This window comes from Anser anser, assembly GCF_964211835.1.
Source record: "Anser anser genome assembly, chromosome: 1".
Classification (NCBI taxonomy): Eukaryota; Metazoa; Chordata; class Aves; order Anseriformes; family Anatidae; genus Anser; species Anser anser.
This window is the reverse complement of record NC_139720.1, coordinates 197,492,563-197,611,473: the sequence shown is the minus strand read 5'-3', so window position 1 is coordinate 197,611,473 and position 118,911 is coordinate 197,492,563. Positions and strand designations below refer to the sequence as shown.

Below are 118,911 nucleotides of genomic sequence, written 5' to 3'. Positions count from 1 at the left end.
ATTTGCTTCAAAGCTTGCTACCTCATGACAAAAAGAAATACAGAACATAAAAGGCAAAGCAAGCTATTTTAGTTAACCTAATTTAAAACATTTTTCAAATTATAGTTCTCATGACAATATAAGATTTTGACTTTGACAATGAAACTGTTAAGGGACAACCATTTTTGCATAAAATTGACAGAATGTAGGTAGAAGTTAGCATACTGGGTTATGTGGCAAGGGTTTGGTAGCAGGGGAGCTACAAGGGTGGCTTTTGTGTGCAGAGCCCAGCAGCTGCCCCATGTCAGATCAGAGCCAGCTCCAGACGGCTCCAAAGACACCCGCTGTTGGCCAGATCCGAGCCACAAGTGACACTTGGTGGGCCTCTGGGAGAGCAGATTGAAGGGGAAATCTGCTGTGCTACAGCAGCTGGGAGAGAGGGGTGAGAGCTGAGAGAGAAGCAGCCCTGCAGCCCCCAAGGTGAGTGCAGCAGGAGGGCAGGAGGTGCTCCAGGCACGCAGCACAAGTTCCCCTGCGGCCCGTGGAGAGGCCCCTGGTGGAGCAGGCTGTCCCCCTGCAGCCCACGGGTCCCACACGGAGCAGATCTCCACGCTGCAGCCCGTGGAGGGCACCATGCCACAGCAGGTGGATGTGCCCTGAAGGAAGCTGTCGCATGAGGAGAGGAGACCATGCTGGAGCAGGAAGACTGGCAGGGCCTGTGGCCTGTGGGGAACCCATAATTGGAGCAGTTTGTGAAGAAACGTAGCCCGTGGGAAGGACCCACATGGGAGCAGTTGGTGAAAGACTGTATCCTGTATGGGGCAGGAGAACAGCGTGAGGAGGGAGGAACAGCTAAAAGTGTTATGAACTGATCACATCCCCTTGCACCCGTTGGGTGGGGAGAAGAGGTGGAGGAATCAGGAGTGAAGGAGTTTAGTAGAGCCTGGGTGGGGAGAAGGTGCTTTTAGTGTTGTCTTTGTTTCTCACCTTCCTACTCTATTTTTTATTGGCAATAAATAAAATTAATCTTCCCCAATTTGAGTCTGCGATGGTAGTTGGGAAGTAATCTCCCTGTCTTTATCTTGACCCACAACATTTTTCATCATATTTTCTCCCCTGTCCTGATGATGACCAGGAGTGAGAGACCAGCTGGGCTGGCTTCTGGTAACCAGCTAAGGACAAGGCACCAACTAGAGAGTTTTCAGGCTGAAAGAAGGGGGAATTCCACACCACAATTCAGTCACTACTGAAAGTCTGCCAACACTCTTTCCAGGCACCAAAGTCTATGTCTATATTAAGGAATAAAACAGATGTGGAAGGTGAAATGATGGGTGCTGAGGCTTGGGCACCCATTTGGGAAGGGGCTACTCCAGACCAATTCAGGTTTGGTCCAGTGGACTGAGCATCTGTCAGCAAGGTAGTGCACTTTTGGGCTCAGTACTATCCCAAAGGGACGATGTTTGCTCACATCCATCTGCTCCCAGTGTGGACACGAGTGTAAAGAATGTGCATGGTCAGGGGACTGGTTTCAAAGCACAGGCCTTGTCTGGAGTGAAACACTACCAGGGTGAAGCACACCCATCATTCCTGGCCCTTCAAAATCAAGTTAACGTCACTACATTTTCTCCAGAAACAATTGCAATTGCCAGGAGATTATCACTGGACATAGGTCAGGAACAAAAGGCTGCTGTGTATTTTAATCCTTTATGTTTCTTTACTTTAATGTGTAACAAAGGAAGATTACACATTAAAGGAAGACTCTCCCTAGTCTTGGTTCTGTGTCCCAGAACTTTATTGTAGCCTCATGGTTTGCATTTTTACATAATACAAATTTACATTTTAATGGAAGGCGGAAACTAGCTTAGTTAACCTGACTGGTGAGTAGAAAATAAAGAAGTATTTTGCTACAAATCAACAGCTGCAGTTAGAATTAATTTATCAAAAGCTACAGTTAGAATTCATTTATCAAAAGCTACAGTTAGAATTAATTATCACAGTGAGATGTCTGAACATGACCTGCCCTAGCCTGATGTTACTCTGGCTTGCTCTGGAGGTAGGTGTCATTTACTGCTCTAAAAAGGGCAGAAGGAATATGACTTCACCACACTAACGGATCAGTGACCATACCATGACTAGGAGAACAAAAAACCGGTCCACTATGTTTTATACAATTCCCATACAGATGTTTTTTTCTGTAGTTTGCAATTAGTTTAAATTAATCATAGGTGTACAGTGAAGTCACAGGTGTTGTACCAGGAAGGTGTTCTCTATCAAGCTCACAACAGAAGGATGTTAGCCTGTGTGTGCTGCTATAGATATTATACTGCAAATAGTGATGGCCTCCAAAACTCTGAGAAAAAAAGTACTCACTTCAATGATGTGAATGTTCCTGCTAAGAAAGGACTTCTTTTCCTGTGGTTAATATGGACAATAGTGCCAGATCTTAAATGAGCAGATACATCATGTGCTTACTGACTCCAGTGTTTTTGGAGTTATTAGAGTCTTCATTACACATCACTCATTGCCTTATTATCGCGGTTCCTTGAGAAAAAATGAAACCTTCATATTGTTCAGCTTTCATTCGGATGTGTGACTGTAACCACTGAGGTCACTTGCATCAATTACAAGTGGGTAGTGTTAAATTCTGGCAAACTCTGCCCTTGTTTGCCATACCTGTTCCAAGGTTTCAAAAAAGCCCAGCCTATGTCTGCGAGAATGAAAGCTGCGGCAGATCATAAGACAGCTCTATACTTGCCCACCAAGTCACATTTGTAGGCATTGCTGCATGAAGGCAAAGTTCACATGTTTGTACTGGGGATCTTTAAGATGATAATTTGGATCAATATTTGATCAACTGTATTTATGTTGGTTGACAGTTTTTCTCTATTGGACACAATGTATAGCTGGCCTCTTATGTAGCTTTCAGCAAATTTCTAGGCAGTATCACATGATGATGCTACAGCATATCATCTTTCTGGGGGGAGGAGAGGTTTGCATACTTTATATATAGTAGCCAAAACTACATTGCTGCCGCTACCATCTTTTGAACAATACCAAAGAAAATAAAATTCAGCTTTCATTTTACCATCATTGCTGTGGGATGGGAGAAGTTTCAGGTTAGGGTTAGTAGTTAGATGTCAGATGGATCTCTCCGGCAGCTAAACCTGCTCTTGAATGCATGACCAAGATCAGAAAAAGGTTTTGGATTCATAGAACTGGGATCTGAGAGACCTGCATTCTCAAATCTACATATCTGCTCTAGTTTGACAAGGAGCAAAACTTGTGGTAAGTCAGGACCAAAGCCGATGCCTTTTGCCAGAATTCTGAGTTTTCTTGGAAATATACAACATTCTGAATACTTTGGACAACCTGTTCTCAAATCATGCTTACTTTGCTAACAGAACGTAGCCCATAGCATCATTACTATGCTCTAGAGTGAATGAGAATAGGCAAGCAATGCACGCAGCTCAGCTGGGCTAGATTTGTTAAATCTGCAGACTGTGATGTACTTACAGATTGTGTTGTGAAACTAGAGCTTTAATTAGACTATGCAGCTTCTAGCTTCTTGTCCTTACACATGGATTTCTTTCATGTAACATGAAAGAATAAAAAATTAAGTTATGTTAACTTTTAATGCTTATAGAGTACAACCCTGTAGGACTAAGAAAAGAGAATTCTAAATAATAGATATCTGGTATAAAATCACTATAACAGAAAATGAGACATCTGAAGCAATTACTGTTCTGACAGAAGTGCCATGCAAGAAGTTTATAACAAGTAGACAAGAAAGTGTAGTAGAAAGTAGGAAAGAAAGCAAACGGACTTAGAATACACACGCTTTTTACCCAACCTCTAGCTTTGCCTAAGATACTGTGACATTTTTCCCTTTCCCATGATCCCAGTCCTTTTTCCAAAAAAGAGGCACATTGACTAGTGGCACTTTTCTCAAGCCTTCCTTGAGAAGAATAACCAACACCAAGCAGAGAACCAACCAGACTTCCTTATTACCTGGTACTGCTGCACCACTCTGCCACAACACAGACCAATTAACTCAAGGTTGCATCAGATCTAGACAACACACTAAAATCTGGCTTAGAGCTTCAGCCTTGTGTCCTGGTTTTGGCTGGGATAGAGTTATTTTTCTTCCTAGTAGCTGGTATGGTGCTGTGGTTTGGATTCAGGAATAATGCTGATAACACAGGGATGTTTTAGTTGCTGCAGAGCAGGGCTCACAGAGCCAAGGACTGTTCAGCTCCTGGTGCTGCCCTGCCAGTGAGGTACCTGGGGGTGCACAAGGAGCTGGGAGGGGACACAACCAGAAGCTGACCCAGACTGGCCAAAAGGATGTCCTGTACCACGTGGCATCGTGCTCAGCAACAAAAGCTGGAGGATTTGGCTGGGGGTTTGCCATTGCTCAGGGACTGGCTGGGTGGGTGGTGAGCAATTGCATTGTGCAACATTTGCTTTGTTTATTACTATTATTGTTATTATTATTTTCTGCACCGTACCCCTGTGTCCAGTTCTGGGACCCTGTGTGAAAGAGGAATGTGGACATACTGGAAAGAGTCCAACGAAGGGCCACCGGGCTGATGAAGGGACTGGAGCACCTCTCCTGTGAGGAGAGGCTGAGAGAGCTGGAACTGCTCAGCCTGGAGAAGAGGAGGCTGAGGGGGATCTCCTCAGTGTCTGTAAATACCTGAAGGGAGGGTGGAAAAGAGACAGAGGCAGGGTCCTTACAGTGGTGCCCAGTGCCAGGACAGGAGGCCATGGGCACAGCCGGGCACCCAGGAGGCTCCCTCTGAGCACCAGGCAGCACTTCTGTGCTGGGCGGGTGACGGAGCCCTGGCACAGGCTGCCCAGAGAGGCTGTGGGGTCTCCTCCTTGGAGACCATTAAAAGCCTCCTGGACGTGGGCAAGCTGCTGCCGGTGTCCCTTTTTGAGCAAATGACCTTCAGAGGTCTGTGATTCTGTGACCTAGAGATTAGATCCTGTGATTCCGAGATAGCTAAAGTTGAACAGACTAAGGTGGACTGAATTGTCTTTAAAGGGCAAGCACAGAAAGAGAAGGTATACTGTATATTAATCTAATTCAGTGTTTATGAGGTGCCTGAAATATCAAGCATTATTAAATCCAAAATTATAGCAATAAATTAAGCTGTGACTGCTGTAGAGAGAGGAAAATGACAGACAAACCCTACAGCAAATCTGTCCTTAAAAAGAGTTGCTGGAGTCATGTGAGGTGTGTGTAAGTTTGGTATGGGTGACCGAACCATCTGAACACTGTAGAATGAGGGAAGAGATCACAAAACAACAATATGCATTTTTTTAGATCTCAAGAAATCTAATTTTAGTAAGTTGAGTAACAAAACATGAAATGTGGCAACACGGCTTTGAGACAAAGGTTGTCAAAACATATGATAAAAACTTGCAACATTCACTTCCCTCGTGGGATTACATTGTCCTTTACAAGCTCAGCCCCAGTGCATGCCATGGTTGCTGATCTTCCAGAGCACAGATAGAGTCCCTGGAGAAGTTAGTGTAGTACCAGTCATCCTCTCCCTCAGTGCTTTGGCTTTACTTGGTGTTATGATTTCAACAGCTGCTCTTACCTGATGCTAAAGTCCTGCTGTGAGTTATAGAAAATGCTTTAAATGACAAGGTGTGATTACTATTAGACCTACCCAAGCTACTACATTTTAACAAAGACCTAGCCAAGTTCTGTCTGGTCATGCTACTAAAAATTGGGATGATTTGTACTAGTATCTCATTCAAAGTGCTTAGTTTTATTTTCTTAGAAACACGTGTGAATACTTCTTATTCTTTTACATGGAGCATAAAACAGGGTTTTCATTTCATAATCCTGCACAGAGTAACCCAAGGAAAGCTGAACAACATGGAGGGCAGTGGTTGTTTTTCCGAGGTTTGGTTAATAAATTATTGCTTAACATGTTCCTATTTGGAATAAATACAAGGACGTATCAGTTCTTAGTAGGCTATGTGAATGTTTAATGCTACAAATTAGGATTCACAGACAAAAGAATACATATTTTTAAAAAAAAAGTGTTTTTTAAATAGCGGAGTTAGGAAACAAAATCAGCTATCAATTTTTAACTAAGTATTTAATGTGAAGTACAGGTATTGTGTATAGGAGCAGTGAAGACTTCTGGAATTTTCAGGTGCACATTAAGGCAGACTGAGATACGCATTTAAGTTTGATCTCCAAGACGTGAAAAAAAAAAAGATGCAGTTTATAAAGGAGTTTAAATGCTGTGGCTGTGGTCGAATATTCCACATTACCACGCAGAATGAGGAATTGCTTAATAGTTGATCACAAGCTCAAAAATGTTTTCATCTTTTGAAGAAGACAAACATCATCCAGGAAGTAAAACAAATGAAATCATCATTCTGCTCCATAAGGTTCTGATAAGTCTCTGAGGAAAGTTTCACGTACAGTTTTGTGCACCATGCATCTAGAAAGGCGGAGATCAGCTGAAGAAAGCACAGAGGCGAGCCACAGGAATGTTATTTAAAACATATCCTACATGAGAATGTGTAAGGCAGTGGGATCGCTAAGTCTAGAGGAGAGGGTTGAAGAAAAATGTGACACCACTCCACAGATACATGGGTTGTACTGGCAAAGGGGAAAGAAGGAGGGAAGTTTTCTTGCTCTCTGCTGTGAAAAGATTTAGTTTAGCAGTTAGAATAAGTGCTCTAATGCCAGGGTAGTTGAGTGGTGCAGCAGAGTACCTGGTGAGAAGAACAACAGGTTAAAAAGACAGTAGTCACTTACCTACTACTGTCCTTGGAGTTTTGGAACCAAGTGCACACTGGGTTTTAGGAAGATGGGTTGACAACCAGAATTCTGAGTCTCTGAGCTTTAGATTTGTGGTACAAAATCAAGTGAAACATTTTACAGGTACTAACTCATTTGAACAAATATACATTCCCTGCATCATTTTCTTGCAATGCTGTAGGTGCTAGTATACTGAAATACGAGTATACTTACATGAATACACACGCTCAAAGCTGCATGCATGCAAAGCAGTGCTCAGCACTGACAATGTCCTTTTGATGCCTCTGAACATCAACATTCAAACAGGACTTTTTCCTACTTATAGTCGCTTGCATGTTCTTCAGAGTCAGTAAATGGGTAAATGAAATCTAGGAAGAAAATCTTAATCTAGCTTTACTTGTTTACAGTTCCTATGAATTATGTGTAAAACAATGAACTTTGTTGAGGTTAAGAAAATAATGGGTGTGCTGGACCATGGCCAGTATTGATTTTCTTGACCACAGACCAAAGTGAAGGCAATGTAAAAGGCTGAGGAGCATCTGCTTTTCTCCTCTGTGCTCTGTAGAAATGATTGTAGTATGCCAGTGGTCTCAGCAAGCTCTGCTTGTCATTTTATGACCTTACAACTGCTATAAAAAAACCATGGGAGTAATTTAAAGGTTGTATTGATAGCTACCTGATGGAATCAGTTGGTATATTCAGCAAAGTCAAGAGTACATGTGAAAAAAATACTACATTTAAAACTTTTTTTGTGGCTTAACAAAGGAAAGTTACATTTACCACACATCTCCTGTTTCAAATGCTGCATTTTCAGCAGTTTTAATCCATGGGAAAAGTTCTCGGGTTTTGTTACACTCCAGTACTTTGTGAATTTAATCAAAGAAATAAAAATGTGTATATCTTTTTTTTTTTTTTTTGGTTTTAACAAACTTTATCAGAATCTCATGAAAACAATTGACAGCACGGAGAAGGTATCTACACATGGGTGGGAATAAGTCATCTGGCTTTTGTTCCTATTGGATGCTTATGGTAATGTAAATATCACCAATGTGATAATGTGTGTAAGTGTGAATTTACTCACAGAAATATATATACTTTCTCTATTTTAGTCACCACTGCATTTTTACGCAAAATTATAGTGTTCAACGCAGAAAGACACACAAGAATAGTGATGGATACAGTTTTGCTCTAGACTGAGAATGACCTAGAAACTATGGAGAATTTATTTATTTAGGTCTGCAATTTAGTAACTGGTGAATGAATAAGGTAGCAAAGAACATGCTCTTCAAACATTTAGGTGGCAATCTAAGGCATAGAATATGGTTTCGGATAACTAAGTGTTGCATACTGTGAAAATAAACTTATATGTATCTTGAGAAAAAGATCATTTCCAAAAATAGTCAAATGTTATGAAGTAGCCATGTTTCTCCGTTTTCTTCTCTGGAGGAATTGGAAAATTTTTAAAACAAAGAATTTAAAGTAAAGTATAACCTGCTAGTAAATAAGTGTTTTGTGTTGTTGCTGTTTTTGTTTTGGCTTTTTTTTTTTTTTTTTTTTTTAATTTTTCACCATCAGGGACATAAGTTTTGGGCCTTTTTCTTCATTCTTTTTACCCAGAGACAGATTTTGGAATATATTGTCTCATTTCCAAGGCTGTGTTCTCTAAGGAATACTTACACCTGCAAAGCATATGTAAAAAACAAGGCATGATACTGAATGAATCTATATTTCTAACTTGTGTTAGAGAAAAGCAACACAATTCTTGGACATGCTTTACTCATCATCTAAAGATGATCCAATTTAATTTTAAAATAAAACTCAGGGACCATTAGAATATAAATTGTATATTCAGTCTGCTCTTCTTTTGCTTTAAAGCATCCAACAATGCCTTCAGTGTTTATATACTGAAATAAAATGTTCAAAAGAGACATTCACCAAGCAAATACACAACTATTTGCATCCAGGTTGAGGCAGCCTTGCTTAAAAGCTCATTGTTGTTAATTATGCCATTGCAGGAGCTATAAGGAATACTGAAAAAATGTTAACCCAGTGCTATGGATTACAATCCGCTTTACTCTCTCGCTGGCTGCAAGAATGAATGAAGATCCCTCAAAAACTTCCAGCAGTAGTAGGTCTGCGTGCAGTGTCATTTAATGGACCATCACAGTTCTGGATTTACCAACCTGTGTGACTCAACTACTGGAATGTTAAACCATTCTTGCCTCTCTTGTTCCCGCCATTATTGCCATTGCGAAAAGGACTCTTTCGTGTTTGGTACACACTTTAATGTTATTATTTATTTATTTTTCACTGAAGCCAGATACTTACTTCCAATGAAAAAAGCCCTTACCTACATATTTAGGGAAAATGTGCACATATCTGAAAACACTGCATTGTAGGGCACCTCACTTTCTAAATCCTGAAATGGTACCAAAATGTTTGGATTTGTTCCAGAATACTGCAGAGTGACAAGTAATAAGAGCTGAATAATTTCTATTCTATGAACATGAGAGAGTCTGCATTTCTGGAGTGCCCTTGTCCAAGAGAACTGTCGAATTCATGAGCAGTCACATCCCAATGAACAGATCATGTCCTAACAAAAGAAAAAAGATCCATTAGGCTTAACATCAAATTTGAAAGTATATTTCAGTTTTCATAATAAACTTACAGTTTATTATTTGACAGATGGTTAATTTGAGTCTTCTGTGATGTATTGCAATAAATCAGTCATGTGGACCTTATGATTTTTTGAGCAGAAGGTACAGTTGTGATCAGCTATTTTGAATTTTCTCATAGTGTAAAAAAAAAAAAAGTATTTGCTTATGATTTACAGAGTTAATTACATATGTTTTGTCTATCTGATTTAAACCATCTTATTTATATATATATTTTTTTATTCTGTTTTGAAGTACTCACATTATGGAGAATCTTTGTGCACAACTTTGTGCAAAAGTATGATATCCTACTGGTGGATCATCAACAAAAACAAAACAAAACAAAACAAAACAAAACAAACAAACAGAAAAAAAACCACAACCAACCAACAACCACCATCACCAATCAACCTAAAGGAAAAAATCAGTTTTGAAATAAATATGTCTTTAACTATTGTCATTGAATTCTGTTATGTTTTTTTTCTGTGGTTTCCTAGGGTACCAGTCGTGTAGCTATTTCCTTGGGAAAAGTCAAATTTGGCCTGAAATCAGGAGCACGTCTGCAGAAGGGATTGAGAGGAGTGATATGTTTCAATAGTGAGCACTTCAAAAGAAATGTATATTTTTGGTCAGATGCAGTAGCAGTGTGGATGGGAAGCTGAGGGGGGTAAATGACAGAGAGAATATGTGTGATAACTTTTAACCTCCCAAGTAGATAAATCTGTTCCTGACCAGAGCTAGGAAACAGAAGGAAGCAACAAAAATCCTTCCTAAAATGATTCTTGTAAACTGATTGATCTTCAACCCTTTGGCATATATCAAAGTACAAAACTCTTGGTGAAAAAAAAACTGTAACAATTTTGACTGATGGTTGATGTGAATATTCTTGCTAAATTGCACAGTTGTTAGCTGCTGCATGCAAGAGGTTTTGGATATTCACACTTCCTTGTTTGCCACATCATTGTCCTGGTCAGGATCCAAATCTCATGGAGATCAGCAGAAAGATTTCACCAGTAAGAGGCAGATGATTGAGAAAAGGGACACTTCCCATTGTCCAAAATTCCTCTTCATCTCTGTATCACCTCCTGTTTCTCTTTCACTTCCTTATAAATAACTTAGCTCAACATGAGGCCCATCAAATGGGAAAAATTTCCCATGTTGTAGCAAAATGCACAGTGCACTTTAGATGGCAATTCTTGGAATCAACTCAACCAATAACTACTGTAATTTGAACCCAGAGGATAAAAACTGTTGAATTTTCCTTCTCTGTTAAATTGACTTTCTTTCATATCTATGGTACATGTTAAGTCAGCAGTTCCTGTATTCTCTTCTATGATATGAGCAGCATCAAGAGCTGCAGTGAATTAAAAGAATACAGACTAAATTATTTTTTTCCTCCTAAAAATATGAGTTTCCAGGGGTTAATTTCTAAGGGCACTTATAAATAGATTCTTCTAGGATGTCTATCTCCTATTCAATAGAGCAAGAAATGGATCATGATTTATTCTGCTCCAGCAATTTCCTGCTTTCATTCTCACACACCCCATTATGTCCAATCATACTTGCAAAGGGAATTTTTTTTTCCTTAATGCACATTGTCATTGGCTTGTGCTATTCAAACCAATGTAATTGTTACAAGAGAAGGGAACTTATGGGAAGAGACAGGATAATGTAAGTATTTTGGTCATCAGACTTTCAGGACATCTGAAAATTTTCTTATCTCATTCATCAGGTTCTCTGCTCAGTCAAATATAAAGACACAGTCACTTCCAAGAGGCAGATTGTCCTGTACCACAATGACAGACACATAGGTGGGATGAAGGACCATCTGCATCTTGTTCTCTCTCTGTTGGCCATTGATGAAGTCGAGACTATACACCAAACTTTTACATGCCTCGACCCGAGTGATATGACCGTGACTGACATTCAGTAAGAATTTATCCCATTAAAAGGTTTTCTTTCATATGTATAGCACATATTGCAAGCAGTTTTTGCATGTTCCAAGAATTAGGTAACTAATTTAAATATCTTCCCATTAAACTACCTGGAAGTCTGGGACAAGGAGCAGAAGAACCCCCCACAGTTCAGGTGTAAACAGTTATAGACCTGCTGGTCCACTTGGGCTGTCATAAGTCCATGGGGCCAGATGGCATCCACACGAGGGTGCGGAGAGAGCTGGCAGATGTGATTGCTGGGACGCTTTCCATCATCCATCAGCAGTCTTGGTCATCCAGAAAGGTCCTGGATGACTGGAGACTTGCTAACATGACATCCATCTATAAGAAGGGTCATAAGGAGGACCTGGGGGAATACAGGCCTGTCAGCCTGACCTTGGTGCCAGGAAAGGTAATGGAACAGGTCATCTTGAATGGAATCATTCAATGTATATGGGACCACTGGGGGATCAGGCCCTGTCAGCATGGGTTCATGAAAGGCAAGTCCTGCCTGACCAACCTCATCTCCTTCTATGACTGGGTGACCTGCCTGGTGGATGAGGGAAAGGCTGTTGATGTAGTCTACCTAGACTTCAGCAAGGCCTTTGACACAGCCTTGCACAGTATTATCCTGGAGAAGCTGGGAGCCCATGGCTTACACAGGTACACGCGCTGCTGGGTTAAAAACCGGCTGGATGGCCGTATCCAGAGAGTGGTGGTGAATGGAGTGAAATCCAGCTGGTGACCAGTCACCAGTGATGTTCCCCAGGGTTGGTGTTGGGGAACATCCTCTTCAATATCTTTATTGATTATTTGGATGAGGGAATTGAGTGTACCCTCAGTAAGTTTGCAGACAACACCAAGTTGGGGGGGAAGTGTCGATCTGCTGGAGGGTAGAAGGCCCTGCAGAGGGTCCTGGACAGGATGGGTCAATGGGCAGAGGCAGAAAAGGATCTGGGGATGCTGATTGATGCTTGCCTGAACATAGGTTGGTAGTGTGCCCAGGTGGCTAAGAAGGCCAACAGCATCCTGGCTTGTATAAGAAACAGCATGGCCAGCAGGACTAGGGAAGTGATTGTCTCCCTGTACTCAGCTCTGGTGAGGCTGCACCTCGAGTACTGTGTTCAGCTTTGGGCCCCTCAGTACAAAAAGGACATTGACGTGCTCAAGCTTGTCCAGAGAAGGGCTGCAAAGCTGGTGAATGGCCTGGAGCACAAGTCCTGTGAGGAGTGGCTGAGGGAACTGGGGTTGTTTAGTCTGGAGAGGAGGAGGCTCAGGAGAGACCTTATTGCTCTCTGCAACTGCCTGGAAGGAAGGTGTGGGGAGCTGAGTGTTGGCCTCTTCTCACATGTAACCAGTGATAGGACTAGAGGGAATGGCCTCAAGTTGCGCCAGGGGAGGTTTAGGTTGGAAATTAGGAAACATTTCTTCTCAGAAAGAGTAGTCAGGCATTGGAATGGGTTGCCTAGAGAAGTGAAGTGGTGGTGCCACCATCCCTGAGGGTGTTTAAGGAGAGGTTGGATGTGACACCTAGGGACATGGTTTAGTGGGTGACATTGGTAGTAGGGTGATGGTTGGACCAGATGATCTTTAAGGTCTCTTCCAACCGTTATGGTTCTGTGATTCTGTGATACTCCTTTGTATGAGGGTTCCTTTCTATCACGGTAGAATTGCACTTTTGAAGTTGTAATACTGTATAAAGACCAAACCATTCTCTCCCCTCTGTTGTGGGTGAAAGCTGAACTGTGTATCTGAAGGACCTGAGGGCAGAGCATCCGCTGGCTGTTTTGCAGACCTTTCTGCTCTGCAGGACACAGCAGGAAAGATGGCAGCAGCCAGAGGGAGAAGAGAGCCAAGATTTGGGTTTTCACACTGGAGACACTTTCAGGAGTGGGAACTGCTTGACTCAAAGGCATGCTTATTTACTGTGCATCAGACTCTCAACACAAAATTCACATGGAATGCTAGGCACATTTGGGTACCTGAGGAAACTGTAACATACAACTAAACACATTTGCACAGAGTTTTTTCTTAGATTACTTTGGTTTAGGCTTTGGTATTTTGCCATAGGCAGCACTTGAAGTTCATTTAGGGCTTACACCCTACGTGACTGAAACAAGATTTCCTTATTCATCAGCATTTGCATTAGAACGTGACATAGCATGAAAATTCTCGTTGCTCTTCTTAGGAGGAAACGTCTCCCTTCAAAATGCCTTTTGGCCAGAGGATTTACAAGAACACATAGGAAAAGCAAACACCCTCAGAAGCAGTGGTTATCCTGATACCAGTGTCTCCATTCTGCAGCTGCACAAAGTTCAGAGTGTGACATCACCTGAGTTTCTTAGAGATGTTTTGACTATTTGAGTCACCTCTTCCTTGTGCAGTTCTGTATCATTGCACATGAGGAAAGTTCCAAAAATATCTGCATTGATATACAAATGTTTTATTTGAGAGACTGACTCTGGAAATTCCCTTTTTGTGTGGAGAATTGCCTGCAGACATAAGGAAGCCGCAAGTATTTTCTCCTTCAGCAGATCCTGAAGAGTTACTGTAATCTGCTTTTAAGTATTGTTTAAACAAAATGACATGTTTTCTCTAATTTTCCCTCTAATATGAATTCATTGTCTGAAGGTACTGGTGCATTTCAACCTAAAATCAAGGAGACAAAGATATTGACTACTGCTCAAAGTCTATCCACATCAGAGAGAAAAGGTTGCACTCTGATTAATATGAGGAAAAAAAAAAAAGGCTTCTGGCTACATTTTTAAATCCTACTCCTGTTCTGGAGAGACCATGAACCTAAATATTTTAAAATAACAATTCTTAGTGGTCTAATTACTCCAATCAACTGAAGTTGACCAAAGAAGGATTTTGACTGACTACATGGCTTCAGGAAAGTTTTTAAGATGGCATTGTTAGAATTTATTTTTTTCTAAAAATGCTCACCATCCATATCTGTCATTATTCTATATCTAGAAGCAAAATAATCAAATTTATTTCATATACTTAGTTTGAATGAGAATAATAACAATGTTCTAACTTTATAATAACATATTATAACAGTAATAACAAAGTTCTAACTAATCAGAGCAAAATGGTTCTTGCTTTTGGATTACCTTCAGTGTAATTTTATTGTTCAGCCCATTCTGTAAAATAGTCTAGCTGTGACTTCTGTCACTTTGTGAATGTTTTGAATGGTGTCACCACATTATGTCTTCATAATGACGATGTGAATATAGACATCATTAGAATTTCACCTCTCCTCTGCCAAGCACTTCTGAAAGTAAAAAAGATATATTTCAATTATCATGTGTTAAAGGGAATGTGTGCCTTCACAGTGCAGGAAGTGTTGCTCAGGCTGATTCCTGATACATTGAATATATCTATTTGCTCTCCCTGAAGAGCTGCAGTTCATGTTATAAAACTGTTGCAGATACTTCTATATGAAAGTGACAGGATCAGAAGCTGTTCAAGTCAGGAATATGACAGTAGAAACAAGAGGTAATATATCTAACATCTAAAAGAAAACCTAAGAATATCGACATTTTAGGCAAAAAAAAAAATAAAAGCTTCAGAATAACATGCTTTGTCATTTCTACTTTGCATTGGCACTGAATGAGGAAAGATGAGTAAGGAATGTGGCATGCAGGAAATCACCAATAACAGAAGTTGGAGAACAGAGGAAACCTCGCACTCAGACAGAAGTGAGGGCATTACTAACATCTAAATGGTGTTGGTAAGGCCCAGTCTCTTATATGCTACTGTAATATTGAACATTAATCCTGGAAACAAGGAAGCAAACAAAAAAACATGTTTATCAAAGGCTAATTCAACATCAAACCATGACATTTCAAAGGATGACAAGAAGTATTCACCTTACTGTTGTGGTTGTTCAGTCTGAGCTGACATGTTATCAAAGGTTATTCCAAAGTCAAACCATGACATTTAAAAGGATGTCAGAAGTACTTGTCTTACTGTTGTGGTGGTTCAGTCTGAAGCTGACACACATGTTATTTGTTCTGCTTTTTCATTTCAGCATCCCAGTCAGGTACTTCATCTTATATGGACTTCAACTACTTTTTTTAGTTAACCGAAATAACCCACTGGAGTTAGGTTAATTCCTGAGAGCTCATGTAGGCCCCTCCAACAGACAACTTCTTTCAATCTGATTTGTCTCAGCAAGGACTACAGCCATTGTTTCATGAGAGGCAACAACTCTTACTGACAATACTTACTCTACCCTTTCCCACCAGCTTGACTAGGTCTATCTGTAGAGTCCTGCAGCTTTGTCAGGGGAATGAGAGCCAAATCTGGACCAGAAAGTCTGCAGCAGTCCTCAGAGCTGACATCTCACATGTGTGACCCAGAGATCTTTCCTTCTTCACTTCAGTGTTTCTCAGTCTGTGAAGTGGTTTGCACCTACCTCGGCTGAGGGAAAATCATGATGAGTTATTCCTTCGGGTTTGTTTTGCAGTTAAGCAAAAATACAGCTCTAGGTTAAATAAATAAATAAAAAAAGATGGCTTACTAAGTTTCATATCTTCTAATTGAACTTCTCACAACTGGTTTCCTCCGCTGCTTTTCTCTGGCTCTGTGGATGTAATTCAAATTTGTGAGTGATTCATAACGACTTATATTTTACAGAACTTAAAATCTATTCCTGAGCCCAAGATTATTATGGAGATGACAACAAGGTAACAGACGGATCACATACTTTTGGAAGACCATTGTGAATATTCTTTAAGGTTAATGAACAAAGCACTTGCACATTACAGGTGATGACTAACTCCAAACCATGATTCTATCCAATCAAATTTCCCCCTTTTGTAATCTTACCATTAAAACCTGCTAATGTGTGGATACATCTTCTGCAAATGCAAGTATAATGCATAAACACAGAGAGGTGCATTTTGCTAATACATTTCAAACACTCACAGAAATAGAGTTGAGGGAACTTTTCCAGGGCAGTAATTTATCTGCTAAAATAATTCAGTTTCATGTTGAATAGAACAATTTGTGAGTTCAGCCTGAATTCATTAAATAATTTCACCCCTCCCCAAATGTTTTTTTCTTTTTGGACAACTTTTAGATAAAAAAGTTACATAAAAAATTATATAAAACTTTTACATACATAAAAAGTTTTATGCTTGTTACAAAATGATGCTTCAAAGCTACATTTACCTGAACTTATTTTTAAAAATTAGAAACACAAATGAAGCACTTCAAGTCAAGAAAAATATTTTGTTTGACTAAAACAACAAGGCATTATAAAATAGTTTGTGCAATTTGAGCATTGAAGCAAATCAATTTATTCATTATCCAATGTCCAAAAATACACTTCTACTCGTAAGAGATTTCAATTGAAGTATACTGCTCCAAAAAACTGGTGCTTATCACCGTATGTAGCAACTCCCTTGATAATAAGTATTTGTAGGACTTAATTCTTGGGTATTTGAGCATTTTCCTTCAAACAAAGCTGTACCTTCAAATATGTTCTTTATGCTTTGAGAAAGGGAGGTACTTCATTTTTTCTGAAGGGATCTGACTGGGAAAATGGGCCTTCAGATATTCTGACTGGTAAACCTTGGGTTTGTATAACCAGTTCCTTGTATTTGAAAATAGATAACATGAATGTCAAAACTTTGAGAGGCTATGTCAACACATGGGCTGAATGCTTAACTTCTTTTGGTCTTACAGGCTCATACCTGTGAGTTAACATGATTGTACATCCAGCATTGACTTAAAGCAGGAAGAACTAACACCACAAAAAGGAACAACTTTGAGTTTTGTCTGGACAGTATGCCCTAAGCTGTAGTCTCTGCAGTTCAACATATCAGATGTACTGACCCACTTTTTCTTATGTAGCAATTTCTGTTAAAATATTTGCATTTATCAGTTGAACACTTTTCATGGCAAACAAAGTGTTTTTGCTTGACTGCCCTCCTTTCAGTACAACCAGAACAATCATGTTCCCTAGCTTCTGGATTTTCTCCGGAACTATGCAACCTAAAGAAACTAGGACACATCAGTTTAGCATTACTAATTGAAATTTAGTGGCAGAAAAAAAATAACGACCTTTTCTTCTACCCTCCCTAACCAGTCAACAAGGAGAAAACAAAAAAGAAATGCTATGCAAATGAACTGTTCATTAAAATCCAGTCCAAAAAATTAAATGGAGGTGCAGCTGTGTTATATGAAACAGTGAAAGAATCACTTCCTCCAATTAGAACTTAATCATGCAAAAACCCAATTCCTTCCTGAGAACACCCAGGACTTCTTAAGTTAACCATCATTTAGTGAGGATGCCAGCCCTCTGTGGTTGAAAGAAAAGATTTCTGAATTTCCCACTGTGAATCTTACTCATGTCCTCCAATCAAATTTTCCAGCCCAGTTCCTCAGCTCTAGATTTGACAAGAGTTACACAAATACACCCAGACTAGAGATTTCAAAATGATCTTGTTATGGAAATGATCAGTGTACAGATCTGCAGTGTACGTAGATTTGGCCATTAGATTGCTAATGAATGTGTTCATTCTTCACAGACTTATAGAAGACACGGTGGCTTTTTCTGAACTGTTCATTTTGACAAACTCAGTTTGGCAAGTGCGATTTGTATGATTTGCAACATTGCTCATAGTACACAAGTTGTGATTCAGGATTTGGCAGTGGAAATTTGAATGATAAAACAATCAAATTATGTTGAGTTTTGTGTTAAAAGATGCACAAACATAATTATGTGCAGTGTCGGATAAGAATATTGCTGAAGTAAATCCTTAAAGATAAACAAGAGATACAGTTTTGGGTTCTCTCCTTCACTGACTATTTCATAATATATCACATTTGATTAGGTTTATTCTTCAGATGTGCATGCTTCACGTTATGCACAATGAACATCAATCAAATAGTCATTGGGTACGGACTCTTTTGCATTAAGCAAAAGGAAGAATCAAGCAGCTATTTAGGAATACGAATAATGGTTAAAACCTATACCTTCTGCCAATTTTCTAATAATGAACTGGAAATTATCATTTCAACACTAAATATGTAGTTGCTCACTTATAACATACTAGGATGGCAGCAGATCTGATCTGCAGGGTTAGTAACCTTCAAATTCTCTTTTTGTTGTTGAGCCTACTGACAAATCAGTGCAGAAGTTTCTTTCTTCCCACCCTTTCATGGCATTCAGCAACTGAGAGTAATCCCTTGATCTTTTGTTGTTTGATGTTGTTTGATGTTGTTTGATGATATGAACGCCTCTGGTCTTAGCAGTCTGTCTTCACTCTCTTCTGATAGAATCTTATTTCAGTCATTCATGAACAGAGTCTGAGACATTTACAAGATGCGAAGTCAGGTAGCGCTAGGATGTTTACATTTTCCAAATGGCCCAGTACTTCTATTGGCTATTGTAGTATTTCTTCATATTTATTCTTCAAAATACATGTTTATTTTTTGTTGGTGTTGGTGGTTTTTTCTCTCTTTTTTTTTTTTTTCTTCCTGTTCTATGACTTTAGTCCAGCCATTTAATATTATGCCAGTTAAATTTATGTCTTCATGGTTTGAATTCTTTTTGGTTTGAACTTCATCCTTTGTGGATACACCAGAGAAGGAGTGGGCAAATGAGCTCAAACCAGTTAAATGGAAAAATTCCCCACTGCCTTATTGTCTACAAAGTTTATGAGTAAGGGACTTCTCTAATATTAGCTGCTCATGTGTACTTTTTCTGTTAGCAAGAATGAAAAACAGCACTAAGAAATGATTTATCCCATCCTAATATAGGCAGTAATAAATGTTTCAATCTCCTGAAACAAACAGTAAAAAATATTAAGTCATGGGTCTTGTCTTTCTCGCAAGTGGGGATTATCTCATCCGTTTCTGATCCTTATCTCAAAACTTCTTCCATCCAAACTTCCATCCAAAACTTCTTCCAGACACTACTCAGCTGCTACTACTAAGGTTACACTGAGAGAGGAAGGATAATAAGCTGGGCAAAAGTTTGTAGTCTAGATATTACTTCACATGCTGGGTGGGAGGAGACCTAGATGAGCTAGACAGAGAAATGCTTAACTTTGGAGCTAGAACATGGAAGAGGCACCTAGCTGCTGGACACAGTGACCACCGAGATGCTTATGGACATATTTAGAAGCCAAACTCTAGTTGGGATATGAGTTTCACTTAGCTTTAGATATCTACGCTTAAGGTTTACAATTTAAAACAACTCTTGAGACCTCTTTTGTAATTGGTGGGAAGAGAGAGACACTCCCTATCTGCTTGCCCATCTCACAGCAAGGCAGTCTGTCTGCTTTCATTCCCATGGAAACAGTGGCTTTTTTTTTTTTTTCATATAGTCTTTCTGCTCCTCCAGAAACCATTAGTAAAATGCTAGAATGAAGGACAGGGAGAAGTTGTCAAAATATTATTTGCAAACAGAATCAGTACCTGTCCCCCAAAACTTTGGGGAAAATATCACATCTGGCCTAACAAAGGACATAAAAGGCCCACATTCTTACTGCTGAGCAGGTCCTGGTCCTGTTCTTCATTCATGTGATGATGAGAGGCAGAGCTTTTCTCTGCTTTGCTTCAAAAGGCCTCACTTGACCTTCAAAAAATTGCAAATATTGCTAAGTTGTCTTTCATAGAATCATAGATTCATAGAATGGTTTGGGTTGGAAGGATCCTTAAAGATCATCTAATTCCAACCCCTCTGCCGTGGGCCGAGACACCTCCCACCAGACCAGGTTGCTCAAAGCCCCATCCAGCCTGGCCTTAAACACTTCCAGGGATGGGGCACCCACAAATTCTCTGGGCAACCTGTTCCAGTGCCTCACCACCTCATAGAAAAGAATGTCTTCCTTATATCTAATCTAAACCTACCCTCTTTTAGTTTAAAGCCATTCCCCCTTCTCCAATCACTATAATTTCTGGCAAAGTCTCCCCAGCTTTTCTGTAGGCCCCCGTTAGGCACTGGCAGGCCACTGTAAGGTCTCCCTAGAGTCCCTAGAGCCTTCTCTTCTCCAGGCTGAGCAACCCCAACTCCCTCAGCCTGTCTTTGTAGAAAAGGTTCTCCAGCCTTAATCATCTTCATGAACCTCTTCTGGACTTGTTTTAATACTTCTGTGTCCTTCTTGTGCTGGAGGCCCCAGAGCTGAATGCAGGGCTCCAGGTGGGGTCTCATGAGAGCAGAAAAGAGGGGGAGAATCTCCTCCGTCACCCTGCTGGCCATGCTTCTTTTGATGCAGCCCAGGATACAGCTGGCTTTCTGGGCTGCAAGTGCGCATTGCTGGATCACATTGAGCTTCTTGTCAACCAACACCTCCAGGTCCTTCTCCTCAGGACTGCTCTCAATCCATTCTCTACCCAGGCTGTATTTGTGCTTGGGATTGCCATGACCTAGGTGCAAGGACCTTATACTTGGCATTTTTCTCCATCCTGTCCAGGTCCCTCTGGATGACATCTCTTCCCTCCACTGTGTCAACTGCACCACACAGCTTGGTGTCATCAGGAAACCTGTTGAAGGTGCACCCGACCACACTGTCCATGTTGCCAACAAAGATTTTAAACAGTGCCGGTCCCAATACTGACCCTTGTGGAACACCGCTCATTACTGATCTTCACCTGGATATACAACTGTTGACCACAATTCTTTTAATGTGACCATCCAGCCAATTCCTTACCCACTGAGTGACCCATCCATCAAAACCATGTCTGTCCAATTTAGAAACAAGGATATCATGAGGGACACTGTCCAATGCTTTGCACAAGTCCAGGTAGATGATGTCTGTTGCTTTTCCCCTATCCACCAATGCTGTAACCTCATTGTAGAAGGCCACCAGATTTGTCTGTCATGATCTGCTCTTAGTGAAGCCATGTTGGCACTCACCAGTCACCTCCTTATTTTCTGTGTGCCTTAGCAGAGTTTCTAGGAGGATCTGCTCCATGATCTTGTCAGGCACAGAGGTGAGACTGACTGGCCTGTAGTTCCCTGTGTCTTCCTTTCTTCCTTTTTTAAAAGTGGGGGTATGTTTCCCCTCTTACAGACAGTGGGAACTTCTCTAGACTACAACAACTTCTCAAATGTGATGGGTAGTGGCTTAGTAACTACACCCACCAGTTCCCTCAGGACCCATAGATGCATCTCATCAGGTCTCATGGACTTGAACACCTTCATGTTACTTAGATGGTCTAGAACCCAATCTTCTCCTATGCTGGGTAGTACTTCATTCTCCCAGTCCCTGTCTTTGTCTTCTGGGGCCTGAACCATGTGGCTAGAGCTTTTGCCAGTGAAGATTGGGACAAAATAGTCATTAAGTACCTCTGCCTTCTCCATATCTCAGGTGACCAGGTCTCCCATTTCTTTCTGGAGAGGTCCCACATTTTCCCTCATCATCATTTTACCACTGATGTACCTATAGAACCCTTTCTTGTTGCCCTTGATGTCCCTGGTCAAATTTAACTCTAAAAGGGCTTTGGCTTTACTAACCTGATCCCTGGCTGCTCAGACAATGTCTCTGTATCCCTCCCAGGCTATCTGTCTGCTTCAACTCTCCGTAGACCTTCTTTTTCTGTTTGAGTTTGGTCAGGAGCTCCTCGTTCATCCATGCAGGCCTCCTGGCATTTTTACCTGACTTCTTTGTTCAGATGCGTCGCTCCTGAGCTTGGAGGAGGTGATCCTTGAATATTAACCAGCTTTCTGGGGCTCCTCTTCCCTCCAGGGCTTTGTCCTATGTTACTCTACCAGTCAGATCCCTGAAGAGGGCAAAGTCTGCTCTCCCAAAGTTCAGGGTAGTGAGCTTGCCGTGCTCCTTCCTTGCTACCATCTGAATCCCAAACTGCACCATTTCATGGGCACTGAAGCCAAGGCTGCCCTTGAGTTTCACCTTTCCCACCAGCCCCTCCTTGTTGGTGAGAATGAGATCTGGCATAGCACATTTCCTCATTGTCTTCTCTGCCACTTGGAGAAGGAAGTTATCATCAATGCATTCCAGGAACCCCCTGGATTGTCTATGCTCTGCTGTGCTGTCCCTCCAAAAGATGGTTGAAGTCCCCCATGAGAACCAGGGCTTTAAAACGTGAGTCTGTTTCTATCTGTCTGTAGAGGGCCTCATCTGCTTGGTCTTCCTGATCAGGTGGCCTGTAGCAGACCCCCACTATAACACCACCTATTCCTGCCCTCCCTGTAATCCTAACCCATAAGCTCTCTGTCAGCTCCTCATCCATCCCCAGGCAGAGCTCCAAGCACTTCAGCTGCTCGTTGACCTCATTGTCAATGCCCTCTCCTCGCCTCTCCCTGTCCTTCTTAAAGTCCTTCCTTTGATTCAGTCCTTTTTCTTTTAGGAAATCCCTTTCATCTTGGCAATGGCATCTTGAACGTTTGAAGCTTGTGCCTTACTTATCTGACATTTTTGATCTCATGCCCCTTCACTAGAAGATACTGCCAGATGTCTCTATCAACCTTCTTCCATTTCACATTAATCTCTTCCTTTTTTGACCTCACCATACATCCTTTGTCCCTCTCTCCTTCTATGAGTTCTTTAGCAATTGTCACATTAGACAGAGGCTCCTCAAACAAACATACATTCTCTTTGTTTACTGTTTTCTTTATCCTGCCTATTCTGATGACATAAATATTATTAACATTGGCAAATTCTAATGGGCAATGGAGTAAATGAGAATGTAGAAGGCATGGTTACTTGGTGTGTCTTCAAGTGCCATGCTCTGCTGAGGTCAGAACATCTCTCTGTGGAAATGAAAAAGGAACCATATAGTCACACTATAAAATTAACATAACACTTAAATTTTTACTACTGTGGTATTATTATCATTATTATTATTATTATCCCTCATAACAGAAGAAAACACACACAAAATCTATAAAAGATGCATTTTATTTCAACCTTTTTTTCCCTCTAACATTGAATTTTGAAAAATTTTCCCTTTTCTTGGTAGTTTTGTATGCTACAGAGATCATAAAACGTGTCAAAATCCTTGTATTAAGAAAAAATACCTTGACATGTTGTGTGCAGTTAAAGTTTCTCAGTACAACAACGTGAAAATCACTCTTCACAGGTAGTTAATTGTTTAGGATTCAAACAAAAGACAGATTGTATCTATTTATTTTAAGTCTTAGTTAAGAAGAAAAAACAACCACACATCCCTTTTCTTTTGTCTGTTTTCAGAACACATTAATTTGAAAACCTTCAGTGGCTGATGAAAGCTGGAGCAAATTATATAAAGATCAGAAAGCCAATAGGATACAAAGAAGACTAAAAATGTGCAAAATACAAGTTTCAGATGCCTCCCAAAGAGGGAGCTTTTTAGTTGCTGCTAGCATCCTACCAACAATCTACATCCAGATGTCCACAACAGCATCAGATCTGTGGTCACATGTATAAGATTTAAAACCAGTAATGAAGTGCAGAAAATCTGTTTTGGTAAAGAAGACAGCTTACATTTTGCAGAAACCTACTGAAACTTGGTTTTTCTTTTCTGGTTTGCTCGTTTGAAAGTTAGGTCTTTTTAAAAACTTTTTATCTTCTTTGTTTTTGCAGTGTGTCAACGACCTGCTGTGCTGGTATTAGTTAAACACACTGGGCACTTGGCACTGAAGAGGCTTCCTGTAGCCTTCTCCTGGCTGTAGCATTCTGTGTCCAGGGGAAAGTTGAAGACAGGAGAAGGAAATCACTTCATCCATAAAGCAAGCTCATGCAGAAACAACTTTTGGAGAACTGGCAGAGAGTGAGAGGGATAAAAAGAAGTCTGAAAGAGGCAGAGCCAAAGAGATTACAATGATCTAGCAAGACCAAGAGGATGAAACATTTCCTAGAAGACTACAGCAACCTCTGAAGTTTGTCATTCTCAAGAGAAAGTTGTTGGACAAAGAGGAAAGGACTTGTCCTAGTAGAATACAGTGAATTGGGGAATATTTCGTTTCAAACCCCGTTTATTTTGAATTTCTCTTTTGCAAAATTTTGCATTATAATCTTACATGGCATTCAAAATGGAAACCCTTTGGGGTTTTGTTTTTGAATTTAAAGAAAAAAAAGTAGAAATAGTTAGCTACCCCAGCTTATCCAGATAGCTCCTAATAGGACAGCTAGTCTCTCTCTCTTTCTGTCTATTTTAATGTTTCTGTGCCTTGCTGAGGAAGACATGGAATAAAGTAAGTAAGAGGCTTTTGACCAGAATGTTTATCACATCTGTCACTTGTTGTTTGCTGCATATAGCTATCTTATCTAATATACGTCTGTACAATTCAATAGATTTTTCAGCTTAATTACAATTTTTGTAGCCGAAACACAGAAAAATGATGTACAATATTTAATAGTGAATGTAACTGGCAGTTGCCAAAATTGTGTCTATTTTTGAAATGACAGTAGCCACAGGGTGGGAAGATCTTGCAGTCCCAATGAAAGGTGCATGCGTAGAAATATCCTAGGACTATATCAGGGCTGGAGCACTCTTGCACTATGAATTTTTCAACAAGACTTGAGCTTATCTCAGCCGTATATTGACAATTAAATACACTGCAGAGTTTAAGTTTTTTGGACTCTTTACTTTTCAAATAGATTTCAGACAGAAAAAAATCATCAAGTAATATTGTTTTGGGCATTGCAATAATGTCTATGGTTACCAAATGATTAAATGTATTTTATGTATGTATATTTTATGTATACACACTTTTCGAATGCTAAAGGATTTTATATAAATAAGGAATAAGTTTATCTTGGAAAATATATAATGTTTTATTGAGAAGACTTCATAAGCAGTAATGTTTAAGTCTGTAGTAAGTTGATTCTGATAAAACTGTCTTTAACTTGTGAAAGCAATATATGCATCATGCTGACATTTCTTGAGAGATGAAAAGATTTTTTTAAAGTTTGAGTATTGTCAATATTAAATGCTCTGAGTGTTTTCATAAGAACAGGAATCATACTTTCTCCCAAGAGAAATGTGAACTATGTCTGCTTTTGTATTTTCCATTCTTCTGCTTCTGTTTTGGTCACAGTCTGTTTTTGTTACTCTGACTACAGCATTCAGGGATAAGAATTTGGTCTGGAAGAAAAATATTTCCTAGACACAAGTGACACTTCTTCACTGCTTATAAGACTGATCATAAAAACCTGTTTCTGCAGGAATTACTAAATTTAAACTTCTTTCTGTTTCCCAGAATTAGTATGGTACAATATTTACTATACCCATTTCTGAAGAATACAAGAGTTTTCTCTCAAATTACTAATAAGATCAAATGTTAAGTTAGTTTCACCTGAGGATTTGGCTTGATCATTCCCAGGAAATATAAAATGAATGAAATCATGAACACAATTTACCAAACACTAAGGGTATTTGCCACAGCAAAGACTACTGTTTATATGTTTTGCCTTGTGCTTTTTATTCCAAGCAACTGCCAGATGCTGTTGTGGACAGGATTATGGAATCTTGTCCAGTAAGGCAATTACCATGCTTTTCTTAAAGTCAGTGGGAGCTTTGCCGGTGATTTTCAATGGGGCCAAGATTTCAGCCCAAGATGGTTTTGATTCTTACGAAATCTTTGAAGTAAGGAGGAAAAGATTTTATTAATAAACATTTCCTGTTGACTTTTCACAGCATTCTGTAAGGGTGGAGAATATCTCTCATGTCAATGTCAAACAAGGTGTGTTATGTTTGCAGCCTGAGATGCAGTGCAGATGATCTATAATGGTGAGGGCCTTGAGAAGCAACCACACCTGTTGAATTCAATGCTTGTGTCCATTGAAGGTTATTATCTTTTCTGTGGTGGGTTTTATTCTCCTGGTCACTTCTAGCTGTTTTATTTCATTTTCAGTGGCACTGCATGAGATTTACAGCACCATAAGCAAAGGAAGGATCAAGACAGCTTTTTAAAAGATCCATGTTCTTCACAGTCCTTTATGTGTACTTGACTTCAAGCATGTATGTATTTTCAGGGAAATCAACAAGACTGCTCTGAGGAAACTCTTTTCCATGTGCATAAGTGTTTCCAGAACCAGGGTCTGAGAAAGTACACTCATTTACTTGCGAATAAAGGTATAAAGAGGTGTTTATCAGGAGGGATTTGCTGAGTTTGGCACCCTTTATGGTTTCCTCAAACTTCACATAATGTTTGCTTTCAGAATGAAATCCTAGGGTTCACAAACATTAGCTTTGTATTAGTGTTCCCTCCACCACATAGCTAATCTTTGTGTTTTGGTATTAAACCAGATGACGCTGTTGGCAGTAAGCCCTGTTGGGTAACATAAAACGTACTTTGATGTACTGAGTACAGAGCTGTAAAACATAGCTCGTGTCAATCAGTGTTTGCAATATATGCACGTCCTCATAAAAAAGTCGTAGCCTAAGTATGCTGTATTTTCAGTATGTGGGTGCTTCAGAGAGGCTTGGATTTTTTTTTGAATGAGGAAGTCAGACTGTATGGTCAGACTCATAAGCAGTAAATAAATTGCAAGATAACACCTGGGAAAGAAAATGCAGTTAAGGTAGAGGAGAAGTAGCAGTTCCCCAAAGCTGAATAGTATGTCACAGGGAAGTAGGATATAGTTACAGTCAGGAAGAAATATGAAGCAATGGCTTGGGAATTTTTGTTTTAATACAGGATGCTTCTGAAAATATGTGGTCATGGCCTGTTCTAACCATGCTCAAGCACCAAAGATGAGTTCTTCCCCCTGTTTTTCTTTTCTTTTCTTTTTTTTTTCTTTTTCTTTTCTTTTTCTTTTTCTTTTTCTTTTTCTTTTTCTTTTTTCTTTTTCTTTTCTTTTCCTTTTTCTTTTTCTTTTTCTTTTTCTTTTTCTTTTCTTTTTCTTTTTCTTTTTCTTTTTCTTTTTCTTTTTCTTTTTCTTTTTCTTTTTCTTTTCTTTCCTTTTCCTTTTCCTTTTCCTTTTCCTTTTTCCTTTTCCTTTTCCTTTTTCCTTTTCCTTTTCCTTTTCCTTTTCCTTTTCCTTTTCCTTTTCCTTTTCCTTTTCCTTTTTCCTTTTCCTTTTCCTTTTCCTTTTCCTTTTTCCTTTTCCTTTTTCTTTTCTTTTTCTTTTTCTTTTCTTTTTCTTTTTCTTTTTCTTTTTCTTTTTCTTTTTCTTTTTCTTTTTCTTTTTCTTTTCTTTTTCTTTTTCTTTTTCTTTTTCTTTTTCTTTTTCTTTTCTTTTTCTTCTTTTTCTTTTTCTTTTTTCTTTTTCTTTTTCTTTTTCTTTTTCTTTTTCTTTTTCTTTTTCTTTTTCTTTTTCTTTTTCTTTTTCTTTTTCTTTTTCTTTTTCTTTTTCTTTTTCTTTCTTTTTCTTTTTCTTTTTTCTTTTTTCCTTTCCTTTCCTTTCCTTTCCTTTCCTTTCCTTTCCTTTCCTTTCCTTTCCTTTCCTTTCCTTTCCTTTCCTTTCCTTTCCTTTCCTTTCCTTTCCTTTCCTTTCCTTTCCTTTCCTTTCCTTTCCTTTCCTTTCCTTTCCTTTCCTTTCCTTTCCTTTCCTTTCCTTTCCTTTCCTTTCCTTTCCTTTCCTTTCCTTTCCTTTCCTTTCCTTTCCTTTCCTTTCCTTTCCTTTCCTTTCCTTTCCTTTCCTTTCCTTTCCTTTCTTTTTTTTTTTTCTTCTTCTTCTTTTTTCCCACACTACGCAACAGAAGACTTCATTTTTCATTCTCATAGTAATATGTATCTACTTTAGGTCCGGGTTGAACCACATGAGCCAACTGCTTCCTTGATAGTCCAAAGGGTAGGAGTTTCCATGAACTACAAAGGTATTTATAAAAACATACTTTCTCTCTGCTGTGCATTAACTATTCTGTTGAACCAGCAAAGTAATCCACCACTGAAGTATCCATAGTAAAATTCAATAAGTTCGCAGAGCAAAGACAAAAGTATGACTTCCTCTTAAATACCTTTGAATGACCTTTCTTTCCAAGACACCACTGTAGCAGCTTTTCTTGCACTGTGTGCAAGAAATATCTGTGGGGTAACAGAATAAAATAGCCCAGTTGTAATGGACCTTCAACCCAAACTAGTCCAACTGCCTGACAACTTCAGGGCTAACAATATTACTCAAGACTTTCAAAGCTGAAGAAATGAAGTACTATGTAGTATACAGGCTCTTTGCTTTCTGCTCTGGAGCATTTCTGTTCATCTGTGTAAGGGAATAAAACCATGCTGGAGGGCAGCTGCTAATCTCAGCAAAATCCAACCACCTCTAGTTGTCATCAATGATTTTAATTGTTACAATGAAGATGAGACACAATTACTCTCTTCAAGTACATCCCAGAGATTAAACTAAGACAACTGTATTTAAAGGATATGGAAACCGAGATGGAGAAAATAGAAGAGAAATAACAAATAGATTCCAAATTATCAGATGAATGAAGCTCTGTAAACTCTCTAATAAGAACAATAATTAAGAACAACACAAATATTTTTTTTCAATATTTGTTTTAAAAAACAACAATCTCTTCTCTGCACATTGTTGCCAAAAAACAAAAACAAACCCCCCTCAACAAGCAAGCAAACAAACAAACCAAAACAACAAAAAATTAGGATGCACTCCCATTGGTACTTTCCCATTGAAAGTCTCAGTCTGCCCCGTTTTCCTTACATAAGGAAAGGTAAAGGTTTCCCTATATAAGAAAAGTCTGTTGCAATGGAGAGTTGGTGGTACAGCTTCATACATCTAGGAAGTGTATTACTGAAAAATACCAGACTCATTGTAAGATTTCGATGATGTAGAGAATTAATCTGTTAAAACAGCACCTGTTTTTCTTATCTTAGGAAAATTGTTTTCCTTTATCATAGAATCATAGAATCATCCCCCTACCACCAATATCACCCACCAAACCATGTCCCTAAGTACCCCATCCAACCTTTCACTTAACATCCCCAGGGACAGTGATGCCACCGCCTCCCTGGGCAACACATCCCAAAGCCCGACTGCTCTTTCTGGGAAGAAATTTCAATACTTAAAAGGCTCCTATAAAAAAGATAGAAAAGGACTCTTTACTCAGGTAGATAATGATAGGACCGGGGGAATAGTCTTAAACAAAAGAAGATAGATTTAGAATGGACATTGGGAGGAAATTCTTCTCTATAAGGGTGGTGAGACTGGAGTGGATTGCCGAGAGAGGTTGTGGATGCCCCATCCCTGGAGGAGTTCAAGGCCAGGCTGGATGGGGCTTTGGGCAACCTGGTGTGGTGGGAGATGTCCCTGCCCATGGCAGGGGGGTTGGAACTGGGTGATCGTTACAGTCTCTTACAACCCAAACCATTCTATGACTCTATGACAACAGAATGACAACAGAAAACACCAGACATTGTGAGTATCCATACTTTACCCTATGATTCCCCTGTGTTTAACAGTGATATGCAAATCCTCTACCATTGTTTTCAACTAAATAATTGAGTAACCACTATGTCAAGCCTCTTTCATGAGATTACGCAGTAAATCCTTTCAAACTAAAGTGGAGAAGTGGAGATTATCTTCTGCTCTGTAATCCCCTTTTCCCTTGATGAAAACAGATTGTGCTGACGAAATGTCAGACTGAAGAAGCAGTGTAATGAACTCAAATGATCAGACACTGGATGGGTGTGAATATTTGCCTCTCTGTTCATTAATCTTGCATAGGACCGCTTAAACCACAAGAGTGTTTCTTCCTTCTTAGCTGCTCTTTCTGAAATATTTGGCAGGTTCCATGGTGAAAGTGTCTGATTAATCAGCTTCTGCAATGGTTTCCTATTGTGTCATCCTGTTCCCTGGAAATGCAGGTTTTTAGGAAGTGGTCAGAAAAGACTCATTGAATTTCATTACAATCAATTCTAGTTAGGAGAAAAGTATTTAAATTCTGGGCCCAGGAATTTTTAAGGTGAGACTGAAGTTCTTTGAAATGCCAACACATGCATTTCTTGGAATAGTCTTAAATGGGCTGAGTAGTAGCATTCCTCCTGCTCTGTGTCTATGTAAAAAGAAAAGTTAGGAAATGGAGTAACCTTGTTTATGGTCCTCATAGTCCAATTTTCATTTTTTTTTTCTGTTTCCATCTGATGATCTACTATTGCAACCAAACTAGGAATTGCCTTTCACAACATTAATCACATTTTCCTTCTCTCTGTTGTATGCATAGGCTTTTAGGCAAGGGGAAGAAAGGAAAAAAAAAAAAAAAGAAAAAAAAGTGTTCTTCAGAACTAACTCATTCTAAGGGCTCTGCTGCAATAGTTTGTAGCTAGATATACATGTTACATAGTGGCCATAATTTACGTTATAGTGGTATTTACATTATGGAGCTGTGAGAGGCCTCCTGGAATTTTTAAAAATACAGAAGTAGCATATAATGGTAAATGAGTAGTGATATTTTTTGAGGTCTGTGGATGCTAAGATTGGGAAGTCAAGTTCAAGCAGAAGTTCATAACCATGCATTTGTAGTTCAAAGACAGATGAGTCAACTTTAAACTGAATTGCCTGGGTACCATTAAAAGTATAAACAGCTTGAAGCTTTCTGGAGCTGAGGATTTACCCTATTCCTCTGGCATGGCTTGAAGGCTGTGCTGAGCCTGGTGCTGCTGCAAATCTAGGCTGTTTCCAGTGTGCTTCATCTAAACTTAGCCTAAATGTCAATATGTTTCAGACAGAACAGATATATTCATTCTCATGCATTTTTAACTTCCTGTCATGAAGAAGAATCTTGGTGAAGAATTTCTGGATTTGATCCTCATGAATGTCACCTGGCAGCACTCATGAAACGCCCCTACAGCTATTAGCAGGCTAAAGCGTCTGTTGGCAAACCTACACACATGTATTGTTGCATCACTGAGAAGGGTGACACAACCAACTCTAGACTGAGCTCCCAGGAGCAGTTTTGCTGTTGGAGGGTACGAGGTGTGAGCCCCAGTGAGCACTGTTTGGTGCTTACTGACACATCTGAACATTGAAGAACATTTTATGTAATGTCAGTAGTGATTGCTATGTGCCACAGGAAAAACTACATTTTGCTGGCTGCTATCAATCCTTACAGTGTTCTTATGTTCTTGGTGAGTATTTATAATTTGAAAAAGAAAATCTTTCCCCTCTTAACAGTTTAATAACTAAATTAATTTTTCTGACAAGGGGTTGTTTATTTTTATAGTCAGTTTGGGACGTCTTTATCTATTCCTTCATTGCAGTGGCTATCACCCCACTAGCTTGCCTTATACCATTAACTAACTTATACCATTAGCCAACATTCAAATCTGTGTTACCCCAACTCTGCTTTTAGCAGTACCTGGGCTGTTCACATGTAGTGTACGCAGGCAGCACAAGCTCGGCTAACCTAACTGCACTGACTGTAGAATATTGATGTATTCATCGTCAATCAACTCAAATTCATTGTCAAATTAATTCTAAACGTATGTTAATGTTATAAGCATTTATGGCTAAATGTGGACCAGTCACTTCTTCACTTGTTATACTAAGTCTTTATGCCAAAATAAACAAAATTTGGATTCAAAGCTTGCCTGTTGGAGCAATGCATATGAGATTTCCAAGTCATTTTTAAAGAGGTAATACTTCCACCATGCAATAAAAATATATACAGCTTTTTCCTAATTGGAACCTCATCATTTTTGTGTGTTGTGGCCTTTAACACTGAAGAGAATAAATATTAAAAATTTCTTAGTTTAAAACTAAGATGGAGAAAAATGTTAAACTAAATGCAAATTATATCTTGGGTTTTGAAATCATCTGACGACTAAATAGTTCAGATCTGGATCTGATACCTTTCAGAGTCTTTGTTAAAACAGATGTACAGGAAGTCTTGTTCAGTGTCATCATAGAAATCAAACAATAAAGAAGCAGACATTGTGCTTATATTGACTCCCTTATTTCCACAGAGGACAGACTGACAGGATCAGGCCTGTTTGTTGTGTAGTTAAATACTCACCATTCCCTTCCAGTGATGCAGCTGTTTTGACATCTGATTTCTATGAACTCCTTATCAATGCCCTTTGGATAGTCCTTTACCATATTTCTTTGCCTTTCATCATATGTTTGGAAGAATTATGTTATGAATGCTATAAATAGACCAGTGTTAACACTATTTTCTCATATATTCAAAGATATATTTGGGATGGCAAGACTCCTTCCCTGCAATCGATAATTAAGATCTAAACCATGCTTCTGATACAGAAATGTGAATATGGGATATCAGAAAGCAGACAGAGACAACTCTTTTCAGTCTATTGCTGGTGTATGAGGAGCACTAAGACAATAAAGCTACCTACTCCATCCCCTTTCTGCTGCCTCTCCCTCAGAGTAGCAAGCAAACCTTAATGCTTGGTCATTCCCAGTAGCCCTTTACTGCTCACCTCTTCAACTGGTTTAAGTGGATTCAAGTTGTATTGAAACACAAACACTTGGATTGTGCAATTTCCTTAGTATAGTCTGTATGGCTACAGCAATGCATTCTGATACCTTAAAAAATGGACAACATTGGCCAGAAAAAAAAGTTTGAAGAATTTGGTTAAAGGAGAAAATCTGTAGAGACCAATAGGAAACTGATCGATCCTAAAAAATCTATAGAAACTGCAAGTATGAAACATAATTAGATTTGGGATAATGGAAGTTTTCTAGGACTAGCAGAAAAAAATCATCAAGATCAAATCAGTGTCTCTTCCTCTAAAGTCAGTTTTCCACTGTGAAATCAATAAAATGGAAAATCAGATTAAAATCTTAAATGCTACTTTTAGTGTTAGTCTTCAGGGAAACTCAGGTGCACTCCATAGGCTGATAACTTTACTAAATAATAACTACAGTAGCACAGACATCTGGTTTAGTTTCATCCTTATTTATTTTATTATTCGTGCCCGTGCCAGAATATACACATGCTCTGTGTTCACCAAGTCAAATTAATTTCATACCTCCTACAAAGATTTTACAGCTTTTCCATATGTGGTTTCTTTAGAATGAATCAATGTGTTTGCTCAGTGGTTTGCTCAGAACAGCTGTAATAATATTGCGTTCACTCTGCATCCTTATTTCATATGCTTAGTAAGTGTGAATTGATTTTAAGATAGGTGGGTCAGAATTTTCCAGATAACTCTTCTTGGAAAAGTTTTAGCTATTTTCCCCCTAACTTCAACCTCCCATCCTTTTTTTTTCCTTTTTTTTTTTTTTTTTTTTTGAGTAACTGCATTTTTTTGTTCCCATTTCATTTGCAAAAGCAAAGAAGATTACAAATTAGTTAGACAGGTCAGAAAAAATGCAATACATTAGATAGGACAGAGAAATAATCAAAATTTTTTAGATATGAAAATATATGAAATGATTGTTTTGTTGTTGTTGTTGTTGTTTTTTATTCCACTGAGATTCTCTTTCATACTGACAATTTTAAGATATTTTTATTCTTTATTTTCTTAACTACTTTAAGTATTTTGAATTGCATTTCTACTCCAAAAGTGTCAAAAAAATTTAAAGACGATTAATTCTAATTTAAACGCAAGCTTGATAGGACTGTCTTCTGGACTCTGCATATTTTTTCAGCGTATCTTCCCAGAGAGAGAATGAGCAGCAATGAGGGCAGAAGAGGTATGTGTGGTAAGAAGGGATCTACTACATGTAGCTAACATATTAACAAACTATCTGCTGCATTAAGGCCTAGCACTTAGGATACCTGTGAAGTCTCTCTTTTGGTGGTTTGGTGTTTACAGAAGATCTTTAGATGAATAGTTTCCAGATCTCAGGACTACTTTGAGCTATTGTTTGGAATAGTATGAGATAAGGATTTTATGGGTCTTTCTCAACATTGGTTTCTTATTTGCCTGAAACTGGAGGAGCCATGATTTTACGAACCATGTTTGTGCTTTCTGTTTAGCCAGGACGTGAGAATGTATCTCAGTGTGCTTATGAAAATGGCAGCCCTGGGGAGGGTGAAGAGATGGCAGAGCAATCTCTGCTTGCCTTTAGCTGTGCTCAATGGAGGGAGCCTCCACATTATTATTCAGAGACGCTCTAATACATCCATGTCCTTTTTCTGCTGGGGGCCCAGAGCTGAACGCAGGGCTCCAGGTGGGGTCTCAGGAGGGCAGAGCAGAGGGGGAGAATCCCCTCCCCCACCCTGCTGGCCACACTGCTTTTGATACCACCCAGGATACGGTTGGCTTTCTGGGCTGCAAGCACACATTGATGGATCTTGTTGAGCTTCTCATCAACCAACACCTCCATGCCCTTCTCCTCAGGGCTGCTCTCAATCCATTCTCCACCCAGCCTGTGTTTGTGCTTGGGATTGCTGCAACTCAGGTGCAGGACCTTGCACTTAGCCTTGCTGGGGCCACCTTCACGGGCCCACCGCTCCATCCTGTCTAGGTCCCTCTGGATGGCATTCCTTCCCTCTAGCATGTTCACCACACCACATAGCTTGATGTCATCAGCAAACTTGCTGAGGGTGCACTTGATCCCACTGCCCATGTTGCCAACAAAGATGTTAAACAGCACTGTTGGCAGTGCTGACACCCGAGGAACACCACTTGTCACTGGTCTCCACCTGGATATTGAAACATTGACTGCAACTCTTTGAGTGTGACCATCCAGCCAATTCCTTACCCACTGAGTGAGCCATCCAACAAATCCATGTCTGTCTAATTTAGAGATAAGGATATCATGGGAGACAGTGCCAAATGTCCAGCAAGCGCAAGTCCAGGTAGATGATGTCTGTTGCTCCTCCCCATCCACCAATGCTGTAACCTCATTGTAGAAGGCCACCAGATTTGTCTGTCATGATCTGCTCTTAGTGAAGCCATGTTGGCACTCACCAGTCACCTCCTTATTTTCCACGTGCCCTAGCAGAGTTTCTAGGAGGATCTGTTCCATGATATTGCTGGGCACAGAGGTGAGACTGACTGGCCTGTAGTTCCCTGTGTCTTCCTTTCTTCCTTTTTTAAGAATTGGGGTTATGTTTCCCCTCTTACAGACAGTGGGAACTTCACCAGACTACCACAACTTCTCAAATTAGGTAGTGGCTTAGTAACTACACCCACCAGTTCCCTCAGGACCCATGAATGCATCTCATCAGGTCCCATGGTTTTGTGTATCTTCAGGTTCCTTAGGTGGTCTCAAACATGATTTTCTCCTACAGCGGGTGGTTCTGCATTTGCCTGGTCCCTGAAACACAGTCCAAAAGGGTCAGACTGTCAAGTCATACCCCCGTAATATTTGTCTCCCACAACAAAAAGCATCTGCTTTTCATCCTTTAGGTAGACTGGTGAGAGGGGGACCCTGCATTTGAAATCCTTAAGTTACCCAGTAATGATGGCCTGAAAAAAAGAAAGATGTCATAAAAAAAATGTTGGCTTTTCAGTGTTGCAGTAGCAGATATGGACCTTGAATATGAATTTGAAGGAAAAAGATGCCAATGCTATGATTCAGCACAAGTGAGAAAACAAAAGCAAAAAAAAACAACAACAAAAACTGCTACATGGTGCAACTGGTAATGTATTTCTTTGGGATCTTTTGCCACCAGTGCAGGGTGTGCTCTGGTCTTCCTGCATAGCTTTAGGATCTGACTGATGACACTAAAGCCCTAAGGGGTGTTAGATCTGATTGAAAATGTTTTATTTTTTCCATTTAAGCTAAGAGAAAATAGTTCAAATCCTAAAACACCTCATTTAATGTTTGGAAATTCTTCATCACTTCATGTCTTTAGGTAAAGTTTGGACTGATTTCTTAAAAACAAACAAACAAACAAAAAACCTCAACTGTAAGGCCTCTTGTATGGAAGATAACTGCTAGAGAAGTTCATAGTCTCTATATTGCAAGATCACACAATCACAGAATGGCTTGAGTTGGAAGGGACCTTAAATATCACCTAGTTCCAACCCCCCTGCCATGGGAAGGGATGCTGCCAACTAGACCAGGTTGCCCAAAGCCCCATCCAACCTGGTCTTGAACACTTCCAGGGATGGGGCATCCACAGCTTCTCTGGGCAACCTGTGCCAGTGTCTCATCACCCTTACAGTAAAGAATTTCCACCTAACATCTAATCTAAATCTCCATTCAATGAGGTTTCATTCATTTCTCTATCAGTATCTGCCCATGTAAAAAGTTGCTCTCCATCTTTTTTTGTAAGCCCACTTTAGGTACTGAAAGGCTGCAATGACATCTCCCCAGAGCCTTCTCTTCTCCAGGCTGAACATCTCCAGCTCTCTCAGCCTTTCTTTTTTCAAGAATGAAATGGTGAATAGCCCCTTCTGGATGGAAATATGATCGTAAATGGCTCCTTCCGTATTTAAACTTTTGGTATACTTACTTTCACTTAGTGTTCAGCAGTATTAACTTGCCTTCATAACTTTTCTGTACAGTGCTAGAACTTCTGTACAAGACATGAAGTCCTAGCTCACATATAATTATTCTAGTAACTCTTTAGGAAACTAGGACATTGCTATAAATGAGCAAACTGCAGACAATGTGACTAAAAGGTAGCTTAGGAATAGGCTGAATTTACTTTAATTTCCTGTTTTGGCTGCTAAAGATAACCTTAACTCTCAGATCTTTCTCCATCTCCAGGTAATTGATCCACAAATTGACAGCTAGCGTTAGAGATTCCCAGTGTCAATGATGGCTTTGTACTCCAGTGACCCAAAGTAATGATCTAAGTTACAGACAGCTGTGGTTGTCTTTCAAGAGGCTAGTAGGACTGAGAGTTTTTCTTTCCTTAACAATTTTTTTTTTTTCCCCTGAAATAACTGGCCTTTGAAAAAATAAGACAAACCCCTCTCAGAACCTTCATAAAAAGCATCAACATATGATGCGAGTTGAGGAAAGGAACTCCTGGTGGCCTTTGGCTGTACCTTTGTGGTCATCTGAGCCTGCCTCCTCCAAAGGAAGCCTTTTGGGAAACAGCAACTGAGAAGGATGGTCAGTGCTCCTCAGTGTTTTAGGGGGCTCTGCTTTGATCAATTGGCAGTGACTCTCTTGCCAGCTGCAACCTTGTGTTACCTTCAGATGAAGAGATTCAAGAAACCTGTCAGAGTTGTGCCACTGGACTAGCGAAAAGGAAGATAATAAAGTAGATCATGCATAAGTATTTGTCCTACTGTCAGAAGCAGTTTTGGATGTCAAGCATGGATTCATCTCTCCTGACTTCGAATGAAAGATCTCATTCCCCCAAAGTGTTTCTCCTCGCTGACACTAACATGCAGAAGATTAACTTTTATGTAATCACCTGTATAATAGTTTCACCAAGCCTGAATAAAGGTTAGGTGAAACAGATGTCACCCTCAGACTTTCTAAAATTAAACACCCTGCCTATGTTTTACCACCTGCTACTAGAATGGTCTAGCCCAAGATACTTCATGACAGATAGCCTGGGATGGCACAGATTTCTGGTTGAGAATGCCTCCTCCTTCATGTTTGAATCCAAACATATGATACAAGTAGAACAACCTAAGAGACTGATTTTGCAGGGCTTCCACCTAGCAGGCAGAAAGCCAGGTTTACCTTGTAGAGAACCCATTGAGAGGAGTCCATAGGAAATCTGCACTCTGGTTGCTGCAGCCGTGACTGTTTCCTTGGTCATAGTGAGCCAATAGCTACCAAGATGAATGCTATGTGGACTGGGAGTGGGAAGAGTAGCAGAAGACAGTTGAAGGACTACAGACAGGACTACAGCACCTCTGCAGTATGTTGGCTGAGTTCTCCTCAAATGTACTGCTGCATCTTTAGCAACGTGGTGACCAACACTTGTTGCCCACATATATAGAATCATAGAATCATAGAATATCCTGAGTTGGAAGGGACCCATAAGGATCATCAAGTCCAACTCCTGGCACCGCACAGGTCTACCCAAAATTTTAGACCATGTGACTAAGTGCACAGTCCAATCGCTTCTTAAATTCAGACAGGCTTGGTGCAGTGACTACTTCACTGGGGAGCCTGTTCCAGTGTGCGACCACCCTCTCAGTGAAGAACCTCTTCCTGACGTCCAGCATAAACTTCCCCTGCCTCAGCTTAACACTGTTCCCACGTGTCCTATCACTGGTGTTTATGGAGAGTAGGTCCCCAGCCCCTCCACTCCCCCTCGCAAGGAAGTTGTAGACTGCGATGAGGTCTCCCCTCAGACTCCTCTTCTCCAGGCTGAACAGGCCCAGTAACCTCAGCCGCTCCTCATACGTCTTCCCCTCTAGGCCCTTCACCATCTTTTGTCGCCCTCCTCTGGACACTCTCCAACAGTTTAATGTCCTTTTTTTACTGTGGTGCCCAGAACTGCACACAGTACTCGAGGTGAGGCCGCACCAGCGCAGAGTAGAGCGGGACAATCACTTCCCTCAACCGACTAGCGATGCCGTGCTTGATGCATTCCAGGATACGGTTGGCCCTCCTGGCTGCCAGAGTGCACTGCTGGCTCATATTCAACTTGCTGTCAACCACAACCCCTCGATCCCTCTCTGTGGGGCTGCTCTCCAGCGTCTCGTCGCCCAGTCTGTACGGATAGCCAGGGTTGCCCCATCCCAGGTGCAGGACCCGGCACTTACTTTTATTAAACTTCATGTGGTTGGTGATTGCCCAGCTCTCCAATCTGTCCAGATCTCTCTGCAAGGTCTTTCCACCCTCATCCAAGTCCACAACTCCTCCAAGTTTGGTGTCGTCGGCAAATTTGCTCAAAACACCTTCTAGTCCTACATCCAAATCATTTATAAAAACATTGAGGAGAACTGGCCCTACAATGGAGCCTTGAGGGACCCCACTAGTGACATCCGCCAGCCAGATGTGGCCCCATTTACCACAACCCTTTGAGCCCTGCCCGTCAGCCAATTGCTCACCCGTTGTATGATGTTTTTTTTAAGTTGTATGCTGTGTCAAAAGCTTTGCTGAAATCCAAAAAGATCACATCAGCTGGTTTCCCTTGATCAGCTAGATGGGTGATCTTATCATAAAAGGAAATCAAATTTGTCAGGCAGGACCTACCCCTCACCAACCCATGTTGGCTGGGACCAATGACTGCATTGTCCCCCGGGTGCGCTTCAATAACTTCAACGATCATCCTCTCCATAATTTTACCAGGCACTGGCGTGAGACAGACAGGCCCTTCTTGAAAATTGGCACAACATTTGCCAGCTTCCAGTCTACTGGGACCTCTCCAGATTCCCAAGATTGTTGAAAAATAATTGAGAGAGGTCCCGCGATGACGTCAGCCAGCTCTTTAAGCACCCTGGGATGAATCCCATCCGGACCCATGGACTAGTATGGATCCAGGTGGAACAGCAAATCCCACACATATATGCCTACACACCTACATATACATACATAAATAGGCCTATGCAATTAAATGTATGCATACATATATATATATGCATATATTCATCTGTGTGTGAAAGTATGCATGTCGAAAAAGATTCTGTTTACTCTGCCAGCTCTCCAAGGTAATCTTGTGTCTGTTTATCCTTCCACTAGACCAATGTGTTTCACATTTGTTTGAATGAACAGTAACAGTCTCCAAAGCATATCCTGCTTTATAACTTCTTTCCTTTTTATTGCGGTCTTGTGGCTTCCTATGAGCCACATGTTATGTTGTCTCTTGTGAAATGGTTGCAGCAGCTGCCACTCTGATTGAAATTCTTGTCAGAGTCATCTAATTTCTCTTCTCACACTGCCAAGAATAAAAATAAATGGAAACTAATTAAATGGGCATAAAATTAAAAGGAAAGAGATAAGGCAAGAAGAACAGAGAGAATTTTGTATTTGGCCTCACTGGAAGCCACTACACCGGCATCTGTGAGCCTGGTGTTAGAGGAAGTTTGAGAGAGATGGGTGGATGCTCAGGCTATGGATGGTAAATTTTGTGGTACTGAAAAGCATTTCCAGGACAAAAGATCTCAATCCAATGTACTGCTATATTTCTGGAGTGGCTCCTGGGTGGTTTCATAGAATCATTGAGGTTGGAAAAGACCAGCCATCCCCCTACCACCAATATCACCCACAAAACCATATCCCTAAGTATCACATCCAACCTCTCCTTAAACATTCCCAGAGACAGTGGCACCACCACTTTCCTGGGCAACCCATCCCAATGCCTGACTAGTCTTTCTGAGAAGAAATGTTTCCTAATTTCCAACCTAAACCTCCCCTGGCGCAACTTGAGGCCATTCCCTCTAGTCCTATCACCAGTTATCTGCAAGAAGAGGCCAACCTCCAGCTCCCCACCACTTCTTTTCAGGTAGTTGTAGAGAGCAATAAGGTCTCCCCTGAGCCTCTTCTCCAGACTAAACAACCCCAGTTCCCTCAGCTGCTCCTCACAGGACTTGTGTTCCAGGCCCTTCACCAGCTTCATAGCCCTTCTCTGGACACACTCCAGGGCCTCGATGTCCTTCTTGTAGCGAGGGGCTCAAAGCTGAACACAGTACTCGAGGTGCAACCTCACCAGAGATGAGTACAGGAGGAGACTAAGTTGTAGGTTGCCTGCCACACAATGGCTTCCAGCTCCTCCTGTTTGTTACCTATGCTGTGTGTATTGGTGTAGATGAACTTCCATTGCACCATTGACCTCCCCCAACCCTGGCATTGCTCCCCCAGGCTCATCTCTATCGAGCCTCATTTCATTCCTGTCCCCCTTTGTATCTAGTTTAAAGCCCTCCCGACAAGCCCTGCCTGCTCCTGGGCTAGGATTCGTTTCCCTCTTTGAGACAGGTAGGCTCCATCTGCAGCCATCAGGCCAGGTGCTGAGTAAACTGTCCCACGGTCCAAAAAAACCCAACAAAATTCCTGCTCTGGCATCAACCTCTCAGCCATACAGCCTCTCTCTCAGCCATTTCATCCCAATCCTCTGAATAATTCTCAGGAACTACTCGGTATATGTCATGCATCAGGGACCATTCCCAATAACTGGTTTGGATGTATCCAACCTATTTCAGAGAGTGAGCGAGTTAAATGGTGGGCATGAGCAATTTCATGTCCGTTGGCCCCCATGTCAGAGAATGCTCCCAAGTGTATTTGACTTCCTGCTATAGATGTAGCCTTAGCTTGTAGGCTCCTTTTGAAATGCTGTCTTACATGCTTCAATTTAGTACCTCACCATATCAGTCCTATGATTTCTCTTTTATCTGGTAATATTGGTTTTATCTGTAACTGGAAATCTCTCCCCAGCACTGATTAATGCATTAGTCATATAGCTTCTTGTCTGTCAGGTGTTTTCACAGGCGGTATCTCCTTCATGAACCTCAGAATGAGAGACTGAATGGTAGTAAAAGCCGTGTTTTTTTTGAATTTCTTCCTTCTACAGATCTAGGCAATGACTCACAGGCCACAAAGGATATGGCAACCAATTTATGAAATCTGGGGCATTTTTCAGTTTCCTGAAGAAAAGATGAAATAAAAAGTAATACTAAATTACTTTTTATTACTTTTTATTTTTTTTTAATATTAAATTACTTTTTATTTTAGGAAGTTTTCTTTATTTTCTGAAACTGTTTTTCATGGCACCATTACATGTTCTCAAAAAAGAGTATTTTGCTGACAATCTTTATTTATAGCAAGCTGCTATTAAGGCACAAGTCCAATGAAATCCTGCCTGACTCCCTGCCAGCTCATGGTAGGCTGTGGTGAATTTTGGCTGTAGTATATAGTATTCCAGTGAGCTGTCATTCCAAAATAGTAGTAGACTGCTGATTAATCGTTATCTGAAAGAACTTCACTTTTTTTTTTGTAGAAGATGTTCTTGGTCCCCTTGATCCCTGGCTTTGCACCAGCACACCAGCTGAAGTGGCAGGCCAGCAAAGGAGAAGTTGTCCCAGCTCAGCTGATGAATCAGAGTTTGTCATTTCTGTTGTAAACTTGGGGCTGGAATGGATCCAAGCAACCATTTTCAGCCCTTTTCAAAGTGATAATTTGATTAAAGCCCTTGCAGAAAGGGCATGCATCTGCCTTCACCCTCTGCAGCCTCTGTAGTGTCTGCTCTGGAGCTAACAATTCCAGGTCGAACTGTGTGCTTCCACACATCTTATAATCAAGAAGGTTCACTTGTCCCATAGCTCAGATCCCATTATCTCTCAGAATGTTTTTATAGAGAAGATATTGGAATCCTTAGAAGGCAGTGTCCCATCCCATCCCATCCCGTTGTCCGTCCCCCTCCCCCCTGGAAAGCATACATTTTTCTTGTCTTTCAGAAGCTTATTGCCAACAAAGAAACTCAGGTTTCAGCTATTCAAAAATGAAACTAAAAAAGACATTGAAAAACTGTGAAAAAACAAACAAAGCTGTACCGACTATCTAGAAACATTTCTTGAGTCAGAAATAACACACTGGATGACAAAGAGCGTGTAAACCTTTCCCATCTCTGAGGAAGAGAATTTCTTTTCCCAGGAATGCAACAATATTCCTAGAAATTCAGAGGAGATACTTGAAATCTGTGCAAGTGGTGATGTTTTTGCCTTTGCAAATGCTTTCACTTGGGTCAGTGATCTATGACTGGAGTCAGGTCTGTCTGGTAAACTGAAGGACACAAGGAAGGAAACGAGGTAGGATTAGGCTCCTAATTCCTTCAGATGAGACAATTTATATGGATGCTGGAATCAGACAGATGAAAGCTGCCCAATCTGCCTCTGGGGCAGACTGGGAAAAAGATAGTCCAGACCTTTGAGGAGCCTGAGGCTTGGCAGAGAGTTCTGCAGACAGAGTCTTGTCAGATGTTTTGGATATATTTAATGTTGGTTGTTTTGACTAGCACCCAAGTGACACCGAAACAGAAGACATCAGTGTCGGGTCTGACTTATAGGGAAGGGGTTTATTGAGCATGGTTGGACAAAAAGTTATCAGAAATTGAACAGAACATCCCATAGTAGTAGATTTCAGGTGTACAATTGAGCTAACTCATCCAAACGGGACTAAGATGAACGACAGGCTGTGCTATCAAAACATCAGGTACGAAGCAATGGAATATCCAGAAAAACAAACATCTTTTACAGTTTTGTATAAGGTTTTAAGGTTGGACCTCTGACTTTTGAGAGTCTGGTTTTTCTTTTCCAACTCCCCAAAATAGGTTATTAAAACCTGGGCCTTCAGAGAAGGGAAAAGTACCAGGTAAGTCCCAGGTGAATGACAGACTACTTACAGGATGGGAACAAAACCTGATGGTATAAACACGAAAGAAGGGTCGGATACATCATGCTAATATCCACATGAGTGTGGCAAGCTATCAATGTGCAAAAAGCAATCACAGACTACTGCTATACTAATCAAAGTAACAGGCCTGGAACCACCGTCCACTTATCTAAAATTATCTTTCAGAACAGCAGATTACTTCCTGAGGAGTTTCCCTGAACTATACTGACTCCTGAATCATGCCCAAATGTTAGGTTGTTCAGGGCAAAGCTGTGCCAGGGACCAAGTTAATAAATTAAAAGTATAGATTATCACTTCTCTGGCACTACTTAATTTACTTTAATTTGGATAAAAATCTAGTATGTCCCACAGACATTTCTGGACATTTCTGTTTCTCCTCAACTCTATAAGCTGATAAATGTTTTAGCACTGATCTATGTGGTGTTTTCACACTGATGGGCAGCTGTGCTCTGCCATGCCACACTCTCACTCCCCCTCCTCAAAAGAGGGGGATAAACTACCATGAAAAAATGTTCACAGGTTGAGACAAGGACAGGGAGAGCACTAACCAGCTACTGTCACAGGCAAAACAGATGCAAAATTGGGAGATAAATCTAATTTATTAATTGTTAGCAGACTAGTGAGAACTAAAAGCAAACTAAAAAAACTTTCCACTCATCCACCCTCTTCTACCTCCTCCCCCTGTGTGGCACAGGGGAGTGGGGAATGGGGGCTGCGGTCAGTCCCTGACGCTTCGTCTCCGCCGCTCCCTCACGGTCCCTCTCTGCCCCTGCTCCCCGTGGGGTCCCTCCCACGGGATGCCGTCCTTCCCGAACTGAGCCTGGGGGGCTGCCCACAGGCTGCAGCTCTTCAAGAATTTAGTGGGTTTACGTGGCAAGGTTTTGGTACCTGGGGGCTGTAGGTGTGGCTTCTGTGAGAAGGATCTAGAAGCTGCCCCATGTTTGTTAAGGGCCCCACTGCTGACCAGAGCCAAGCCAATAAGCGATGTTGTTTTGCACCTCTGCAAGAGCATATTTAAGACAGGGAAAAAAAAAATCAGTGCCACACAGCAGCTGGGAGAGTGAGAGGAGTGAGGAACAGCCTTGCAGGCGCCAAGGTCAGTTAAGAAGGAGGAGGAGAGGTGCTCCAGGTGCCGGAGCAGTAGTCCCCTGGAGCCTGTGGTGAGGACCATGGTGAAGCAGGCTGTCCCCCTGCAGCCCATGGAGTACCACGGTGGAGCAGGGTTCCACGCTGCAGCCTGTGGAGGAGACCACAGTGGAGCAGGTGGACCTGCACCGACAGAGGCTGCGGCATGTGGAAGACCCCTGCCGGAGCAGATTCCGGGCCAGACCTGTAGCCCGTGGAGAAGAGACCACGCAGGAGCAGGTAACCTGGAAGGAGCTGCTGCCCATGGGGGACCCAGGTTGGAGCAGTTCGCTCCTGAGGGATGGACCCCGTGGTACGGACCCATATCTGGAGCAGTTCTTGAAGAGCTGCTGCCTGTGGGCAGCCCACGCCGGATCAGTTCAGCAAGGACTGCATCCCATGGGAGAGACCCCACAGCACAGGGGACGAGAGTGATCGAGAAGGAGCAGTGGCAAAGAAGCGCTATAGACTGACCATAACCCCTATTCCCCCATTCCCCTGCGCCGCTCGGGGGGAGGAGGTGGAAGATGGTGGATGGGGGGGAAGGTGCTTTTGGTTTCTGTCCTTTGTTTCTCATTTCTCTAGCTTTTTAGTAATAGGTAAAAAATCTTACTATCTCCCTATGCTGAGTCTGTTTTGCCCGTCACTATAATTACTGTGCTATCTCTTCGTCCTTATCTCAACCCTTGAGCCCTTTTCATCGTATTTTCTCCCTGTTCCTCTTTGAGGAGGGGGAGTGAGAGAGTGGTTGTGGTGGAGCTCGGCCGCCCACCCAAGTAAAACCACCATGGCTCCGTACCACGGGGTCCATCCCCCAGGAGCAAACTGCTCCAGCACGGGTCCCCCACGGGCGGCAGCTCCCCCCAGACCCCCTGCTCCTGCGTGGGCTCCTCTCCACGGGCTGCAGCTCCGGCCCGGGGCCTGCTCCTGCGGGGGCTCTCCATGGGCCGCAGCCTCCTCCAGGCCACATCCACCTGCTCCACCGGGGGCTCCTCCACGGGCTGCAGCGTGGAGATCTGCTCCGTGTGGGACCCGTGGGCCGCAGGGGGACTTCTGCTCTCTGCCTGATTTTTATTTTATAATACTCGTTTCAGTGAGTTTGCTTGGGATTAAGGTTTATCAGTCTGTTCACATTGTATTCACTTTCCATACTGATCTCAAATATATCTCCTAATGCTGGATTTCATGTTTCACAGTTCCACATTTTTAAACTGCTCTGACATCCCTCATAGTTACACTTTCTTTTTCCCCAGCTACCTCAGGAACAGACTGATTTCTGGATGCTAATTTCAAGGATTGGTTCATAGGTAGTCCTTAAATCTGCAAAATTATAAGCTATTTCCATGTACCATTTGTTCCAGTGGTCCACTTCTCTGCTTTATCAATATGAGTGCCCCCTCCCAGTCCTTCAGCTGGGGCAAAAGCATGCAACCAGGGCCCATGTGGGCCATCAGAGGGACAGGACTCTTGATTATCTAGCAAATTATAATAGAAGAAAGAGAAAAACACGCCACACAGGTTCAGAATCTATATCCTTAATGAGTACTGATGTGCATTTTTCTGGGGAGGAAAGCACATGTAACGGCAACCTAGGAAGCACAGAGTGAGAGAAAGTGCCTTTTCAGAGCTGTGATCATGAACAAAGACTGAAAATGTCTGGTGAAAAGGATTTATTTAGACACTCAAGAGAAGGGGAATGAGATTTAGAAAAGAGGTCATCCATACCCCTAGTAGTACAGACAATGATTCATGTCCACTTAGAGCATTCATCTGAAGGGATAGGACTGAGCAATGTCATGAAGTAGAATCACAGTGTGGTTCTGAGGCAATGTAAAATCTTTTTCTCATTCCAAGTAATTAACTCATGATTTTAATGTTATATGCATTCTGCTCCATGGATCTCCCTCTCTAGCTAGGAAGGGATAAACTGATATCAGCTGTGGTCTTCTACTATCAAAAGATATCATAATAACTGCTTCATAACTTCACACTTGTGACACCATCTCCATGGCCTTACCCACCTCTGCATGATAGTCTGGGAATATATTTCATTACCCTATGATGACAAAGATATATTAGCGTGGCTTCCATTCTTCTGTATAGTTCCTCAAAGATAAGCATTCAGAAACTAGAATAGAAGGGTTTTTTTTTTCTTTTTTTTTTTTTTCCTGATAGTGGGAACATTTTCCTATTTTTCTTTAGTATAAGGTTGTGTAATCAATTTGTTTTGTAAAAATAACAGGAGTTTAATGGTGTTTCTCAGTGATTCCAATTACTACCCCCCCCCCCAGGAATTGGCACTTTCTACTAATTTTTAGAAGTTAAGTGGGAATGTCAGATGTTGCCATGAAATTTGGATAGTCCTCTTTGATTCATTTCAGTCTATTGATTCAATATCGAAAGTCCTGGGGTTTAGCAAAGATCACCTGGGAACTTCCAGTGTGGTCCAGACTGCCTGTAACAGCCTGGGCCATTGTGAGACATTCAGGGTAACTCGAGCCATCACTAGGTAGAATTCTAGCTTAGAAAGGACTGCTTTTAGGCTCTTTACTGTGTAGTAGTACCCCAAAAGACAGGATTTTGTGTGGCTTCTCAGTTCACTATGTATGTTAATGAGAGGCGACTAGAGTTATTATTAATATTATTATTTTTTGTATGTGTGTATGCTGCCTGGCAACTCGAGATGTAGGACAGGAAAGAGAATTATTTTTTCCCAATTGTTAAAGAAAATAGAGCCTTAGATTTTGGACCACAGTGAAACAAAACTGTCCCAGTGTTTATGCAGAACATGCATTGTGGACAAGGATACAAATTTAAGGGAAGGGAAGCCGGTCTGACTACGTCCATTTGTAGCCAAAAGGGGAAGGAATTTATTATATTGTGGTAAATTCTCAGTGAATATCACATGAGTGTTTCCATGCCTAGGCTTCCAGTTGTGTTGAAATGCTGTTGGGAAAGTTTGCAAGAATATTAATTTTTGTACATGCTGCTCAGACCTTCCTGAACTGTAGTAGAAAAATCCATGTGAAAAATGACAAAAAAAAGTTGAAAACCTGCATTCTTCAGATTGAAAGACTTTACAGTGATTTAGTATCATTCAGTGTGATCTAAATTCATTTACATAATTCCAGTTTACACGAGATACTCATAAATGATGTTCTAAGAAGCACATTTTTTGTAAATGTAAAAATGGATAGAACAACCAGATTAGGCTGACATAATCACAGAATACAGAGATTTTTCTCTCTGGTGAAAGTGGGAAGATTTTTGGCTTGTATTTTTATGTAGAACGTTGCCTTTTTCCTGTCCCACCCATCTCTAGCTCTCGTCCTGGGAAGCTGTGACCATGATGACAGTGAAGCAGGATTCAAAACCCAAGGCTGGTCCTTCTGTTAGGTAGCAGGATGTGATCCAGGGCTGTCTCCATAGCTCTGATTTTTTTGTCAGGTTCCTTAACCTATTCTGGAGAGTATTCATTAACTCGCATGTTATGGCACAGAAGTTGTACCAAATCTTTTCTTTATTGTGTCCAGTTTGCCAACCTGCTTTTATGTACACATAGAACAATATTTCATCACTGTAACCTAGTTGTGAACATGCATGGGGCTGAAAAGCAAGGGCATTGAGCCAGCTGAGTTTTAAATATAGGCAAGTCTATGATGACTGAAGGATCTAGACTTATTTTTTTTCTTTTATATGATTTTAATTTGCATTGGGTAAGTTATGTGTCTCTTTTTTTCTATCATTATTTAGTGTTAGTATTGTGGTAAGGCCTAAGAGTTCCAGTAAAGAATCAGGATCCATTTTGAAAGATTCTTTAAAAGCATTGTAATAACCCATGAAAAAGGTGACTTCATCATGAGCTTTCCTGTATCGTTGTGTTGCAACTGTGGAGTCTTCCTAGAAGACCAATAATTTCCTACTGCCAAAAGCTAAAGATCAACAGTTACTTTTTTCTTTTTCTTTCTTTCTTTTTCTTTTTCTTTCTTTCTTTCTTTCTTTCTTTCTTTCTTTCTTTCTTTCTTTCTTTCTTTCTTTCTTTCTTTCTTTCTTTCTTTCTTTCTCTTTCTTTCTTTCTTTCTTTCTTTCTTTCTTTCTTTCTTTCTTTCTTTTTTTCTTTCTTTCTTTCTTTCTTTCTTTTTCTTTCTTTCTTTCTTTTTCTTTCTTTCTTTCTTTCTTCTTTTTCTTTCTTTCTTTCTTTCTTTCTTTCTTTCTTTCTTTCTTTCTTTCTTTCTTTCTTTCTTTCTTTCTTTCTTTCTTTCTTTCTTTCTTTCTTTCTTTCTTTCTTTCTTTCTTTCTTTCTTTCTTTCCCAGCCATTCCCCTTATATGTTTACGTGCAATACTTTCCTTCAATTAATCTATTAACGAGATTCACACGTTTGTGGAGACTAGGTGTCCATTTTGTAATGTGACATCTAGTGGCAGTGATGTGTAATAGTAATGAGATAAAATATAAAGCAAGAGAAGTTTAGAAATGTCATACCAGGGAAAATTTTAGTGATTAGCATATCACAAGATCATTTTATTTAGTGATATCCAATCTGTGTTTTAAAATGTGCAGTCTTCTTAATGTAATGTACTTACTGGTATAGTAGCAATTCTGTATTTCTCACTAAAACAAAGAATCTTGAGTCTGAATTTGTGCTCTGCCTTTTTATAATACAGTCCTTCTGTAATTCCAAGTACATTATGGTGAACTCATAGACACTCACTATGAAGTTGTTGTGCTGAATTAATAATGAAGATAAGAGATATGATTAATAAACAGATAATATTGATAAAAATTAAAAAATGTAACTGTCCATTTAAATCATCCAAGCAATGGCATACATGTCTCTAGGCTTCCTTGTCAAGGGCATGTCAGCTGCTGTCATCTCCCCTGCCTGATGCCTTCCCTTTTTTTTGTTTAATACTTGTCAAGATAGTCCTAAAATCCAAGAAAATAATAATAATAAAAAATTGCTCATTGACATATAAACATATTCACAGAAATAAATAGAATGATTTTCACATTTCACTGTATGAAATGCTGATTTAAAAATACGTTGGGTGAACATAGCATTAAAAGCAAAGAAAATGGAGCAGTTACCAGCACATAGAGAGTACAGGTTATTTTTGCAGGAATTAGATCTTTTATTATAAGCATTGGTACTGTCTTTATAAGATCCCTATCACAGACCAAAGACCAAAATGTGTTTATTTCTAATTCTGGTATGAACAAAATCTTATTGAAAAGGAACAAGACTCTCTGAACTCTCATAACAGTATATTCCATGCAGGTCACTGTGGGATTCATCTGATGAAATGTAGATATCTAAAGAGAATGCTTTTACATCTGAGCTAAAGAAATAAGCACTCACAGGATGCAATCTATCTCATCCTGAAGTTCCTAAAAATGGTTATTTATCTTTATTGGTAATGCAGGAAATCAAGGATAGCTTGTTGAGATGTAGTCATGTGCATGGGCAATATCTAAGAGTAGTGACATGAATCCCATCTAGTCTGAGGCCTAGATAAACAAAGAGGCCACTCTATGACCCAAGGATGTATAGAAGAAATGCAGAAAAAGAGCTCAGTCTCTGTGCTTTCCATATTTCTAGAAGAACATGTTGGCAGTTGTTATTTTGGCCAAATGATAGACCTCCAATATTGTTTTAACTTAACAGTTTAATAATTAGAGGGCAAGCTAAGCAAAGATCTCAGCACTTCCTAGGAATCAAAATGGGACTTCTCTACTGTATCATTAGTCTTCTTCTTTAAAGTTTGAAAACAAGAAATTTGTTAATGCCCCAGTTAAGTACCATGATACTCAATAGCATCAATAGATAGTTCTCAGTGTTTATGGCAGTTAAACTTGCTTCTGGAGTAGCAGCTCTCTAAGCAGGACTGAAATGGAAGTGGTCTAAAATTTGAGCACCATGTCTCCACCTCCACATGACTGTGTGATGGCTTGCATAGTTCATGAGCCCTTTATTGGCCATTTGTATACAGCTTACTTTATCCTTTTTCTGCTAATTAATAAAAAAGAGAAATGAAAATTAATGTACCCATATTTAGTAATGATAATCTATATGTTATCAAGTTACTATTCCATGTGATAGTTCAGTATGCTTTATTCTCTTAAGTACTTCTTGTATTTCTAATAATAAATCTTTATTACACTGAAATTGAGATGGGTCTCCCCTTCTATAAATGCCTCTGTTTAGTTTCCCATGTCTTTTCTCTGCCACAGACCTTCAGGTCCTCATCTGCAGTAGTCCTCAGTGCCCTCCTTTGTCATGTTCCTGCTTTCCCAGTAACGTGGGTTTGGTTTGCAAAGGAAAACAGAAAATGGATCTAAACCACTTGGGAAGGAAATAGTAATAAGTGACACACAAATCTTGAGAAAGAGAAGGGATTGGTAATGAATTAGGCAGGGTATGAACTCTGTGAACTGCTAAAGGCCAAGGGTGTCAGCCATCCACCAACTATAACAAATGTTTAAGTAAAAGCACTGTGAGGAGTAGGGTTGTAAGGCTGTAGAGCAAAGTAGACTGGATGTGACTCTCAAAAGAAGTAGGTGACATCTTGGACCCAGTAATAACTTCTAAAGAAATGTCTGATAATCTGGGATCGGGGGATGGCCAGCAGAACATGGAAGGAACACATGGATGCCCAGTCACGTTTCTTACAGAGATTTTGGCTGCTCACTTCTCTTTTCTACAGCACCATTGCCTTTTGTGTAAGAGATCAATCCTTTGATTTTCCAGCAGAGCTGTTGGATTCAGCTTGCACTGCCACACTTGGATAATGACACAGAGTTCAGTATTGTTCCTAGGACTTTTGGATAGAGAATAACCTTTCAAAGCACGGCCCTGAAATGAAGCTTTGGGATTCCAGATAGCTGCAGGCTACCTGTGTGGGGTAGCTACACCCCCTAATTAGGCACACAGACTTTGGTTCTCTTTATTTCTCCTCCCTGCACAATTTGTTTTTTTTTTTTTTAAACTTCTTAGCACCTGTGTGTTACACTAGATGTTTACTCCTGTCAGAGACTTCACAGTTGAGTTGCTGAAAAACTGAATGATTTTGCAATTTCTAAGCAAATAAAATTGAATGAAGGCTTATGTATGATATTGATTTAGACGATTGTGGTTACCGCCAGCAAACATAAACACACACTTTTGTCAGGAAGAGCTGCCCAGACTGTGTACTCATCTGTTTGCCTTGAACACCACAAAAATATTTCAGCACAATTCCAGTCATGCACAATTACACTTATATAACTGCTGCTGATAGAAACATTACTAGAGGGCTAAATCCATCTGTTTTATAACTCCCACTGTTAGCTACACACAGACAAAGCATTCATAGGAGACTTGGGACTGCCTTCTGGTGCTAAAGATCTTTCCTGTGACCATATTTTTGGAAAGTGCCCAAAGGACCATTCTTTGGTTCAAACCCTGATATCTCTGTCAATGCACGGGCAGCTGTGGCAGAGCATCCTCCACCAGGAATCTGATTTCTGTGGCCCCAAACTGCTCTGCAAGCTGAAACCATGCATGGCAAGTGAGGATGTTAAGGAGGTTGGCTTCAAAACCACACTGCTTCTCTGAACCAAAATGCTAATGTAGATTCAGCCTTTCTAGGCATATTCATCCCAGTTTATTAAAATCTATAGTTCCCTTGTGCCCCATCCCAAGCAGATGCTGTAAGAGATACCATCCTTATTCTTGTCCATTGCCACTATGTTCTCAGTCAAAGTTCAGTATCCTTTCTTATGGATATCCTTATCTTCCTTCCACACTTATTTTAAAGCTTTAAGGTTGATGTCATGGTGGTCAAACTCACCCCAAAGTGCAGAAACTAACATTTGCCTTATGACTAGGCATCTTTGAAGTCTCAGAACCAGCCAGTAGGACACTCAGACATAAGAATATTGGTGGAAATTAATTATCAGAACTTAGTCTTCACAATCTAAACAAGTTCTTACAGAAATATGTGTATGCAAAAATATCACAGACTCACAGAATGGCTGAGGCTTGGAAGAGACCTGTGGAGGTCATCTGGTCCAACTCCCTGGTCAAGCAGGGACACCTAGGGCAGTTCACCCAGCACCATCGCCAGAGGACTTTTCAACGTCTACAAGGAGGGAGACTTCACAGCCTCTCTGGGCAACCTGTGCCAGTGCTCAGTTACCTTCACAATAAATGTTTCCTGATGTTCAGAAATACCCCACAACATAATCAAAAATAGGGAAAATAGTGACCTCTGTATTTTCCTTTGTGCAATTAGCAGTTTATTTAGCCATCTTCCTTTTATTGGTTCTCAAAATTATGACCTCCAATAATCTGCACCTGCGAATAACCTGTTCAAAATCAGAGACTTTTTTTATCCCTTAAAAAAGGGTTAGTGCATTGAGAGCATAAGCTATGTGGATGAGACTTGAGGGGACCACTCAGGGAAGAAGGATGGTGGGGTCCAGGCTTGTTTCATGCACTGCTAAATAGTCCACACTACTGACGTATAGGATTTGATGTATTTTCCCACATATTCCCACAAGTTAATTCAGTCCTGTGAGTCCACTAGGTACTTACTGTCCAGCTGCTACCATCCTCCTAGACTTTCTTATAGAAACTTAGCACTGCAATTTACCTCTTTTTATCTATATGGAGAATTCTGCACAGGGCACCAGAAATTGGTAACTTAATTCTGAATATAACATATAACATATTTTGATGCTTGTCTAAGCTGATAAATAATTAAATAAACAAACAAACCTGTTTAGTTGTAACAGTTCGTGAACTTTGGTTTGAAGGCACATTTGTTCAGCCAACTGCTTGAGGAATAGACGCACTTTGTGTGAGCTTTGTTATGGCAGTACATCTCTATGGTCATAAGGAACACAGATGTTGCCACTAGGACTCTGACAAAGCAAAAGATATCAGAAGTAGTGTTACTTAAATATGTGTTTGAATTTTGGCATGCCCTTTTCTCTAATTAAAGCCTGTCCTCTTGTAATGCTTTACACAGGCTGCATTGTGATCCTGGAAAAGAAGAGAGTTTATCACTATTGGAAATGAAAGACTTCTTTTATTGTAATCATTCTCTTTCCACATTCTATGCTAGTTAAAATACACATCTGTGTGACCTTTCTGTACGTCTGTACACAAACTCTGTACACAAACACTTTATATTTGTTAACTCACAGCATTTTGCTCCAGAACATGCCTGTAGCAGTTTGATCTTTTTCTAAGATCAGTGTAAACTTTCCTTGCTTCTTTGAACAAAGTGTCTTTCGTTTGTACTAAGGGCTTGGTTTGTTCACAGTAATTCAGTTTGCAGTAGTATGAAGTATTAAATACTCTGTGCTTGAAAAAATACAATAACCTAAGCTATAATGCCCTAAATAACCTATTCATTTTATAAATCACTTCCTCTGTACTTTTGAGAGAAAATCAAAAGCAGTACTTATAAAATTAATGAAGATAGTTTGAAACATAGCTAGAAATAAAGTGCATATGTATTTGTACTACCTATACATGCATAGTTTGAAAAATATTCTCCGGTGCTGTTTGTAAACTATGTATTTTTCACCTTTATTACCAAGCTCTGTTTAATAATGGCATTTAACATGTCTGTTTTTTTTTTTTTTTTTCCCCACACAAAATACCTTCACTTTCAAATATTGATTTTTCAACTTAATCAGTGTTACTTTCTAAATCTAAAGTAAAACATTTTTTACCAGTTCCCGTAGTACCTGATGACAATTTAGGGTACTCAGTCCTTCAGGGCATAGTTTCTAGTACTCTATTATTTTATACACGTTTTTGAATCACCAGAAATTTGGTAAACACACCGTTCAGTTTACTTGATTTGAAGTTATGGTACTAATTAGATTTAACAAAGCATTTTCGTTATCAAATCTGTCATTCTCCTTGCAGAGTTTTCTTGCTTTACATGAAATATTACTTAGTACTATTACAAGTAACGTCAGCCCCTGAGGAGCTGCGCTGACTGGATCAAACGCCGGGCAACCACAGCGGGGCCTGCAGTGGGCAGGCGGTGGGGCTGGAGGACATCCCCACGGCCTCTCGCGTTTCTCTGCCCCTGGCCCTGGCCCTGAATCCACCCCAGGGACCTGCTGCTAACCCTCAGGAGATGCCGAAGCAGCAGTGGCCACTGGATGGCAGCCGTGCACCTCCTGGCCCAGCCCTGAGCGGCCTGGGCGCTGGTGGCGGTCAGTGCCCACAGCTCCCTGAGGGCTTCTGCCGTGGGACGCCTGCCTTGCCCTGCGCTGTGAGCTTCTTAGCGCCAGCGTATTGCAACAATCAGCATTTTCTCTGTCAGCCTGTGATAACTTTTCATCTGATGGTTTTAAAGCTTCTATTGGTCAGTTGTGAGGAAGGTGTATTGCCCACAGTCCTACCAGCAGCATATTTTGCAAAATACTCAAAAGGTGTTCCCATGTAGCTGGTGAGATGCCCTCCTCCTTTAGTCCCATTTGGGCCTGTGGAGCCCCACAGAGGCTGCCCAGACCCACACAGCCCTGTGGGCTGGGAGCTTTTGTGGGACACACACACACACACACACATACACTCGTCCACTCCAATGTCTAGTCACACACAGAAAGGTAGCAGGGCACAAAAACACACGAAGCACATGAAGCATGAGGAGAAACCCCCACAGCCACTTCCTGCTCCCCTACCCCCCCATCAACTGCTTTAATTAAAGAATGCAGGCAGACCATGAAAAACTCTTTCTCACAGCCAGAACCACAGAATTCACATCTCAAACCTTCAGGTCCTGTCTGCCGGTGTAGTGGACAGGCTTGGCGGTGTCCCTGAGATGTGTGTCATTAAGAGTGGTCATTCTGCAAGGGTCTTTGCCTCTGTTTGTAGCCCCCAGAGACCTGTAGCACCAGGCACATCCTGCAGCTCATCTGCCTTTCTTGCTGGCATCCTCCCTTGGTACCTGCAAGGGCAGTACTGAGTGTCAGTGCCCTGCTTTGGGTATGGGTCTGGCATGCTGAAGTGTCAGAGTTCAAAAAGGTTAATTTCATTAAGCTCTTCAAAAAGTGTGTTGGTTCTCAATGCTTAAATACTGTCCCTGCAGCTTCCTCTTCTGTTATCAGAATTTGAGCAATTAACAGCAAAAGGCATGAAATTACCACTGAGTGCAAGGAAGACCTATGCACATACAGGTAATGACAAGTTCTTTCTTCACAGACAAGCTCTGATTCATATCTTTTCTCTGCTTTTAAGGCACCAGATCCTTACATCCCATAGGATGAGTTTTCCTGAGGCTTTTGGAAGACAGAGGTATCTGCCTGTCACCCAAAAGCACAGCGGATAGGCTGCTCATCTGAAAGGGAAGAGGAAGAAATGGTTTTAAGCCCTATTGGTAGCTAAAGCACTTCCATAGACATTCTGGGAATCCAGGTTCTTGCAAGCAGAGAAACGAGCAGGGACTTTTCAGGATAACCCACCACAGACACTTTGTGTGTCTCAGCAACACATTGCATTAGGATGCATAATTTGCTCATTTCCTAATCCAGTCTCATCATCACCATCTTATAATCTTTTTAAAATACAGCTGTTAAAAAAGCATTAAATATAAATTGGACAAGAAACTATCTATCATGGTTTCTTTGTGATACAAAGCAACTGGAAAGACAAGTGTGGGTTAGCTTTCTCCTTGGTTTCATGTGTCTTTTTTGCCTTGCCTTGTCTACCCTTCCAAACTCCTCTGGTCAACGGCAGGGGGAATATAGCATTACAAAACCAAATAGAAATGTGCAGTGGAAAGCAAGAAGGATGTTCAGTGAAAACACTAAGAAAATTATTTCAGGCTGACCAAGTGGGATCCTGTTTTCTGTTTGTGTGTCCCTCTGCTCCCACAGTAACAGCTGAATGTACCGGCCAACTTCAGCCAAGCTGAACCAAGACACTGAAGTTCCTAGGGGTTTTGTGGAAAATAGCAGCTGGCTAGAGGAGAAAACCCCTGTTACTGGAGTTGGGAAGGAAGATAATTGATTCCTTGCCTGGGCTGTGGGGCCAGCTGTCTGGTCAGCCCATGACCGCACAGCATTACCCAGCTGGTAACTTAAACGCAGTATGGGAAAGTGGTAAGAAATTTACATGCATTATGAGGAGTTATAGATGGTGTAAGAGAGTGCTGGGGAGGTGCTGTTTGAAGCTCTCAAGGGCTGTGGGAGGGTGGGAGGCTGCAATGAGGTACAAGACATAATCCCACATTAAATCCCACATTAGCTAGGCTCCTGGCAGAGACTGAGGGGAAAGGATGACCAGTGAGCACTCATCACTTACTGGATTTCTGCTGTGATGATCCTATTCCAATTGGTTTTTCACCGAAGAAACAATGCATGAAGAGGGAAAACAGTGTGGCCATGCTGTTATCACTAAGCAAAAGTCAAGCCCTTTTGTGTTGGGTGTGACTTTTCAGACCTTCTTTGCAAATACAGGAAAAACAATACTCATTGTTTTATTTATTTTTGCAGGTGACCTATGAACATGCACCCTGTGTTGGTTTAACATAATGCCAAAGCTGCCAGTCAGAAAGCATTAAGAGCATTTTTCTGTTAAAAATTAACTTTTCTCGAGACAAGTTATTCAAGTTGCGAAACAATGAAACACCTGAGAAAAGAAGGGAGTACAGATACTCATGTTTGTTTATGTATGTGAAGTAGAGGAACTTGCCCAAGTACTGTAAAGCACTGAGTAACCTCCTTGATGACTCAATGATTAAACGTTCCTTGCAGTTTAGATTACGATTGTGTTACACACCAAGCAGAGAGTGTATGAAAGAATAAACTTGCCTCTGAGTAAAAACATTTAGGTGTAACTGGCTTGGCAGCTTCTGTGAACATGATGTTCAGCTGTGCTTTCTAGACAGTTGTCATCTGTATTATGTGGAGAAGAGTTTAAGCAGACTAGGACAGAGGAACAGGCAGGGAACCATCTCCATCCTGCCTGCTTCCAGTGTGTTCTGCTCCTGTCTATTGTGGCCACTCCACAGGTAGTGGTGGTCCAAGCAGGTGCCTTCAACTTTAACATTGGTTTGTGGTCATATTAAAAGCTGATGATTTATCTCACCAGAAAGTGAACATCAGAGAGGATAAAAATAGCATGTCCTTCTGTTTTGGATCCCATAAAAACTAAAATATACCAGCAAAGACACTAGTCTTTTCAACACACTTAATAAACGTTGGCTGTCTGAAAACTTAGCTACTCTAATTGAGTAGACTGGCTTGCCTCTGCAAAGAGACGCTTTCTCCAGGGGGTGGAGGTACTGATTTGCCCTTGGACAGTCTTTGAATGAGATGAGTAACATTGTGGAGAACTTCCCTCTTCTTTCTGTACAGGGATCTTCCCTAATTCATGTAGAGTAAGTATACAGAGAGATAGAAAGCTAAAGTTGTGAGATGAATCTCACTCAAGCATCTACCATTTTACTCCACTTTATGTTTAAATTTTGTTAGGGTTATAGAGTATGCTGCTGTTCACCTTAACTACCTTTGTAGATCAGTAAGACAGCATATCTGAGCCTCTCTTTTGATTTCCTGGTGGAAAACAAGCCAGAGGGGCTCTCATAATAATAGCAGCAACATAATGACAGCACCCTTTACACCAAATTGAGTAGGTAAGGTTCAGGTTGCAATCATTGCATTGTTGCACCTGGCACTGTAAAAACACATAGCAAAAAGAAACTTTTTACTTGAACACAGAATAGGTGTGTAAAACAGTCAGACATATGAGAACTAGGGAGCAGGAGGACAAGCCAATACTAATGAGACCATATTCTCAGATATATCCAGCTGTGCACATGATATAGCCAAGCATTTGGCAATTTGTTCTGGGCCTCTTTCCAAAATTAAATGTAAAGGAAATACTTGAAGAGGATATGACTGTGAGTTTATAGTTTTGGTTTGGTTTTGTGGGGAGTCTGCCCTGTGTACAGTGACAGCATGTAATAATGCATTTTGTACTTGGAGCACATGTACTGTACTAGCAGAGCAAAGGTTGAGCACTATGACATGGTAAATGAGTATATTTCTTGATTAGGACAGGTCTGATTTGTGAAGGATGTCATTAGTAGATCCACAAAGATTTGTGAATTGGTCCCAAACAGCCGCTGATGAAATGGTAATTGATATGCTGGGAAAACATATCAGGGTGAGTAAATATATTTGGACACCGGGACAGGGAGGTCATTTTTGTGGCACAATATTGATTTGATGGGAAAGGAACAAGGTTTCAATAGCCAAAGAACAGGACAAGAGAAGACAGGAGATGAGACAGAAGAATAAACAAGTAATAAAAAGCCTGGTTCTTGAAGATGTTTGGGGACAAAAGGAAAATATAAATATCCTAAGTTGGAAGAATATCTGAAAACTAGAGCTGGCACATTAATATGTAGTCTTTCACACCGTCTTAGAAATATAAAATGGCTTCAAGAGATGAATAAGAGAATATTTGACTTCAAACTTAGAACTATTTATTTCCACATGATTTGTCCCCCCTCCTCCCCAAGTATAAAACAATAAATTATGTTGTACATTTTGCACTTAATGAGGGGAACAGTAAGAGCTTACATACCAGTTTATTAAAATAGTAAACATATATGAAAAGTAGTCCCATTGCTTCTGCCATATAGCAGTGTATACATGAACAGCCTTTGAGAAATCTAGAATGACTTTATTCTCATTTGTTATGTATAAGAAAGTTTAATGATATTAACAGTTAAACCAGCTGTTACTCTTCATTTCACGGATAACTTTTTTAGCAGTAGGGTCAAACTCCCACTGCCTTGATCCATGGAAGAAGTAGAAGAATCCTAGAAACAAAAAAGTAAGACATTAAATTATGCGAACAAGAAGTAGCTTCATTCTAACATAGTGTCATACATGTCCAACATAACACCATCTTTGTGCACACAGAAGAGCATCTGTTCAGTTCTATCTTTTGCAGAATACACCAATAACGACATCAATAATAACTCCAGAATGTGTGCTCTTTAAAAGTAAACTGATTTTACTTAAAAGCCCAAGCTCGTTTCATTTACCTTTATGTTGGAAAACAGCATCAACCTTCTGGCTAATTCCTGGAAAGTCATTGACTGTCCGTCTAGGATAACCCTTCTCCATGGACTGGCTGTGTTCATCATACCTAAATCATATAAAAGGAGACGTAGCTTTACAGAATTTAGACACCAGTTCTGCAAAGAATGAAGCAGTTGCTGAATGGTATTCACCATCTCTATAGTGACTGCACAATTTTTTTACATGAATTTTATACTCCTCTTAGACTCTGATATAATGTTGTACATAGAAGGGAGGAAACTGACTTCAGGTCAAATCAAGTTGGGACAATTTTTATAAGATGGGACTGAATTTGAGGGATGAAAGGAGGAACTAAGGTTCTTGAAGATCTGAGGAAACAAATTTTTGAAGAATTTGAGGAAAAAAACAAGTAAACAAGCAAACCTTTGTTTTACTTCTTGTTGGATACAAGAAATACCTTTCACAAGGATTTGAGACTAAGAGAATGGGTGTTACTAGGTAAGAAATCCATGCTGTGGTTTTCTTACATGCCTTTGTCTTGTGACCAAGGCAGTAAAATAGCAGTGCAAGATATTGTGAACATTCTTTACAAAACTATAAAAAACAAAGGGCAGGAAACCACATGCGGCCAAAAATCCAGCTGACACTGCATGTCTCACTAGTAGCCCCACAAATAGTCATAACAAAGTGTATTTGACCCATACATGCTCCTGGTTGCCTGCAGAAGCCTTTGCATCAGTTACCCTTGCACACAGGAGGACTCGATCAGCTTCTCAAAGCTGACTTTTTAGTTCTGTTTGCCTAGTGTTCAAGAATAGGGAATCATTCGTACAGATAGTGAATAGGATTTAAAAGAAGCACATTGTAAATCTAATGTTAATCAGCCAAAGGAAGGGAAATGAACTGTGATTGGTACCTTTCTGAAAGAGGTAAAATAATCTAGGACTTTTCAGAAATCACAGAAATCTTGTACAAGCTGTCCCAGCCAGCCTTCTGCTGAAATAGGCTCTCTCTCATTTCTTTATTTTCTAGAGATAATTGTTTGTTTGTTTGTAAAAATAGTCTACATGCAGGAACTTTTTCAGCTTCTGGGTATAATGCATCAAAATGAGTTCTTATCTTAAATGGCTGTTTTAGCACACCATTAAACTCTCAAAAGTCAAAGCTATATTATTCTCTCTGCAAGAGTCAAAAAGACATTTCTATGTGTTACCTAATGTTCTATAAATGTCTAATGTGCAATTTTAATTGCATACAGATTATATTGGAGTCAATCATAACAAAATATTTGTCTCTTTTTCATACCTCCAGTACTTGTCGCCTATGAAAAAGTCTGTCTTCCCTGTATTTTTATTACAAACAGCTGCATCAATTTTCTTAACACCTTTAGGAAAGCCCAGTGTGTTGATGTTCTTTGGATAACCAAGCAACACCTGATATCCGCTGATAACCCAGAACTTATTGCCTATGAAAAAAAAAAAAAAAAAGGTAAAGTTTTACCATTGATTTTGGGAAACTAAATGAAAGAAAAACATACTTTCTCAGTGTAGGTTGTAGGAAAACTAGATGAAAGACCCTTAGTGTTATTTATTTATTTATCTATTTATTTATTTTAATTTGAAAAGTGAATTTCATGCACATATAGCTACCCTTCTTCCCTCATTTTCCTTCAAAACTAAAGGTAAGAAAAATTTAAAGAAAATCTCATACTTCACCTTTGAAAAATAGGATCTGATCTTTCATGTTCTCATATGCTGCTTGAATACCAGATGGCAGAGTTGGCCAGAAGGCAGAAATTAATTCAAGTTCAACTTCTGAGTTATCAGGATAGACTCGCCACAAGTGTCTGATTAAAATATGAAACAATTTTTGTAGTAAATAATAAACCACAGACGTTTCTATATATGCACAAGAATGTGAACAGCATCGTGACTTACAAGTTCTTTCTTGTCAGTGGAACTACCTGGGTTGATGTGTCAGAAAGGAAAACTCCCCTCTGTGGGAAATAGGGCTTTTTTTTTTTTTTTTTCCTGACTTCTTTGTGGAATTACCCTCATTGGTAATTATCATGGTATTGATTGATTAATAATATCACCTACAAGCAAGTACCGAATTCAGATTGCTGTTGTACTGTGTAATATGAGAGGTATAGGGTCCCAGGGGAGCCTGACTGGCTATTCTTTGTATACCCAAATACAAGACTTAGGGCTTGCATAGGTAACTGGAAGAGATAATGGTTCAACTGTATTGTAGAGCATACTAATTTATTTGGAATTGGTTGCAGCAATTATTCATTTCACTGCTTGTTGTAACCATCTATACTTTTGGGAATAAAACTTTACTGGGGCCAAGTTTTTTTCTGAAAATAAGAATCAGCCTATTTTGTCAGGGGATCCTGTAAAAATATTAATATAACTCCTATCTGCTGACAGTTTTGTTTCTGTGAACAATTGATTCTGAAATCTATCCATCTGTCTCATTATAAATCCCATAATCATGGTCATGCTAACCACCAGAGTATTCAGTCTAAAACACAAACTTCACAGAGTCAATCGTCATATCAATATTTACCTGCCCTTTAGAAACATGATTTCTCGTCGGAGTGTAGTTATAGCATCAAAAGATATCTGGGAGCCACAGGTTTTAGGTGATGTAGGAATGGGTGGGCTTTTATCTGGGATTTTTGTTGGAGAACCTAAGGGAGACATTTTAGAATCCACCACATTTGTAGAAACATTAAGTTTTTCATGTATGAATGGATTTTTTTTATTTTATTTATTTTTATTATTTTTTAAGCAGTAGATTTTACTCACCGTAAATGGACTGAATGCCACTTATGTCATCTGGAGAGAGAGGAAATTCGCTGGGGCTGACGTAGGCGTAATTGGGGAACATCAAGGCTCTCTGGTCGTTAGAATGAGAGAGACCCAGTGCGTGGCCAAACTCATGAGCAGCAACAAGGAACAAATTGAATCCTTAGGAAATGGATATAGAGATCAGTCTACTTTTGGTCTGCAAATGGGTAATACATTCTGAGCACACCAGGGCTAATGCTGTGATGGTTTCCATACAATATACCGTAATTCACTAGGGTATGCATATACATGTACCTACATTTTATATAGGTAGGTTGTGTTCTTCCACCATTAGAAGGACGTGACTCTTGGCCCTCTTTCCTGCTGTTCTTTTTGTTACCTACTGAAAGTACATGTGTGGCATGAGTAGCTGTCTGGGGGTGAGTGTGGGTGCAGCCCTGAGGAATGTCCTGACAGGGTTTCCCAGCTGAACTAGAGCCGATTAGATAGTGAGTCATGTCAAACTAACAGCTCTCCAGGGAAAGGAGAAGAGGGTACACTCTGTGCACAGTTGAGGTACCAAGTTGTCATTGTTTGTCAGCTCCCCACACCTCCCACAAACCTGGGTAAGAAAGGTGAGGTCATGAATAGGTAAAGAAAAATATAATTTTACCTGGATGGTTTACCTTTTTATCAATAAAAATTTTAAGCATATGGCTTTTCTATAGCCTTGTCAAATAAAAAATCTTTAAAAAATATTATGCTTATGCATGCTTATTTCCAGTGAAATGTTAACACAGTAAACAGATAAAAAATAGGATTTCTTTCAAAGTGCAGTTAATTACGTGCATCCCTCCAAGTAAAATGCCTTTCTGAATTAGGAAAGAACAATCATCTGCTCTGCTGTCCGTGAGCCAGCAATATCAACAGTGAAGATCACAAGCCTGTGGCAGAGCAGAGAACTTGTCATCAGTTGCCCAACACAGGCTGACTGAAGACAACATTTCCATTTCTCAAAAAAACAAACAAAGCCTGAAGTTTCCACACACGTTTCCTGTCCTCCCTTCTCACGAGCCTCCCAAGCTCTCCAACAAGTTCTGCAATATATCACTGCTGGAGCCACGCTGTTGAGGAACAACAGCAAAGCTGGGGCTGACCCATTCATTCCCAGTGTGGGGAGAAGCATTACATTTTTTCAACATGGGAGTACAGCCATCAACCCTCTTTTTTTTTTTTTTCCCACAGTAAGCCCACATCTCTCCTCCTTGTGCAGTCCTTTTACAACACCTTCCTGTTTGTCAGCTCCTTGTTTTTCCTGCAGTCCAGTTCGCCTCTGCTGTTTTCCATCCCCAAAAGTGGATGAGAAAAGGCATACAGTGGATACAACAGGGTAATATGCCCATGGAGTGATAGATCTGTCAGAGGCAGTACATGCTGTATTGACAGCCAGGGGGCTGAGGGGAGCAGGCGGGTCCCAGGTGGATGGCTGAACACTCGGTGTCCCTCTGTTTACTGGGCTGGTGGCACACATTTTTAGTCACCTCTCCACCCTGCATCTCAGCCTGTGGGCAGCCAAAATGGCATGTTCAAACTCCCAGCTGCTGGCAGGCAACTGAAATTACTTGCAAAACGCTTCCTCACATTGGCTCATTCTATCTTGAATGCAAAGTAAAGCTATAGTGGGACCTATCTGGTATTATCGGTGAGGACTCTTTATTATCACTGGTGGCTCAAATGAGTTTCAGATGGAGGGAACCTCCTCCAAGGGCTGCTGCAAGGCACGATGTGCTGCCTCTGCAGGGTGTGCTAGTGCAGGCTTGGTGCCAGCATGTGCACCAGGAGGGGAAAAAGAGCCAGCTTTTATCACGGGTTGTGGAGCTTTGGTGGGGATGGGCCCCACTGACCCCCAGGTAAGAGCAGCACGTCTGTAGCACTCATATCTGAAAAGGGTTGTCCCTGTTGGTACGTTTGTTTTTGGTAAATATGGTCTAGAGTAGATCAGGCTGGTTTTCACATCACATTTTAAGTATTCCTGTTTGAGGATGGTCTGCAATATCTTTGAACTGTTAGTGCTATGCTTTGTCTCAGTGTATCCTTCAGCTAAATAAAATCAGAAAAGAATTTCCTATTGGCATAACACTTCAGAAACCTTTTATTACATACCATCTGAGCCTGTGGTCCAATCTTCATCCTCATCGAAGTGTGCATCACCACCAAAACCATCGCCAGGTGGAAAGGCATGAGCGAGGACACCAAGGGGGCCATCAAAATAACGAGGGCAATGTCCATGAGCTAAATAATATGATGTTGAAATAACATTGAGTTTATGTCATGACAACTGGAAAAATCTTTAAATTAGTCTTACCACTGATTTGCAGTCAGTCCATTACCTTTGGTCCCAAAAGCAATCATTATATCTGCTATTCCCTCATGAATGCGAGTGAAAATCAGCGGGGTGACAGTGCTCCACACTTTAAATGCCTTCTGGATTGCTTTATCCACATCGTCTTTGCTCATATCTGGTGTATAGTTCACGATTCTACGGTTACAAAAGAATTTCTCTAATATTGTTAAGATGATGAACAGAGATGTATAAGAAGCAATTTACCCTGTAATCCAATAGCTCCCCAAACTCATCTTGGACTGAGTAAGTTTAAGGAACATAATAACTGCCTGACATGTCTTTTGCATAAAAATAATTGTTTACACAGTATCAGTTTTTCTCCAAGTGGCCTTTATCCAGGGGGTGGTCTCTTGGGCATGAGGAAAATTGTCTCCTCGTGATTCCGTGACTAAGCTGTTGGTCTTAGCAAATTTTGAAGATAGGAGGGTTTGCACAGGGTGCAACTGATATTTCTGTTTGGCTCACAGAATATTAGTTAGGAGTGATACAAGACAGGCAAAATACTATAGTTGACTCATAAAATGTAAAACACCCAGCTTGAATCTCAGAGATTCCTCTCAGGAATATACTTAGCTAACAGCTGGAGAAACAAAAGCATTTTTGTGTTCCCAGATGGAAACAGTTGCTATAGAAGTTACATTTAAATATAACAAACGTGGATATCCACAAAACCACAATATAAGCACAGAAACACAATTATGGAAATACTACCTGTAAGTCAGCTTGTTTTTTTTCCACCCAGGCAGAGTGACACCATAAAGACCCACATCAGGAACTCCACACCTGGGTTTTTTCATCATTTCTAATGTCTCAGTGTCTGGTTTTCCAGTCACTTTCAAACCAAAAAATCGTTGCATTTTCTGGAGTTTTTCAGCTGTCGATTCAGCATTTGTTTTCCATCCAAGCTGATTTGGATCTGGTTCAACAGTATAGAATTTATTTAAATAGTCCTAATGAAAAAGAAAAAATAAAGCAAACACATTTCACATTTTGGTCTGTCTCTGAAATACATAACTTAGGACTGATATTGTTTGTGTATTGTGCTAGTAGAATCATCTGCCTGTGATTTCAGAGCACAAGAGTTGTTTTCCTGAGGATCACAGCTAAACAGAAACAGGCACATTTTTCTCTGATTCTTATTTACTTGACATTTCCAGTTTTTACCGATTATCCTACTTTAATAAAGTTTGGGCAACAGAATTCTGTGAAATAGCATTGCCTCAGAAAGACAGCAAACTGCTGCATAGCTAGAACATGCAGATTACATCTAAAAGGAAAGGGCTGTAGATCTCAGATATGGACAATAGAGTTACCTCTACAAGCTTTGCATCTTCTCCTTTGTTGTCTTTCTCTGGGTGGATGGGAAGAGCGTTAGAAACAGCAGCACACATTAAAAGAAGAAGCAAAATTGTCTTCATTCTTACACTCCTTTCCATCCTTGTACGAGAGCAGTCTGCTTTCTGCTCTGTGTGCATCGCCTCTCACATTCCAGTTAGTATGGTTATAGAGTGCTTTGTAGAGCCAGCTGTAGACTGACTCAGAGTCTACCGTGCTCTGATTACCTCCAGACATCCTATAACACTGTGCTGGCTGACACAATAACACTTAATTAAACCCATCCGATTTCACAGCCATCTGAAATCAGTTAGTATTTGAATACTCCTGAGCTGCTTGGCTACCATTTCAAACCTGGCACTCCATTTTAGATATTTTAGACTGAATTTTAGAGAATCTGAGCAATTTCATGTCAGATGCAATGGAGCACAGTGGATGTCCCAGTCCACCTGTGTGAAATGGGACCTCCAAATGTAGAGGGAGTCTTATCCACTCTCGGTCTGAGAATGGGGGTCATGCACCAGATAGGCATCCCATCCAAGGAACTAAAACTTTGGGACAAATTACTGCCATTTCTAGGCAAAAATAAATAAATAAATAAATAAATAAATATTTTAATTCATCCATTAAGTGAGAATGTTTGTTTTAGAAAATGGAAGAAAGGCTCAATTCACTCACCTTCTCTTCCCTGAAACTCTTTGGAAAGGCTGTGTGTTTTCTTTAAATTATAGTGGTAAAATCCAGGATATCCATAAGCGAAAAAGACTTTACCCTATAAGACAGCCTAAAGGATGTGAATAATCTTACATCTTTCTTTCTTTCTTTCTTTCTTTCTTTCTTTCTTTCTTTCTTTCTTTCTTTCTTTCTTTCTTTCTCTCTTTCTCTCTTTCTCTCTTTCTCTCTTTCTCTCTTTCTCTCTTTCTCTCTTTCTCTTTCTCTCTTTCTCTTTCTCTCTTTCTCTCTTTCTCTCTTTCTCTCTCTCTCTCTTTCTCTCTCTCTCTCTTTCTCTCTTTCTCTTCCTTCCTTCCTTCCTTCCTTTCTTTCTTTCTTTCTTTCTTTCTTTCTTTCTTTCTTTCTTTCTTTCTTTCTTTCTTTCTTTCTTTCTTTCTTTCTTTTTCTTTCTTTCTTTCTTTCTCTTTCTTTTTCTTTTTCTTTCTTTCTTTCTTTCTTTCTTTCTTTCTTTCTTTCTTTCTTTCTCTTTCTTTCTTTCTTTCTTTCTTTCTTTCTTATCAATTATCTATTATTTTTTCTTTCTATCTATCAATTATCTATCTATCTATCTATCTATCTATCTATCTGCCTTTTCATCAAGAAAGGCTTCTTCAGTTTAACCACAATAACCACAGGGGATATGATTATTTCCTGTCTTAAGTAATTCAGAATAAAGGAAATTTAAAGTCACACAAACTGTGACAAATTATAGGGTTTCATCCTGTGCTGGCCAAGCACCTTCCTCTTTCACTGTTAGGAATGGGAGCTGAAGGTATTTGGGACCTCCAAGGAGATCTGACAGTGTGTGCTCAACATTTATGAAAGAGTTGTAGGAAATATCCTTGTGTTGGACTGCGGCTTTTTTCTCGGGAAATCCTTGTTTTCATATTGCTGGCTTTTTGCTGTCACTTGCAGCCAACTTTTCTCCAGCTGGAGACATTAATGACGAATTTTCTAGCCCAAATTTCACAATCTACCCTTGTTTGTTAAACTTTCTTGTTAATAGTATTTCTCAGCTACAATAACAAAAAACCCCACCTCCCTTAATTTGTCATTATTATCATTTTATTGTGATAAGGTAAGAGACCCAAGACACGTGGATCCCTTTTAATTCTTTTACTGAGGTACAAACTGTGACAACAAATTTTCTGACATGGGGAGTGTCACAGAACTGAAACTAGAAATTCCTTGTGCACTTGTCCAGAAATACAGTGGGTTTTTGTTTTGTTTTATTTTGTTTTTTTTTGAGCTCTGCTTTCCATTTTAAAACTGAAATATTTAGTTGCCTCAATGGTTTTAAAGCTAGAAGGCATTACCATCCGACTGTATATATGGCACAGATCTCAAAACAAAAAAAACAAACTGTTCAGTAGCTTTTGCACGAAGCATAATTACCAATGGCATTAGAGTATCCTTTTGGAAAAGGTGTTTTGGCTGTTTTCAATTTAATTTTGTAAAAAATCAAGGCAGTATTGTAAGGAAATTTGATATGAACTGGGAGAATTTATTATCTTTTTTCCTGCTGTGGTTGGCTATCAGTTCCCACAGCTACCTGCTGTACAGCAGTGGAAGGATAGAGGGAGTGAAAACAGCTAGGATAAGATTCGTTGCACCTAGCTTTATACATTTATTAGTTAAGTATCTGTCTATAGAAAATGGAGAAATATGTCTCTCTAGAGAGTGACTGAGTCAGCTGTGTTAGGATAGGATGACCTGCCCTTTTCAGGTACTCTTTTGCCATCTTTACTGAATGTAGAACAGCTTAAACAACTAATTTAAACTATGCTTCTAGCTTCAGCTAATAGCTCAAGCTACATTAGTATTTGCTCAGAAGAGACCTATGTGCCAGGTGATGGAGTCCTACATTACTCAAAGGCTGTGTAAGGTTTTTGCTACTTGACCACCTGCACAACACAGCAGCCAGTTCCCACTACTCATGGGAGAGAAGTCTAAATGCAGTTTCTCACAAAAGATGTTACACAATTATGTCTATAGCATGCCTTGAGGTCTGAGAGAAGAAGTAGCTGTGAAACAGCTGTTGGTTATGGTTTCCTTCTTCTTATCTTTAGCTTTGGTTAGAGTTAGAGGATGTTATGCCTTGTGACTTCCTTTGTTTTCCTAGAATAGGTTTCATCCAGACTGCAGCTATGTAACCCAAGTTTTAACTTAGAAAGGTCACTGGCTGTCCTCACCACATCACTAGCACCAAGTGACACTACACAAAGAGCTATAGCAATCCTCAATGCCACTGCATCATGGTCATCTTAATATGATACAATCAGGGATTTAGATCTCTTAAGAGTTCACACTGTGGGTGTCTATATGTGAGTTAACTGTCTAGGCTTGCATGATATCAACAGAAATCTAATAAATATGGTCAGATGATATCTACAGAGCATTTCTTCTGACCACATGTAAGATGTAAACAGAGGATGATACAGCTTTCAGGAGCTCACCAAATGTCTTGACCAACACCATTGACCATCATGGGAGCCTAAGCCTGAGATCATATGAAAACATTTAGTTTTCAATTTAGTTGCCTAAACAGTGGTGTGTTGTTCTCTTGAGACAGTCTAGTGAACCTGAGACATAGACACAGGCCTGGTGGCTGTGACCCAGGACCTAGAGGGGACACATGGCTCCTAGACTGGCATTGAGAGGCCAGGTGGAAACATTCAGACACCTTATTGGCACTAGATACCTGTTCAGGTAGCTGAGATGAGCCACTACTTTGCAGGCTCAATTAGTAACATCATAGAATGGTTTGGGTTGGAAGGGACCATAATGATCATATAATTCCAACCCCCCCTGCCATGGGCAGGGATCCCACCCAGTACACCAGGTTGCCCAAAGCCCCATCCAACCTGGCCTTGAACACTTCCAAGAGTGAGGTATCCACAACTTCTCTCGGCAACTCATTCCAGTGTCTCACCACACCCATTGTGAAGCATTTCTTCCTTATATTAACATACCTTCGTTTAGTTTAAAGTCATTACCCCTTGTCCTATCAGTCTGACCATGGATTCAACAAAGTTGACTCTACTCAGCTTGACAGAAAAACATGGGACAATGTCAAATGTTTTAAATAATTTATTTGATCTGTAACAAACCCTTGACAAAGACTGCACTCTGTGAGGGCAGGATTCATCCATCCAAATGTTGGTGTCGAGAGACAGCATAGGCTCTGTGGGGCTTTAGGGAGTGCTGATCTTCCAGAAGTCCTATTTCATACCTGCATGGTCATCTTGGATACCAATGCATTGAACACATGTTTAGGCAATTTAATGCCTCCCTGGGTGAATCTGCCTCAATTAATAGCAATGGGGTCTACACACAAAAACCATAACAAACACTAGGGAGTGTTGCAGCACTCTACCTTAGTAAAGTTCTTAGCAAATAGGACCATGAACTTATCAAAAGGGCAGGTGATTGCATGGACTTACCAGGTAATGACAACCAGAGTCAGACTTACTGGAAGTGGTGCTTGTGCAGGGAGCTGGCACCAGCTGTCCTTTGTGGCTGAAATGGAGCAATTGTTACACTCATGCAAGAAAAGAAAAAATGCACTCATGCAAGCTTGAGGGAAATTTTCTCTCAGAAAAATCACTTCATTTTGAGCTCTTGGTCTTCCTGCTCAAAGAAAATTTACAAAACAAGTTCCCGAAAATGTGCCCGGGAACTGAAAAATCAGAACTTTACAGGATGCCAAAAGGCGTGGACTAAAAATATGTTGTTATAACTTTCTCCTCTCTTTAAACTCTCCATCTTTATGGGCTGTGAATTATCCTTTCTCTGTCTTTCTCTCTTTCCTTTGAAACATAACCACCTCCTTACCCCATTTAACATTTTTTCTGCTCCAATGAGTACCCCCAGTTTTTAGTTCTAGAGAGGAATTAGTGGTCCTGCTCTAACTCTGAGGAGCTATTCTGGAATTACTTCACAACCTTCACATTTGAAGGAAATATATGCCCCAAATTTTTATTTTTTAATTTAGACCTTGTCCAGAAAGAAGTATTATCTTTCCCTCTAAATCTTCTGTTGCTAGGTCTGTAGGTGATCTCTATTAAAACAAAACAAAACAAACCCAAAAAACCATAATCAGTTTAGACATAAACATTTAAAACAGCTTTTAGATGGATTGTCCAGGCTTGCACAAGAAAAATGTAAAATAGCATTGTTACTGAAGTTTCGAATTAAAGAATTTTGTGAGAACAAGGTTCACATAAATTAACTTATTAATTTAAGTCTTTGATTTACTGAAATTTATTTATTTATTTATTTGTTAGGTTTTATAAGGAATATAATATATATTCACCTCCATTTTCAATTATAATTTCTTATCTTTGAATTTAGATCAATTTTTACTCTTGAATTTGATGAAGGTAAAAATTATCATCTGTTATTTATTTACAAAGGATGCAATTTAATAGGCTTCCAATACAGACAACCAATGAAAAAAAGTTATAAGGTTATATGTTCTTTTCTCAAAATCCTGTGAATTCTATTACATTAACCTGAAACCTTCCTCTGAAGTATGTATGTTGCATAATGCAGATGAAGAATGAGACAATACATCTTGTTACGGGACATATGGCTTCTAATGGTAGCTGAGCTACAAAAAAAAAAAAAAAAAAAAAGGTGGGGGGGGAGGAAGAGAGAGAAAGTGGATAACCCTTCAGAAACCATTCTAACTGAAGACATTTGAAAATAAAAACTGTGGATATAAAGCTGTCTTTTTCATGAACTTCTTGTATCAGAAATATTTTTGGCTAAGAATTCTCATTTTTAACGCAATCTTCTTTATCCTTTATTCCACTGAAACCAGGAGGGATTTACTAACTACTGGAGTATTAAGTATTTAACAGAGCCTCCCTGAATGAGGAGGTTTATCCACCCCTTACATAATGTGGCTACCTGTGATAGCAGGGCAAAGGTTTCAGCAACCTTCTTTATAATACATTTTTCCAGTCTTAAATTCAGTTCTTAAATACAAATATGGAAGTGGCATTTGTGGACTGGCACTAATGATTTTGTAGACTGACACTAGATAATGATGACTGACACTAGATAATGACTGATAATTTCATGGATTGACACTAGACCAACAGTCCTAATTACCCATAGGATTTTTGCCAGAACTTGTGTGGGGTTATAAGTCTCAGAGCCAGCTGGCTGATCCTTTCTTTAGCTAGGGATAAAAATCCAAGATTTCATGCCAAAACACATTTTTTAGTATTTGGAAGCTAGACTTCACTCTTGAGTATTAACACAAATAAAAAAGCAAGGACACGATGATATGACAAATATAATTTATTAGGAATATTAATATAGCGGGTGAAAGTGTAATAAGTTATATAAATGCATTTGCATTACAATTAATAATTATTAAAACTGTACTCTTACAAAATCTGGGCAGAAAATCATTCTGACCTGATAGTCATAAAATGCTGAAAAAATCAGCACATAAAAATATACAGTGTGCATATGGAAAATCATTGCAATTAGCAATTAAACCAGCTGATGCTCTTCCTTTGACTGACAATCCGTTTGGACCGAGGATCAAACTGGAACTGAGTTGTTCCATGGAAGAAGTAGACATAGCCTAAAAGCAAAATTAAATCCAGTTATATTTAATAGGTGATTTTTTGGTATTATGGGAGAAACAACAAAAAAAAACACATTCATATATACTTTCTATTTTTCACTTTCATTTCTATTTTCATTTCTATTGCTTTGCTTCAGGGCTAATAACAGGTTTTTGAAAATAAATGCTTCTATCTAAAGAAGGTCAAATATTCAAGTAAACCCAGTTTAAACATATGTTTTACTTACCATCAGTCTGGAAAGCAGCATCAACTCTGCCTATTTTTCCAAAGTCATGGACTATTTTCCTGGGATAACCTTGATCCATGGATTTTTTGTTTTCATCATATCTTAAAACAAGAAACATCATTACAATTTGTAGTGAAGCAGATAATATTTTTGAAAGTTCAAAGCAAATTCACACACCTATGCAACTCTACTCTTAGTGTTAAGTCTTATAAGGATAAGCTAAAGTAGATTTTTAATTCTTATTATATATTAAAGTTCTGATGAATGTCTTGAAATTTAAAAAACCTGCCTTCAGACAAGTTTGTAACAAAGCTCTCATGGATCCTGAGAATGAAGCCCACGGATATATTAATGAATTCCTGGACGATCTAGAGCCTTGGCCATCACTTGCATCTAAAATGTGTTTCTATTTCTAGCTACTGGATATCCAGTTCAATCTAAAAGCGTAGCAAAAAGTGTGGGAATAAAAAAACTTGTAGCACAGTCCTGAAGCATACTTATATTACTGTCAGCCAGGTACTTTCAGAAATATATCATGAGCTACATTTAAATTACAAATAATACCAACTGTACAATAGGAGATTATGTACAGTTTGACTGTTCAAAGGGAAATTCAATTACAATACTTTTTATTAGTAGTTCATTTTGTTTGAAATGTGAGTGAAAAGTGTACTGTATCATAACATTACACAGAAAAGCATCAGTGTTGTGGAGAAAAAGTGAATAATTTACTAAAAAATAGCTGCTTTAGTAAACAGATGTTTCATCCAGTAGCAAGTAAATACATTGCCACTACAGCAATCTAATGAATGGCAAAAAATCCAATAGAAATCTTGGCATTTCATAGTAACTTCTTTAAATGTTTAAACTCCCAGAGAAACCTGTTTAAATTTCTGGAGCATACCTGATTTACATCATTACATTTTAATTTTATAGTAATATATCTATCCTCAGGGACAAATGAAAAGACACTTTCTGGTAGATGAATATTACACCTTACCTCCAGTATCTGTCAGCGACAAAGAAATATGTTTTTCCTGTGGTCTCGTCACTGTAAGCTGCATTAACTCTTTTAACAGTCTTCGGGAACCCCAAGCGATAGATTGGTTTAGGATAACCATGTGGAATGTCATATCCTCTGATAACCCAATATTTGTCCTCTGAAAAATATAAATATGTTTCATTTGGTTTTGCCATTTCAGTTTATTGTTTTAGAAAATGGTTTTAATCTTTACATTGGAACTACATTATGAAGAGAGTGGAAATGTCCTTTGTTTTTATGAGTAAAAACCACTAGAATGACAAGGTGTATGGTTAGTACTTTCCCCAGATCTAGGTCAAATGAACATAATATATTTGTCTAGTTAACAACCTGTGGAGGGCTGAAGGCTGATGACTTAATCCACTGACATTGAGTGGAATGCTGGAAGTTCATTACATTTTTATAACATATTATTTGAATATAGATCCACGTAATATTTGAATGCTAGATCATGTGCATCAAACTATTAAGAAATGCATATGTCTAATCAAAATGGTTTGGTAATTTTAGGTGCAATGAACATCTTCATATATGGTAATATATACTTTAATTTGGTACATTATGAAGTTAATAATAATGAAGTTATTTGAGATATTTAAAATGTATTTGAGAACTTTAAAGAAAAGGATTTTTTTTTTCTCAGTGAACACACATTTTTCCTCTCACAGCGTAATTTTTCACCAACACTTGTTTTTTTCAAAAATATGACAAAACACTAATAAGCGTGTCAGTTTTCCAAAGATTGCCCAAAGTCTTTTTTTTTTTTTTCCCTTTAGCTTTCGAAATACAATTTCAAAAATATTTTTTGAAATATCTTTCCAGAGGAAAAAAAAAAAAAAAAGTCTAGTAACTAACTCTCTTACTCCCTTTTTAAACTAGACTTCAAATCTTTTTGGTGAAAATCATACTAAACAATCTTGTAACAGTATACTCCATGCTAATAGTGAGAACAGTAACATTAATGTACAAATTCCTGTATTTGCCAGTTGAATGATGTGTTAAGACAGCAAAAATCCTTCTGCATAAATTAAATGTTGTTACCTGAAGAAAACTAGATTTGAAGCAGGGAAATAATTTTTATGTCTTGTTTTTTAGCACATTAACTAAAAGAGAGCTGGAAGATTTTTTAGGACTATGACTTCTGGAGAGCTCTTCTAACATTATAGCTCTATCATGTTCCGGTTTAATTATTTGCAGCTTTATAAGAGACTCTTTCACCGGCCTTCCTTAAAGAATCACTATGACTTTTATAATTGCATAATTTGTAAAGGTCAAGGGACGATATGGTCAGAAAAAGTAAAGAAGTTCAGATTCCATTACCTTTAAAAAGTAAAACTTCATCCTTTTCAATATTCTCATAGGCAGCTTGAATTCCTGATGGCAATTTTGGCCAGAACAGTGAGATAAAATTGAGCTCTGTCTCTGCCCTCTCAGGATGTTTGCGCAGCATATATCTGGTTAAAACAAAATTTACATATTAGAACAGTTCCACTCATCATAAATGTAAAACAATGATCATTACTCCCAGACTATAACAGGAGGGAGATGAGTACCTCCACTTAGTGATGTATTCTGTCTAATGTCTGAATTACTCATTAGGGCATGAGTATCCCTCTTCACTGAATGTAAAGGAAGTCTAGTGTGACTGCACCCTTAAGTTTAGCACCTTGTTTAGTACCAAAAATCAGGCAAGATAAATATAAGCTCTCCTATTTCTCTGTAGGATAGGAAGGTTGAGTTGGTTTCAGTAACCACCTAATATGTCTTCCTAAATACTGGTACTTTCAGTCCTGCCTCTGCTTTTGTAGCAAAAAGATTGTAGCATGGGACATATGAATACATTGCCATATCTAGTCTAGAGACATATCTGTCACAGCAATGGCCATAACAGCAAAACAGTTGGGAAACAACCTGGAAGTCCTGACCTCCTTCACAGCTCTTGTCAATTAAGGCTTTTGAGATTAATGAATTGAGAACCCTTTCTTGGGTACCATGGTGGTTTTCTAGTGTTTCTCTTTGTACTAAATTTAAAATGATAGTTTTCCCTCATGGACTACATTTTTCTTTTCTTTTAAACTATTGAATATATATAAGATATAATATATGTGCTTATTGGTATTACCTGCCCTTGAAGAACATTAATTCTCCACGCAAGGTAGTAATAGCATCAAATGTCAAATTGGGGTCACAGGCTTGTGGAGTTTTGGGCCCTGTAGGCTGCACTGCAGCATTAATCTGTCCTATAGGAAGATAAATGAAGAAAAATTTATCTTTTAATATGGAAAGATATAAAGACAGTGTTCAGAAGGTGTCCAAGGATGTCAAGAACATTCTTTAAAGAGAATGAGAGGGCATATGGATATAAACTAAATGTCTATCATTAAAAGCAGAATTTTGACATTGCTAAAAACAGTTGTGTTCATCTTTTCCAAAATGTTTGTTTTGCAGAAAGGGACTTCAGCTGAAGATAGCCTCCAGAAATTTTCCTTCTTTTGTTATCCATTGTTTAAAACAGTTAGATTTCTCATTTTAGTGGAATAAATATATTTTAAATATATTCTTATCTCTATTAATCTGCCTCCAAGTAGAAATACTAAAAAAAATAGTTTTTCTTACCATATATAGCTTGAATGCCATCAATGTCATCCTGAGGAAGAATGAATTCATTGGGGTCCGTGTAGGCATAAGTTGGATACATCAGTGCTCCAGGATCATTTGAATGGGACAGACCCAGTGAATGGCCAAGCTCATGGGCAACAACAATGAACAAGTTGTATCCTGTGGGATAAGAATCATATGAAAAATGTAACATCTGTTTCAGTATTCAACATAGTTGACTAAATGGGAAAAAGTTTTATGCATCTTCCCAAAATATGCTACAGGTACAAGACAGGCTGTAAGTAATACTACCAACATTACAACTCATAAATTTTGTAACTGAAGGTCTATATGAGTACTTGAAGAATGCTGGGCATTGATTATGGTCTCCTTGTCTTAAACAAAAATCCTGTTTCTCCTATTATTGCGTAAACCACTCAGGATCAAGGATTATTCCAATGATGTTGGATATTCTGTGATCCAACAGAACAATCCTTCATAACAAACACAGGGATGAAAATTTTGAAGATGTTTGAATACTCTAGATAGTATGAAACTTTGAAGTGTGGAGTAAAGCAATTTAAAAGGACAAGCTCTGACCCTCCTACTCACATTTTATCTGCAATCAGGCTTAGGAGCTAAGTATCATGAAAATATTTTACAAGGTAAAACTAGATAAATGGATCCAGTTACAGAGTCCTTACCTCTTGCATCTTTTGACCAGGCTTCCTCCTCATCAAGATGCACATCTCCACCAATACCTTCACCTGGTTGAAAAGCATGAGCCAGCTGCCCATTGGGGCCATCAAAAGGAGAGTTGTCCTGGTGATCTAAAATGAAGAAGAAAAAATCATTTAGAATCAAATTATTTCTATATTTTCAGGTGGCTATTTACTATGTAAAGGTATCAGTTTTACCTCTATAAGCGAAAGAGATCACTATATCTGCATCTTTGTCCTCAGTCTTTTGGAATGTCAATGGTGTCACGCTGCTCCAGACATTCAGAGCTTTTTCGATTGCTTCATCTACATCGGTTTGTCTCATCTTTCTGGTGTAATTCACAATCCTTCAAAGCAAAACCAACACATTATATAATGTTAAGAATACAGAGTTTTAGTTGAAAAATAATAATTAGTACAAAAGTAAGAAATCTTAGGTATTTCTTTCATGAATAAAAATCAATAATGTCTTCACTTTAGATACTGCCTTTTAGAGTAGAGTGCCTGTTTCTTTCAAGAAGTCAGTTAATCAATGCAGATATATTTATGCCATAATATATTTTACTTCAGGCTTCCAAAGTTGAGATGCGAGATTTATATCTTTTTGAACCAGATTAGGAAGTTACCTGTATGTCAGATTATTTCTCTTCCATTTTGGATTCCCTGGTGTGAACATATATTGCTGAACATCAGGAACACCACATCTGGGTTTATTCATCATCTCCAAAGTTTCAAGATCAGGTTTTCCAGTCACCTGTAGTCCAAAGAATTCTTGCATTTCCTTGAGCTTTTCAACAAGGTGATTTTTACTCCTCTGTCTTACATGAGGATGGTGATCTATTTGAAGATTGTAGAAATTCTGTAGATACGTCTGAACCAGAATACAAAAAAGAAGTGGCATTATATTGTGGCATATCAGTATTCTGTTGAGTCACACTTAAATTTTCTAAGTCTTTTTAAATGATTTTATCAACAAGCTCTGTATTTACCGAAAGCTAGAACAGATTATTTTCTTCAGGAATCAGTATGAAAAGATAGGTATGATTTACACTTTTCATACTTATCTAAATGTCTTGTTTTATGGATGGAATATATGGAGAAAATGTCTTTAAAATCTAATATTTGCTATTAATAATTAATTCCACATTTATTTATTATAACCCATTACTTTAGTAGCAAAACTTATGAGGAAATTTATAACTTCATTTGTCCCATTCAAGGAAATAGAGATTGGCAATGAAACCCCAGACAGCTAGGACTCCTGACAAAGCTGGTGAATACAGCTGGAGAGTCAGGACTTGCCAAGTCATACCGTTTATTTTAAGCAGTGTAATATGATTTTAGAAAACCAGATATTCATACTAAATTTCAATACTGTCGTCTCCAATAAATAGAGACATATATATTACGTAGAGACATATAGTGTATACATGTTATGTCTATACAAATGTTTCGTTTCTCATAGATTTCATTCTTTAAAAAAATATTCCAAAAAGATCCATTCAACAAAATATTGAAATCCGACTCTGATTCAAGTGAGTTTCCTCCCTTGTGTTACTGAGACCAGTCATGTCACAAGTTTCAAAGCACACTCTGAAATGTAAACTGTTGCCAATTTTGACTATTTCTGCACAACCTTGGAGCCTTGTGGCTAGAACTCATGCTTCTCTATTAATGCTATTACCTTAGTAAAAACATCAAAAGAGAAGTTATGCAATTTTTAGATGAATTTTATGTAAGTAATTTCCACAAAATTTTCATAGATTTTCCAGATTAGTAGGAAAAGCTTTCTATTGAAACCCCTGCAAAATGATACATCTTTAATTTCAAGTCATATTCTATGAAAAGAATTGCAGTTATAGTAGTCTCTCAGACTACTTTCTGTTTCATTTAGAAATGCACCAGACAATATTTACCTCCACAAGATTTAAGGTTTGTCCTTCATCTTCTGCTTCTGGACCCACAGGGAAAGCAGAGGAGACAGCCACAGACAGCAACAGGAGAAGCGAAAGGAACTTCATTCTTGTCAAATGCTCTCTGGCTCAGCTACTCTTTGAAGTCTTGAGCTATTGAGCATGCTTTTCAGCTCTGTTTATATAGCTAAATTGTAAATCAGTGACAGTCTGACTCATGCTGCATAATATCCTCTGATTAGTAAAAATGATGAATAACCGTTTCATCATCAGGGAGTGATGAAATGTGTTTAACTAATGTTACTGTCTTTATTTTGCCTTAGCCTTCTGTTTTGGGCAATTTCATAGTCTATTTAGTAAATAAGGAAGTACTCTTCAGATAAAAGGTGAAAATTACATTTCATTTCCAAATTATATTACATTACATAACTTTTTTTTTTTTTTTAAATCATACCTTTAGAGTGTTTATGGCACAAGGTCTTGACAAACTGGAGAAAAAATCAGAAGATATAACAGTAACATAATATAATATATTGCATTATAATCAATAACAATACATATGTTCTGATATAATAAATAATAAAATGTAAAACCTTGCCAAATATGTAGCAATAACATATAAAAGTGCAACAAACTGATCTTATTTAGGAATAATTAGTATCATAAGTCCATGAGGGCTGCCATCAGCTAATTAGCAGTTCTGTCTAAAACAATCTTGTGCTGTTAGCAAATTTGAGAACTAAAATGTTTCAAAAATTTTCAACTGATATTTAAAAATTCAGTCAGGTTACTGGAACATATAAGCTGGGATTATATATATATATATGATTAATAAAATAATGCTTATACTCTTGCCAGAAGACATGCAATAGGGTGTTTAGATCCAGGCACAGTAATGTACTCTGATCAGAAAGACTCTGTGAAACCCAACAGGAACGTATGTGTATCTGGAAAATAAAGATTGAAAACCATTCTGTGACTTTGTGTTCCCTGTCTCATCAAGAGGAGGTATGTATGATAAATATTGTTAAATATATGGAGTTGTTCCCAAAAAACAAGCTGTGAATGTTCTCCAAGACTCTACCGTGGTCTTAAACGAGAGTGCTTAAACAAGAGGTTTGTCATGAGCATCTGTACAATTTGAGATGTTCTAGGGAATCCCACCTGACCTCTACAAGGATGTAAGTCTCCATTCTCCCCCCTACAAGGATGTAGATTTCCATACCTCCTGTGTCATGTCAGTCAGCCCCAAATAGGTGTCTATTTTGAAATTGAATTTTTGAAATTGAATTTTTTTTTTGTCTTCCCGAAGAACTCCTTAGCTCCTTAGATATTTATCTATCCTTTCTTTTTTCTTTTATTCTTTTTTTTTTCCCCTTTTATTTTCTTAAGACATATGATGTTTAAACACGTACAGGCAAAGAAGAGGTGCAGGTTAATCAGAAGGGTCCAGCATCTGAGATGGGAACGTTAGGAAATCACAAGCTACGGATTGTACAGGAAGTTTATACTGCTATGCACACTTCTGGAAAAGGTCTTTTGCCAAATTGTAATGGGACCAGGAGGATACTGAGTCAGGCAGAGGGTAGGAGGGGACATTTGGTTGTTTTCCTGGAAACTACAAATAAATTAATTTTTAGGACAGCCAATGGCAGAATTAGGGAGTCCTGGATTCCAGCACTAGCTGTGGGAGCTGCTTATGTGCTTATAGTCATTGAATGAAAATCTTAAACAGCATCAGGAAGAGAAAGCAGAAGCAGTGGCTTCACTCTGCCTTGGGAATTTCCATCGTGTTGGGCTACAAAGTCATGTCCCGTTTCACCATCTGCATTGGCTTCCCACTGCGTGTCCTTCAGCACATCTCCCTTGAATGATGGAAAGAGAGGTTTCAGTCATCTTCTGTTCTCATCACACAGCAGTTCTCTCATTGTCACCCTCTCCTTTCCAAGTCTGCAGAAAAAAACACCCTCAAAAGCCAGCAAAAGGAAACTCGAATGTGCCAAAATTAATTTACTGAGTGCTGACCTGTGCCAACACAGTCCCTCACTTTTCTTGTGGGACTGTTGTGTTATATTGAGTGACTAGAGGCTCACCTTCACACACAAAGGAGCAGAGGGGTACCCTGGCCAGCTGGGAAGCCCCAGCCACCTCTTCGGGCCACCAGAGCCCTCGTCACATGGTGGTAGGTTACTTCCTAAAGGGCATGGGACACATGATGGGGTGCAGGGGAAGAGCATTTTGAGATTGTGCAAGACTTATTATGGGATATTTAATGCAGGAGGATTAACGGTGATTTGGAGAGGAACAAGTGGGAAAACAGCAGGATAAGGGAATAAAGGGCTGGCTGTGTGCAAGCAGGTTTCTGGTTGCCTGACCATGCCCCCCCCATGTGACCAGCACAGTCCTGGCTTCTCACTAAACACCACTTTTAGCAATTTTCCTGGTTAAGGGGCTCTTTCTCATGTGCACAGGTATGTGGGGTCTCAGTGACAGCCCCTGTGGTGGGACCAGGGGCTGCACACCCATGTGTCTGTGATGCCAGCAACTGGAAAGACTGGGATGTGTGTGTCACATGAGTACCTACTACATCTGTGTACGAGCACTGGTGAAGACACAGCTGATGAGTCAGTGAGTAGGATAAGAGGTTGGGAGCTGACTTTCAAAGTGGACATAAGCCTGGGCTGGATACTGGAGAGACATGGGTGTTTGTGGGTTGGCTACTGGAGAGAGTGGGAGCCCAAGCCAGTGACTAGGAGGGAGACTGTGGGATGTGGGGTCAGCAGAGAGACCTGTTTGTGTGAGTGTGCATGAGGCAATGGGGGAAAATAGGGCATCCCAGGGCAGCTGCAGGATGGCTGGGGAGTCTAAGCCCAGCTGCTGGGACATCCACGGTGTGGCGTGTGTGTGTAGGTGTGCCTGGACCTACTGGGAACACATGCTCAGCATCTCTACCGCCTGGACCCATGGCACTGCATCAGCCTCACCTCTGTCAGGGTACTGGATGTGGCATCTCCTAACACATTGGCTCTGCCTGAAGTGCGCCTAACATCTCTATATAACCTTTGGAGAGAGGTAAGCCTTACCTACCTCCAACTGTTGTTTAGAGACAGCTCTTGCCTGGAGAGTGAGCATCCATACATCACCCAGATTGCCTCAAATCACCCTGCCAGGTCCAGGACCCATCTGCTCAGCATTGCCAAACTGGATGCCTAAGGAAGAGGGGGTTGATGCCTTTGTGAATAAATGACTTTTTTTTTTTTTTTTCTTTCAGAGGGGTTTCCTTTCTTCCCACACACAGTACAGGCTTCTGACTCTCTGTATTAGCAACAACCTTACTTTATTTGCACACTTCTTCCTCAGAAAAGCTGCACCTTTTTTGCTCATGCTGAGGCAAGAGACCTCCAAGTATCCTTTTCTAGGTACTCAACTCATCATTCCTTGTTCAAGTCTGCATAAGAGCGCAAGCATTGCAGAGGTTTATCCAGCACATCTATCCTCTACGTCTATCCTCTTTTCAGCACAGACTGAAGAAAACCTTTAGGCAGACGTCTTAGAAGAGAAGTATTTCCCCAGAAGAGTTTTACAGCTTCCAACAATTTTCTGTCTCAGTGATTTCCATTTACTTTATACATCACTTATCGAGGGCTTGTATGCGACTCTTCAGGCTAGTTCTCTTTTGCCACAATTATATCTGATCAATTTTTTAAATCTTCTAATAGCTTTCATTCTTCTCTTCCTAAGGAGAAACTTCCACCCACACCCCTGACTAAATAACAAAAAAATAAACCCACAGTGTGAATCATGCGTGGGTTTTCCCTAAATCAAAGTCTCTCACTACAGAACTACTGCTGAAAGGGGAACTTTGATTGGTAGCTCCATATTTCTAATATTACAAAAATGAAAATTGGTAATTCATAGTTCTAAGAATTGTTTGTTAACTTATAATTTGTCACACTGATGTTTGCAATTTCTTTCTCATTCTCAGGCAGCACTAGCAAGTATAGTCGTCATTCTTCGAGGAAGTACTTTTATGTCCATTCTGTACTGCTACGCATATCCTAATCTCTCCATATGTTTACGATACATTTTGAAGCAGCAAAATCAAAATCTTTCCACAAAACCAGAATGTTATCCTGAAACAATCTTTTTTCCTTGAAGGATGTCCCTTTTTCTGGGAATACCGAAGTGTCAGGGATATAAGTCACGTCACTGTGTAACAGTACACAGCTGGTTGCCAGATATCCTAGTAAAGTTAGAAGATTCATTAAGAGTTTTCTTTTAGTGAGCAAGGTACATTTTAATACTGAGATGAAAAAGCTGAATGCAATCCTCCGAGTCAGATGTTTTAAAGTTTGCACAAGCTTGTGGCTTACTATCAGCCAATATTATACATTTCCTTTAAAAAATGCTGTTGACTCCACTCCAAGAGTACGATCAGTCATGCTGTTTATGAACCAGGATACTGTGCTGGGCAGTGACAGGAGCGTAATAGCATAGTTCAAACCACACACAAGTCCAAAGGCCACTGAGATAGGGCTGAGGACGTTAGGTGCTGAATCAGCCCTAATTATTCTATTGTAGAGGAGCAATGCGATGTGACAGGTCACAGACCGGGGTAGTGCCTGAGTTACACCTCAGTGACTTGCACAAGTCTCAGACATGGCATCATCACTGAAATAAGTAGCGCTTCAAGAAGGGAAGGAGTGCCGCTTTCTGTGCCAAGTACCTGTTTCCTGAACACACAGAAAAATCAAATCAGATACTTCATCCCCACAAGAGCTGCTACCTGGGCTTGGAAACTGCTCTGCTGTGTCCCAGGCAGGATTTCCCTGATGGCAGGCAGGCCCTGGGGTACCTTGTAGAGCTGATCTCACCAGCTTGAAGTCCTTCACCCCTAAACCTGGCAATTGTCACAAAAGGTGTGTAGTTGTAAAACTTGGGCTGAAAGAGGCACCATGAAGAGATAAATATCCCTGCATTAATCTGCAAAATACATCTGTGTATGCCCAGGGACTCTGGCCCATTTGGGACATCTTGGAATTGCTATAGCCTTGCAGACTCCTAGCTGGAAGCATGGCACTAATGCTGAAACAACCCATTGAGAGCTACTAATTGTGAACCTTCAAGGCCAGTTGTCTAGCTGTTAGGGAGCAAACACAGATGGGCCGGTTGGAGTCCAGAGGCTGCCAGGAAATCATCTAGGAACAAAAGCTACACTTAAGCATTAAAAAAAAATCTCTAGAAAACTAGCAGCATCTGAGAGAGGTGTATCTGCAGTTCTGAGTTGTCTTCAGTGGTTCTGAATGCCCAGATATGCCTCTTCTGCCAATGGGAGAGAGCTTTTTTGTTCTCTTTCATTAAACCAAAGCCAAGTTTTTGCTAGGAACCATTTCCTAAATCCCTGTTAAATGTAACCATTTTATTTTTGTTCTTTTTGGCGAGCGCATTTTCTCTTATCTTTGTCTGTTTTATTTAGGTGATACTCTGTGGTATTTTAGTTCTGGGTGTCCAAATCATTACACAGTGTGTTTTCAGTTCATTACCACAGCCCTAGTTATAGTGATGATGCATATGTAATCATACCAAGAACAATGCCAAAGGAGATTTTTCCCTACCAGTGAGGGTGACTGTGTGAAACCAAGAAAACCAATAAGAGATAAGAAAAACAGCATCGAAGCCAAACTGCTTTTCCTAGGGTAGATATCGTTGGACCTTCCATGTTGGACATCCTGGCTTGTGTCTGATTGACACACTGTGGAGTCCTTGGTGAACAGAAAACAGATAGATACATTCAAATGTAGACCAAACACCCTCCAAAACAAGAGGTGAAAACCACAGCAAATTAGACCATTATATATACACTACTAAAGAAAACAGTATTTTTTGTGCTCTGAATTCTCCAGGAGAAAGAATCACATGAAAATATTCCTTGTGAAGAGACTTTTATCTTCACTTAATTTTGATGCAAACAGGCTAGAAATTTGCTATAACATGGAAAAATCTGCTATATTTAGAAGACTGAGAGACTGTAACTGAAACACTTCGACTGAGTGCATTGCAGACAATGACTATATCAGCTAAGACTCCTGATTTCAAAGTTTATCTCAGAAGAGCACATGAAACATAGGTCAATAACCTTCAGTTAAAAAAACTACTCTCACACAAATGATGAGGCTGACTTGCCAGTAGTACAGGACATTTTGAAAATAAGAATTGGGAAGAAAAATAAGACACCAACATACAACAGGAAAACAAAATTTTACATTATTTTAGAACAGATTTTACTACAGACGGTTAAGCTCTACTTCTGATACATATCCAAGACTTCATATTCAACAATTAGCATGGTCATCTGTGCATGTAATTAGTGAAATAAGGAAGTAGAATCCCAACTCATCAGAAATAATAAAAAAATGAAGAAATAAAGAAGTATTTGGGAGCCACAACAATCATAAAGGATCTAGGACAAGTATGCATTGCTCGGAGAACTATAATCCCATCTGAAAGAGAGTATTTCAGAAAATGTCAGGAACATTAGAGACAGAAGAAATTGTCACATTTAAATAAAACATGGTCTAATGCAGTCAGATAAAATGGCAGTGCTGTGGAGGGCAAAGATACTGTAGAGGATGATCAGCAGGAGGAAGAACTGAAGAAAACCACCCAAGCTGAGAGGCAGTTAGAGAATTCCTTGAGGAAATAAAACCTATAAAGTGTGAGCCAAACCACTCATGCATCTTTTTTGGCTTTTACTATTGTAGCTGAGACCGTGGACTGATTAAGACATTAAAATATCTTGCGGTTATGAGACCACTCAGAAAGCCATGCCAGAAATGTGAAGGAATAACAGAACTATGAAACAAGAACAGCATGAGGCAAATAATAAGGAACAAATTAACATAATTGAAATATTTCCTACTTTATTCAATACAAACATTCAAATTAGAAGATTTGAACCTGCTTCCCTGGCCTTGGACAACAATCAGATCTACTAATTTCTTTTTCTGGGCATGGTGTAGCTCAATATAATCATTTTGTCTCCAGTGTTGCCAGGGCAGCAAAGCCCTATTTGTCAGCTCTACAGCAGAGTATAGCAGCAGTATTTGCACTGTTTTCTGCAGGACCAAACAAATGGCAATGGCTGTGTCTTGCAAGACTGAGTGTGCCATACTATGTTTTGGAACTCAGTGAAGTTCAGATTAGATTTCCTTATGGTCTAAATAAATATTGGAGTGTCCCATTGGAGCATTGGAGTAGCCCTGCTACTATGGTGGTTAAAAATATGTCAGAAAAATGTTCCAGAATGTATGTTGAAATACTGCAATCATTCAATACAATTGTATATATAAATACAATACTTTTTATCCTGATGGGATAATAGACAATGTGTACAATCTGAAACAAAGGTATTTCAGTGACCACAAGGGTGATGGAGCCCTGGCACAGGTTGCTCAGGGAGGCTGTGGGGTCTCCTCCTTGGAGATCTCCAAAGGTCACTTGGACGTGGTCCTGGGCACCCTGCTCTGGGTGTCCCTGCTTGAGCAGGGCTTGGACCAGATGGACCCAGAGGTCCCTTCCCACCTTAACCATTCTGTGATTCTGTGAGGAATCAAATAGAAAAACTTTTTCTTTTTTTTCTTTTTTTTTTTTTTCTTTTTTCCTTTAGGTAATCTGTCTGACAAGGGAGACAGTGGATTGGATACTGGGTCGATATTTATTTATTTATTTATTTATTTATTTATTTATTTATTGCATGCATAAAGTTAAAGTTACATTCTCTAAGACCTTAGGTCTTGCTAGCTGTCCATCTGCATACTTAACTGCTTGAATGACTCTTTTAATCCCACCTGTGGAGTGTTGCCAGTGATGCCTAACTCCAGTGCCTGGGAGACTATTGTCAACAGTGCTGAACAGTGGCATTGACCCTTCAGTCTGTGAGGTGATGGGGATTGACGTACAGTGACAGGTATCCTCCTGGCCCAAAGTCTGAGGTTCCTCTGGAAAAACTGGAGGAGCATGGGACATGTCGGGGTGACTGGGTGTCTCCCATATGCCAGCATGCCCCTAATCTCCTGTGTTTGTGGACATGAACCTTTAATCACATAAATATCAATAAATATCTTAGGGTAAGATTCATCAAATCATTTTAGCCACCTATAGTCAGGCATATAACATAAGCTGCTCAAACAAGCTGGAGCTGCTGCCAATACTAAGGAAGAAGCACTTCTGTCCCTATGCACCCATCTTAGGTTGGTTTCTGAATTGGTTTCTGGAGCTCCTATCTGTCTCTCCGTAACTACGAGAGGTAGCTCTGATTAGCCTGTTTGCTTAATTTATATATAAAACTTATTGAAAGCAATGCTGTTCCTCAGCTCTGCTGTAGGGCTCTTTGTAGGGTGATTTACAGCATGAAGACTGAAAAGAAGACTATGGAAAAAGTGTATTGACACAGTTTTCTATCAAATGTAAAAGCTGTGTTATTCTTTGGTAAGTCAACAATCCTGATGTTAATTTTGTATATATATATATGCACACACATATATATATATACACCATAGTATTGTAAATACTGTTCTTTTGTTAATTACAGAAGCACACAATGAAAATGCAGGGGCTGAGGTGTGATGACTGACTCTGAAGCACCTATATGTTCCATATAACTGTAAAAGAAAAAGTGTTTCCTGTGCAATAAGACTGCATTATCTCCTACGCCATTGTAGATTCTGTTTTCCTAACATGGAAACCAGAAGTTTGTCTTTAGGAGGCGTGTAACTCTCTTCTTATCAAAGTCAAACTCGAATTGCTTTCTTCTATGAAAGAAATAAAGGAAGTCTAGAGAGAGAAAAAAAAAAGCCAGTTTAATTATGATATTGCAGGTGTAAAGATTAGTATGCTTTAACAAAAGCTGGAGAGAGTTCAAAAAACTTTGTATACACACACACTGTCAACACTATCTGCTCTCAGGGGTAACCTTTGCAAAATGGTGCAGCGTGGCACAGGGTCACCCTGCTCAGGGCTAGCACCTTCCACAGCAAACCAGCCATACAGACTGCACGATTTACTTAATGAAGCCCATGATGTGACCCTACAACAAATTCATCTTGGGTGTGTTTCTGCAGTTTAAAATGTTTACTATCATGCCAAGGCTTTGTTGAAAGCCTCCAGAAGCATTTCTTCTTTTATTGTGGATCTGGGAGTGGGTATTGCACAGCCTGGGTCATGGCACAGAGCACAGCGGGGTGCAAGAGGATGTAAGAATGCTGGGGTGCTGGATATTGTGGGGGTAGGGATAGATCCAGCCTCACGGCAGTCTCCAAGAGTGAAGACTGCAGATAAAGGTTCCCATCATCATGTATAGGATTTGTTCTGGAGGAAGCTGTAGATTTCCAATTAACATTCTAGGGTTTTGATGGTAGGTGGATGAAGAGCTAGGAGAGAACTGGGTAGCTGCACCATCTGGCAGTGCAGACGTACTCTTAAGTCTGTCCCAGCAAACATCTTCTGCTGTGCAGGAGAAGATAGTGGCAATTATTATTCTCAAAGCAGTGACATTTTATGTCACAGGATCAAGTTATGATAGCCTGGCTCACAGCAGATCTTACATTGTTGAGACCTCAGCATCTTGAGTGGTGCTCTTCTGTCATCAAAAGCATATATCATGATTTTTCAAGGAGGTAAAGTGAAGCATGGCTGTCTTACATGACTGTTTCTGGGTCTCAGGGGTCAGCCTCAGGGCTACGAGGAGCCTGCAGAAGAGCCTCTTTCTGTCCAAGCACTCTCAACCCCATGACCCCAAGACCCCCTGGGTCATGTAGTTCAAGTTTATTTAAGAAAAATGACTCACTTTCGTGTTGAAAAACAGCATCGACTTTCCCATTAATTCCTGGAAATGCATCTTTTATCAGTCTGGGCTTCCTTCCCATGGACTCATTTCTTTGATTATAACTGAGAAAAAAAAAGAAAAACCTGGTGCCAATTAAAAGTGCAAACGACTTATGATTAATCCAGCCCACCCCAATACCTTCACCCCAGGGATCCAAGTTCAATGAAGACTATCAGTAGCATTTAGACAGCCTTGAGACATGTCCAAGATTTCATAAACAATTATTACTCTATGAGCTGCATTGGAAGAATTACTTCCGTTTACGTGACCTCATCTAAGATACATCTAAGAATACTTAGTATGTAAGCCATTATCACAAAACTGCCCTATTTCTATTGTTTTGTTTTTAAGAGACTGTACGTAAAGAAGAGGTGGATAATCTTATCTCAAGCATAAGTTAGATCTGTAAGTTTATAAAGAGATTGCTTTATTGATCCCTCTTTGCAAGAAATGTTTATCAGGAAAAATCTTTTTTTTTTTTTTTCTCTCTCTTTTTTTTTTCTTACGTTATAGTTTAACTTATTTTACTCAGTTTACTTATAACAGGCTGTTAAATTTTGAGTGAAGTACAGTTTATCAGTACTGGAATTCTGCAACATACAACAAGGCTGAAAGCATTTTGCTTTGCTCAGCAAGAGCTTTAATTATCAGAAAAATTACTCAGATTAAGCCCTCTGGACTACAAAATTTTGAATGAAAATGTAGAATTGTAGTCTTCTGCTCAAACTGTAAGTTTATAGCTGACTAGCTACTCCAGGATGATCTCCATATGTATGACATACATGTGTATGAAAGACAGAAGTTGTGTCATTCACCTACAAAAGCTGAAGTTACCTACTGCTTCTGTTATAGGAGCACCTCCTTCAGATAGAAATATATGGTCTGCAACACAGACTGAATGAAGAAAGAAAATCATATCCAGGCACAGCAGAGAGTTCTTTGCTGTGCAAGACATTTGTCTGAAACTTCATGGAATGGTCTGTTTGTAACTGGAAAGAGAGAGGGATATATAACCCACAGAACTGGCTTTGATATAAATCATGTGTTATTATGGTTCTAACTGATTTCACGAGCTGATTTGTGGAACTGCAAGATAGCTTTTTATTTATTTATTTATTTTTGTCCCCAAAGTAAATAAATTTAAATAAATAAATAAATGCTACATAACTAAAACATTTACAAGGAGATCTAAGAACATTGTTTCAATTCCCTTTCAAATGTTTTTCCACAGAAAGTTGTGACAGTGAAGCAGATTATCAAAACAGTGTGACTTATGCATCTTAAGTCATGACAGGATATTGATAATATTTGGTCCTTTTTTGGAAAGTAACACAGGCAATTTTACCTCCAAAATCTGTCCCCTATGAAGTAATATGTTTTCCCCTTTTTTCTATTGTAAAAAGCAGCATCAATTTTGGCAACATCCTTTGAAAATCCCAGGATGTAGAGTTTTTTGGGGTATCCAGGTAATATGGTATCTCCTCTCACAACCCAGAATTCATTTCCTATCAAGAAAAATTGTTGAAAACATTATCAGAATCTTCCAGGAATGATGCAGTCCTTTTTTTTTGTGAAAACTAATCTTTAAATGAAAAAATACAGAGAGAAACTATTGATTACTTGATAACATTGTACAGTCTAGTTCTGCAGTCCAAAAACATGCAAGAATAGTAGAGTGCACCACATTTTACAGAAACTAAAACTCCACTTTTCCCTCCTACTTATGTTAGTTTTCCTCAAACTAGAAACAAACATGTTATCATTTTCAAATTCAATAGATAACTCTCCAGAAAACAAAACAAAACACAAAAATAATGACATTTATTTTGGCAGGGAAACTTTTCTCTATTGATATTAAAAAAAAATTAGACACATACCTTATCTTGGATAATATGTTTGTTATCTCTGTGATTGAAATATCCCAATTTATTGGACTAAATTAAAGTTCATGGAATCCCACAGAAAGACCTTAAAGTGTTTTTCAAGCCAGACACAATCTCTCTAAGCTACTAGGAAAGTTGGCATTAAAATATAAATATATACATATACATATATATATATATATATATGTAAATCTTACCTTTAAAAAGGTTTCATCTTTTTCAGGGATTTCATATGCAGCATCAACACCAGAGGGCAGCCATGGCCAGAACGAAGATACTAAATGAAAATCAACTTCTCTTACTGCAGGCTTTTGTGCCAAAAATGCCTGATGTAAATATAGTACAGGCTTTGAATAAAATCAGATGTTTACACACACTAATGCATGAAACCATGCCATGGCAACAGGGACAGGATTTATCTGACTAAACCCAGCCATGTACCCTGTGTTAGTCACCCTAATCTCCTTGTAATATTGATGGAAAGAATGTCATTTCCATGGCGAGGATTCCTCTCATCTTGGTGCAGACGTCTAAGATAGGTCAGATGAACTGTTGTATCTAACCAGCTATTATTTTCCCTTTGTGCAGAAGATAAGCTAGAGACCTGGTTCATGTATAGAAACTGGTTTGGGGTATGATTTGGCGAATGAATCCCCACCCCAGGGTTACCTCCAACAGCTTAGAGAAACGGTTGGCATACATAAGTATCTTCTGCAAAATAACACCTGTCCAGCTTTGTGGACTCAACTCCCTGAAGTTAAAGCTGCCTTTAATGCTGATTTTGGGGAGGGTCTGAAGCAGGGGAAGCACAGCACTACCTCCTGAAAAGGAAGGGAATCAGTTCTTATAACCCTTCTCCCAAGTCTTTGGGCTGTCATGCCTTCGGAGACGGGCAGTTTATCTGAGCTTAGCACTGAATCAACTACCCTCACCTTTTATTATTGTACTAAATCACTGCAGGGGCTTTTCAAACAGGTATTGCCTCAGGACAGGTACACCCTCAGCTCAAAGCAAGGACAGAATGAACGTGCTGAGTGTCCCAATGCTGGTGGTGTCTTTTTCTGATGCTGAACTCTCCTGGGTGTCAAATACCAGGGCTTGCTTACAGCCTAAAATTAAAACTGCCCATATTTTCAGATGAAGCACCTTAGCCCATCCTATTCATCCTGTTTCAGATATGATCTTCCTCCTTACTCTTACCTCTTACCTCTCACCACTTCTCCACCACCCTCTTCTTACTGCCACTAATCTCTCTCTCTCTCTTTTTTTTTTTTTTTTTTTAAGGTGGGAGAGGTTTCTAATTCTTAGATGCAGTTTTTCTGAGTGTCTGTTTTAATCAATGAGCGCTCTGGAGACATTGTACAACCCAAAAAAGAATCACCAATTTTAGCACTTCATTATAGATTTCACTACTAGAGATTATTGCAGTGAGAGAATCAGAATTACCAGCAGATGATAAGACATAAAGTTAACAGAACTTTCTCTAATAAATCAGAGTACAGTGCTTGTTTCAACTCCAACAGCCAGACTGCTGTTACAATGCTTTGCACTATTTATGCTATAGCTTGAAGCTTGCAACCACTCAGGTGAATTTTTCTACAAATAATAAGTGATCCTAAAGCGATAAATATCCTCTGTGAGACTTAGGCACTTCCCTTCCACTGAAAGTAGAGAGAATAGCTTTCAGTGACATAGCAGAGCAGCAGCCAGCACTGGGGAGAGATACAAGATATGACTTATCACTACAGCACAAAGCCTGTGCTTGGGTGTGAACTTCCCGATTACCCTGATTGTTTACATACACACTCATACATGCCCTGGTTCAGGTAACAGCAAAGGAAGAGAGCTTGAACACCTTGGTACAGCCCAGGGCCTCTGTTCAGACTTCTGATTGTGCATAGTGAGAGACAACGTGACCACAGGCACCTCAAACAGCCAATGCTTGAGCTCAGCTCCTCTGGTGGCCAGCTGAGGTTAGCCTCCCCTGGAGGGTCATTCGCAGTGCTGAAGGAAAGTCCCTGAAGTTGGATGGTATCACCCAGATGTCTAGAGGGGTAACACCTGTGCAGGCCGGAGCTCATAAGCCAGTTCTCAAATTAGCCATTTACCTCAGAGTGTAGATCTCTCTCTCATCTGAACGCCTTTGAGACCACTGTGAGGAAAACCAGCCATAAAATATTCTGGATAAAGTTCTTTTTCTATGCTGTAATACATAATTTATAAATGATACATGGGTATTATGCTTTCAGAAAGCTGACTTGCTTGTCTTTAAAGAACATTATTTCCCCACGGAAAGTGGTGACAGCATCAAAAGTTAAATCAGGGCTACAGGTGTTTGGCAATGCAGGCTCTTTTGACTCAGTTGGGTCCTTTATCTCAGCAGACTCACTTTGGTCATTGTAGGTGGTAGAAGGTCCTAAAGGAAGCAGTTTATGGAAGAAATTCAAATGCTGAGTCATTCACATATATCCGGTATATATATATATCCATATATCCAAAGTTATTGACAGGTATTCCAAAGGGTTTGAAATGATAAGCATTCTAAGATTAATAACTGTGAATTACCATGGAGGTACTGAATGCCCTTAATATCATCCTGATGAAGAGGGAATACTGAAGGGTCAAATTTCCTATAAACTGGGTACATCAGAGCATTGGGGTCTTTGGAATGGAAAAGTCCAAGTGAATGTCCAAACTCATGGGCAGCCATATAAAACAGGTTCGTACCTGAAAACAACAAACAAAAGACATGAAAGGAGATCTGTGTCTTTTCACTTGTCCTCAAAACATGCAGGCCATAAGAGGTTATCAGAACTGCTTGCCTGACAAAGTGAAGCTATTTGTGGAAAATTCAGCTGGAGACAAAATTCTGGTCAGAAAGAAGCATAATGAAATCATTAAACATTTCAGTGTAGGAGAAGGACCCTGGATTAGTGCAGGTGATATAACTGTAGGGGAGAGACAAAGAGGGTGCAGGGGTGGGGAGAAGGGGTCTGCCCATTCCCTCAGCTTCCTCCCAAGTAAATCTCCACTCAGTCCAGGGCAAAAGTTTGGCTGAAGCCATAACTTTTAAAATCAGAGAGCTCAGGGACTTTTTATAACTACAGAAGCCAGAGCTGCCCAATGCTCCTTCAAATCAGCCCCATTTTAAAGCACTTCTTAAGGGAGAGAGGAGACAGACTTTGCATTCTTGATTCCATGTACATCCTGCTTCAGGTAGGGCTTGGAGAACTGAATTTCCTACCCTCTGTGCTTTTGGTCCAGGTTTCATCCTCGTCAAAGTGTGCATCTCCACCAAGGTCCTTTCCGGGTGCATAGGCATGAGCAACAGACCCTCCTGGGCCATCAAAGGGGAGGAAATCACTGTGACCTGAGGAGCAAATCCCACAAAGAGGTGACTGGAGGCTACAGGGAGGGAGCAGTGTGGGTGGGTGACAGACCTCAGTCATGCACAGAGCTTTCTATTCTGCTGATTGTAAACTTTCAAGGTCCCTTTCCACACAGATTTGCCAAAAGGTCTATTTTTCACCGGGAAAACTGATGCATTGGGAGGGAAAACTTGGCTTCCTCGAGACATGGGTGGACATTTACCTATTTCTTCCATGAGGGAGGAGGAGGAGGACAACAGAGATTTTCTTGAAATCTATTCTATTTTTTTTTTTTTTCCTGCATGCTCTGTGTCAGCAGCCCTCAGCAGGTTACTACTTGAACCTGACCTGACTGGTAACTTCAGTGCTGGTGGCAGAAGCAAGGTCCTGAGAACAATGTGAGCCCTTCACTGGTGAGCCCTTGAATGGAAACTCCAGAAAAGGATTTAAGAACATATGTTTAAGGGTTACGTGCAGTGCTTGCACGCTCTACAGAACCCAAATGAGTGGATATATTTATTTGGGTGGGAAGAGAGGAGCTGGCTCAGAGAGTGCATGCATGCATGACTGTTAATGAAAGAGGGAAGGCTGCTGGTAAATCTACCCTGAGGGCAATGCCAAAAATGTAAGTCTTGAGTATGTCTAGAACTTTTTTAGCTCACGTAGAGTGTATGAGTAATCCCAGGAGTGTAACTAGCGCTACCCACTCAGTTGTGCTCTGAACCTGTATATATTCCACAAGCCCCTTGTGGTTTGTGCATACATTGTACATCATATGTTAGGTACAGTTTCAGAGAACTACAGGCAGCTCATTACATTTATTTTCTCCCTCCTCTCCTCATCTCCCTCTACATCCTCCCTCAAACATCTTCAAGAATCATAGCCATAACATCCTGAGCAGGAATTGTGTTTTTCTGTGCACTACATGAAAATGAATCATGACCTTTTCAGGTCAATGGCTTCATACTGGCAGTATTTGGCAATAACTCACTATGGTTATGTAGGCTGTTACCTCCAGCTGCAAAGGAGATCATTATGTCTGCATCACCTCTGTCCTTCGTGATGAATTTCAGTGGGGTCACACTGCTCCAAACGCTGAATGCTTTCTTGATTGCTACATTGACATCTGCTGGGTGAAGGTCTGGTGTAGAGTTTAGTAACCTTTACAATATAATATAGAGAAACAATTGTGTCCTTACAACTTAGCTACATAAGACACTGTCTTTACATTAAGGATTGCATTATGTTTACCTGTATGTCACAACTTGTTTTGCTCATTTTGGCTCTCCTGCAAAGGTGGAGAATCCAGCTACATCAGGGAATCCACAGCGACGTTTCTGTACTAGGTCCAAAGTGCCAGAATCTGGTTTCCCTGTCACTTCCAGCCCAAGGAATTCCTGCATTTCTTTTATTTTTTTGGTCATTGGACTATTACTTTTCCAGATGAAAGACTCCTCATCTTTCTTAAAGCCGTAGTAATTTTCCAGGTGCTTCTAATGAAAACAAAGCATTTTAGGACAGTTAAATGTGTTCACTTTTGAAGCTCTTAAAAATTATACTAATACCACTTCAGACCCATATCTTTGCTACTTTTCTTTGTTCCTTGAGACCATGCATAATAGAGTTTGCTAAAGCCTGTATGAATATTTTTCTCTTAATTACAGTTACTTTGTATTATATTATCACTACAAAAGCTTTGTGTTTTACTCAGAATACATTCAGATTTAGCAGTTGTCTAATAAACTGATTATTTTATGGTAATGTGTCCTCCACTAACCTTGTGCTCCAGGGTTACCCAGAGTCATTTAGAGCAGGCAGTGAAAAAACTCGTTGAAATATATGACTCAATGCAAAATTTCAGTAGCGGTATTCCATCTACCCACATTTTTAGAGTAATAATTTGGAAAAAAATAATATCCTTTTCTTATGAAGAGCTACATCTCATAATACCAGAAGTCACATAAATAACCACATTTCCACCTGACTACAAATCAAACATATGCTGACTCAGATGTTTAATTATTTGTATAATCAACTCAACACTGATGCAGTGAATGCATCAGCAGTTTTAGTTGTTCTCTACAAAAAATAAAACAGGAATGAGTCAAGGTTAAAGAAGGCTTTGACGTCACAGTACAGAGTAGAAGTCCCCCTACTTGGAGAAATAATCATATTATTCACTCTAATGGAATTTGCAGTACATGCTGGAATACACAGTAGCTCCCAAGCTATTACATACTAGCATTATTTCAGAGACCACAATGGATGTTTAATTGTTGATAGAGATCTCAGCTCTATCTACCCAGGTCTACCCTCCTTACCTGAATCAGCTGCATGCCACCTTCTTTCTCCTGCCTTGAATATGCAGGAAAAGCATGAGAAAGTGCTGCACACAATAGCAGGAGAAATGAGAGGTTCTCCATTCTCTTTTTCACTTGCCTTTAGAAAAGTCTTCTTTGTAGTATGCCACTCACCTGTTTCACCTTTATATAGTACTCATTTGCTTTATAACGCTCTGCAGTCCCTGACTCACTGCTTCTCACAACTTTTAGTTAGCAACAGAATATATGCCAAACAACAGTTTTAACATAAAAAGATCGATTGCTGTCTTTCATCCGGTTCCACCCTTCTGGAGGTTTTGCAACATGGAAGTATGATTAATGAGGAGATAACAGACCTGTATTTCTTTTTAATAAGATCATTAACCTTTTAAGTATTAAAATGCAGTTTTACTTTCCAAAAACTTAAGGCATATCTCTATAACATTTTCCATCCAAAGTTCCTATTGATTTCAAATGGGTGGTTAAAGGGAAAAAACAAAACAAAACAAAACAAACAAACAAAAATTCACAGAAAGTTGTAGAACTTTAAACTGCAAATAGATTATTTATTTATTTATTTGTTTGTTTGTTTGTTTGTTGTTGTCCATACAGGAGTATGCACTTTCATACTTTTGGAGGTTATAATAGTGCCATCATCTCTCCCTTCAGCAGAGTCCTTCAAAATTAGCAGGTCAATGCTGTAACTCATGGTTTGCTGAAGTAGTGCTTTGTGCAGATTTTCTTTGACACAGTTCTCACCTGTGTTGACCTTTCTTTTGTCTTCAGGAAAATGTGGAAGAACTGAAATGAAAGAACTTTGCTCAGCATAATCAAGTTAAGCTCATAATAGAAATTGGGCTGAGGAATTTGTACGTCACTTTTCTGCAGGAGTTCCCAACATTCTTGGAAAATTGCCTGATGACTTCATATTTCGTAGTCTCTTTCTTATATACTGATTTTAAGGTTTAAAGAAGCACTCAGATTTTCTGACCTGAATTCTCTGGTGGTTTTCTCTTTCAAAGAAGGGGGTTCTCTGTTCTCTGTGCCTGCTGTTGGTGGTAAGAACTGCTGAGATTCAACATCAGGTCTATCCCAACATAGGTCCTCCTTAGGAGCTACATGCCTCATCACACTTTCTATGCACTACCACAAATGAGGACAAAGTAGAGGTGAGTTGGTAAAGATCATATGAGTCTTGAAGAGTGCTATCTACTATCACTGGAGGCAGCCTACTCTATCTGAGGCTTCTTTGTGGGGCTGACACAAGATTTAGGTGACAGCTGCCACACTGAAGGGCAGGTGGGATGTTGCATGTGCAGAGAAATAACCTTCCCTTCCACAGAGCTGGTAGCAGAATAGAGTTATGGAAAGAGAGGTTATAAATAAATAGTGTGCTTGGGATATTTGCTGAAATTGTTGCCCGCTGAAGAGCATTGTGGAGAGCATTGTGGAGAGCAGACTGGAAGATCTAAGCAGATGGAGTGGGGCCAGACCCCAGGAAAGCAGAAGGAAGAGGGCAGCTGGCAGGGCTCTGCAGGGGAAGCCTGGTCACTGAGGGCTGAATTCCTACCTTGCGAGAAGACATCTAACTGAGGAATTTACATTAGGGGCAAAGACCCCCTCCCTGTCCCAGGAAGGACTTCGACATGCTCAGACAACAACTCAGAACTGGGATGGCTGAGCTGCTTTGAGAAGAGAACCACTTAAGGAGCTCATACAAGGAGCTTTTAATAATGATTGTGCTTATATAGTTGTTAGGTGTCTCACATTGAGTGGGTGAGATGAATCTGTAACTTCTGTGCAGTGTTCTCCTATGCAGTTAACATATCCACAATATCACTTGTAGAAATAGCTTCTAGCTATTTCACTATAGCTTTCCAACGTTTTTCTTTTCCCATACAAAATGCAATTTTTATCCAAGTGTTGAATGTGTCTATGTGTGTACAGTGTCTCCATGGGTCTAGAAGAAAGAAGTAACTTTCCAACCTGTAGGATTTGGTAGATTTTCCTCACTCATCTTTCTTTCTAATAGAAGGGCCATTAGAGAAGACAGAAACAATCAAGCAGGGTATTGATGAAATTTATACATTTTTCTCATTAGCAGCTTTCTCAAATACTCACTATTCTTACTGTTCACCATTGCCCTCAAGAGATCAATCACCTCCTCAGGCATCTTGCAACCACCTAGAATATGTTTTATGAACAACATTCCTCAGCAATCTCCTCTGAAGCTGTCTTTTGACAAGACTTCATCCAGAAGTAGTACAAGATATAATAACAATCTTGTGTTCTGGCTTAAAGAAGTGAGTGTGAAAATTGTTATGTTCTCTTCCTTTTGACCCTTAAAAGAGCCTGGATAATCTCTTAAGATTGTCCTTATCTTTCCGTCTTCCAGAGTCAGTCTTCTGCCTTGGATGGTTCTGAGCAGCCTCAGCCTGTGCTACTGCTGAGCAGTGCTTAACTCAGTGTCTTCAGCCTGGCTGTGCCTCAAACACTGTGCAGCCCCCAAAATATCATATAGCCGATGAAGATGAGTGTGGGACCAACTTCTGTTTTTTATTTTACAGTCATCTGTCTCCATCACAGTAATGCTGATTCACCAGAAGGGCTCCTCTTGTGCTGGTCAGCTTGCACACAGGCTACCCTGCCTCTCCAGTGCTGAGTATCCAGCGCCTCCTTGCAGCTTAATACATCTTCATTTTCTCCATGCTTGTAGCAGTGCTGTCTGTCTCTGTGAGTGGAGACTTGCTCTGTACAGAAAACCTGACAGGGAAGATCTTAAATCTCAGACACAGAGAACAGCATTAGACTTATATTTAGACATATATTAGACATCTCCTCCACAACTACAACAACAGTCTTGAAAATCTGGCCAGGAAGAGGAAATGCAGTTCTGCCATGGGAAGATCCTTCTCATAACATCTCCAAAGATTTCTGTGTGACACAATTTTTTCCCTTCCCCAAAAGCAACATATGACACTACACCTAGTGGGATTAAACCAGTTTTCCAACCATAGACTGAGTGCTTGTGAATGAATGGCTTTACATTTTGTATGGAGTCCACAGCTTTGCTGTAGCATTTACAAGTGTCTGGTATATGCAGCTGAAGTGCCAGGAGAGCAGGCGCTCCCTAGATTTTTTTTGCCACCTGTTGTGATATTTTTGTGTCAGCACACACTGTTACAAGCTCACACAGCTAATATTCTGTAAAGACCCTATAAAGCTGTCGATTAAGCCATTAAGAAGTTTTTGAATGTGTTTTGAAGTGCAAGAGAGTAGAGTGTGTCTGGAACAACAGCTGTACAGTGAAGAATTTGAGAAGTGGTGTTTTTGTGTATCTGTTTTTGCAGACCCGGTCTCAGACTCCAGGGGAAGTCCATATTCTTAGAGAATGAGTTCTTGAAATTATGTCTATGGGCAAATTTCACCCACTGGTATCCAAGAGACCTTTAATTCCAGCAACCATTTATGAGTTATAATGAAATCATAGCAACAAGAAATTTTCACTTGCTCACCAAGTGTAGATAGGCAGCTCCAGAACTCCTGTTTCTAAAACAATCTGAATTACTTATTATTATATCATTTGCCAGGAATTTCCTTGCTTTTCCCAAACCAAAATAAGATTCTTTATTTGCCAAAATTTAAGACTTTAACAAAATGGAAATACAGATGGAAAATCTACGGTTAATAATACTCAGCAGTCCCTCTGTCAGGGTAAAAATCATGACGTTGTCTTGCATTTATAGTCCAGATCAGACCAAAACACAGTAAACTTTCTGGATTACCCTTCACAGCCAAGTAAATAACATTCTTTTTTTTCTGATACTAGCAGTTTAAGCTAATTAACACCTGGAAGTGGGAGACAGTATTTTAATTTCAGGTAGCTGTCTTATTGAGGTGATAACTAAGAAAAAGTACCAGTCTTGTGTTAAAGAAATAAGTTTTTAACATTATATTATATTATATTAATTATATTATATTATATTTATTATATATTTATTTTAATGCAATGGTGAGTCATCATTAACATCATCAATGTTCTGCCTCTCTATTGCTTAAATGTTCTTTTTGATTTCTCTTGCAACACTTCCACCACTCAACAAACAAACAGGGCCTAAAGGCCTGATTTCCGCAGGTAGCCTTGATGTAGAAGCAGGTATCTAGTTAGGATACAAAAGTGTGTAGGCACTTTTAAAATCAAAGGGATTTAACTCCACTCTTAATGTATAAGGAGCATTCCCAAGTTCCCTGCCTCACCCTGGAGGCATCTTTTGTCCTTGGACTGAGTTTCTTCGGTATAGGCTGTGTACACAGCACAAACTGTTGAGAAAGATATCGGGAGATGTTGAGGCAACACCAGCTTTACCATGTTTCTGCCCTGCCTGGATTTCTGCCAGGTGAGCTCACCCACTTGTCAGCCCATGACTTCAGCCTGGTACACCACAGCCTTTGTGGTAATGCTGAGCTGCTCAGTCCCTATAGGACTTCTAAACCAGCCTGAGATTCACAGCTTAGTTTCTCTCTTGCCTTAGGTTTGCCTCTCTTGGTTTAGGGCACGGTCCCATTTTAGCAAAGCTCAGCTAGCAACCCACAAAGCTTACACAATGAACAGACCATGTCAGACAAGAGGTTTTGAACAGTGGGAACTGGAAGACTGTCTTCATCAGTCATTCCCATCTATTCTCACTGCCTTTTCTGGTTCTACTAGAGAACGAGGAACAGTTAAGAGGAGTCGGCTTCCTCATAAAATCACATCATCAGAGCAGTGTTATAGGAGATGGGATCAAATCCTTTCAAGGAGCAGATGGACATCAGCCAAGCTTTCTTACAGCCCAAGGGGTATATTAGTCATTGAGATATTTCTCTGCAGCAACATGTCTGCTTTGAAAAAGCAGAGCTTAGAGCTATATTTAACCAAAGCACCTATCATGGCTGCCCCTCAGCTACTGTGCTGGTGCCCTAAGTGTTGTCCTTAAGACTCTAGATCCTCTCAAATCTCCTGGCCAGGCTGGCGCCCCACGAGTGAGCCTGGTGCCCAACCACGTGTATGCCTGCAGAGCAAGTGCAGTTGGGTCACATCACTGCGGCCTACACTCCAGGCTGACTCGTGGGGTGCCAGCCCAGCCCAGGAGCTGTGGGGATGGGTTAATGCAGCCATTTCCCCAGCTTCACCACCTCAAGTCCAGCCAGCTCTGAGTCAGGCTGTGCACTTGGCGCCAGCGAGGCCTTGAACAGTGAGGATGAGCCTTAGGCGTGGTGATCTCAGGAGCAGGGGAATCCCTCACACAAAGGCAGTGCTGAGCATCTTGCTGCAGTTCAAGATATTTTCAGAAACCTAGCCCTGAATTTCAGGTGATATTGGTCTGCCCCAAGTTTTCAGATCCTCAACAACGGTAAATTGAGAGAGCTCAATGCTTCACCAAGCTGGTCTCTGAATAGCACTTTTATTGATGCCTTTCCTCAGCAAGCTGGATTTTCACAACCCTCAGCTACTGGTGCAGAGAAATCAGGTTGATCTGAAGGCTCTTTACACCATGTAGCCTTGGGACAAGAAGGGACAATGTCATAGCTCTGTGCTGGCTTCTGGCTGGAGGACTGAACAGCCCAGCACCTCTCTAGTTTGGACTAGCAGAGGGAGGGTTATGAGTCTTTCTTCTGACTGAGGAAAAGTGAGTAAAGCTACAGTCTGGCTTTTCACTGCTTTGCATGTACACACACTGCAAAGGGATCACAGTACGTGTTCATGTGGGTTAGTGGCATGGCTTTGCCAGGGGAGCACATGTCATGACACGGGCCAGGTAGTGGGGCAGATTATGAGGAGGTTCACACTGCAACCCAAACAAGATGGACAGAGGAAGTGTGTGTGCTTTTGTTTGCGTCTTGCCACTCTTCCTCTAGAGGAGTCATCTCCAGTGGTTACATGAAAATCCTGTTTTTTTCTTATCACTTTGACTTGTTTGCTGTGGGACTTGTCAGTGGTTCCTGTCCAGCATTGTGAGCTGGACAGTCAGCCCTGATGTCATTCCCACGACACATGTTCACAATTCAGTGTGGGTGATCTCCTGACTCCCTGGTGATTACCCTGTGACTGTACTTCCATTGCATCACATTTTGCCTGCATGCTGTGTCTATCCCCAAACCAACTCTTCTCTCCAGTTGCTCTTGTCCTGCCGTACAAATCTCCTAACTTTGCCCACCAAAACCACCTCACAGAGGCACCAAAACGTGTCCTCTCAGGACATTGCCATGTTCCCCTTTTACCAACAGGGATACATCCTCTTTCCCAATGCCATGGGGTCAAGGCAGGTGAGGACACAGCTACCATAAACCTTCCCAATGCTACCATATGGGATCTCCTTCTGTAGGATCTGTTTCTGCTTTTTCCCGCGACTTCCCTTAGTGTCTTTCTTTCTGCCTCTGTTTCTCAGGTCTTTTCTCATTGCCACTCTAGACTGCTCAACTGCCTCTGATTCTCTTTAACTTCCCTGCACAGCACTGCTAAAAGCATTGCAGGGGTCCTGGCATTACTGAGGCTTGCGTGCAGTTCTACCTTGTACCTTGACACCACAGGACTAAAACAAAATACACAAATGCCACTATTCTCCAGCAAAATACTTTTATTACTCAAAAACAATTTGACTAATAAATAGTTGGAAAAAATAAATTAAAACTGTACATTAAGTTTTACATTATTAAGATTTTAAATTAGGTATTTCAAAGGCCGTCATTTCAGAATCAGATGCATAGTAACAGCTGAATGATGTTGTCTATAGTCAAGGAACATGAAAAAACATTTCTGGTGCAAATGCAGCCCTGCACCATCATTTAATACTTCTCGCAATCAAACCAGCTGTTGCTCTTCATTACACGGACAAGTTTCTTGGTCTTGATGTCAAGCTCATACTGGTTTGATCCATGGAAAAAGTAGAAATGTCCTAGAATTAAATGGACACAACAATGGCAAATTAATATTTAAGTTCAGCATACATATTGACATATACTTGGTATTTTCTTTGGTGATTAAAAAAATCATTTCAACACATATATTTGAAACATATACTTTTTGTTTGTATTAGCTGGTGGTCTTCTAGTTTGTTCTTAATTACATTTAAATGTATTTACCATTTTTCTGAAGGGCAGCATCAACAGTGTGGCCAATTCCTTGGAAGTCAGCTGCTATTTTTCTTGGATATCCCTTTTCCATTGACTGGGTATTTTCATCAAAACTGAATAAAGAAATTAATGAAAACAAGAAACAAGCATGTGATGTCAATGTTGAAACCAGGTGGAAATTTTACTAAATAAGCCTACTGAAAACCCAGTAACTATGAGCTGTATAGAGAACTCAGTGAACTCTATAAATCCTGCCTGTGTGAATATTCACATCTTTACTGGCCTATGCAAGGCTGTTTTCAGAACATTAGACTAAATAGTTCAACTCTGTTCCCTGAGATTGATAATAGGTCTGGGAAGGGTTCTTACTCAGTAATAAACTTAAGCATAGAGTAAATAGTTCTTCAAACTGATTATTTCAATTTGACAGTATTCAACCTAAAAAGTGACTCCATGAGTGGAATGTAAAGTTCTGGTGTATTAACACTGTTACAAGATAATATTATTACAATTCAATTATTAGGGTTAACAATACTGTTTAGCAGAACTGTTTCTTTAAGAAATCAATATTTTGATCTCTTTCCATAGCTTTCTTAATAGCTTCTTCACTTAAAAATTTCAGAGCGCTGCCCCTTAACAGCTACAGAATTGGTGCATGATACGATGACAAAGTCTACTTACATTGTTTTTTTGTACTATTTCTTGTACTACTTTCATGTAATACTGCTTTATGACAACTACACAAAGCTCATTTGCTTGTGTCTCTTAATCACAAACTGGTAATAGCAAATGGATGTCTATCTTTTTCTTTACAAACTTTTTTGCTACAAAAGAGTTGAGTAATTGCCTCTGAGTTTCAGATTTGTATTGGCTAGGAAGGCTGACAAGAGGCCACAAATTTGCTGTATAAATTCCAATATAACTTCACTTTTTAAAAACTATTTTGATTCTTTGCTACACAAGAGAGAAATTGGCCTTACCTCCAGTACTTGTTGCCTACAAAGAAGTAGGTCTTCTTGGTATTTTGGTCATGAACAGCTGCATCTATTTTCCTGACACTTCTGGGAAAACCTAGGTTCTGAATAGGCTTGGGGAATCCTGCCTCTATATTGTAGCCACTGACAGCCCAGTACTGGTTGTCTGTTGAGAAACACAGAAAATATTAGTAGGAATTCCCAAAGAAGCTGAACTCCTTTTTATCAAAGTCCCAGAGTTTTCTGTGTAATAAATGCATTCAAGTAGCACAGAAGTCCATCTGCGAACATGTCTTTTTAGGACACACACAATTTTGAATATTTCAGAGACTGGATATCGGATTTTCCATTTTTAATGCTCAGTATGGTATTATAAAATGCAGTAGCTAAAACTCAGCATGTTTTTTAGGTGTGCTTGGCATCTTTTAAAATGTATCTGAATAGCAATGCAACCAATGAATTTTGTCACAGCTTTGGTCTCTCTCACTAACAAGAGTAACATCATATTGTGCAGGACTGCCATGAAGCAACATTAACTAATGGCATTAAGAGCATTTTGAAAGTGAAAATGGGTTTAAATATTAAGAATATATGTTGTTGTTGTTATATCAATTCCATTATGATTACATCACATACACAAGTATAGGCAAGCTAGCAGTACTACCATTGCTTCACTTATTCATGAAAAGGACTGATGGAAATATAAGAGAAATACCTTTAAAAAAAGTCACTCGATCCTTCTTGTCAATCTCATAAGCAGCATCAAAGCCAGCTGCCAGTGATGGCCAGAATGTGGAGATGGTGTCGTGCTCTATCTCTGAGAAGTAGGGACTTTTACGCCAGACATAGCTGATAGAAATGAAAACAGCAATGTTTCATTGTTCCGATTTCACCAGGAGATCAGTGGCACAGAAATGTACTTAAAAATCCCATGTCTGGTGCTGAAGACAGTCCTCCCTATAGGGCAAAGCCATCACCCCTTTTGGGACGCAGTGCTATACTTTGCCCTGCTCTCACATAGATATTTGTCCCTTACTTCTGCTTGCACTGATGTCACAGAATGGTTGAGGTTGGAAGAGACCTCTGGAGGTCACATTGTCCAATACCCCATGCGCCAGCAGGACCACCTAGAGCCTCTTGCCCTGTGGACTGCTCCACTGACACCTTGATGGCTTGCCCATCAAAGTGTGATGCCTGTGGTAGTGCTGACCATTGGAGCTTTGTCTTCACCATGTCCCATATGGGCCGGCACACCTTAGTTCTTAACTTCAATTTGCTTACAAATACTCACTAGACATTCCTGAAGAATAAGTCAAAACCCAAAAAAAGGAGGAATTGCTTCTTGTTCCCCTTCCCTAAAAAGTTTTTAAGCTACAATACTTCATTACATGCTTTAGGAGGGGAATCAGACCCACTTCATCAAAAGGAGTTCGTTCAATCAAAACACAATTGCCCACCCAAGAAGTGGGTGAAATGCTGGGCCTGACATGCTGTCCTCTTTCTCCAGGGTGGGAGTGTACCACCTTGTTACAGCACTCATTGTCAGAACATACCCAAAAACACCTCTAATGGCAGGGCTTATCTACAGGCACTACTAGGCACTGGCTCAGTGTGGGCCCCTAGGTCAGAAAATCACTAAAGTCATCAGCAGCACTTTCCACAGCTCCATGACCCAGATGTGGGTTGGTGTGATAAAGCTGTGGCTGCATATGAAGCAGCTGCAGGCTGAGGAGTGATGCTGGGATTATTCAGTCTTGCGCAATTGTAACAGACTTGGGTGATGATGGATGATGGCTTAAAACATTTTACTCACCTGTCAGTAAACCATGTTACTCAGCTCTTGCTGGGCTAGTACAAATTTGCAAAGTTGCCTTAGTACTTTCAGAAAGAAATATCTTCCTTTGTAACCAAGGGAAGATAAATTCCTTGAACTGAACTTTATGTTTTGCCTTTGTGAGTCTCAGAAGAAGGTATTGCTAGAAAAGAAATCACTTACCTGTCTTTGAAGAACAGTATTTCCCCACGAAGAGTAGTGATAGCATCAAAAGTTAAATGAGGGTCACAGTCCGCTGGTCTTTTTGAGGGTGTCATTTCTGTTGGTTCTTTCCGGGGTGACATTTCTGTTGGTACTTCTGTAGGTGTCATTTCAGTTGGTTCTTGTGGGGGAAGCACTTCTGTTGGAATTGCAGGAGACTCCCTGGGGGGTCCTTTGGGAAATAGATAAATGTGGAATTAGAAGGTGAATTAAGGTTTCATGTTGCAGAGCTTCAGGATGTATCCTACCGACACAAATGTTCAGGTTCTTTAAGGTTAAAGATATTAGCCTTAAAAATATTAACCTCTTAAAATATTTTCGTATGGTTTTACCTTGACAAGCTGTTGCTCTCTCAAAATGTATGTGCTCAGGAGTTAATGTAGAGCAAACACAATTTCCTAACGGCAGTTGTGCACGTTTGCCCTTTTGTGGAAGGTAAGATAGTTTAATACTACAGTTACATGCTGTTCCTCCAGTAGCGTTAGAGAAAAGCTCTTGGACTTTCTGATTTAGTAGCACGGACACAGCCCACAGATTCCATTTTGCAGCTGTTGACTTTTAGCCACAAAGAAACTGAGCGATTTACCCAAAATAATATCAAGAAATTAAATCTCAGCATCCTTCCTATAGTACTAAGATTAGTACTTTTTAGCTGTTGAATAAAATTTGTTATAAATGGCTATCTATTGTCCAATAAAAATGATACTTTTTGCTTACCATAGAGGGCCTGAATGCCATCAATATCATCCTGAGGAAGTCTGAAGTTTCTTGTATCCTTGGCCATATATATAGGATACATCAAGGCACCGAAGACATTGGAATGGCCAAGACCCAGTGAGTGGCCCAATTCGTGAGCAGCAACAAGAAATAAGTTGTATCCTAAAACAAAATTCCAGCACAGAGAACAAGCACTAAACAAGTATTCTTGCATGGCAGTGAGATACAGTTTTCATCTTCTCATTCATGACATATCATTCACAGTGTTAACAACACAGCAAAATGTAACTATGTCTGGGGTAAGAGGTTCTCTGGCATCCTAGAAAAGAAATGAGTTTCCAGGGGAACCAATCTGGGAACACTGCTCATGCTGCAGAAATTTTCCTGCCAACAAAGAATCAAAAATTCTTTAATGTTAATATAGACTGAAAATTGGATGAGGACATTTTAATCATCTGGTCACATTTCAAATATCATAAATGACATGGAACTCACCTGATAACTACTTCAGAAAGACCGTTATCATGTAAGCTCTGATATCATCCCCAGACATTGCTGGACACCAGAAAACCTCACTATTTTCAACAAATCCAAGACCTTTTTGCTTTTCTTTTTTCTTTTCCTTTCCAGAATTTTAAGATTTCCATCATTTTAAATAATTTTATTAAAAAAAAAAAGAAGGGGTGGGGGGGGCAAGAGCTCACTATTACAACTTTTGGGTCATTACCTGATGGCCCAAATTCCCTGCCTTACAATGTCATGATTACCCAATTGCTGGTTCATGCTAAACTCATTTGCTTCATTAAAGCTGCAATTGCAGTCTGTGGCTTATCTTCAGGGGATTATCATGACTGCAGCCCAGATCAGAATATGCAGAATCATTGTACTAAATTATGCTGACACTTTACACCTCAGCAAATACTGGAATTACTGACATAGTGTCTGTGATTTCACTGTGTCTTCAAGACAAATACTGTCTAATAAAAAAAAAAAAGACAAAATTTTTAAGGTTACTTGCCATTATAGGTGGTAAATTTGGTCCAGTTTTCATCTTCATCAAAATGAGCATCTCCTCCTATCCCATTGCTGGGGGGGTAGGCATGAGCCAGAGTTCCTCCTGGACCATCAAAGGAATAGAAGTCACCATGATCTAAAAAAAAAAAGAAAAAAAGAAAAAAAACAAGAGACACTTTTCATCAGCTCTGTAGGAAAAAGTGACAAATACTTATTCCTAGGACAGGAGGTCCCCTTACATCCAGCAGCAAAGGAGATCATTATATCTGCATCACCACTGTAGATCCTGGTGAATCTCAAAGGGGTGACACTGCTCCAGAGATCGAAGGCTTTTGCAATTGCTTCGTCCACATCAGCTTGCAGCATGTCTGGAGTGTAGTTCAAAATCCTGTAAAACAAGACAAAAGGAACTAAAAACAAGCAGATCACAAGTGGCTAGGGCACAGAGTATGGAGGTCAAATGTTTTAATCGCTGGTTGTTATTATTTATAGGTCTGGTTGCTTATTTTCTAGTTATCTGCTTACATAATAGAGGAAGTTTTTGAAGGTATCATCTTTTTCAGAAATCCTACCATAGATATTCTCAGTTGTAACCCTTCTATCCACTGGTTATGTTATTTAGTATGCTTTTAACAAGCTGATGTAGACTGCTGTTCTGGTCTCTTTTATCACTGTTCAGAAACCTAAAGCAAAAGATCTGGATGCTCACCACATGCTTGGCCCTGTCATCCTGAATGGGGTTTTTGTGAGGATACATACAGGAGCAAATAGTAAAGAACCTGCTGGCATCAATTCTGCCTGGCAGCCACAAAGCTTCCCAGTGGTGTACAGAGAAACATACTTTAACATGCATTACCGATATGTTATATGTTCTTTCTTCCACCTAGGGTTCCGTGGGAAGGTGCTGTATGATTGGACGTCTGGTATCCCACATCTGGGCTGCTTCATCATGTCCAGTGTCTTACGATTCAGTTCGCCTGTCACTTCCAGCCCAAAGAATGACTGCATTTCTCGGATTTTGTCACCCATGTGATCGAGGTTCTTTGATTTAAAGAGAGAGTGTTTCTCTTCTTTAAAATCATAAAAGTTTTCCAGATATTTCTAATAAGGAAGGAAAAGCAACAATTTAGAGCATAAGTATTTATTTTCAAAGGAAGAACATTGTTAGTAAAATATTCTTCATTACTATATTAATTTTCTCAATAAATTGTTCTCTATATTTTGTCTATAGTCTTTACCTGAGCAAACTGCATATCTTCTTTTTCCTTTTCTGGAGCAACGGGGAAAGCATAAGAGCATGCAATATGCAGTAACCCAAGGAAAGCAAGGATCTTCATTTTCATCTTTGCCTCTCTGTCCTGTGAGCCCTTATAGAAGACCTCTCAATCACTTCTGTCCAGAGCTCACTAGTGTTTCTCTATTTATATCAGTTGCCTGCTTGCTAAAGTCAACAGCTGCATGACTCAGTTAATAACATCCTCTGATTTCCCACAGAAACACGGAAAACAGATTTAGTTTTAGAAGCAGGCTAACACATGACCGTTTACCTTCCCCGAAAACCCCTGATTTTGCAATCGTATTACTGGACATTATTCTTTTTTCCCTTCACTCCTAAAACCCAACAATATTTCAAACTTGTGAATATCTAACTTTATAATTGGTCACCTAGAAAAAATCACCTCATTTTTCAGAGGTGCTAAAGGGACCTGGCTCTTTGTGAGGGACAACAGTCTGTAATTCATTGTAGCATATGAACGGAGACTTCCAGAAACTGGCCTCACCTTTCTCGGCGTGGCACCTGTGCAGGACCTCAGCATGTCAGGGATGATCCCCTTCCTTTAGCCCATCTTTTCCTGAAAATGTTAGTGGTATAACTGATTATACAAATGATCCATTTATTTCTCCTCTTGAACAGCCCTAACACCTCAGCACAGCTACAGCTATACTGCTGCCTGACCCATGTAATCACAGACTTGTGGCCATGTCCCCTTGTTCTCCCATACTCATCCCAGGCAACCCGCACACCACAGTGCAAGGGTTTCAGTAGAGAAGCCCAGATTGTACACCATGGTCTACATCAGCCAAGGGCATTTTCACAGCTAAAAAAGATATGGTGGAAATTGCCCTAGAGACTGCCTGGTAGGGAGTTTTCAAAGAACCTTTCTAATGCATCCCCAAAATTGGATGGAAGATGATAAGTTTTTTTCTTGTAGATTCCTAGTTCTCAAATTTGCCAGAAGTCCTACTTTTAGTTCCCAATCCTTTTCTGAATGTGGTGCATTACACTTTGTGCAGATGCTGCAGAACAACCATCACACAGTTCCGTCTTTCTTGCAGGTCATTTCTGAGACATCCATCTTTTGAAGCAGAATTCTCCTGTGTTGACTTTGTGTCCAAATGTAAGTACAAAAGGAAAAAAAATATGAGCTAAAAATAGTCTACTTGTATTTGAACATGAGAAAAAGAAGGAAAATAAACCACTTTGCCAGTGAAAGCAAATTTATTGGAAGCTTCAGAAAACAACCCTGGCACCACAGCAGCTGAGCTCGGCAGTCTGCGAGGTGGCCTGGGGAAAGGGCATGGCCTCCTTCCAAAGGCAACTGGAGCTGCACTGCCCAACTGGAGAAAGTCACACTGCATGTCTGACCCAGGTCACAGCCCAGGTCCCTGAACTGCTGAGTCAGGTGGCACCAATGTTTGTGTCTAAGACTGCAGTGGGATGTGGACGGCTCTGCCAATAGCTCACCGCTGCTGTTAAGGGGTGCTCCTGCCCCTTCCATCGTGGCCAGCATTCCTGCTCCTTCCGTGTGCTCTCCAATATCAAGTGCACCCTCAGGGAAATGAATCAAAGGGCTGTAGTTACAGAAAAGTATCCCAGAAAAACAATCCCTGACTGAGGTTAGCAAACTGCATTGGCTCTCTGTGGTGTGAAAAGAGCAAAAAAGCTCAAAAGAGAAGGAGGGGTGGGACGGCACAGATAGGGATGGTGATGCAGGGAGGCAGCCAGGCATGAGGCTGGGATGCTGGGGCCTCTCCTTTTGGCAGCAGCAAGGTAAAAGATTGTCTCAGTCATGGGACAGCACCCCAAATTACATTTGTAGCATACAGTGTCTGTATTTCTGTGAAGGAATTCAGATGTGAAGCTGAATTTTAAATAGTGTTTGTATCTCTTTGCACCTAGCAGAAGCAGTTAGCATATGGAAGTTATCCTCTTTGCTTTCAGCTGCATGTTTTGTCAACACCCTGCTTGTTGTGTCCAAGGGATCTGCGATGAAGCAGTCAGAGCAACGAGATGCAGCACAACAACTTGGCAAACATTTTACCAAGCCCTTTTTATTGTTTAGGAGACTACAGCTTCTCATTGACTTTTGTATGTCTGCCGATAGGTTTGTTACAGCTCCTCTGTAGCTGCTGAGTTGTCTCTGTGCTCGAGCTGACATTTATAGAGTGGCAGGTGAGTGCTGGGGGAGAGCTGAATGTTGCCTTGTCAGTACATTTGGCAGCACAAGTAGGGAAAATTCACAGTGAGGCAGCCTGTATGACTCTGAGGTGCGTGAGCAAGTCTTTTCTTTTTTCTTGTTTGAGATCCAAGAGAGGATTTTCCTCCTTGTGCTGACCCTGAAGATCTTAGCAACTTTTAGGGTTCAAACTAGTGGGTGCTCAGTCCTGGCTTTAGGTGTCACAGAATGTGAGCAGGAACTGTTTTGTGGCTTTAATGTAAGGTTTAAGGTGCTTGAAAATACTGTCAGTAGCCATAGTGGAGATTTGTCAGCAAAGACATAGCTGTGCTTTAAATGGGGTGATCTGAGCTGAAGAAATGACCTCTCATGGCACTTTTGCCTGACCTATTGGTTCATGAGTTCTGCTTCAGGGGTGCCCAAAGGCACTTTGTTTTTGACGAGGCTGAACAGGTCGGTGCCTATTTCATGCCCTGGCCCTACAGATAACCCCAACAAGAAGCTGATCTTGTCATCTGCCCCAGGAGGCTGCTTCCCTTGATGAGCCCCAAAGTCGCTGTTGCCTTCTGACTGCCCCGGAGACTGCATAGACTGCAGCAGTGACTCTTGCCAGCTTACGCAGCAGCAAAGCAGCCAGGATGGATTCAGGAACACTGCTCATTTCTTCCCTCATCTCATCTGCACTCAGACTCATACATCCCATATCACCAGTGAGTGCCTTAATCACCACATTAAGGGACAAATGGGTACTTTCCCAGGAAGACCCCTGAAGTTGGACTGAGCCTTTAGCTGAAAGCCTGCCAATGTGCAGGCTAATGCTCCTCCACCACAGAACTGCTTGTTCTCTGACAGCATAATTCATATTATCCTATAAAGTCTAGCTCAAGTGCCAGGCTTTTCAGAAGATTTGTCAAAATTTTAGCTGGGAATTTTGCCATTTCTTATTTTTATATGCTTGAAATTCCATCTAGAAATGTCATGCCAGTTTTATTTGGCAGGTTTGACTTGTGGAAAGAAGTGGAAGCATACTTAACATAGTTACATAAACAATTATCATTAACTGTATAAACAACTGCAAATTAGGTCAAAGGAAGCTTGAAAAAAATAGAGGTATACACACTATGATTTCACATCCTAAATTCATTGAATGAACTATAAATTCTCCCACCTCCTCTTCCCCATACTGTTTCTAAACTCTCCCCAGCTCTGACTTGTCTGTGCCAAAGAAGCAGGAGGGAGTATGAAGAGCTTGGACATACCCAGGCATGAAAGAAGCTGCTGATTTTCTCCACTTAAACAGGACTGCAAGATAAATTCACAGTAGCCTGCTCTAAGGCTTGAGGTGCAACGACTTCACATCAAACAATGTCACTTTACGTCATTAGATGAATCTGTGTCTTAGCTAGAAAACAGCTAGATTACAGAAAAGAAGTGGTTGGGAGAGGTACAGAAGCAGAAAATTTAGCAGAGCTTTATATGTTCATCTGGGTATTCCCAAATGATAATTTATTGTGTTATGAATGAAATGCAGTAAATTGGTTTTATAGAAACTGAATATATTCTGAATAATGCTGGGGTATTGTGCTGCACTTTTTGGCTTTTCTAACTTATTGGATGTGTGTTCTTTTACTTTTCAAAAAAATTTTAGGGAAATAGGTTTTAGGAATGAATGGGGTTTCTACCTTTGCCACATGGAAACAAAAATAGGTCTGCTATTAAGAGAGAGAAATCTAAGAATATTTACTGGAAATGAAACACTTTCTATCTATCTCTGCAAGATAGTATTTTGAGACTATTGAAATTAGCCTGAAGTAAGTACTGATTTGAATTGCACAGTTTTGTCTGTATATCCATATAGCTCCATTCATCAGTGGAGATTTTTCATCCTAGTTTTATAATGTACAGCTGCTACTAATAACTATGTTAGGCACTTTTCTACTTCATCTGGGCATTTTGTCCAGGTTTCATTGCAAACCGAGAGATGGCGTGTAGAGATAGCCTCAATGGCTGATTTTAATTAACTAGGAATTCAGACATTTTTTCAATTCTGTATACTCTCCTCGAGTATTATCAACAATAACAAAGCTGAAATCACTTACATACTTTTCTTTAGCTGATTTGTATAAACAAGTTTCATAATCTGCATGTCATTTCCTCTCACCAGAGTCTGGCTTAATAGTTTCTGATGAAGATGTTCTCAAAGTGATTGCAGTTCATTGATGCTATATCATCAGTTATTGAACAAGAAGCAGGCCAGAACACAATGCCTCAGAATTTTGAAGTTTTCATTTATGAAAGAGCAATACAAAATTTTGAAATTTTGGCATCCTACATCTGACCTCATATTTCATAATTGGCAATTTATCAGGGCTATAATCTGAAGTTAGACATGGCCTTGAGCAATGGGTGAGGCAGGAAGCACTGTAGCTGTGAGACACAATTAATTCAGTTTCCTCTTTACCATCCTGGCACCTACTAGCTTCAGACTATGCCACTGTCCCAACAAGGCAAGCCACCAAAGAAATTGGACATGATCCAGCCTTTCCTGCTAAAGGAGAAGGCTCAGTAGAAAGTTGCCGCCCCTTTCCTCTCACACACACTCACTTTCATGGACAAGGACCTAAACCTGTGTGATTCTTATTCTGTTATAAAGCGTATCAACAAACATCCACATCTTTGGGCTGGTAGATAACGTGATGGTCGTCAAGAAGATACACTGTAGCTTCTTGGCTTTGTAAGACAGAAAACAAGTCCATGGAAAATGCTTTCCCATGTACTGTTGATCATCCTATCTCTTAACAACAGTTTAAGCATTTGACTCATGTAGTTAGGTAGTTCCAAAAATCATATAGTTAATATTATGCAGTTATTTCATTCATTGTAATGAACATTATTACAGTAGACGTAGTATTAGAAAGAGACAGGGAACTTGATCCTTTAAAAAATCTCTGACTTTTTCTGGCATTCCGTCTGGTGTGGACTGGAAAAAGCTTACAGCCTTGATAATTTGTCATGGAAACCCTGACTTAGATATTCAGCCAAGATGCTATAGCCCTATATGAAGCTCAAGAAGTCTCCTTTAGAAGCCTTAGCTCTGCTCTCTGATTCTTATGGCTGTGAGCAGGAATGTATCCCAGGAAGCCATCTGTCATTCCCCTGTTATATGTAATGGTCATCATTTGATAATTTAGGCAATCAACTACTGGCAATCTCGGTCTTCAGTTCATGTTGCATATATGAATAATGGTATCTCATACAATATCTGCTATCTTTCATGTGTAAACCATGGTCTCTGAATCTATGCTTCTTAAGCAGAAATTCTTCTGGATACAGATGACTTGTAAAAGGTGCAACATATTTATTTATTCAGGTGCAGAAACTAGAACAATCATTTTAAATACTGACTAATGCACTTGGCCAGTGATTGGTGCAGTCTTCAGTTATATGTGGCTGTGGTGCTAGGAGTCCATTTTTTGTAGCAGAACATTTGATATTTAGTACACTTGGAATTTTTCGGCTGCTTCATATTTCCTTGCCCCTTTTTTGATATGGATATGATCACCACTTTGTGTAGTGGTCTACAATGATTCTTCACCAGCCAACATGACATCACTAAGGGCAGATTGTGCTTGACAAATCTGGTGGCCTTATAAGGTGGGGTTACACCATTGGTGGATAGGGGAAGAGCAACTGATGTCGGCTACCTGAGCTAGTACAGAGCATTTGACAAAGCACTGTTGTATCTAAATTAGAGAGACATGGATGTGATGAATGGACATCTTGGTGGATAAGGAGTTGTCTGGATGGTTGCACTCATAGAGTTGTGGTTAACAGCTTGAAGTCCAGATGGAAAACAGTGGTGAGTGGTCTTCTGTATGGGGACTGGGACTGTTTAACATCTTTGTTGATGACATTGGCAGTGGGATTGAGTGCACCTTCAGCAAGTTTGTGAATGACACCAAGCTGTGCGGTGCAGACAACACACTGGAGGGAAGGGATTCCATCCAGAGGAACCTGGACAGGCTGGAGAGGTGGACCCATGAGGTTCAATAAGTTCAAGTGCAAGGTCCTGCACCTGGGTTGGGGCAATGCCAAGCATGAATGCAGGATGGACAAAAAGTGGATTGAGAGCAGGTCTGAGAAGAACATGGATGTGCTGGTGGATGAAAAGGTGAACATGCGCTGGCAAAGTGTATTTGCAGCCCAGAAAGCCAACTGTATACTGTGCTGCATCAAAAGAAGTATGGCCAGGAGGTGGAGGGAGGGGATCCTCCCCCTCTGCTCTGCTCTTGTGAGACCCCACCTGGAACCCTGCATTCAGCTCTGGGGCCCCCAGCACAAGAAAGGCATGGACCTGTTGGAGCAAGTCAAGAGGAGGGCCACGAGAATGAACAGAGGGCTGGAGCACCTCTCCTATGAAGACAGGCTGGGGGAGCTGGAGTTGTTCATCTTGGAGAAGAGAAGGCTCAGGGGAGACCTTATAGGGGCCTTCCAGTAGCTAAAGGGGGCCTACAGGAAAGCTGGAGGGACTCTTTGTCAGGGAGTGTAGTGATAGGACAAGGGGTAATGGCTTTAAAATAAAAGAGGATAGGTTTAGATTAGATATAAGGAAGAAATTATTTTCTATGAGGGTGGTGAGGAACAGGTTGCCCAGAGAAGCTGTGGATGCCCCATCCCTGGAAGTGCTCAAGGCCAGGCTGGATGGAGCTTTGAAAAACCTGGTCTAGTGGTTGGTGTCCCTGCCTATGGCAAGGGAGTTGGAATTTGATGTTCTTTTAGGTGTCTTCCAGCCCAAACTACTCTACGATTGTATAATTAAATAGCTGCCAGTAGACCATGAGCACCAAACATTAATTTTACCTTAAGTTCTTATAATTTTTAGCTGGGGATCATCACAATTTGTACAATTAATCATTTCTTTACATTAAGGTATTTGTTAGAGAATGTATAGTGCTCTAAATCTCCCTTTGTAAAAACAAAACAAAACAAAACATAAATGGGAAGCCACTGGATGGTTTAAGAGACATTTTGGGCTTGGAAGTTACTGGTATGTGTGCAACAACCACTCCTTTCTGTATCTTTTGTCACATCGTTTTCCAGAAGTGGCATCCTCCATCTCACCACCAGCTGCCTGAACAGTGGTTACTGCCCTCACAGAACATGTAGCCCTCAGAACACGTAGCTGAGATACTCAGATGGATTCACATTATCTCACTCCAAATAAGGTGGATTATTAGGCCTTTATAATTTTAATTGCTTAATCAAATTCAAGTGATCTGAGTGAAGTATGCTAGGGAGGAATTAACTCTGCAATACAGCAGAGGGACTGGAGAGCAGCAGTTTCTCTAGATGGCACTACTGAGGATGGCGCAAGAGCCGACCTTGTATGTGCAATAATGGCCAAGGGCACGAATTAGTTTTCAGATGTTAAATGAAATTATTTTTTCATGCTGACTATGTTTTTAAGGAATTGGACTCATGACTTGGTTGGAAGGGATTATCCCGAGCTTCATTTATGTACAGGGGCCTCCGGCTAAATGAAAAAAGTATGAAGCAAGCTCATGAGGATGTTGCTTCACTATAGTTTTGTAAGATTTGATCACAGTATTTTCTCTCCAAAATCTTTTGGTATAATGCTTCACATATTAAAGACCAAATAATCTGATCCCAGAGCTATGAGAAGTAGTTCAGGTGAACATGAACAGGAAGAAGTGCTGTGGGTAGTCATGGAGTTTGACGAATGAAGCAACAGGCAGCTGTGTAGTTCATAATAATTGAGTTTTTCCCTAGCTCATGCTTTTACTAAACACAAAGCTTGTCAATGCATCTCCTCTGTCTTTACTATAAACGCCTCAAAATAAAACCATTCTAATCTCCAGATTGTACATCTGCTTCTTGTAATGGAAGACACCCAGTGCACCATGGACTCTGTCAGTATGTATGTAGTGAACTAAGCCTTTTAAAGACGAGCTGGAAACTCAGTCACATGGCTGCACTGGGTACCAAAAACCGCAGCATAAACACACACTATTATGTCATATTATGACCCCAGCCACTAGTCTAGCTATTGGGCACAGGTTAAAATTTGTCTCTCCGTTTTCTCTAGATGTAACTAGAGAAAACTTATCTCCCCACGGAAATTTTGGTTAGCTTTACCTGTCTCTTAATAATAGATTCTGAGCCCCACACATACCAACATTATTTTACTATAGAGATGATTATTTGATACACTCATAATTAAACTCTGATTAAACAATCTCATCTTGTATTTGATTCTGAAACCATTTGCTTTATCACAACGAAAAAAAATCCTGAAAGTTTATCTATCTAATAACAGACCTTTTTTATCTATAGTATTTAGTAGATGGATACCTGCAACATAAAAAAATAGTAATTAGATTCAGTTTAATTAGTAATAAAAATATCAAATGTCCACAGAGAACAGGCTGTGATCTTTCTTTACATATATATTCTGCATATTTTTTAACATTGTTAATGTTTCTCCAAGTAGCCATTGATCTTTGGATTTGTACTTCAACATATTGGATTATAACTATCTCAGGTGATATGAGAATATCCTTTCCAGGCATTGGAATTCTTAAAGCACCTGTACTGCAAGGAATTTATGTTTTTGCTGTATTCAAATTTTCTTCCATTAGAGTCAGGATTTTGTTTAAAATTGATCATTGGTTAATTCCTCTATGTCTATGCCATACATTCACTTCTAATTTTACACGACAATAGAAAAAAAACTTGTGAATCAATAAAAAATGCAATAAAATATAGAGAGCTATTATTACTGTACTACAATTTTATGGAAGAAAAATAGAGTAAGGTCAATTATTTGTGGACGTGGTGCTTAGGCACATGGTTTTAGTGGGTGATATTGGTGGTAGGGGGATGGTTGGGCCAGATGATCTGGAAGGTCTTTTCCAACCTTAATGATTCTATGATTAACATGCTATTGTGGGGTAAAACTAAGAAAAGTTTAATTGAAATTAAAGATTGATCATTTGATGTAAAGGGAGTGAGAATCTGGTCTGAATTCCTTTTAGCATCAATAGGAGTTTCAAAGCTGGAAGAGAGGAAGAAATCCCCTAAGTTTTATTGTTCTAATAATAGCTCAGACATGATTCTATTTCAATATTGATAATAAAAGAAATATGATAGATAATAAAAGAAATTGCTAACTACTTGAGAAATT

At 39.9% G+C, this 118,911-nt stretch overlaps 1 protein-coding gene, 1 long non-coding RNA gene and 1 pseudogene across 3 annotated transcripts; 1 reads left to right on the top strand and 2 right to left on the bottom strand.

Annotated features, from left to right (window-relative positions):
- Positions 1 to 23,527: 23,527 nt before the first annotated feature.
- LOC310886388 lies at positions 23,528 to 25,078 on the top strand. The gene is made up of 2 exons (XR_014575293.1): positions 23,528 to 23,788; positions 23,906 to 25,078. It is a non-coding gene; the product is annotated as an uncharacterized lncRNA (long non-coding RNA).
- Positions 25,079 to 59,116: 34,038 nt separating this feature from the next.
- LOC310884353 (uncharacterized protein) lies at positions 59,117 to 109,647 on the bottom strand. Its single transcript, XM_083806036.1, has 30 exons — positions 109,488 to 109,647; positions 109,106 to 109,350; positions 108,489 to 108,637; positions 108,254 to 108,385; positions 107,236 to 107,397; positions 106,480 to 106,690; positions 105,199 to 105,332; positions 104,490 to 104,649; positions 103,519 to 103,622; positions 103,229 to 103,331; positions 79,396 to 79,429; positions 77,655 to 77,899; positions 77,227 to 77,375; positions 77,014 to 77,139; positions 76,328 to 76,489; positions 75,834 to 75,951; positions 75,032 to 75,165; positions 73,670 to 73,829; positions 72,670 to 72,770; positions 72,378 to 72,439; positions 66,105 to 66,272; positions 65,503 to 65,741; positions 64,778 to 64,926; positions 64,551 to 64,679; positions 62,406 to 62,567; positions 62,164 to 62,287; positions 61,308 to 61,438; positions 60,898 to 61,057; positions 59,595 to 59,698; positions 59,117 to 59,366 (listed from the first exon to the last, which is right to left on the bottom strand). Exons 1-30 carry the CDS (start codon positions 109,590 to 109,592, stop codon positions 59,266 to 59,268), a joined length of 4,263 nt encoding a protein of 1,420 aa, XP_083662162.1. The 5' UTR covers positions 109,593 to 109,647; the 3' UTR covers positions 59,117 to 59,265.
- Positions 86,516 to 96,687, bottom strand: LOC310886377 (stromelysin-1-like; annotated as a pseudogene). The gene is made up of 10 exons (XR_014589220.1): positions 96,397 to 96,687; positions 95,327 to 95,568; positions 95,088 to 95,236; positions 93,952 to 94,077; positions 93,273 to 93,434; positions 92,966 to 93,123; positions 90,874 to 91,030; positions 90,170 to 90,329; positions 88,786 to 88,886; positions 86,516 to 87,773 (listed from the first exon to the last, which is right to left on the bottom strand). The product of XR_014589220.1 is annotated as a stromelysin-1-like (transcript).
- Positions 109,648 to 118,911: the final 9,264 nt, after the last annotated feature.

Coding starts and splice junctions, on each gene's coding strand:
- LOC310884353 (XM_083806036.1), bottom strand. CDS start 109,592: ATGAAAATGAAGATCCTTGCTTTCCTTGGGTTACTGCATATTGCATGC. Junction 103,623..104,489: donor GTAGGCAACAAGTACTGGAG/GTAAGGCCAATT, acceptor TTCTTTATTCAG/TTTTGATGAAAATACCCAGT. Junction 75,952..76,327: donor TGGCATTCAAGCTATATATG/GTAAGAAAAACT, acceptor ATCTTCCTATAG/GACAGATTAATGCTGCAGTG.